We start from the raw sequence: 141,590 nt of genomic DNA, 5'->3' as shown, positions 1-141,590 counted from the left end.
TGCATACCTTCACAGTACACCTTGTGCTGAGGTATGTGTGCTGCTCGCCACACACGCCGAGGGGCCAGAGCGCGAGCGAGACTGCTGCGAAAAACACCCGCTCCAGTCAAAATAAAACTGAACTGACCCAACGAAATACACCACAGTTGCGTGTGTCTTCCAATCAACCATCAAGCTTTTCAGAAATCATGCCAGAAAATCTGAGCCACGACTCGCCATCAAAGCAAAATGCGGATTTATTTTTGTTATTTTTTTTTAGCATTAAGTGGGCATGCGTGCTTTCACTTGGGTGGAGACCACCACTTCCATGAGTTCTGGGAGAAGTTTGCTTTTGATATTCAGTCCCATGGAGCAGGACGGGCACGGACAGAAAGGAGAGGTCGAGGGTGCTCAGGAGGCTCTGAATGCCCCCCCAACGGCAAGCGAACCGCACCAAACTACCCTCAGCTTGGGACAATATGACATCAGTCTTGGCAAAATTCACTCGCTTGATTAAATAACAGTCCAGTCTTGTTGATTAGATTTTAAATGTATCAACAATGGCTAAAATGAGCATACTCATTTGCACAAGATCCTGTTTGTGCTCATGTTTGCATCCTGTTCTCATGCTGTTGTTTTACATTCCAAAGAATGAAAGAGAAACCTCAGCCAAACGCACTCTCCGACAGGTGAGTCTGGCTTCTTTTTTTAATCCCTTTATAGGTAACAAAAGTCTCTGTCCTGTTCGATCCTCTGGACGCCCCCCGAGGCCTTTCACACCACACACCCAGCCCCGCTCAGTGAGCCGACATTCCTTTGCCACGTGGCCAGAAAAGCTCTGTCCTGCTCCATCAGCATTACTTCACCGCCGACACCGCTGGCCCTCTCACTGTCTCCTGCGCCAGTCAGCTCGTCGGAGGTCGGGGCCGCCTCCGCAGACATTCACCAATTCGCTGATTGTCGGCGAGTGCTGACAAGCACGATATGTACTGCAGGTGCTTTAATCTTCCATGCGTGGCAGGAGGCTGTGATGGGAAAATTGCAGTGGAGCCGGCATATTACCTTACGTAAAGCCTTTTTGTCTTGTTTTTTTTCCAAGTCTGAAATAAGTTTGCTTTAAGTGGTGCAGTCTACGTTTTAGGGGGAAAAAAGTTTGGCTTTTGGCGATAATTCAATAAACCTCTCAAACCTTCATATACAGACATGTTTACTGCACCTATATTTTCACATCCCAGTCCAAGCAAAGTGGCAAAACAGGCACAATTATTAGGAACATCTGGTGCAGCGGTCTGCGAGGAGGACTAATGAAAAGGTACCACTCTGTCTTCACTGCCAAGTCTGTGATCTGCTCTCAGGCTTCATCGTCTCTGTCAGTCTCATGACTTCACCATCGCAGTCTGACCCAATGGAAAAGTCACTCGTGGGCAGACAGAACGGACCCACAGAGCGGCTGTGAAAATACAACTAATGACGGATGAAGCGGAAAGAATACCCCTTTACACACACATGCGCGCACACACACACACCATACATCACGGAAGAACCATATAGTCCTGCCTGTTGGAGTAATTATCAGGCTGAGTGAAAACGGCTGTGGCTGGTGGAGAAAAATCAGTGATGAATTTGTTAGAGAAATAATTATCTGTGAGGAAATAGATGTCTCTGCTCTGGTGGTTTTACTAAACAATAGTTAGAGGAACTTCTGTTGGTTCATTCAACGGTGCTTTTGACACATTATGCGAAGGAAATAAGTGTCTGTAGTTTGTACAGAACAGATCGGGGGGATGGATATGCCGAGGGCCTGGATATAAATATGAGCACTCAAGTAAGTTTGCGAGACATAGCAGGCTATCAGTTTTCAGTGAGATACATGAGGAATGTCAGGAATGTGGAAAATGTACCTGTAACACCTGAGTGCCAAACCCACGCCAAATCGTTCCTCTATCGTTCATCACATGACCGTAAGAGATCACAGATGTTTATTATGGACCCGAGCCTTTACACGTCTTAAATATCGAAAGGATAAGATCACCCAAAAGGGACCATCTGTGGGTGAGAAACAACCTGACTTAAAACACTTGAAGCCTGGCCCGGATCGAAGTGTAAAGACAGAGAAGTGTGCGTCATACCACTGGCGAGGTGTCTTCATTTGTTGCAGCGCAGAGCTCGAGGCTGTCCGTACACAATAGGAAGCTGACAGCATAAGAAAAACATCAGCAGTGCTGGGAAATAGACATACTGTACCGAAGCCTGCCAGCAACAGTAATTACAGGCTGGATCGAAGAAAACCAGGAAGGAACTCTCTGTAGGCCTGATAAGCAGGCAGCGTGCCTCAAAAAACAGTGCACTCATGTGGACTTGAGCCGGCGGGCTCTGCCCTCCACCAGGCCCCACAGTCCTATCACAACTGTCTGAAATCTGGCCGCTACGTGCTCAGGCAGCAGTGCCAAAGCTAAAGACGGCCTGCCCTAACAGAACAGTGGAAATGTTTCACAGAGGGTCAAAGATCAGTGGATGTCATTCACTCATTCATTCATCCACCACAGAGGTTACGACGGCAGTAATGCTACCTGGCAGAAATAGCTCATTCTGTAAGCCCACAATCGGCAAAGCCAGACCGAGAATAGAAATGTATCATGTTGCTGAAGAAAACAGCACATGACCTGAGGAGCATGTCAACAGGAGACCCTGTAAACAAGTCTACATCAACAAAAAACACAGAGATGTACAAAGTCCGGCTCGGTAACACTCATGTGTTTGCAGAGCCTGGCAACTACAACACTCTACAGCTTCAGGTAACGCTGCACAGTGCACCAGCTCCCCGAGACGCCTCATATCCAGACTCTTCCTGTGGAGTTTGTCTGGTTTCCTGTCCAGATCAAAGCTTGGAGGAGAGCCGCCTCTGTAAAATTCCACCTCTCTGATTTTAAAGTACGACCAAGAGAAGTTTAAAATCTTTACGACCAGTGTCGTAGCTGGAGGGAACCTGTTAGAGGTATCCTGGGGTGCGTTTACTGCAGAAAGGTGTCCTCTGAACCTCCCTTCACTGTGTCACTGATTAGATGTGATTTATCTCAATGATGCTTTGATGTAGCTACAGATCATTTTTTACATAAACAGGCAAAAATGTGTTTTTTTTCTGTATCTGATCCAGCTAAAAAATACATCTATGTGCCAATGGGGCCTGAAGGAGCTTATTATGCCTCTCACCAATAAATCTAAACCCCACCTACTGAATGACTTTGCTTCTAAGCATCAAAAACGTCTTTCAGTTAAATGACGGAGTGGCACAGCAGCCCCACCTCCTCCTGAAGCCTCCACACATGTCAACTTTTTCAGCTGTGGAACAAGGAAGGAAGCGTATTACAAAGAGGAAGGAGAAAGTTTACACCGCCTCTCCGGCCATAACGACAGAAAACTCCTCCTTGGACAGTTAAACAGGCCGCACGAATCACACTAACATTGTTTTCATTCACAATAAAACGTTCCAACATTTACCAGCGTGTCATTTCACTAATTCGCCCACTTAACCCCGAGCGTTAACGCCGACTGGAGTTATGAATTCATTTTGTGTTGTTTCTCAGACTGTTGACACACTAATTGCACGCCAGAGGCTTTCAACAATGGACGAATCAATGGATAATATGTTGCAATCTGAGAATATGCAGACAAAGGAAGTCATTATAGTAAAGAATTATCGCGAGGTGTCAGTCTGAGCTGACACACAGGTGTGGAGACACTGATACCAGCTGGGATTTACAGAACAGAGACGACACAGTGGTCACTTCTCTTTAGTAAAAACCATCAAAAGCAAAAACTGTGCACTTTTTTTTTTTTTTTTTTACTTTTTCCACGAGGATTCTCATGATGAAAGCTTTCGTTCGGCTGCATGATTGGAGGGCTCCGTGCTGCTTTCAGCGTTTCCCTGCACTGTTGTTAAGTTAAACTCCAGTAAAGCTGGTAATTACCAGCTGAAAATGAAAGGCTGGCACAGGATTCTGCAAATGTAAGCTGCTGAAGCAGCACTGCCGTCCATCATGCTCCGTTAGGTTTTTCCTTTTTTTTTCTGCAGAGGGGTTCAGTCATTTTAGAAACAACTGTTTAAAAAAAAAAAAACCTGTGTGTTTGTGTGTGTATGTCAGCTGTATTAGCTACACGGTTTCTGTAATTACACGGGAATCCAACACACAGGTTCCAGTTGTTTACTCTGCTTTGTTATCTCTTGATGTCTGTATATTTTTAAAGCCCTCCAGAGACATACGAGTCAAAAAAAGTTGAGGACGTGAAACAGCGTTAGACCTGTAATCACTGAACAAAATGACTTCAACTCGCCAAAGCTCAAATGTATGTTTACGAAAGCATCGCCAAGAGGCTACTTCCAAAGCAAAACATGGCCCGTTTATGGCATTTCCCCACATACTTTATATCACTGCACACAAAATGAGTCAAAGGGGAAATTCCAGCAGGAGCAGAATGATGTGGTTACAGCTGAATGTGGACGGTTAGTCTTGTTGGGTATAAGTTATACGGTCCATCTGTGTCTGCATCGCACAGCAAATAAGTTCAGGAGACGACACCAGCTGTCATTCATGTTCGAGTCTGACAGGAAAAGGGATAATTTTATCTCCCACAGTCAAGAAAACACACAGGAAGTGATTACGCATACAGCGGCGGGAAAGAGAACTCCCACTGTTTGCATGACTCCTCTGACCCGCCACGAAATATGTGGCGAACACGCCACGCATCATGTTGCAAGACACATGAATCACGCCAGACGGGGTGCTGTGCCGAGTGTGGAAACACAAAAGCAGGGCCGATTCGTCTCCTCCCCTCCTGCTGTGAGTTTGATCAGTAGCTGCACATTAACCTGCACTCACACTGGAAAACATTGATAGTAGTCTTGATAATAGTCTTCTGGCAGTTACAGTGCTGTCTGTCAACGCCACACCTCTCTGGAGTATGCTTCTGAAACCACTCTAGGGCTGGTTGGTTCTTTACAGTCAGATGCTTCAGCATTAAAGAACAGACCACTGAACAGCCAGGTGAGGGGGGGCTGGCTTCACCTGTCTGCCCCTCTTTGAACTGATCAAGCTGCCATTCAAGTCCTGATGACTTCAGCATAAGTTTTGAGGGAACAATTAAAAAAAAAAAACCAGCAACTCAGTAGAGATGAGTGCATCAGAGCCACACAAACGCATGAGATAACCTTTGTGTTATCTCTCGGAGAGAGCCGAGCCCAGATGTCTGACTCCTCGCGAGGGGGAGATAACACCTGAATGCTGGCACGTGTCACCGGGGACGATCACTCCTCCAGCAGTGACCCGTGGTCGCTGTCAGCTCACTAAACACACTTTAAAGCCGTTTTTTTTTCTTTTCTCCGCACGCTGAACTTCGGGATGATGTGTGTTTACCTCCACCGCCAAAGCCTGATCTCGTTAACGCGGTTACTCAACGCACGCGCTGGGATCAAACCTCTGTCAGGTGTGCCAGTGAGGATCACGAGCTGGGATTAGGCAAATTCTCAAACCAACCATTACAATTTAAAAAAATAATTAAGAAGAAGGGAGATATATTTTACCTCATTTCCCAGCTTTAAGTCCTGTTGTTTTCCTCCAGTGTCTCCGGTGACTCAGGGAGCTTCTCTGCGGTGTGGAGAGCGTCCTGCTCGGTGTGGAGCAGTCCGGTGGAGGAGGGCGGTGCTCCGGAGAGGGAGAGGAGGAGAGGGAGAGAGGGAGAGAGGAAGAGAGGGAGAGAGGAAGAGAGGGAGAGAGGGAGAGGGACACATCCCAGAGCTGCTGCTGCCGCTGCTGCTCCACAGACACTCAAACTAACACCAAACTCAACTCCTCGAGCTTTGTAAACAATGATGATGTGCAGATCGATACGACAGGATCGATACTGACCAATCAAACAACAGTGTCTCTGTCTTGGGTGTTAGAATATTGATCTGTTGCGGTTTTTAAATAGATGAACATGTGTTTTGTTTTTTTCTTCTAGGGCTTTTTTCATCAAAGTTAAAAGTTATTTAGGTCTCATTTCCTGCTGGTTGACCTAATTACTTCCTCTTCCATATGTGATAAGTAAGTATACACGCGCGCGCGCGCGCGCTTGTACTTCTATGGTTGTGAGGACATTCCTAGCCCCGGACTCTGCAGCCTTTATGACCAAAAGAGCCATTTATTTCAGTGACTTTCCGTCAAGTCAAGTTGTTCTGGAGCCATAAAGCACATTAACCATTAAAATGAGGCGACTGCAGCTCAAGACGTTTCATACTTGGCTTTGATGCGCACAAAAAAACTATATGATGCATTCGTGAAGTTTCAGCTTTGTTATTTTTTTTCCTGTCATATTTCATTTTCTTTTGTTAGAAATTGTAGACATTTCAGGATTTTTTTAAGCTGTTCTGCCATTTTCTTCTCATTTCTTGTGTTTTTTTTTCTATTTTTCCCAATTTTACTTGTACCTTTGTTGAATCCCTATTGACCCAAGATCAACTAATAATTTAAAAATAAGTTCAATGTTTATTTACCTATCATGTTGTGAAGACTTCCTGGAGCTGCCACATATGGCTCCAGAACCCAGGCCGCAGATCCCTGTCCTAGCCCCTTACCCTAACCATAACCATCAAAAATAAATGCTAACCCTAGCCCATACCCTAAACCTAGTTCTAACCTGATTAAGTCTTAGCTCTCAAAAAGGTCTGTAGAAAAGTGAGGACTGGCAAAAATGTCCTCACTCTGCTTTTTAAAACTCATTCTGGTCCTCACAATTGAGTATTTACAAGCACGCACACACACACACACACACACACACACACACACACACACACACACGCGCGCGTTTGTATTTATATCCTCGTGGGGACCTTCCATTGACTCCCATTCATGTCTAACTCCTAACCCTGACCCTTACCCTAACCCAGACCAAAACAATGTGTAGCCCTAAAGAAACGTTTTTGCACTTTTACTTTTTTCAGTAACAACAACATGGTCAAGAAAACACTGTTTCCCCTCATGAGGACCCAAAAAATGTCCCCACAAGGCACATCGTGCCAGGTTTTTCTATCCTTGTGGGGACATTTGGTCCCCACAAGCATAGAAAACCCCGTACACACACACACACACACACACACATACACACACACACACACACACACACACACACACACACACACACACACAGAGGATCATGGTACACAGCCTGTTATGTGTACTGTACTGGAAGCATTCACTGTATATATGTTGCATATTTTTGGGATGATTTATTTCTTTTTGTGTGATTAGTCCTTATTAATATTCTTTTGGGGTAAATATTAGGTTTATAGTTTCTATTTTTCCAGTTTATCTGGTTTTGTTTGGAGTGAATACATGTTAAACTGTGAGAGGCCAAGAGAGACAGCATTTCCATTCTACTGTGTCTTGTTTGTACATATGTGCAGTAGAAATTCACAATACAGCTCACTTTGACTTTGACTTCTAAATGAATGTTTGAAACCTTATTTTTTTCCAGCCCATCATTTTAACCTGTGGTTGACTGTTCATACTTGAAGTTCTTATTGTGTTTGCTATTTTATTTGATCATTTTTCCCTGTTATATTGATTTTTTTTTAAATCAATTTTAACCACATCTATGCTGTTTGATACACCTGCATGAATCAGAGACACAAAACTACACAATCAAATTATTTAAAAACACTAAATACAACGCAAATATAATGAGGATTGATTAAATCCATGCAGCGTTGAAATAATCAATATTTTGGCATCAGTTTGCCAGTTGTTTTTCCCAGATGTTTTGTTTTCTTTGGCCACTTTGTTGAATTGAACTCCTTTGCAACTTTGTGTGACCAAACGTCAAACCGTCAATCGACATGCAGCACTTAAATAATTTAACCTGTTTTGCACATTTTGAGTGAAATTGCTACTGGAAAGCATTTTCAGTTTCTTCATTGTCGCAGTATAAATTATTCAGTGACTGATGGAGAGAGGGATCCTCATGAAGCCTTTTATCAAACAGGTTCACTCAAGGTCAAAGCTTCTTGAGATTTCACCTCCTGGCTGCCATATCAGGGGTGTGGGGAGCAGGAAGGATATGCTATGGCGCCCCCTGTTGGAGTTCAGAAGATCTGCATATTTACAAATAAATCCAAATTATATAACCTACATTGAAATATGTATAGGAGAGGAAAGGTGGAGGAGTTCAAGCATCTCAGAGTTCAATTCACAGGTGATGTGAAGGGGGACGTTCTCGCCATAACTTATAGCTGTGAGTGAAAGAATGAGATTACACAAGCAAGGAGTTTGTCAACAAGTATTTATGTGTTTCATTAGACCTCACTGTGAAGCACTTCCTGATTTTTATCTGTGAAAGTATAAAATAATCAAAGATTATGCTCATTATGATCATGCTTCATTTATTTATTTATTTATTTATTTATTTATTTATTTATTTATTTATTTATTTATTTATTTACTGACATGTCCTGCTGAGCTATATGGAAATTAATATGATTGATCAATCTCAGAAGATGACTATAAAACAAGAATTTTGAGAAAAAACAATCAGGTTGTATCTTTTTTACAGAAAGAATAAAAATGTCTTTAATTTTTTAATTTCACATCTTCAGACTTACAAACTAATTAAATCTACTGACGGGTGTTGTTCTAATGAGACTATGGGAGTTTGCATGATGTGATGACTCTGCAGTGACGGAGACATCAGCTGTTTGTGTGTGCGTGAGCATCATGGCCACACCCTCAGAGTGCAGCAGCAGCAGCAGCAGCAGCATCAGCAGCAGTGGGTCCTGCAGCGGGAGCAGCATGATGCAGACCGGCCTGCTCCTCTTGGCTCTCGCAGCAGTCTGCCACGCCATCCTCCCTGAGATAGTGGACTCGGGCATCAGCCACATCCTGGAGGATCACTACGCCTGGGTGCAGCCGGAGCAGGACAGCGTGCTGGTGGAGGTGGAGCAGCTGCCGGAGGACACACAGCTCAAGCCAGAGGATGCATTTCATCAAGTAGGCTGCCAGTCTCAGCTCTCAGTCAGCATGTTTTCATGACTCAGCATTATCCCACTGCCTGGGGTAAAAGTTCCTATTAGGTTTTAAAATAAGGAGCTGACAGTGATGCAGTACTGGGGAGACGCAGGTTATAACAATTTCTTTATGCATTTGTTTACCTGAGCCAATATTTGTTCTTTCTTAGACAAACAACCAGACAGACAACAACCTTTCTACAAGTCCTCCCACTGTAACAGCCTCCGACCAGGCGAAGGATGCTGCTTCTGTTCGCTCCTCCTCAGCAGACCAGGTGGGTTTAACAAATGTTTCTTTCCTCTGTATTTCTCTAAATGAAAGTCAGACTCTGTCACTTCTTCTCTCAGGAGACAAACAACATTACCACGGCCGTCCAGCATGACGATCTGGAAAACCATATCGATCACGTACGTTTACTTTTTCTCTCTCATTAAAATCTCAAGGAAATTCTTTAAACACAACCTTCAACTGCATGATGACTTGACATTATGGCGAGTGTGTGTGTGTGTGTGTGTGTGTGTGTGTGTGTGTGTGTGTGTGTGTGTCTGTCTGTCTGTCTGTCTGTCTGTCTGTCTGTCTGTGAGCATTCAAATATATTTTTGGTGATCTTCTCTATCGAATAAATTCATTTGTAATATTACAAGTAAAAGTATTTTTTTAAAAAAATCATCTGACTACATCAAAATTTTGGGAGCTTAAATAAGTCATCTGTGCTATTTTTGCTTTTCTTGGGGAATCAAGGTTTCTAAGGAGATTGTTTCATAACGCAACATGCAAATTCTCACTATTAATTCAAAGGAGGACCATTTACTTTTGTCAGAGCAGATCTGTTGACCTGATTTTAATCAAAAGGCCAAATCCACCCAGCTTGATCTCAACTGGACCAAATTCAAAAGTGACAGAATAAAAATGATGGCAGCAAAAATATGTTCTCCTTGTTTTTCTGTAAAGTAGCACAGGTACATTTTGAAAATGTTCACAGTTAATATACAAGGAATCAAATCTATAAAGAACAACCTGAAATGTTCAGATTTTTTTAAAGCCCTCTGCTACAGTGTGTTTATTCAGACTAATGTCAGGGAAAAATTCTTTGGCAGCAAGATTTTCTATCATCTCATTCAAAAAATATGGCTTTAATGCTAATGGTTCTCATTTATTATTCTATCATTTATTCATCACTGATCAATAAGACTGGCCAGCTTTCACTGCTGCATGACTGATCTTTCATCACAAGCATTGTTGCCATCTGCTGTTCAGTTCTGTGTCTCACTGTGGCTTGATGTCCTCAAACAGGAGTTCCACTCAAAAAATGATAATAATGGAGTAAATTTCTTGTTAGATTTTGCAGTGGACTGGACTGAACAGTCTGGAGAGATGTTTGACCCCAATTGACTCGGAGGGTTTCAGAAAAGAGAAAACACAACATTACTTTGAAACATGTGTCTGAGTGTCTCAGAACGTACAATAATAGGCAGATTTTTTATTTTTATTAGACAGTGTCAGAGAGGCTGACATTTTGACAGAAAAAAAAAAAACATTTTTTTATCCCGAATTCCTGTTGGACAGATTATTTATAAACATGCTTCACATTAAAATCCTTGACCAAAGAGTCACTTGTGACGAGTGATTAAAACAAAATCAGGATAAGTTGTGGATCCTTCATGAAAATGCAACACAAAGATTAAAACACACAAAGTTAACGTATTTATTCTTGTATCTGTTCTTGACATAAGAAACCCCCTACAGACTTGAGTGTGAGTTACTTTCTCCAGCACACACACACACACACACACACACACACACACACACACACACACACACACACACGCACAGTCTTGTATTTCTATCCTTGTGGGGACCGTCTATTGACTCCCATTCATGTCTAGCCCCTAAACCTGACCCTTACCCTAACCCTAACCCACACCACAACAAAGCCTAACCCTAAAGAAATGTTTTTGCACTTTTACTTTTTTCAGTAACAACAACATGGTCAAGAAAACACTGTTTCTCCTACTTAGGACCGGAAAAAGGTCCCCACAAGGCACGTCGTTCCACGTTTTGCTATCCTTGTGGGGACATTTGGCCCCGACAAGGATAGAAATACAAGAACACACACACACACACACACACACACACACACACACACACACACACACACACACACACACACACACACACACACCAACAGGCTGTGGATTCAAGTTTGACATGATCCTTTTTCCCGTCTTTAGGGATGTAACACACATGGTGACTGTGGACAGGGAAAGTACTGCCTCGTGGAAACACACAATTCCAAGTGTCTGCCCTGCAAAGCGACCGATGTGGTGAGAAAAAAATTTACCTTTTCTTCATGAAATTCATGCTGTTTTCAGGCACACATAAATGTGTTTCCCTCATGACGACCATCTTTTAATCCCATCCATTCCCTGCAGACCTGAAAATCTATTGATAGATTCATGGGAACTTCCAGTTCCGTCCTCAGGGGTCGGTGTGCTGCTCATACATGCACACAGGCACACGCACACACACACACTCACTCTCCTCCAGGCGACTGGGGTTTCACATCAGCTGCATTGCAGTGCGTCCACAAGTGTAATTGGAGTGTGTTGTTTGTGTCCCTTCAGCCTCACATGAAAGAACATCATGTGTGAAGGTCAAATGAAAGCTCGTATCCGTCGATCAAGTAACATCTAGAGCAAAGCAAATTTTCATAATGCGGTACTTCCCATGTCGTTGCTTTTGGTCTACGTGATCATTGGAGTCTTTATTGGATGAGTGGATCTGGGTGAAGGAGGCTGAAAAGCAATGCAAATGGATTGAGATCCTGGCAGTCTGCCAAACAATGGCACCGAGTAGCTGGATAATAAATACACGGAGGAGGTGATCTGTGTCCCGTCAAAATCCCTCCACTGGAAAAAAAACCCAGAAAACTGTTAGTCATGTCCCCGGACTGGCAGTGTAAGTAGAGGATGTGACATTCTGTCGTTATCAGAGGCCTGCTGACCTGCTCGCCTCATTTATATTTAATCAACAACACAGCAGGCGTCACACTTTGAGCGGCGCCTGTGTCTCAGATTTCTTAATGAACTAAAAGCACAGGTTAACATTTCTGCTTCTTTTCGGACGCGTGTGCAGCAGAAACTGTTCAACAGGTTCACGGTGAAACTCTCTGTTCCTCCAGTCCTGTGCACAGGATGAGGAGTGCTGCGGTGAGCAGCTGTGTGTCTGGGGTCAGTGCAGCCAGAATGCCACTAAAGGCGAGGCCGGCAGCACCTGCCAGGTCCAGAGCGACTGCAGCCCGGAGCTCTGCTGTGCTCTCCATAAAGGTAACGTACGACGCTGCAGCTGCACTGATCGGCCCTCGGCCTCTGCCCGCTCTCAGGGAATCTGTCCGTTATGCTCCCTTTGCTCGAGCAGCCCTGCGTTTCGCGGTCTGCTCGGCCAGGCCCATCGAACGGGAGCGCTGCTTCGGTGACTCCAACCACCTGATGGCGCTGTTGTCCTGGGACACCAGAGACGAGGGGCCCAGGAAGCACTGCCCCTGTGCAGGGGATCTCCACTGTCAGCACCTGGGGTAAGAAAGACGTCAGATGGCCCTAAAACCCTGAACACTCTGATCAAGTGAGGGACTCACACTGTGATTATAGCTTCATCTGGACTCAACAGTCCAAAACTGATCTCCAACACGTGTGTGTTCGTTCTGAGCAGGCGAGGCTCCATGTGTCTGAAGGGAGAGGACTCCAGTGAAGAGGACCTGACAGACTCCCTCTACTCAGAGATAGACTACATCATCTAGACACAGCTGGACCTTTCCGACTGGGCTGCGACAAACAGAAATATCTTGAAATGTGTGAAGGAATCCCCGATTTCAATGAAGCGAGCCGCAAACATGCTGAAAAATTAATTTAATTGCCACTCGAATAAAGTGCTTGAGGTTAAGTGTTGACCCTTGAGTGTCTGTAGGGTTATGACTGTTTATTGTCATGCGTTGTCACAGCCCAGAGAGATATGCCAGCATGTAATCACATCAGCTCCACTGAAGCCTCACCTTTTCTACAAGGAGTCCTCACATGTCGTGGCTGCAAGATTAAATCCAACGCTTTTGAGCATGAGCGACGAATGGATGTATTTCAGTTGCTCTGAATGAGATACTTCAAGCTTTTAGAAACTGTAGATATAATCTCACAAACAAATCCAAGACAAATCTATATTTGCACTCCTGTTTTTGGACTGTTTGCTGCATTTCTATACTCGTTTGTAAATCTAATCCATGTGTAATGCTGAGACAACCTCAACGACTCAAGATTTTAAATAACTACAAGCTTCTCACCTACCCGTTTCAATTTGTAATCACATTGCCTGTATCACTTTCCTATCAGATTATATTGCTTTCAATGGCAGGGCTGCAGCTCCATTTCAAAGTGATCTGCTATTTTTTGCAAATTAGGATGACAAAAAAATGCTATGCAATCAACATTCTTGTATATTTTATCCTGTGAAGTATTACCCTTAATATTTCACTTTGTGTAATACCATTTTACACATATTATCTCCTATGAAAATAACACTCTTAGAACAGCAGTGTTTTCTGTTGAGATCTAAATGTTTGCTTCACTACATCTGTCCAAAAAAAACAAAAAAAAAAAAACAGCTTTTGCAAAAGAAATTGTAAATTAAAGCTTTGTCCTTGACTTCACTTTAATTGATTTTTGTCAACGACTATTTTACTGTTTTTGTCAATGGAAAGTGAAGGTTACACAGTGCAAATTCATCATTTTGCTCTCTAATTCCGTTGTATAGTAATAATAAATACTTCAATCCATGGAATGATCTTATTTGGCATATTAAAACACGGTTGCTTACAATAATGTGTTCACTGTGTGCATGACGTTTTCTTCTCCATTTGTATTTACAACACTCTGCATTACTGCTGTCGGAGTGTCTGCAGCATCCCGACAGCTGAGGAGATGTTTTTACCGTCATACTGATTTAAGCAAGCGCGTCTGAGCGGCTGCTCCCATCCGAGTTCAGGACTTCCGTCATTTGTTGACACATTGCTGAACACACCGTTTGTTCTGGTTCTGAGCTGAATGCAGGGAAGCCTGTAAACTTCTCTGCATAAAAAGACAGTCATGTTCTGTCAAAGATGTTTGCAGGTTCACCATCTGAGTTCCTTCTTGTCTGATCAAAAATGTTGAAGACTGTAGGAACATAAAGTCAAAAGCAAACATCAGTGAGGAATATATGAACACTTAGATTACATGTACTATGGATTTGTAACTTAAGCCAGCCAAGAAACGTGATTTTGTGATCATAAAAGCAATGTTAATTTCCTTTTGTCGAGGTTCAGGCCTCACAATTCTGCAGACCCACCCCTCCGGCGGTATAAAATAAGACATTCTCATTTCTGCTCTGGTCTGAACTCAAGTTAGTCTGTATTTTTATCAAAACCCTACTTTTTGTCATTAAAAATACTATCATCCTGGTCAAGAAGGGACCAAGGTTTTTGAAAAAAAAAAAAAAAAAAAAAGTTAAAAATTCTTCCTAAATAATTGGATTTCACAGTGATGAGACTATTTCTGATCAACAGAGTTCAACCACAACCTGTAAAGGTTCAGAAAAGAGGGGCTGCTATGAACTGCCACGCTGGAGGGCACAGGTGGATCTAAAAATAAGAGCTCATTAAAAAGGTTATTTAAAATGTTAACATGGAAATCATGATAATGGTCTTCTGTAAAAACATCTGAGTCAATAGAAGCCATTAAACAATTTCACTTAAAATCTCAAATAATAAAATCAAAATAAAAGCTTAAAATATTTCAATGATGTGTAAATGGAAAAACATGAAGTTTAAGCTTGAATTAGCAGGAAAATGGACTTTTCAACTGTAATGTAATTTTGATGATCCTGTTGAACGAGCATTTTGAACTTCACAATGTTGGTTTCAAACTAAAAGTCCTTGAAATAACCTTAAATATTTTTAGAAGTGACTAGACCAAATAAAGAAAAAGTTTTCCTCACGTGTTTGGGAACTGAATCAATAGGTTTCACGAAAGAAAACTGCAGTTATCAAAAAAAGCACTTTAATTCTCTAAAATCATCATAAACTATCTCACACAGGGTCTGAAATCTCAAAGAAATGAACAACAACAAGAAAAAAAAAAAAAGAAAAAAAAAAGATTTTCTTCCGATATTGGCATTTCTACAGTGAACAGCTGGTGGCAGCATCAGAAGCCCGGGGGAAGGGGGGATGCTGGGTGCTGAGCCTCAGTCCACAGAGCCAGTTGCCCCCGTTTGAGACTGAGGAGTCCAGCAGGCCGTCTGCGCCCTCTGGCGTCAGTCCAGTGAACAGCAGCAGCAGGTCCAAGCGCCACAAAAAAAAAAAAAAAGAAAAAAAGAAAAAAAAATTCTCGCCGCTCTATCCAAAAAAAAAAAAAAAAAAAGACAGCGCTCTCCCCCCTCAGTACAACACCACACACACGTGATGACTGCAGATGCGTACACCCAGTTCAAATGGTGCAAAAACAAAGATATTCACTAAATCAAAGGTTAACACAGACATCGGATGTGTGCCTGAAGCCTCACGAGACCTAATGACGATCAAGTCTGCAGCAAAAAAAAATAATTTACAACAAACAACAGAACGAGGAGAGTCTTAACATTTCGGTTCCTTGTACTTTGTAGAGAAAGACCAACAGCCAATAGATCGCTACGCTGACGCGGAGGTGATTGAACTGAGGCGGAGCTACAAAGCACAAAGAGCAGCAGTGAGGACATCCACAACAACACGTCGCTCCGGCATGACGGGGGAGTCGGAGGAGCGGGAACAACCCTTAGTTTACAAATTGTTGCTTTTCGATTCATCAAATCTTGTGAGTGACTGATGTTTGAGCTTATTAGAAGTCACTGGGGGGGGGGGGGGACAGGTGAGATTGAGGAAGGCTGGTTGAGTAGCTCTTTCTTGTTTTTTTTGAATTGTTAGATTGAAAGTAAGTGATCAACACAAGACGATTTCACTGACGGAGGTGTGTGAGCAAGACGGCAACAGGTGAACCGGAGCGTGAAAGAGCATGATGTGAAACTAGATTTAAACAGACAGGATGGACGCTTCCCAGACCGCCGTCACCGTCCTGAACATCTCGTTTTGACCCTCCGTTGATTTGTCTATACAGTATTTGATTCGTTTTCTGTATGAATAGCATTTGTACTTCCCTTTAAACTTTACTGTACAATACACTAGTGCACAACAGGGTTTTCTGAGCCGGTCCTGGGGCTCAGAGTGGAGAGAGGGAGCGCGTCCGCCTCGCGGCGCCGCTCCGTTTCAAGTCACTGTGGCGGCCCCGGCGTCCAGAGGCCCGCGGCCACACCGTCCAAACGGCCGTGGCGGGTTTGGGGCGCCTCAGTCCTGCCCGGGGTCCTTGGCGGGGCCGCCGTCCAGGTAGATCTTGAGGGCCTTCTCTTTGCGAGGCGAGTAGCTGACGCGGTGTCCGGTCTTCAGCAGCCGGCTGCTCTCCTTCTTCATCAGTTCGTTGCGCTCGTCTTCAGAAAGCTCCAGAGGCTCCTCTGTGCTGTCCCTGCACGCACACACACACACACACACAACAGAAAACTTGATTCAAACACTGAAACTGTCTTTTAGTTTAGTAACCACTACTGGAAAACATCCATACACCACAGTGTCACCAATAAATATCGAAAAGAAACAGCATATTTAGTGCATTAGTAAGAAAGCCAAAGTCTGTGTTCCGCAGCTGCTCGTACCGGCGCCGGCAGCCAAGCTCACAAACAAACCGTCTGTGGTTACATTCAGCTCGAATTTCATCCGCAATGGTTCTGAACACCTTTTTAGCCGTTACTCAATCTGTCACAGACACCAGGATAGAACTCTCCATTCCTGTATGTCAGATTGTTTTATTCAGTCGAGGTACAAAGCTACAGATTAAAGCTCCTGGCTGGTGGGAATGTGAGAAAAGACACGTGCAGAACATTTTAACCTCTTTGTGATATCGCACTGGACCCACAACGGGCTGAATATATTAAACCAGACAGGCTGAAGACATTATACAGACTGAAATAATTCAACAATAAATACATCTGCACTTGTTTTTCAATTGATTTTTAATTCAAGTGACACCACTACTTTTATTTCAATAGTATAAAGACATCTTTCTATACTTTAGACAGTTGTGAACTATCAACATGTAATTAAAGTAATATATATAGCAATATATTTTACCTGTAGAAGACCACGGCTCCATCGTCACAGATGTAGAGCGGCCACACGTTGAGGGTGGAGACCTTTGGGTTCCAGTCCAAATCCTGATGGATCTCCAGGACAGAGATGTCACAGGGAAACGTTCCTCTCCCCTGCAGGGATCAGACAGCGGGCCCATCAGAAAAGCAGCAAAACCTAACAAGACATTTCTTTCCCCCCCCAAAAAATGAAAAGAGCCTACCTTTGCAAACTCCAGGTTTTCAAGAGGAATGTCACTCATTTCACTGAGCTGTGGACACAATGTTGAGATTATTTCCAAATGTGCATTGAGCAAACCCAACAAAACATGATTATGAACATACATAAATAGAAACTATGAACATTACCTTCTCTTTGAGTTCTTCTACACTGCTGCTCTCCAGGATCACTTCCTGGAAAGGCCCCAGCTTCATGGTCGACGGGTTCCATCTCCGAGTTAAAACAGCCAGCTGAGACATGGACTTCATCTTCTCAGGTTCTGACAGACAAACAGCAGAGAATCGATACACTTAACCTCAGACTTCAGCCGAAAGTGAGAGCAATAAAACGTATGTTCCACATATCTGTCTGCGTCTATGCTCTACTCCAATTTTTGATTTGTCATAGTTGGTGTGCGTTTCAAAAGGAATTGCATTTATTTTGATAATATACTGAAAAGATGGTCTTTTTTTTACTGAAGAAGGTTTGAGGATGTGAGAACCCCTCATATTCAAGGTGTCAATATTAAGCAACTGGTGTCATTCCAGTTCGGCATCTCACACCACTGAGGCCTTAGACCCTGACGGCGCCAATGAAGCATTCAATGCAGGTGGAATCAGAGGACGAGAGTCAAGACGGCTGGAAAAAAAAAAAAAAAAAACCAGCAGTGCAGGAAATCTCTGCGAATACGAGGCCGAGGACACTGGAGGAGATGGCATGTAAGGCTGTGCGTAACCAGGAAAAACACCTGAGTTTGGTTCAGTTGTTTCACGCCCATGTGTCTGTGCATGTTTATTTCCAAAATTAAATTCATGTTTCTATATTAAAAATTTGGTACATAAACATATTTTTACCATAAGTTTTATAATCAGGGTCAAATATTCGAGACACAAATATTTCAAGACACAAAATTCTTTTTTTTTTTGTTGTTTTTTTGTTTTGAGAAAAGCTCATTTATGCCGGAGTGAAAAGAAAAAAAAGTGCCTTTGGAAATTTAAAGCAACTACCATAATACATATTATTTATAGTTATCATTTTATGAAGAATAAGGTACAATCATAAAGATAAACTGAAATCATTCAGAGTAGTTGACGTTACCACTGAGGACTTCTAGGAAAACCTCCCAGTTGGAAGAAATGCTGATGTCTTCTTCATAGACGTGGTAATCCAGAAACACCGTGCCTGGATTCTTCCATGTCTTTTTCCTGAGACGGACCCTAAACGCAAAACACGGACATGAATGGATTATGTTCTCCCAAATTCCCCTCAGCCTGTCAGACATGTCTGGTTTGATAAAGAGGTGATCCCACCTGTCGATGCTGAGTTCAAGCTTGCACTGCTCTTTCAGCTGAGGAAGCAGCTCTTCTTTGGACTGTCTGACAGTCATGCCCTTGGCAAACACCGTGTCCACGAGGAACTTGCAGGGCTGAACAAACGGCACAGTCAATTTGGGTCACCAGTTAGCTTTCTAACAGGGAGTATTATTTACAGCGAATGTGAGTTTGTGAGCCATGAGGCCAGAACATTCATTCAGTTCTCACCTCTGCTTCATTCACTAGTAGCTGATACACTTTCACCCTGTATTCACCCTTTTTTAGGGCTCTTCCCAGTCGAATGGTTATCTACAGAAAAGGGGAAAAAACAACAACATTCAGTTCAAGCGTGAATTCAAATCAAACCGAACAGTGATTTAAAAAAAAAAAATCCTGACCTTATTGTCGTCGGAGAACGATGAGAGCGTTTCATTGAGCCGGACGCTCTCAAACTCCTGGTTGTTTGCATACACCCTGAACACCTTGAACTGGGTGGAGGCGACTCCCACATAGGGCTCCAGGTTCTGCTTAAACGCTGCTAGCGTTATTCTCTTGTCCACATGAACCACCAAACCTGAAGCAGATCAAAAAGACAGTTTGTTAAGCTAAATGCTTCATTTCTCTGATAACTTAAAGCGAACCCCGATTAAAATGTCTATTAGCTCTACAAATGTTGTCGCTGATGTCTACACTTAAAATACGTTGTTAGAAAAGTATAAACATAATGCATAAGTTATAAAATGCCACTCGTTTATAGGATTATTGCTTACATGGTGGCGGCCATGTTTTGGCCGCGCAATGCATTCTGGGAGTGATGACGTCAGGTAGTTGTCTGTTCACCGAGCAAAGCCACAAATTACTCACAAAGTACTTCTCTCGTCAGCTACAACTGAACAAAATGCCACATTGCGTCACTTTTGGATGTAATTTTGAAAACAAGGGAATTAAAAGAAGTGTGGTGAGCATCCACAGCTCTCCTAAGGAGAGAAAATTAAGAAAAGAGTGGGAAGATGCCTGTGGGAGAGTTCAGCTCCCCATACCTGTGCTCAGAAATCACGTTAACTGCATAAAATAATAATATTCTAACATTAATTCACAGAACAACTGTTACTAATTTCAGATTGTTTAATACAATTAAAGGTTAAAAAAATAAGTCATTTAAAAGAGCCGCAGATCTGCTGACGCAGTGAATCAAACCCGCCTCTGACAGAAAGTTGTTGCATCTGAGATTATTCATGAAGAGAGTAAGCAAAGGGCGAATCAAACATGTCTAAAAGACAGTTAAATTTACTGTCATTTTTTAAAAAGAAGGAAGGGGAACGCGATGATGACTCAAAACGAGTCCGAATAACACCAGCAAGTGACGCTCAGCTGAAACAGGGAGGAGGAGGAGAATCCGGACATGGCCGTGATGTGGAGTGTTTTGGACTGTTAAATATGGTAAGAACACTGTCTGTTATTAGGCCGCCGTGCCAGATTTTTAATGATAACACAAGATTTGTGTGTGCTCTCCCGGCCGTGTGCGTGGCCGCTCTCCGGTATGTTATATATTTGCTCCCGCTCCGCAAACCAAAGTATGACCGCACCTACCCCCCCCCCCCCGCCCCCGCCCGCTCCTCAGATAAAACGCGTCTCCACACGACGCTCCCGGGCTGAATTTCAGCCCCACCCCGGCCCTGCTGGCCGGGGCCCACAAGACGTCCGGGTTTATGCAGACAGCCTGAAAGTTTGGATGCGCTGTGATACAGGGGAGATCTATGGTAAAGTAGAGAGAGCAGCCATCTCCGTTTGTCATTTTTGTGTTAATTATGTTAATCGTGACGATATAAAGTAAATAAGTACCATGAACAGCGACAGAAAGAAAATTGAGCTCTTTGCAGCAGACGCTCTCTCTCGGTCGCCACTGAGAGGCAGCATCCACAAAGGCACCAGCGGCTGTGACCGACTCTCTCTTCCTCTTGATAGCGACCATTTGTATCGTCATCTCCTCTGTTACTTTCATTTTCGTCCTCGCTCTGTATTTGGTTTCGTGTTGGTTCGAATTGAAAGGGTTGAACACTCATGCTTATAAAGCTGTGAACAGATCACTCCTAAAAACACTGCTGAGAGGTGAAACAACTTTGTGACGTCACTACCCAGAATGCTTTGCAACGTGCACAACAATGGCGGCCTCCGTGCGAAATAAACTTTGTTAAAATATAGTTAACTGAATATATATATATTTTTAAATTATTCATAGATATGTTACTGACAGCAAGCTGAACCACAGAGAGCAAATTTATCATTATAGTCGGGGTTCCTTTTAAGGCATTTCATTTTACATGGAAATGAGAGAAAACCGTTCCTCTCTTCTGTATTCACAGCAAAATGACACTAAAGGATAAAAAAGAAAGAAAGAAAAGGTGTATTACATTTTTGTGTGTCCCACAAGGGATCGTCCTGAGAACAAGGCTCTGCTCTGAAGTACAGGTACTGCGCCTCTGCCTTGCTCTTCCCGTTGTCGTCATACTCGCTGTCTGTTCCGGAGTCTTCTTCCGCAGTGTCCCAGGTCTCCTTCTTGCCCTCGTGGGCTTTGGAGCGCCGGCTACTGGTGATGCTGTGTGAGTCCAGGCCGTTGGCCAGCTGGATGGGGCCGCTGTCCGCGTTGCACAGCGTGTCGCTGCTGTGGCTGGAGCTCAGAATGTCACTGTCCACTGAGCTGGTGCTGCGGTCGTTGTTCACCTCGGAGTCCGAGCGCTCCTCGCAGGTGAAGTGGTTCTCCGGGTCGGAGGAGGCTCCGCCGCTGCCGCCGGGCGCGGCCCTGATCCTGTTCTCCAGCTCTCTGTTGTCTGCTGCTACGCACAGGGAGGAGTTTGAGTCGGCCTCCTGGGTGGGGGACTCGATGTGCTCGAAGTCGCTGGCGTCGGAGCTTTTCTGGCTGTCACTGGTGCTGGAGCCCTGCTGCTGCTGCTGTAGAGACAGGTTCTTCAGCTTCTCCGTGCTCTCCTCCAGAATGGCCTCCACGGATTTCCTGTTACCCTTCGACTCCTCAGAGGGTGCGTCCGAGTCTCCTCCTCCTTTTTGGCAAAGAGTTCTATTGGCTAAGGTACCAGGAGACTGTTCAGGGAGCAGAACCAGAAGTCGGATCGTATTGCCATGACGGTCCAAAAGTTTCCACAGGAGCGAGTCGGTGAAGGTGACCTGGTGATCTGTCAACTCGGAACTCTCGATAAAAACCTGATGAAACAGAAAAAAAACATACAGAACATCATCACACATGAAAAAAAATAAAAGTGTAGAAGTGCTTATGTAGGGTTACGGCTGTCCATTCTCAAACAGAAGTGTTAGAAAGAGAATGAGACCTTGTTACTCCTGAAGAAGCCCTCGGCTTTCAGTGTCTTGTTTGGAAGATAAAGGAGCCGGAGGTCATTATAGCATCGCTCCAGGACAACACGCATGCTGTCTGCAGAAAGCCCTGTAGCCTGGAGAGAGACACAACCATCAGCGGCGCTAATGTGATTCCGCATGCTCCGAGGCAATGAGAAAACAGTTCCTCTACACAGCGTCTACTGTACATCAGCTACTCATGTGGAATGGAAAGATTAGAGAGTATGAAACCTGTGCAATGAGCTGTTTGAATTCAGTGATGGTCTGGTTCAGGTACGCCCGCACGCTGATCGGAGAAGCGATGGTCTCAGTTTTCAGATCAACAACGTGAACTTTCACCATCACCTCTGTGGGAAATCAAAACACAGACAGAGGTGATTCCAACACATTTGTCGGTCGTCGTTGTTAACACTTTGAACAAGAAGAAACACCTGATCTGCATAAAATTAGCAGGACAGTGATGCCTCTGGCTGAATTTGTGACTTTTCATAACTTGTAAACATCCCTACCTCCGGGTTTGTAAGGCTGAAACACCTGCTCTGGCTTGCGGGTCTCCAACAGCAAGTCGAACATGTACGAGGATTTGACTCCACCGAGGAGGAGTCCCATCGGCGTGTCCTCCTCGCCTTCATAGGAGCGCTCCAAGTATTCGTGGAATTCATCATATTTGACCAGGCGACAACAGTCCAGTGAGACGATGCCATCCAGCTCCATCAGCTGAGGAACAAGAAAAGAGATGCTTCATTTCATCTCTTCCACCCACTGTCAAACAGGACAGCATTGTGATTAAAGAAACCCTAAATTCAACAGAGTTCCCTTCAGAAAGTACCTTGTAGGCCATTTCTGTTGCCTCTCGTAGAGTTTTGTCCTTGTGCACTTCCAACTTGCTCTCCATCATCATCTTCACTGGATGCATGCAGAAAAGTTTAATCTAAACGTGAAAAGCAAAAACATGAATAAATACGCAACTTTTCTTTGAAAAGTCTTTTGCAAAATTGTCAAAGAAGTGACAGTGAAGTACCTTGCAAGTGTTGCGTTCGATCTCTCTCTGCCGCTTTTCTTGCTCTTCAGACTCTTTCTCCTTCTGAACCAAACTCTTTATGTGCTCTGGGAAGTCATCCACAGATAAATACTCTGCAAACAGAAAAGTGCACAGCAAATCGATGAGGGAATGATCAACAATATGACAACGGATTAAGAACAAGACGTAATTCAGAAGAACAACTTAAGTTGGAGTGTTTAAACCCATGATGTTCAGTATTCAATATCACATTCATGTTGCTCTCTCAGCCTTTTGGACATTTTGCTCAAACAATCTAATGAGAGACATTTCTTACTTGCGTTCCTTGAGGGATCTTTCAATCGATAAATTAGCATATATGCATTTGTAGAGCTGTAAAGAGAGAGAAAAAAAATATTATCAGCAAACATAAGTCAGACTTTAGCGTCAATGCGAACAAGACAGACAGTTAGGAGACACGACTGACCTCACAAAGGCACTGGAATAATAGCCTCTGCTCCCTGAGGATCCCCCGTACGTCTTCCTGATATCATCCTGGGTGATCTGAACAGAGGTGGAAAAGGAAATGAAATACTGTGAGAATGACAAGCAAAGGCTTAAATGCCAGTGAGTGTTATGAAAGGGATGTCTCTGTATTTTGGGCCCCTGATCTTTAAAGCTGAATTGACTGAAAATTTTTAAATCATCAGTGAATTAAAATAAACAAATAGGGCTAAAAATCAGTCCTGATCTGGCACTGCAGGGTTGATCAGGGTGTCGTAAGTGTTATCGAGTATCTTCCTAGTCTGCTATAGGAAACACTTGAGGAGTGGCAGGAGAAGCACAGCGTTATGAATAATTTACTCAGGAGCTGAAGCTGACCTTGCTGACGTGCTGGTCATTGAAACTGTACCACTGGCCGTCGCTGAAGGATTTGATGCAGGCATAGTAGTGGCCACCCGCTGCGCTGCCAGAATGGACCATGACCGAGAACAGCTCAAAGGTCAGCAAACTCTGAGGAAGATATCGGAAGACATTGTTTAGATCAAAACACCGGTCGGGTGCTGCTGTTCTGTTGTGGATGTGCTGTTAAACCGAGTGCACGGCTACAGAAACCGCTGGTTCTCCTTAAGTGCTGCCTGGGACACAATCTCTAAAGCGCAGCTAACATTATCAGGGGAAGACAGACGTCTCATGGAGCAGCAACACAGAAGCGCTACATAATTTTTCCACTTTGTCTGCCAGCCGACAGTTACTCAATAACGTTTCCGGGAGTGTCTTATCACTCCCGCCCTGGCATGGAGGAGCAGATGGCAGACAACATATAAGACTGAACGGGAAACAAAATGGCATGTCACTGCGTGCTGAAATAGAGGGCCGAATGCAAAAAAAGGACATTTGACAAATTTCAGCTTCGTTATGAATTCAATTATAGTTCAGCTCGTCACCTATGACACTCGGTTACCGCAACTTGCTGCTTTTTCACACAAAAATGAAAGATAACATGTATTTTAGCCACAATTTTAACGTGGAAAGGCGGATGTCACACAAATTTTGCATGAACTTCAGGTGAAATGAGGGATTAAATTTGCCACATTTTACATTTGTCTTTTAACTGACGTGCAAAGACTGTGCAACACTCAAAAACTGAGCATTCCCGGCCATGTAAAGATGAGTCTACCACCAGTTCAGCAATCCCTCTGTCAGCTGATGACCAGCAAAATGGAAACAGGGTGGAACTCAGAAGTGGAGAATCTGTTGTATGTAGAGTCAAATGTGGATGAAAACCTGACCAACAACCACAATCATCATCTCTTGCCATTTTAAATTCTGAGAAACTAAGTAGCAGAAACAAAGTAGAAAGGGTTTTGAGACATATTTCAGGCATGGAAGACAATTTTCAGACATTATGTAAAAAAAAAAAAAAAAAAGCCGTGTGAATTATTCCCTTGAATGAACAATATGTTTGCATGATCACGTGACTCAGATAAAGCAAAAATGTTGGAGATAATTAAAAGGAAAAAAGAACATCTTCACAAATTCAGTTTGTGTTTTGTTACAGAGCTGTGAAATTGGGTTGCATTACAATCCTGTTAGGTAAAATACATTTCACACTTAAATGTTAACTGATTAAATGATCAGAGAAGAAAATAACAATGGCTTTATAACTGAGCGATGTGAATTTTCACCTTTGGCTTCATCACCCTCTCCGTGCTGCTGGTGTTGTCCAGGCAGATGCCCTCATCCACACAGTCATCGGTGGAAAAGTCGTTGCTCATCTGGTCGCTGTGGCAACTGCCTTCATTCTCTGCTCCGCTGTCGGTGCAGCTCTCCGTCTGAGGTGACTTCTGAAGAGGAGGTCAATCCAAATACAAATCATTTTCAAAAATGCTTTAAAAAAGCCGTCAAAGGTTATGTACAGCCAAGCAAGAGAAGCTACAAAAGCTTTGAAGATCAAGTGAAGACAGAAAAAGATCGGGGCTCACTGGTTTAAAAATCAACATCCACACGTATACAGTCTGATAAAAGGTTCACGGCTTGGAAAACAAACCTCTTCAAAAGCACATCAGAGAGAGAAAGCCGGTGGTGTGACCGTTGCTCTCACCTCATCCTCCACGTCAATGAAAGGACTCATGTCGAGCTCCTCCGGGAAAATCATGCGGTCGTTCAGTTTGATGCGATGCATAGTGGTGTAGTCAAAGTCAAACCTCTTCAGCTGTAGAGTCAGCAGGTAGGGAAAGTGCAGGAATCTCAGACCCTGTTGGAAGAATTCTAAAATGAGACACCAGCAGAGCTGAAACACACACAATCGTTCTCTGAACACGTCACGCTTTCGGTGTGCTCACCTTGCGGGCGTCACATTTCTTTTTGCAGCGTTCGCAGAAGTACTGGTTGGGTCCATCCAGAGTCTCAGGCTGGATGAACGCCTGTAAAGCTTCCTCCTGTGGCCACAAAATCATAGTTTCACATCCATTTAAGCAAAGTATTACATTTTAAACTTTACTGACATGAGCTACAACTTCTGAGTCAAAAACTTCCCAGAAGCTGTGAATAACACACACAGACAAGATGGAGAGAGGAAAAGGATTCAACTGTGCAGAGGAACGCACCACACTGCCGTAGGCCTGGCTTGCTCCGAAAGGCCTGATCACAAGAGGGATGTCCAGGTAGGTGTCGATCCTCCAGCTTTCATAGCCGCACTCCAAACAACGAACATAATCTTTCAGCTTGCCCTGGTACAACTGGTTGATCAGGTCAGCCTGAGGACATGGAGGGAAGACAGGTCGCCGTTTTCAGCCGAGTTTAGTTTGCTACACATTTGCATTTTGTGTGTTTACAACATACACTACAGTGGCTGGAAAGAAAGTGCAAATATGAGGGGATTTGTTACCCAGAACTTGTAACAATTTGACATGAGACTATTAAAAAAAAAGTGCAGTACAGAAGTTGTACAGTACAGAAACAAGCTAAAACAGCATGCTACACTAACATGTTAGCATTTCAGAAGATGTCCGATGAACATACACATCAGTTCACTATTAGTGTGTAATTCTAATGATACTGTCAACAGTGCATTTTTTCTGGTGTAGTACAAAAGTCGAACTGAAAGAAAAATTAACTTGACTAAAAGTTTGCAAACCTAAAAATACTCCATTCGTGCTCCAAGAAACCTGCACATTACATCTGCTCATGTAAATTGGGCTCACATGCATTCGTTTTCTCCTAACAAAGCACACCACACAGGCCACATGGCTGTACATACGCACACGGGGCTGGGTGTCTGCAGTTTACTCCTGAGATAAGAAACAGCTAAACCTGAGGCTTAGTGGCCTGTTACACTTCCTCCACAGAAGGCCTTTTGTTTGTGCTCTGCTTTGAGCCCTCGGTCTGGTGGCTGAATGTTTGGTATTGAACGTGTGAGAAAACGTCTTGTTTTCTCCTACCTGCTCTGTCTGCTTCCACTTCTGCTCCAGGGCATCGAACATGACCCTGCACAGCTCTTGGACGTCATGCTGCTGCCAAGCTAAAAACAAACACGCAGAGAAAGTATGACTGAGTGCACACATGCAGGGTAGCGTTGTCATTTCTTTTCGCCGACACGCAGCCAAGCCATGTGAGCCCAGGAGCTCACCCTCACTGCTGTCCCAGCCGAAGCTCCGCGTCACATCAGTGGTCTCGATCGCTCGCTTCTTGCTGGTCTGCAGCAAGACAAACAGCCGCTGCAGCTGGTAGGGGATACTGGTGACTGGATCTTCCTCTGACTCCTCAAACTCCCAGCTGATGATGGACAGGAGGAAGACAAAGACTTTAGAAACTGTGTTCCATAAGTTAAACCTGATAGAGGAAGAAATGAGCATATGTCCTTACTTGTACAGTGCATTTCTGAACTCTGGCGTCATGAACAGTGTTTGCAGAAGACTGTTCAAATAGCAGGTCATTGCTTGGTTGACCAAGCCTACGTAGCCTAAAGTGGGAGCACAAAACAAGAAGTTAGGAGTCTATGAGGATCACATCAATTCCTGAATGTCACAACTGCAGCAGGCATCCACATCTCACCCGTCTCCGACTTGCTGAGGATGGAGGAGTAGGAGTAAGAGGGACTGCTGTAGTCACCACTGCAGCTTGCAGTGCCGTCTCTCGGTAAGGGCCCAATAAATCGTTCCTGGGAGCTGTCGTCCAGTCCACTGCTGTCTGCCGTTCCCGACTCATCCTGCACACAGACACGTGCACCTTGTATTCATCTGCTTCTTATTTACATGCAGAACTTCCTGACAACAATTTAGAAAGCGCAGCTCCTTTTGTTGATTTCACTGAATAACTTACCGACGCAATCTGGGGCTGTTCTCCATCTTTGTCTATCAGCTGGAGGAAATTCTTCTTACCACCGGGTTCAAAGGCTGAATCTGAGAGGGCCATCTCACTGCTGTGATCCAGTGGTGCCTACAGGGAACAAACAACAAATTCACGCTTCAGTTTCACAAAATGCAAAGAAACAGGATCAGCACACATTAAAAAAAAAAAAAACAAACAGGACAAACTCACAAGATGACTTAAACTCCCCAGGAATTCATTTTCGGTAAAATCCTTGTATTGACATATCGGAGGAAAGCGGTTTGAAGTCAACATGTGAACAAAAGCTACGTGATGGCCTTTCTCTCAGGGCACGCCGAGGATGAGCCAGCCCAGTGCTGCAGTGGAAACACGCAGTAGCTTAATCCACTGACCTACTCAGTGAGATAACAGACACAGCACCTGGGCTTTGGCCTGGGTCAGCAGCAGGATTAGCCTGGGCTCATTTAAGAAAAGGGAATAATATGTACACAAAGTGACAACCAAGTGAACACAACACTGACTGAGCATGTTAAAAAGATCTCCATTGTGCAGTTGTGTGGATACAGATATAAAAATATTTGCAAGCTGCAACACTGTTCCAACCAGTGACGCCACCTTTTTTTTTAAATGAGAAATAACTGGTGGAACAACCTCCACTCGCATGCTGAAAGTATAGCAAAATCTATCAGCTTTACTGACGTCATGATACGTCTGCTGGTGTAGCAGGAGCAGGGGGAAACAGCATATATCAAACATGGGGCTTGAATAAAGAGCAAGAATACACACAGGTTGAGAACCATCATGAATTATACCAGAACCTGCCAGAAAATACTAAACTCCACTGTATTCTAAATCAAACTGGAACCAAAATGTATTTTTAACAAGAACTTTGCCATCAAAACAGAGCATCTTTCAAGTTGCCACGTATAGCACATTCACTACAAAGGTCATCATAGTTCTATGATGATAAAACAGGTGTAATAGAGCTACACCTCCTATCTGCTGCATCATATTGATCAACCAGGGTCACTGAACCAAGAAAACACCTGAAAACTTCTCAGCATGCCTTATAAGCAAAAATCTATTAATGTACTGTAATTTAGCGGGTTTCGAGAAAACACTGATCAATGTGTGGCTTGTTTGCGCCTGATAGCTCTGCAGCTGTTTCTGAATAACCTTGTTGTTTTCTGCTGGAGGAGGAATGAAAACAAGTTGAGCTCCAAGTGTTGCAGCTGTTTTTTTGTATTGTTCTACCAAAGGGTTTCAATTAGTCACAAAAAATATTTATGAGACACAATTTTAACAAGCTGTGTGAGAAATGTAAGTCAGTTTGATTTGCCCTATTGAGTCACCAGGTTTCTTTGCCTTCAGAGCCGAGCTCCTCTGAACGTGGGCAATTCCAACCAGCAGCTGAGAAGTCCCTTGACAACTTCCAATTTGTTTTATTTTTGACAACAAAGTTCACCCCGGTTAGAGACCCACAGCTAGGGCTGGATGAAAAAAACTATATAAAATTTTTTTGGTGCTCGAGCATGACTGAAATGTCCAAACCCGGCCAGCTAGCACTCTGACGACTAAGGTAACAACCCAGAACAATCCACCCACAGCTAAACAACACCAGGCAGGATGCGATCAGTTTTAGAAAGCTTGGTAGTTTAAAAATGTCACACTTTCAGAATGTGTGACAGTTTTAAGAATGTTTGATGTATGGCTGGGCAATATATCTACATTGACGACAAATCAAAATTTTGCTAAAATTCTGTATTGAAAAACATCATTTTATCACCTATCGGCATAGCTTTGTGCTTTAAAATATTAGTTTTAAAAGTCGCTATGTTTCCCTGTTTCTTGCCTGCCTGTACTCACAGCTCCCCCCACCCCGGACCTCACTGCACGCTGGCCCCGCCCCTCCCTGAACACTGTCAAACATCTATGTGGTCCATGGGGCAAACCCGGGATGCCAGAGGGTCCGGTCCATCCTGTGAGATAACCGAGCATATAGTGGAATCATTGCTGCATTTTGTAGTTGCAGCTGGATTAAAAGAAGCATTTCATTATATTTTGCGACAGGATACAAAATACAAAATTGGCATGATGCTGAAATTGTACTTATTTTGAAGATGCATGTATTCTATTTATTTGCACTAAAACAATTGGATTTACGGATGTTTGTGCATTATCGTGCAGTCATCTCACTGGTCTAACCGCCTCTAGTAACTCCTGGAACTAAAATGAGTTTGATAGCACCTGCATAAACCTGAAAAACATTGATTTAGAACTGGAAAAATGAAAAAGGATCCCTGCTGAATTTGACATAATCCTGTACCTGTTGGTAAAACGTTTCATCTACCTATAAGTAGAAGGTGGTTTCATCCCTTCATCGCCTTGACAAGGTATTGAAGTGTCTCTGAGCAAGATACTAAAACCCAATCTGTACCCAGTGAAGGTCAAGCACCTTGTGTAAGTCATGTTACACTGTGTGTGAGAATGTGACTAACAGTGTGAAGCGCTTTCAGACTGCTGAAGCAGAGAAAATGTGCGACATGAGGAAAGTCCATTTACCGCTGTGACACTCCACTCAACCCAAGGAACACATTTTTTCATATATTTCCTCACCTTCGCTCCCACTTCAGCTCCACATTTATCCTCTGTTTTAACAAGCTAATCACAAAATTTCTCCCTACAACTGATATGAGATCCATCTTCTACTTGGAGCCGTGCAGCTTCATGTGGAAAAAATTATCACCATAGCATCAAAACTGAAAGATGGCCTCACCATATCCTGTGTGTTTCCCCACGTGAGGCCAAAAGTGCCAATGACATATCCGGCTTTGTGGGCAACGTCTTCATAAAGTTTGGAAAGCGTAGTGGAAGCAGGCAGGTTGAGGGTCAGCCTTTCGTTGACCGTCTTTGCACTGGTGATGTCCTGAATGATGCACAGCACTCTGGGCTCCTCGGCTGCATTTTGAATCTGCAAATACACAAAGAAGCAGTGACCGCGACGATCCGTGTTTATAACGTGCAGTCTGATCTGTCAAACTCACACCATTTTAAGGAAGATGCCAGGATGTAGACACAGACAAATAAAAACTCATTTCAAGCCAAACACAGGTTTATCAGACGAGTTAATCAAAAGGTTGGTTAATGTCTATGAAACTATATTTGTTGTTTCTCATGCTTAATTTTTTTTTCTTTCAAATCTAATTCATACTGAAGAATAAATCTGTTATGCTGATGGCATTTCCTTATCTCTACTGACGACAGCCCTGACAAAGCGGCTCACATTTTCATGTTCAGCCACTGGGGTTTGATACAAATCATTCCTTTCCGCATGGGCTGTACGATACATGATCAGTTGTCTCCTCAAGTGATACACCAGTGAGAAGTCATCCTACACATGAATAAATGAACCCAGACTGGACGCTCTGTGAAAACAGGTTGTTGTGAGGTATCCGCAATCTGTTAGACTAAACAAGTCATCAAAGTGCTGACTCATGCCTCATTATATATGCATATTTCTTCTGACACACAGAGCCAATGGTTTTTCAAGTGGAACAGGAGTTTCAAGAGGAAGCAAGTCATTCCCATCGAAACGCACCCTTTGATTGATAACTGGTGTGGCACCTTGTAGACTATAAACAAAAGTGAAAGAAACAAACACAAAAAAAGATCACTCAATAACCTGAGAGGCCGAGGCTCTTCAAGCCAGAATTCAACTTGTACATTCTTGACCTTGTTTACCTTTCAACAGCATTAGGCAGGATACTGGGAGAAAAAACTAGGAACTTGCCTTGACTTATTCACCCAGACAAGAAGGAGGTCAGGAATAGTAACTTTGTTAAAGTGTTAGTATTCCACTGCACATAAATTCACTCATGCTGGTCAATTCCTCGCCTCGACTGACAAAGCTCACTTCTATACCAGGGGTGTGAAACATATGACCAGGGGGGGACAAAACTGGACTGTCAGAGGGTCTAATTCAGCCTGTAAGAGTTAAGTTGCAGCAAGACTTGAACTTTTCGTGCAATGTTGTATCAACATTGCAAAAGACCGACACATTGTGACGTGATTCTGTTTCAATGCACTGCATATTCCTTTAAATGAAATAAATGAAAGAATTCACCGTGCATTATTACTCTGCATGTCAACGTGTTTGGACAATTAGATGTACCCCACCAGCTCAAAAGGACATGGCCAGTGTGACTGAAGGGCAAAAGAATGGGCATTGTTATTTGAAAGAGCAAATCCCAAAGCACAAACACATTATCATCGACTCATGCTGGGTTTTTTTTCCAAGAATTATCATAAATGTGCAAAGATCTTCATGAGCCTATTAAATGTACATATTGTCAGAAGTTTAATGTGTTTGTTTGCACTTAAACTAAAATGTAAACATGCTCTTCAGGGTCGCACAATCAGCCACCTAACTGGGAAAATGTCACAAGTCTGATCGTGACAGTTCATTCATGACACGTTCTTCTTTTCCAATATCTTAGCTTTTCTGACCTCAGGTTTGATCTAAAAAAATATTTTTAAATGTTAATTATCTGTCCTGAGAATGGCTAGTGATCGTCTTTATACTCTCTGGGCCCCTGTGGGAGCAGCTGTGGTGTATGTAGCTCCTGAACTAACTCGACATTCACCCCGTTTCATGCCAAAAATGCAATCTTATGTTTTGCTTTAACCTTTTCCTGGACAAGTGGCTTATTTGGTAACTTCTGCCAAATTTATTTAACCTCATTTGTTCATATTATACATTATTTGACAGTAAGGCTCAATAGTGTTTAAGCTTTCGTTTACAGAAACACAATGACACTTTCATCATATTCAGATGGAGTTTTTCCTAATCCAGAAATAGTACAACAAAAGTGCGTTTATATTTTTGTATATAGAGAAGTGACAATGCTGATAAAAGCCTCAAAAGTTAAAAAACAGTAATTGAATAAAAAAATTAAACTGACTTAAAAGAAATTCATTATTCCCCCCCTACAAAGAGTTAATATGACCATGACGAGGCTGTGTCATGCATCATGCTTTTTAAGAGAAGCACACACTGCTGTCACACACCTGAGAAATCCTCTTCATTTCATCAAAAATACTCTGTCTGCAACTCCAAAACACGCCCTGATGTTTGATGGAGACAGTGAGGGTCAAGAACAACTCAAAACACACAAAAATGAAACAAAAAAAACAAAAACAAACAAAACAAAAAAAACCCCACTGAATTCCCATTAAACGCAAAAACGCAGATGTTGGAGCTTATCGCTTGGAAAGGCGATCACATCATCATCATCGTGACATTTTTATCAGCCGCTGAGATCTTGGCAAAATGTGACTGACTGCTCGCATAAAGCAGTCGCAGCTGACAACACACAAGTGTATTATGAGATTAAAGGTTATTTTTACCGTGGATATAATCACTAGGTGCCGACATGAAGCCACAGGTAACGCAACAGTGCTGATATTTCTTCATCCAACACGTCCCGAACAACCTCAAAGTGACGGCGCATCAAAATGTTGAAAACTTATTGCATTGAAGGTGGCAGTAAGACGGAAGGAACTTAACAAATTTCTCACTGAGAAAAAGATGCAGTCAAATTAACTACATGCTGTTTGATTACTTCATGCAATTCACATGATTACGATAAACAGATGAATCCACAAGTAAATATTTGTCTCTAAACTTACTTTAAAAACTATGACAGCATAATGAGTCAGCACTGATATGAAGCACATGGAGTAAAGTGATATGTATGTGAAGAAGGGCTTTCCCTGCTCCAGTGTTATAAGTTTAATGTCACATGGGCAGCATAAAATTTCAGATTTTAAACTAAACATATTTTCAAAAGCAACACTCTAATCTCAACACTGAATGCAATTTTCCCTAGTTTACTCAGTCCAAACATTCATCAGAATCATTTGTGCACTGAATAAAAAGACAAAAAGCTCACAGTTTGATTTCTTCCCTGTACATTTCTTGTTTTGCTCATTCAGAATCAGCTGTGACAGATGCACGCAGTCTGAAAACTATGGAATGACTGTGATGTTGCTCAACACTGAAGTGTGGCACTTAAACAAAAACCAACCACAGAAAACTTATCTAGAGCCACAAAACATCTTCAACCTTGAGAAGACAACAAAGCCTTTAAACCTAAACATACAGATACACTCTATTATTAAAAGTGAAACGTATGTACACATATAAGAAGATGAAACCCAACAGTAAAGAACACTGTATGACAGTTTTAGCTTCTATGGTCATTTTAGTTTTTTGATGGCAAGTTTAATTCTGGTCAGCATTTTTAAAATCATAAACCACTTTTTCTTTAACATTGGATTTCCTTTTTAATCGGTTTAGCTCATTCATCATTATTACTTTTCTATTCAACTTCTCATACATACACATAAATCAGGATTGTTGGCAGTGAAAGTAAATATGTCAACCTCGAAAGACAGAATTTTTTGTAACAATTTGATTTTTTTAATGGTTGATTGTTCTGCTCCACTGTTCTGCTCCACATTTCTGTAACTTTAATGAAACAATTTTTGTTTTCGGCTGCCATTTCTAATCCTAGTTCCTCTGTTCAACAACAACAACTGAGTAATATATGATGATGCATTATGGTGTGCTCATAATTGGTCAGCATACTTTTAAAGCTACTTTATTTAGATTGTGAAATATTTGATGCATGAGATTCTTTGTTGCTAAGAGCTTGCTGCATTTACTGTATGAAAGGTGTTGCACAAGGTTTATGATTGTTATTATGCATGATTGACTTACCTGGAATGGGGATTGACAAAATGTATCATCTGAATTGAAAAGCATTGTTCAGGTGATGTGTTAGCGTGTGATAAATGTTTTAGTGACACATTTCTGTTAAAACTAAAAGAGACCCTTTAAAAAAAACTGTTTAACTGCTAGAAATCACATTATGTTCACTTAATGTCCACATCTCCTTCAATAAAGGTTTGTCCTGCAGCGTTAATAAATAAGCCATCAGTAAATCTGTGTGTCTAAAGGCTACAGTACAACCATAAAACATACCGAAACTAAAAGTGTTGCATGGCTGCTTTATCGAATCGAACGTTCTCACTAGGAATACATGTAGATCCATGCCTGTGGCTCTGCAGCTGATGTCAGTTTAGAGAAAAAGCAATAAAAACACGACTGATGTCAAAGAGAGAGAGAGACAAACAAATCTGTACCTGCGTATCAAAACTCATAAACCTGACTTCCGTGATTAGAGCCTGGAAACCTAAAAGTCACTATGTTCAACTGAGCTGACATATCAACAACCAAAACGTAACAAATATTGCCAAAAGGCAAAGTGAATTACTTTTCGTCTTGTGTAAACACCACAGAAACAAAGAACTGCGCTGTAAATAAACTCTTTACGGCATTTTGAAGGTTAATATTAGCCAAGCAGATGACCAGGCTGAACAAGGAAATGCGAAATAACTTCTCATCCTGGCAGCTCATCTCGGGTATCAAAACAAACAGGCAATTCATTAAATCAACGCTTGGACGTACACCCAGATCACTGCAAGGAATGCAGGTTGTATATTTTCCTGGCGTTAGCTTGCGAGTTTCATCATGCTAACGGTAACGCTTACAACAGAACTACAAGCACTGTCCTAAACAACTCATAAATAACAACCTGAATAAATCGCAGACGACACGTTTCTAACAATGGCGTTAGATGATAATCGTTTCAACAACAAAACCCGTGAAATCAACTGGTGTGAGCATTTGTGCTTTGACAAAGCAACTTCAAAAACAAGTAGATTAGCTGGTTGCTGCCACTGACCAGATTTAAAAGGCTAACGGCATCGGCTAGCCATTTCCTCCAAGCTAATGTTATGCAACTTAGCCAAGAAATGTTGACAAATGTCATATTTATTCGACTTGATAACATCATGTCAGCTAGTCCAACTGAAAACCATTTCAGTTTTCAATAAAATCAATGCTCAATTTTAAAGGGTGAGCGGCTGAATGACATGCATGTTGAGGGTTTTTCCTGACTAAGTCACTTCATCTTAGATAGCAAAACTAGCCGCTAACTGATGTTAGCTCGAGCTATGTCACGATAGGCCGTTCAAGTCATGTTTAGCTAGCTGCTAGCCTCTGGACGACACAGCAAGACCTCAAAGTCCAAAGTACCGCAAAAGTTTCCGTCGTTATGAATGTGCGTGGCCTCTAATAGGCAAGCGCTGACGCCTTTAGGCAGGCTGTCCGACCCGGACCAGGTCCGTGATAAGCTCACCTCTTTGGGTACGAACTGGTTCTCCTCGCTAGGCACCATTTCCATTTGTGCGACAGTTTAGACCAGCATCTATCCGGACGAGGATGTCAGCGAAGAAACTTTGCGGCGGTGAACACAAACATGGTTTGTGTACGGTTTGATGTAGATTTGGATGCTTGAATGCCAAAATTAAACTTGTGAAAAGTTGTAGCTTTGGAAAGTGATCGCGACACTCCGGTTGTAGCACAAAGTGTCCTGCTATAAATGGAGAAAGATGGCCGGTGGTTTACTCCGCGAGACTTCACACAGGGAGCTCTGACGTCACGCTCCGTCCAGAGAGCGGCGAGCGTGACGTGCGACGACGGCGTGACGCCAGGGAGTGCGCGTGAGGGCGCGTGTTTCATTGTTTTGAGATTGAAAATGTTTCCCAGAAGGTTGATATTAAACACGTTTGAACTGAGATTAAAGCGCTCATCTCATCTTGACCTAAGTTACTGGTTACCTATTTATTCAATGAGCTGAAGCAGCATCCTATTTACAGTTCAGCTCTTGCACAGATGGTCTCCCCTCTTACAATGCTTTTTATTTTTCACACAGACAGCTGCTCGGCTGTTCAGTATTCAACATGAACAGCTAACAGGGTAACTGACTTTTCTTTGTATTTACAGTTTGCAAATTGAACATGAACAATGAAAAATGTGTAACTCATGCAGAAAGTTTGAGGCCTGCTCCAGCACCCTATTCCCACGAACTGAATGAAGTGGTATAGATGACCGAAGGATGGACAATTCACCATCTTCATCTCAATACAAAGTGGAATTGCAGCAACCTACAGTACTGTATCAGGAATAGCTGTTGTTTTTTTATTGATTCACTCTGTATTATGAACAGCAGGTTTGACACTGACTGAGTCATGGTGGGACATCAATCATCTGTTCAAAAAAATCACCTGTTTCTGAAAGAACAAAGCCCTTTTTTTCTACATTTTGGGTGAAAAAGTATTCTTAAATGAAACAGGCACTGCAAACAAGTGTGTGTGTGTGTGTGTGTGTGGGGGGGGGGGGGGGTTCAACATTTTATTGTATTTTCCACCTTTTTCCCTTCAACTTGTTCATGTCTGTAAAGAGAAATTTCATTAAATATAATCATTAACATAAGTTTTCTTTGCCTTAAAAAAAAGTGTAGCAGTTACTTTCATTTGACTGGTCAGGACCAAATTGGGTTGTTTATCAATATCATAAATATTTGACCTTTAATATTACCTTTACAAGCATTAATTGTCTGAAAATAGACCTGTGTTCTGTGTTGTTCACATTGTACACATTTTTATCAGGTGCACAACTGTATGAAACACTTTCCCAAAGCAAAGTGGCAAAATACAGCAGTGTTCATGTTTTATTTATATTTTTTATGGGAAGTGAAACGCAGAATAAACAACATGCAACACGTGTAAACAACAGGACAAAATTTGAAGTTTGAAAAATATTTTCTTTTCTTTATTCTCATTATTTTTCATGTGGCCCCAGTGCTCTTACACACATCTGCCCTATAAGGATGTGAAAGTCAAATAACTTATTATTTCCTATAGCAGACAAAGCTTTTCTTGTTCTGTCCAGTCCCGATCAGTTAAACCCGCTTGAGTGCCGATGAGCAGGACCTCTTCAGGGGATGATGTATTCACAGATGTACTTCTTGAGGCTGCGGCACACCTCGTCGGCCCACCTCCCCTGCGCGGCCACGGACAGAGCCACGCAGCTCTCCCTCTTCGTCCCGGTGGGCTGCTTCCTGGAGCGGTCCCAGTTGAAGTAGCTGACCGGCATGCTGTTGACGTCCACGTACTGGCCCTCCTTCACGATGTCCGCCACGCCGATCCAGAAGTCCCTGGAGCCCGGGGCGCTCCTCCTGGCATAGTCCCTCAGCTCGTTGTTCTCCGTGGCGTCCCGCGGCGTGGCCAGAGTCCCGCCCTGAGCGATGCAGTCCTCATTGGCTTCATGGTAATGCTTGGGCTCCTCGATTGTGAGATAGCACTTTTTGTGAGCTTTGATGCCTCTGAGACAGACTGGAAATGTCACGAACCAAGAGAATTGTGAGCTTACAGGGTTTAAAACAGGCCCACTTTGCAGTAGAAGTAGTCAATGTATTTGTTGCAAACTGTTATTTCAAAGCAATCCTTTCCAATCTAATGTTAGTCCGACTGCCCTCTACTGGTAACCCAGCACAGATTAAACTTTAGAATATCTGATACATTTATTAACAACCTCAGAGTACAGTACTGCAGGATAATATAACACAGTATAAAGAGTACCTGTCTGCAACGCCTGCATTTCCTTCAGCGAATTCACCTCCTGCCACAACCTCTCCAGCTGGGACTTCACATCATCTTCCTCCACTGCCGCATCACAAGAAGGAGGCAGGAAAAACAGGTCAGATAGGCATCGCTGCACAGCACATCACGTACTGAGGGTGTGTGTGTGTGAGAGAGAGAGAGACAGGTACAGGTACCTCCACGCGCTGAAACAGCTTTCCTGGTGCGGGATGGACGGCTGCAGCAAAAGTGAAGCAAGGAGCAGCAGAGTACGAGGACTACATTGAGGGCCAGACGTGCCATGTCTGAGGCCAGAGGGTCCCACAGTGGCACTCTCTGTACAGCTGTGAAAGGAACCTAAAGTACTACAGGCAGCTCAATATATACTGGCCCTGTGTGTGTGTGTGTGCCTCTCTGGGTTCTCTCCCTGCATTGGCTACAGGGCTGTTTGTTTTTGTCCAAACATCAGGAGGAGGCGAGGAAGGAAAAAGGAGGGAGGAAAATAATGATTTCCTTGTTTCGAGTTATTTTTAGATAAATATTGACTCGGGAAGGGGTGCACTAAGCAGTATTCCCTTTCATTTCACAACCAAACTGGACCTTTATTGAGTTTGCCACCAATACAAAATGTTTTTCATCTAAGAGCCGTTATTGGTTAGTTGTGGTCTCACATCACTTGTAAAGGAAACAATATCACCCCCTGTTGTCAAATCACACCAACACTGCAGCGAATTCTCAGACTTATTCATAATAATCTTTTAGAAAAAGATGATTCTACATGTTTAAAAACATTTATGACTGGTCCCTGCATTAATATATCTTTTAAAGTTACCGTTCCAAAGGTTGTTATGCAATCTTCAAAAATAAAGCTGCTGTTATACCTGTGGAGGTCCAGGTCTGCTGCTGGCAAAACTATTTTTAGAGTGAAATGTTGTATACTGATGGGAGGGGCGAGCTAAATCAGAAAAACCCCTTGGGCATACAATCTCAATATAGCCATACAACCCTAAAACCAGCTCAGGTAGGTTCTCTCATGTTTGAAACCTCAAAATGAGTATTATTTGTTCTTGAGCTCCTGAACATTTGTTTCACTGCAGGTTATACAGAGAAAAAGCTGGCTGCAGTTGTCTGGCCAGGAATTGGGCCTTTGCTCTAGGATGAGCTTCAAAACAAATTCTACTTGTAAGCGACTAGTGAGCTGTTGCGAAGGAGTCAAAATTACGTACATGCACTTAACATCAACTAAAAATGTTCCCAATGCCTGACTCCACTTACCAATGAAAAAATCAGACATTTTGATTAATTTGTGACCAAAAATATGGTCACATTTACAATTCTTTTCAGTATAAAAGTGGTGGTGAAGCTAACTGTCATATATTAAACAATGCAAAACTACATAAGACAGTGTTCAACATTTGTGGGGCTCCAGATGTAAAGGAATATGTTGAGTTTCTCTTTAGCTGTTGTTCTTCTAAGCTTTCAAAATTGTCTGAAAAAAATTTCACGAGTGTGGTGAAGGTTTTGAAAAGTATATTTACTACAAAATTCTTGAGGCTACCACTGACCCAACGTGTTACAAGTTATTTTGTTTCATTGTGTCTGAATTTGCACATCCTAATTTAAAGACACAAGGTGTTATGCTTGTCAAAGTTGTGTAGGTTTCAATCCAGTAATCCAACTACCCCCTCCAAGTTCAAATATATGTGTATTAAACAAGCTGTTATATGATCTGTGAACGAGTGGGTGATTGTGAGTTTCTATGTGTCGGTGTTTTAGCAAACCTGTCCGGGGTGCACCTCACTTTTTTCGTATGGAGTCACGGGACTGGTTGTGTTCCTACAGTGGATAAATCAGGTTTCACAGATGAACGTATTGACCGATCAAACTGAAGCAACAAAATAATTAAATGCTTTGCAGACAAATTTATTCAAGTAAACAGAGCTGTACTCAAAGTACACAACAAATATTTGACCACAGGTAAACCATGTTTTATAAGGGTTTTTGTGAACATTATACTGATGCAGAAACGCCTCATTGCAGACATTTCTCTCTTCTTTTTTTTTTTTTTTTTAAACAAGGCATCGATTATTCATATGCTCAACATCCACTCTCTGGTGCACTAATAACATACAACATTAAAGGCAATCAAACAGATGTGATGATTGCCATCATCACAATTTGTGTTTATTTCCTGTGATGTCTGGCAGCTTGTCCAGGGTGTATCCTGCTCTTTCAGGTCGGCTCCAGCGCCCTGCGACCTTACACAGGATATAAGTGGTATAGCAGATGGATGCATGGATCGTTTTTCATTTGTTTGTTTTCCTAGTCTGAAAATCTAGAACCAAAGTTTACACTCTGTTTATCACTCATCTTCAAAGCTCATAAAGACTAATTTCACTCATTCAAATGAGTTTTAATTTAATTTTATTACCATGACTACCAAACACTGATCTAATTGTTTTTATAGTTCTACAAACGAATCCGAACAAATCAAAAAAGCAACACCCTAATTATGAAATGGTGAGTAAACAGTGAAAATTAAACAATTCAGGGTTCCTTTTAACTTGAGAAACAGAAAGACTTGAGCGTCTTACAGCAATGGCACACAGATGAGGAGTAAAACAGTTCTTAATAAGCTTGAATTGTTAATACAGTGCTGCTCAAACCTAATTCAGGCTGATTTTACACACCAGTGAACTGTACAAAATAATTTTACACAGATTTTTATGGCACTTGTGTTGTGAAGCTCCCGTAAGTAAACTGCTTTGGGCAGACAAAGCAAACACTAAATATTCTGCTCCTGTCTGACATGTTTTACTTTACACAGAATAAAAACAATGTATTCATTCAAACAATATCTCAAGTTTACAATTTTTTTGTCGGATTAATTTGTCTGTACTAAAACTTAGATACGATTTGGAAGCGTTCTTAAAAATGTGGAATATTTTTAACTTTGTATGGTGTTGGACACACCTGTGCTACACTCCCAGACCACAACATCAGATATACCTGGACAGCTAGGCAGAAACGGAATCCAAGCAATACAGGCATCAAGGCAAGGTGGAGAGACCGGCCGGAGATCGAACTGAAACTCAGCAGTAATTAAGAAAGTGGCATACGAAGCAAAATGAGCTGATACAACGCTGCTGAAACTGTTTATCTACTGGGACTTTCATGCATCTCAACACTTTACAAAAAACTGGCCAAAAAATAAACACAGTGAGAGGCAATTGTTGGAGAACAGCAAGAATGGCTTCAGACAACAGAAAGAACATTGAATCAAATACTTTTTACAACTGAGACATGGAGAAGAGCGTTTCCAACTGCACGGCACATCAGGGCTTGAAGCAGATCGGAAACAGCAGAGGATCACAATCGCTATCATTCCTGAAAGTGAACTGAGGCTACAGTACACCCGAGCTTTCAAAGAACAGAAGCACTGTTCGAACTCTGGCTGAACTGATGAGTTTTAATGTCTGGTGCAACTTTTGAATGGCACGATCACAGTTCAGCAGCACCAAAGCGTTGAGTCTCTCTGCTTATGAGCAATGGTTTGGGTTTAATGATATCCTCAATGATGGAAAATTTCTTTTAACTTTTAACTTTAACTTAAAGTTCATGTTCCATTTCAAAACATTCTTGGAAACTGCTGCGATCTCAAATAGTTCTGCAGTTGTCAAATCTCCAGCAGCTGTGTGACGCTACTGTGTTAATATGGCCCCAAATCTCTCATGATTATTTACATCTTTTTGCTGAATATGTGCCACAAACAATTAAGGCAGTTCTAGAAACAATAATAGGAGTCCAATGTGGTACCAACAAGTTGTATCTGATGTTCTGGTCAGTCGATGTCTCTCTCCAGACAATAGGGAGCAGAGCAATTTCCATGGTGGAGCTAAAATCCTTTTTCATTTAATGTCTACTTGAGTCAGTCATTTCAAGTATTGATCAGCCAACAAAGGCACTGTTGATCCCAAAATATACTGTTGGCACTGAGAAGAATGTCTAATGCAAATATCTACACACAGCCAGTGATGGCTTGCACATTCCTGTTCACTCCTTTGATCAATAACATCAAAACATAGAAGTCATTGTCAAAAAAGACTGCCTCAATACATTAAGGCAGCAATAATTCAAAAACATAGTTTCTCCTGTGAATTATTCCATTCATCATATGTGCAAGTTCCACTATCTTATTTTTAAGGGTTCCAATTAAACAGTGATTATAGCAGGTCTGCATGGTTAAATGTGCAATGAGACTGTTGCTATTTCAATTAATATTTGTTAATACAATTAACTCTAAACAGGACCTATAGATCTTTGCAACAGTGGTTGCCATGACTCCACCCTCTACTCCAGTGAAAACTGTAACACTGCTCTGAAAATGGTTTGTCAAACATTTGTCCAGACATGCAATGTCTACGCTTTGCTCGACTAATCAATTGACAGGCAACACACAAAAGGCACACACACACACACATAAATCCATACATACCTACATTCATGCATACAGCACATGCATACTCATGTACTCTTTCGTGTGGCTGTGTTTCTGAATCTGTGCAGCCTCTGCACGTTCTCGGGGCGTGGCGGCGGGTTTCATTGGGTCTAATGGATGAAAGGCATTCGCTCCTTGCTGTCGTTGTCTCCCTCAGGCTCCTCTTCCTCCTCTCCTGCTTCGCTGGTTTCCGTGCTGTCACTGGCCATCTAGCGGGAACACATTTTCCTGCCATCAATAAACCTTTACCGAGCTCTTCATATGGAATACCCACATAAAAGTGAGCTGACATTCAGCAGCGAAGGAAAAGTGCTGATGGGCTGCTATATGCAGGGTCATCTCTCAGAATGAGCAGCAAGCACTTTTTCAAGGTAAAACGTTGAGATCGCCATGGAAACCGGTGCAATAAAACAAGAGTGAATCCCGTTCGGTGATCACTGATGACCCTAATATGATCTGAAATGTGCTGAAATATATATTTCTTTATTAACAGCAAATATCACTCTGCCGGTCAGCCAGTTTATGATCTGTATGCTTAACTATGGCAATCCTAAATCTGCTCACACATTAAATTCATCTGGTCAAATGCAAAATAAGCTCTTCGTCTTGTACGGCAGGAACAAGAGCACGGGGAGTGAATGAGAAATGAGATGACAAAGGGGTTTATTTTCATAGTTAATTTGTTGGGGACTTTACACCTCCCGTGTAATTTTACCATCATTTTCCTCTTGACACCCTGATCCACTGCACTGGATCATTACTGTCAGGAAGACAAAATCATTGCTTGGTTTTTGTCATCAGCATTGGTACAGCCAACATTCAGATTAAATAACTAAAGATATATGGATTTCAAAATCTCATTAATAACCTGATTTGAATAATCTTGAATCAATTTTACAAGAAAAATAGCGATCATTCTTAAATTAATGTGGCCAATATGAAATGTTCATCTTCTTTTGTTCAATTTGTTTTTTGTTTCAAGAAGCAAAGCAGCAGGTAACCCTCTCCCTTCAAGATCAATCACCCACTTTTACTGAGAAAACTATAAGATAATGTGAATATTGAACATCTACAAGATATTCAACGTTCACACTCTAAAGGTCCACCCATACAATGACATTTAAATATTTATAGCGCGTCAAGAAAATATTCACAGCACTTTCTCCACATTTTGTTCTGTTATAGCCTGATTCCAAAATGGATTCAATTCATTTTCCCTCAAAATTTACACGTAATGACAACATGAACATTTCAACAAAAAAAAAAAAAAAAATCACATGCATGTAAGTAATAACAGTCCTTCTCATGACGCTCACAATTGAGCTCAGGTACTTCCTGTTTCCACTGGCCATCCTCGAGATGCTTCTACAGCTGAGGTAGAGCCCATCTGTGACAAATTCAGTAGCTTGGACTTGTTTTGAAAAGGCACACACCTCTGATGAGAAGAAAAACAATTTTTAGCATGAATGTCAGGCATCATGTTTTTAAGAATTCAGGCACTTCCCAACACCAGGCCGATACCATCCTGTCAGTGAAGCAAGAATTTAATATATTTTGCGAATGAAGCTTCAACATAACAAAATGTGGAAACAGTGAAGCAGTGTAAATCCTTTCCGGATGCGCTGTATTCACCCTCTTAACTGATGGAAGTGTCTCAGAAAAAAAAAAACAAAAAAAAACCAGTTGTAATTGGTGTTACCAGAGGGGTGGGGGACTTCTCAACATCCAGTATGAGCTTTCCTATGTTTCCTCTGTCATGAATTCTCTGCATGGCCTCTTTGACCTGAAAACAAAACAACATCAAGTCATTTTCAGTGTTTACTGTCAACATAAGAAATGCTTATAAGGTAATCAGGAGGAAAAAGAAAGAACAATCAAAAACGTCATTTTGCTGCTGATTGCAACATTTTGGTTTAATTAATAAAATTAGCTCAAAATAGCTTCTTTCAGTGCAGTTTAAATAAACCATAAGCCTGAAAACTCCATTCTTGTTTCATGGTTCTGAATCACACAGGACTGCTTTCTCTGAACAGCAATAATAGAAGCTCACTCTGTGAGAAACAGCATCAATGCTGAGTAAATGATGCTGACTCACTGTTAAGAGGTGTTTGACATCAATTCAGTTCAGATTTATAATACACACACACAAGCATCACTTCATCTTTGATTGCAGGAATAATACAGAGTACACATCAGACTGAATTAACCATCTGCAAGCATGAAGTAGGCTCAGATAATAAATTCCTTCAGGGAATAACATATATTTTTGAAACCTTAAAAAAAACTTAATATTCTTCAGCAGTTCTGAAGTGAGTCACTTTCATTAAAAAGCACACCGAAGCATCATGAAGTCTTTCATTCAGACCATACGCAGTAACTTTCCTTTGTTTAATTTTTCCGAAAATGAATACAAAATAACTTTACTACAAGTACAATATTTGTGAGGGCATTTTTAATATTTACAAGGATTTTAGAATCACTAAGCACTACCAACAAGAAATATTTCCTAACTGAGCAAATAATGTTGAGTTTGCTCAGTATAATCCTCTGCAAACTTTCTTCTAAACTAAAAGAAAGTCCAGTATTCAACCAAGAATTAACGTAAAACAACAGGATGTGCATAAGTGAAAGTTCCTCTTAAACTTTGAAAACCTCTGTTGTATAGTCAAAGTGAAATGATGTTGCTTTAAAACTAAAACACTACGGTTCATCCTACAAATTACCTAGTTTATTATATTTGAGCTTTCTATCACCTTCTGAAACAATCTGGAGTTGAAAAAAAAAAGCCAGAATTTCACTGCGGGGTTTTCAATGGAAACAGCTACTCCACTCCATCTGCTGCATGTTCAATTTAACAAACATATGAAATGATCTTATCGAACAGATTGATTCTTGGGCTAAAAAGTGTGGAATTCAATTCGAGACAAATCAGCTGCAGCCTGATGGCTACAAGCAAAGCACTGAGGTAACTGATGGACTGCAATTATGTTTTTTTCTTCACTGCATTGACCTCTCAATCTGCCCTCATGAATAATTCAGTAACAGGTCGATGATATCGCCATGGATTTATGCAAAGACGGTGCCAAACCAAAAACCGTGGTAAAAAACTACATTTCAGAAGTCATACATTTTTCATAAGAAAGAACAATAGCATCCTCTGTTTGCTGACAGGATCTGGAATTAGGAAGTGACATTTTAAACAAAGACTCAGGTTGACATGTTTAAATTTTAAATCATTAAATCAATTTCATGGGATTAACTCAGTTATACTTACATTAATGGAGCACATGTTGCTCACCATTGACTTTTTTTTTTTTTTGGCTCAATGTCGCCATCTAGTAGTATAATATAATAAAAAGGCATATTTGTCTGAGTCTGCCTCAAATTGAAGGATTATTGCAATAATTCAGGTTTTATTATGACATATCGAACAGTATTCTCAACCTGTAGACCTGCTGGATTCACACTAAGCCAGAAAACAACTGTCTGCTAGAACTCAGGCTTTTTTTTTTTTTTTGTTTTTACTCTTTTAGTCCACACAGGCACAAATGTGTCCCTTTGTGTTGAACCCATTGTGTCACTAACACACAAACCGCACAACAATTCAGCTAAAATCAAGCCAAGAGCAAAATTAGGTCAGGAATTTGTTCAGCAATTCGTTCCCGTTTACAGAGAAGAGGGAATAAAGTCCTCTCAGATTTGTGGAGCATTATGTTCGTGTAATGACTGCACTATAAATGCACCCCAACTTTTCGGTATACAAAACTATAATGTAAGTGACAGAAACATTATATTTGGATTTGCAGTACAAACGGCTGTATAACAACCTGGCATTACTCAGTGCCAGACAAACATAAGTTTCAACTTATTCTATAATGAAAGATTTTCATAGTCAACAGGCCAACTAACACATTCTCAATTCTCCTTACAGGCAAATGAACAAGTGAGGCTGGCTCTGCTCCTGACACTACATCCCACGCTACCCTCTAATGAGATTCTTCATGGGCAGTGGATCCAGTGAATAGCCAGAGCAACCTGCCAAAGTTTAATGACAACAGAACACTGGAAGTTTCCCATGAGAAATAATAATATGAAGGCAGTAATGATTTCATCAATATCTCTCAGTGAGAATGGCTCGTTGCCATGTTTCCTGCGATTTACTGCTTTCAGTGCCTCTGCATTTATCACAATTCTTCAAGTATTTTAAGGAAGCTGAAGAAGATATCTCAAGGACAAACCTTTAACTTTCAATATAACTTAGCGGCTGGGATTTGTGTCAGTGTGGCATAGTTTAAAGTCTCTGCACATCCGCACAGGTTTTTCCACTTATTTTGGACAGTAACACCTATGCGAGGAGAGACATTTGTGTTATTTAAATTTACACAAGGGCAGAAGACTGCCAGCAGCAATAAAACTACTAAACACAGTCCTTCAATGACTTTACTCTTGCACAATATGCAAGTTACACAAATCTGCTAATAACTACATGTCAGCATGTGGAAATGTCAGCTACAACAGAAAAAATCATTCTACCTATAACTGGATCCAATACATCTCCCCTCCATACCATGCTATCATACCATAGTTCTCTCATACACTAACATCTAACTTGATAGCATGACTATCAGCCCTGTTGTTATGCTGCTATGGACACCACTTGTACAATAATGTGTATATTTACAGCTATTTTTGCACATTTGCGACTTTCTATTTGAAGATTTGTTCAATGTATCACTGATTAAAAGTAAAGCTAAACGTATTAGAATATTTTATTAGTGTTATTTTGTTGTGAATGTAGAAATAGCTGATAAAACAATTCACCTCAATTGCATATATTCAAATTCTTTGAGGCACAGCTGGTCATCCTGGTCATTTTACGTTATTAGATGCAGCATGTCAGTCAGGTCAAAGCCTACTGCTCCCTGTAAATGCGAACAGTCATGCAGAGTCACAATATTCCCAGAAAAATAGGTTCATCACATTAGTCAGATAAAATTTCCTACCTGACAATGTTCATGAAATCAAATCATTATGTACATCTGGTTCATGTGTTACTTGATGGACTCTTTCTTGGTCTGCGTCCTTCTTTAACCAGCGTAGCATTAGACAGCAGGTATAAACTCTCTTACATTGCCTTGATATGAACATTGATAGACTTTATAAAAAGTAAACAGATGATTAATCAACAACAACAAGCTTGACAAAAACAGAACAAGATTAAAAAAAAAGAAAGAAAAAAAAACACTTTCCCCACTCCTGGTTTTAAGCCTCTGTATCATTGTTGATAGAGATGGACACAGATGTTGTGTGACAGTAAAACAGAACGATGATATGACAGTTCACCAGAAACAAATGTAGAGAAGTTGAGATTTCTAACCAGCTATAGAAAAAACCCCACTAAAGTTCAAAAAGTATTATTTCAGATGGAAAAAGAGGGACTGTCACGGAAAACTCGACCTCAATTCTGCTCAATAATAACAGATCTCCTTAGAGGAAGCAGCATGTTACATGATTTTGATAAGATACTGTTCCCACTCTGTATAGCTTCTTTTATTACTCTGGAAGTGAAACACAATCTCAACAAACCGAGCGCACAGCTTTAACTCTGACTTTAGTAATTGGGTATTCAATTGTCCATGTCTTGTAAAACATTTGGCATCAATGTTTGATTATTTTTACAAGGAACTTATTTTCACATTTTCTGGGAAACTATTGCTCTTTATGCTAGTCTACATTAAGGGTGAAAGTACAAACTACAGTGAAAAAAAGAAAAGCAGGACTACTGCATCGTGTACACTAATTCCTTTCCTATTTTTTAGTTCACCACAGTGCGTACTTACAACACAAAACATGGCTAACGAAGAAAACAATCTTAACTGTGTGGCAGAATACACTACCATCATGACTAAATACAAAAGAGGAACACTTAACATTTGGTCCAGGTCCACATTTCCCCAAATATGATTTATTGTGATGTTCGTGAAAAGAATATAACTACTGAAATACACCAACTACCAAGAATCAACCGTTTACCGCCATCTCTTCCTGCTCTGAACAACATTTTCCATCGAGTGACGTCCACACACTGGGAAAAGGCAAATGATGCAGTTATGTGTGCATGTTCGCCGCGTTGGCCTATAAACTGGTCATGATTAGAGTGGGTTGTGCATCTGCTGAGCAAACACTCTCCGGAGATGGAATAACCAGTTGGACAGAGGCTTTAAGAGCCTGTAGGAATCGGGAGTGAGGTGATTGATGTATATATTGCCTGATGGGTTATAGCGTGGGTGGAAAATAATTGTGGAACAGGAAGATTCAACCAACCTGCCATCTGTTGAAGAATGTCCAGGAACAGCTGACACTGTCCACAGCAGTGACAAACAACAGATTCTATACACTGCTGCGGGATATTTACATAAATCCTTACACCTTCCCTGGAAAGTCAAATTATGCTGCGGCGGTAATAAGATCATGTTTAATTTGATCATCCCCGCCCGCCCCCCCCAGTCCATCTCCTCTGCTCAGCCCAGGCTCTTACCTCCTCCAGCGCCCACAGCGAGTCCACCACAGGCCTGATCTTCTTCTGCTTATAGAGACCCAACAGTTTGTCCATGACTGATTTCACAAGACTACATCTCCCCTGTTTGAAGAGGAGGTTGAGGAGTGAAAATCCAGCTATGACTTTGTTCTCCTCGTATAGTTTTATAGGATTCACTTTCTCCACCTGCCACCACTGGAGAAAAAAAAAACAAAAACACAAACAAAATCAGTGACTCATTTGTTTATGAGTTTAACTTTCAATAAAATGCAATGGACTGGGAGGTAACGGGGCACCGCTTCCTTCAAATATTGATGACAAGCTGCTTGTCTGACTCACAGATTTTGCAAAGCTGAAGAAACTCTTTGTTTCCCCAGTCACCATGTTTGACGCGCCTGAAAAAACAAATAAAAAGAGTTTTGTATGCTGGACAGGGCAGGCAGCCATGAAGCATGAAGGAAAAGGTGGGTAAAGGGGGGCAGCTGGCACCTTTGGACCCTTGCACCCTTAAATCTCTGAGAGTATATCATTAGCATACAGTCAGTATTACTATAACTGATTAATCTAATTCCGTTATTTGATTCACGAGGCTTGACAGGAAGTTAAGAAAGATAATGCAGCTCATTTGTGAGCTCTGGACTGTTTTCTGGCTATTATGTAACCGTTTCTGCTGCCAATACATGAACATATGCAACACTAGTATTAACACCATCCTGCCTTTCTCTTTAATGAAGCAGCAGCCAGGAAACAGTTAGCTTAGCTGAAGGATTAAAACAACTTATCCAACTTGGTCCAAAGTCAATATAACCAAAAATTCTGTTTTTATTTGCAAAGTGTGAAATATTTCTCCACCCGTTATTCAATTTGACCAAGCATGATGGTTCCTTTCACATTAGGCTCAATTGAGTTGAAGCTCTACACTGATTAGTAAATATCACAAAGGGAATAGTGGGGGTTTTTTTTCTCACCATACAGGACGTAAGTTCCCAGAGGCTTCAGCAGACTCAGACCTTTCCCCGTGTTCTCCCCACACAGACAGTCCAACACAATGTCCACCCCCTCCGGAGAAATCCTGAAGCAATCAGGAACACAGCAAATGGTACGATGCACAGTTTTAACATTAAAGGTTGAGCTAATGGTTATTACTGCTGCTGATTAATAAGCAGATGACTTGACTATAAATTACTCGCTTGGTCAGCCAAAAAAGACAAAAAAAAAAAAAAAAGGGTTAATATATTCAGAAGTCATGTTTAATACAAACAATAAAGGCAAAAAACAGTCAAACTGAAACGCTACAGGAAAAAAAATCTAAATAATTGAAAGATATGATTACGGTATTCATGAAAATATGGATGGTATTTTTCACATTTTAGCAAACTAGTAAAGTATATGTTAAAACCACCCATTCGCAGTTGCATAATAAAGACATGTTATTCACTAAACCGTTATGTTAATCATTTAAAGCGCTACTGTGTACAAACACTATGAATGTCTGAAAATAAAAATAGGGAATATGAATTAGTCCAATCAAACGCAAATGCTTTGCATTTGCAGTAATGCATCTATAGCCCAGTGTTTGTGATTTAGAGTATATTCTGAGAGTTCATATACCCAGACTGTGATTCATGCTCCGAAGCAGCTTCAGGTTTTGTCTAATGATGCATTCATAAGATATAAGCATCAACTCTCTGGGGTGTTGCTCTGAGCAAACGCTGCAGTACGCAGCCCACATTTTTCTTCAGCCTTTGGTATGGAGTTTCCTTAACAGAAATTACTGATTTTTTGCCGTCGCTATATTACTTCTTCTCAGTAACCCATTCTGCATTGACAAAGTCTGTGGTTTTATATCATCCAGGGGGAATCAGACCAAAAAGAGTTTTTCATAATGAGGCTCATTAAAAAGAAACGGATGTAAAAGAATGATTGGCATGTTACTTTCATAATGCCTTACTTTCTGCCGTGTGGCCTTGAACACCTGCTTGGCTTTACTGCCTGGTGGTCTTGTGATTCTCATAGTTTTTTGCCCTTTTTTGTAAAAAGACTAATTTAATTGTACTTTGGGCTTGATCCTGGGAAGAATGTGTGGGCTCAAGAGATGAAAGGCATATTAATCCACTACCACAGCTGATATGTAGGCAGACAGCATGAAACATCAATTACCAAAGAAGCTATTTTAACCTTGATGCATTACAATCTGACAATGACAGCAGTGCATGCAAACACACAGCATATAAATGCATACATATAGTACAAATCACCCTGGTATATTGCAACCAGAAATAACAGTAAATTACTGATGAAGCTCTGGAGCGTAGGAGGATGTGTGGGGATGAACTTTCTAAAAACAGTGAAACTTTAAGGCATAAGTTCAGCGAGTCAGCGGTGTACTGCAAATCAAACCTTATGCAATGCAGCTAAAACTGACCGGCACTGTGGCAGCACGGTCAGCGGACTGTGGGAGTTACCAGCAGTTGGCCCTAATTGGCTCAGTTGTTCCACGTTGACGGTACAGATTTCCACCCAACAAAATGCTGCTGCTCTCAGAGACGAGCCATGCGTTGCCATGGGGACGGCTGCCACCCAAGACCAAACAAGGCAACCGGTAACATCTGCATCGTCACTCAGCCCTCTCCCCTCAGCAGAGTCCACGTTATCACATTAGTTCATACGCGCAACAGGCTCCAGCAGACGTCCCCTGTGATGCCTTCAAGAGCTGTATTTTTACCCTCTTCTTTCAATCGATCTTGCAAAAGTGCATTGATAAAAGCTAAGCGCAGACTTCTCAGCAGCACATCACTGAAACGGCCGATCGACCGACTTACTTTTTGATTTCTTGTAAGTAGTCGACGTTTCTGTCAAAGAGGTGAGTCACCGAGTCTCTGATGGCGGCGTGTTTGAAACACGACGCAGTCCCAAACACTGTGACGTTAGACACGGTGGAGCACAGCTGAGCGACGGCTTGACCCTGGCAGTGACACAAACTACAATTTATCAAAGCATGACAGCAGAGAGAAGGACTTCCAATGTGTCTCCAATCCACTCAGACACAATTAAGTAATCCACCACGAAATTAATGATGTTGTTAAATTAGTAATCTTAGAGATAAATGAGATTTATAAATACAGGCTACCAAGAGTTGAAACAAGGGCACTTCTCTTTAAAAACAAAAGAAAAAAAATGGTTTAAGTTTTAGTTAAATTCAATTTCAGCATTTCAAAGCTTATTTATTTCAGTCTTTTTTAAAAGAAATATCTTCAAAATAAAATCAAGTACATGAGTGTCCTTGATGTTCTGTTCACTTTACATTAAGTTTTCTTTGTTTTTCATCATACAGTGACAGGAACACAAGGACCATCACTTAGAAGCAATGGCAATGGAGGGTGGAGGACAAACAGGGTGGCCAATCACATCATGGGCACAGTGGCAGCTCCACCCCTGTTTGCAATTACATAAACAAAACTATTAAGCAACTGGAGAAAAACTTTTGTTCCATTTGTTTATACTATCATAGCTTTAAAGGGGAGTTCAATTAATCAGGTAAATCTACTTTTTGGTGGTTCAGTGCCTTCAATCATGCATCAGTCTGTATGTTTTAAATGTCTCTCTGATCCAACGCACCTGATTCAAGTGGCTGAGTCAAAATCAGGTACTGCAGCGGCCTGATAATGAGCCATTCGTTTGACTTGAGAAGCAATGGCACAACATTTATAATGAAATGGACTTACTACACCACCTCCAGCTGAATGGACTAAAACTGACATCCCTTCTCGAAGATTGGCCACCTCAAAGAGCATCATATAGGCGGCCACAAAGTTCAGCGAGAACGCCGCCGCCTCAGCAAAAGTCATTTCATCTGGCATCTTGAAGACAAAATCCACTGGCGCACACACCACCTCTGCCCAGGCGTTGTAATTCACAAAGGCCATAACTCTGTCACCTATCTGAAAGAGAAATGTTAAGAGTAGCAGCATAACAAGCACACAGTCATGTGAACCAAATCATGTGTGGCACCAGGGGGATGGTATTTAGAAGTACTACATAGATTAACCCTTCTGCATTGTTTCACACACATCAATCTGCATTATCCATAGTTATACTGATTGAGATTCTGTAGCAGAATTTGCTCAGGCATCACCACATAAAAAACTGATAATTTCACTAACCTCAAATCCCAGAGTGTTTTCACCCACTGATTCTACTATTCCGGAGCATTCAAATCCAGGGACAATGGGAGGTTTGGGGGGATTATCAATAGTCCCCAGACGAACCATCAAATCCAGGAAATTCAAGCCACTGCAAAAAAGAATAATCAGGACCTCTCCTTAGTGTCTATAGACTTTACATCCATCAGGTGCATAATTTTGGATGAAAAACACGCCTCTAATCTCTCTCCTACCACTTAGTTTTTATTTATTAAACGTCTGACCTGAGCTGTCAAGGGGATTCGGGGAGTACCTTGCTTTCCTGTTATTATCGGCGGTGACTCACAGGATTTTCATCTGTGGGTTCGAGGCCACGTTCAGAAAATACTCTCCTCTGAATCAAATGAAGTACACTTTAATTTATTTAGCAGGAGTTTGCCAAGACTGGCTCTGCTGCAACCTGGGGCGAAACGACCTGATCTGCGTGCTACAGTCTTTTGAGGCAGAAACTGATTTTAAAAATGACTGATTAGGATATTTCCTGACCGCAGTTTTGCTTGTTATGAGCGGGTATCCTGGAATCTATAAAAAAAAAAAAAAAAAGGACCTGTGGCTTCACGACTGCGATCCGCTGAGTGAGATGAAGAGATGCAGATCACAAACACACTGAAACGCTGCAGAGAAAAAGGTGCTAAAACACATGAGTATAAGAGCTGAAGTGGAGGAGGAGAGAGTATTTATTTACCATGCTTTGACGCGGATCTTCACTTCACCTTCCTGAGGCTCGGGCATTGCCTTCTTGGTCACTCTGAGTTTGTTGAGACCCCCGAAACCCGCCAGGACCACCGCTCGCATTTCTTTGGCATCGCCGGGCGACTCCGGGCTTTCCGCTTCTTTCCCCACGTTCCTGTCCAACATGTACTCCGTCTCCTCTGTCATATCTGCTCCTTCTTTAGCCATGTCGGAGACCAGCTGCCTCTCTGCTCCTTCTTCCACGGTGATGTGCGCGCGTGGAGCCGCCCGCGCGCACACAGGCGCAGCCTGTGAAGGATGCTTCACCTCCGCGCCGCAGGAAAATCACACTTCCTATACTCTTACACGCTCACGCTGAATGCAGCCCCTCGTTGCGTGTATTTTCAAGTCTCGAATCGACAAAGTTTGCCGTTTCTAACACCAAGAAAGAAAATAATCCCGCTACGTTGCCGTTGAGGTGAAGTACAGAGTGCGCCCCCTGCTGGTGAAATCCCTGCAAAACTTCAGATCAAACTCACATCTCGATTTTTCTCTGTGGTTCAACAAAATTAGAGGGAAGCAAAGATCAGCTGTCCTCCATAAACCAGCTTTCAGGTACAGTCGATGTTGTCAAATTTGCAAGAGAGTGGCGTGTTTAAGAAACTAAAATCAAATGAAAGAAAATAATGTGTTACTGGAATCAGTCCTCTATTCAACCTGTGCCTCTAAACAACTCTGAACAACTTTCATCACTGTGAAGGCCACAATAAAATCATTACGGCTGGATATAGGGGTGGATATGTTTTAATGATCGTTTGGATTAAAAGGGGGTCCCTATATGGTTAAAATGACAATTTCCCTTAACCCTTGAAAAATAATGTATTATTTTTTTGGAAATTCACCATTTGCTCATTTCATGTCGACCAACATTCCACAGGAGACAATCAACGATATTGAGACGGAGGTGTAGCATTTGAGGCAAATGTTGGTCACAGCAGACACCAATTGGCTTTCTGACCCCCACAATACAGTATAACTGCACATTTAATGTTTTTTGTTTTTTTTGTGACCGGCCCAAAAACACACCTGTGCTATAATCCTGCCATCTAATCAGCATCTTGATGTGCCACACCTGTGAGCTGGGTGGATCCCTGCAAAGAAGTGCTCCCTAACACACATTTGTGAACAATATTTGACAGATAAAGCTCTTTTGAGGATATTGAAAAAAATCTTAGACCTTTGATTCCAGCTCATGAAAACTGAGAGCAAAAATTAAAGTGTTTTTTTGTTGAGTGTATGTGCAATAACATTGAAGTTTCAGAGTCCATACTATGGCAATATGTCTAAAATCTCAAATGCTTCGATATATTTGTTTTATTCTTAAGAACTCTTTTGCAGTTGATGTTGTCTTACTGCATAATAAAAGCAAGAGATGGAAAATTAAATGTAAAATGTAAATGAACCCCTTTTACAATATGATTCTTATCAACAGCAACATATTTTATTGCGAAAGTGGGAACATTTCCTTTGAAAACCTTTTTTAAACACAAACATCTCTTGGCCAGGAAACTGAGGCAGCAGCTTTTCATTGAAACTCATCAATGCATAGGTATCATAACAACATGACCTGTGGACAATCCAATATTAGCAACAGGACTTAAATCTGGTCTACCAACTTCCACTGGAAGATAATAGAAAGTGTGGTCACAGTTTTAATGGATCGGCACACTAACACTCCATCAACAATATTTTCTCAGTTTAAAGCAAAGTTATAGAAGCTGTTTCTTCCTTATTCAAAGTGATTTTATTCAGAAAATCTTTGAATGCTTATTGTAATGTCAGCATCACAATAAACCCTGAGAAGTCCCCAAAATTGGAAGAAACCTAATTGACTTGACATTTTGTCAAGTCGTTTTGTGCGTATCAAAGTCTTCACTGGATTTCTATACAATCTTACAGAAAAATGAGAACTCATTAGGTCAAAAGGAGAGCTTAGTGTAATCTTAAATAGAACACACATTTTAAACTATCAACGAGTAACTGCCAGAGAAAATGTTGCTCTGTGAATCTGCTCCTGGCACATTAAGTTCATGAATTTTATTTATTTCATTTTATTTTTTACACGACTATACATTCATAATAGGATGAAGAAAAGAAAAGACTGGCTCCACAGTGAAAGGACGGCCTCTACTCTTTTGGAACATCAGTGAATATTCGTAGTCCATGCATTCCTTGTATCTCTTCCTTGAGAGCCTGTAGTGGGCAAATTAAAAGATAATTATCATAAATAAATCATTATCAAAATAGAAAAGTTGACAGTGACTTCAATCTTGTATGATTTGTAGGATAAAATTCTCGATCACATTCAGACAAGTCATAGGTAACATAGGAAATGATTTTTTTTACCTGATTGACTAACTGGTGTTGCTGAACAGTTCTCTTCCCCTTAAACTCACTGGATTCTATGTGGATTTCATACATGGCCCCACAGCCACCTGAGCACAGCACGGGACCACGGTCAGTTCACAGACACATGTTGTAACCTTTACATTATAATATGCCAATATTTTTTCAGTTGAACTGCGATAAATGTGATTAAACACTGTCAACATAAGTGCAAAAATGGGTGATGAAAAATTGATCAGTAGGGTCGAGAGGTGATCAAAGCAGGCAGATATAGCATGCTTCCCCACAGAAACAAAATACCTGGTCCAAGTCCTCTGCAGGCTATTTTCTCCCCACTGTAGAAAGACTTAATTTAACTAAAATGATAACATAAACTTTAGTATGCAACAACACAACTGTAACAATGATGATAGTTGCAGACTATTAAAGTTCAGATTAAAATGATCTAACTGACATTCAAATAAAGAAAGAATCTAAATAATCTGTCTAAATGATAATGTATAAATAAACTTGAAGTTAATCTGTTAACAGTGTATCATTGCTTGGCCACTGATTTATTGTTTACTTTATTAACTGAAAAAATGATTTCATGTTTTATTCATTTACCCATTAAGACTCTTTCAGACAGAAGGGACAGTTTTTCTATCATACTTTCATTGTAGACATTTTAAGTTGTTTTTGTACAATTGATGAAGATAGATGCTTGTAGAAAAAAAATGAAGCATGTTGAGGAATCTGAATTAGTTTATTTGGCTACAGAGAAACGTCTTTATCCATACAAAAAGAGGCCAGTCTTATCTTAAATGCCCCAATCCTAACCCTTTAATAACAGTCGATATATCCGTGCTCACCGGATATATCCACGACTTTGAGAGACGAGGCCGAGGGGAACTTCTCCTTCAGGATCTGTGCGATGCGGAGCTCTCCGTCCGTCCCTGTGGACAGACATCTGTGCACCGGTCCAGAGACGACAGCAGCCTGCAGAGAGGACAGGCAGCGTCAACAAGCCGCGGTTAGCACGCAGCTACACAACAACCGCAGCCTCAAGCGGCAAGAAGACGGACATTTACCCGGTTGAAGCGAAGACACCGGAGAGCAGAGATCATGGCGGCAGTCAGGTTCGGCTTACAAGCTAACATGATAAAGTTTGAGACCGAGGGTCGATTATAAAAACTACTCCGGTCACTCAGCACAGCATGTCCCTGGCAGCTCCGTCCCTCAGATATGACGTCACATATCCGGGTCATAAAGAACACTTGTTTCATCAAGAATATTCAAAATTTTGACAAACTAATTAAAAAAAAAAAAAAAAAACTATTGGATTTATCTTCAAGATTTTAAAGAAGTTACATATTTCTTTGTCTCTAGGTGGTGTTTGAAATATTTGGCCATTACAATAATGAGTTTTTAATTCTAGAATTTTAATATAAGCCTAATAAACATAATGCACACTCTGTATTAGGGGTCACAACTGAAGCTGAGCTGGGTGCCCACTGCTGGCACTGTCATCTCATTGGAGGGCCATTTCAGTGTCTGAGCACAAAGAAAAATACAGCTATTTCTCAAAATGTGCATTTATTTCAAATATTGTGTAATATTACAATATTGTGAAGAGTCAGTGAAAATGTTATCCTCATATATCTAAAGGACACATTCCAATGAAGTAATAAATATAAAAAAGTACCTTCTTACCAAGAGTGCTTATGCTAATATTTCACAATTACCAAAATAAACAAACTAGTTTTGAAGTGCTTTTACCACCTGCCATCAATTCAGTAAATTAATAAATTATGCATACATTTGAGAGACTGTCCAGTACTACTCTAACTGAAATGACCACCTACATTTATCTTGGTTTATTTCTGTGTGCTGTACTACATATGGCATATATCTATTTTGAGAGTTTTATGTAGGTTTGTGCTGTAACTCATCGCCACAAGTCTACATTTTGCTCTGTAATACAATTTTGACATGGTCTAAGTATAAATAACAGTTATCAGTGGTGGTTTTCAGAGAAAAAGATAGATGAACATTCTACAGTAGTTGTCTTTTACATGATTTCAGTATTTTTATGTGTGTGCCCCTGATGAATAAAAAGTATTTGTGCATGTCAGATACTCTCACATCCACAACTTTTTCTCTCTCCAATTTTCAGTTTAGTAGCTAAACCTGTTGACAAGTGGTCTTTAACGCCCTTCAAGTTTTATTGTTATCTCAGGAAAGAATCAGACTTAGCTTGCAGTAAAGGATTGCTATTTAGAGCTTAGGTTGTCATTGTCATGGTAGAACAGGTTTGAATGAGAAGCTTATCTCACTCTGCAGGTTGGCTCCCAGCATTAATGGAGGCAGAGCTGCAATCAGTGGCTGTTGACAGTTCGCTCTCGTCTCTTTTCACTACATGCCTGAGCTTTGTTTGTGCTTAAGAATTATGATCACATCACAATGTTGAACAAGCATCAAGAAAGCCATCCCCACTGGAGCTGCTGACGTTGCTACCCTTTAAAATAAGATGCTGCCACACAGTCTGAACAGTGCACGGGTTCAGAGATGGACGGACCTGTTTCGACCAGACTGACTCTAGTGGTTTTCTTCCTCAGCTGGGGCTGCTATGCCGATGAGGATATAGATGTTCTGCCTTGTGCAGAGAACCAGGAGGGGTTTGACGGCTCTTGCTATGAGTTTGTGAATCTCCAGCGATCCTTTCTTAGTGCTCAAGAATGGTGCGAACGTGGAGGGGGGCACCTCGCCTTCATCCTGAACGATGAAACGCAGCAGTTCCTTCAGAAGCACTTGGAGCCAGAGAGGGACTGGTGGCTTGGATTGGCACCTGCAGCTGCAAACCTCACGCTTGACTCTGAAGCCTCTGCAGGTGAGAGGACCTTAAGAGACTGCAAGACATCATTTTGAATTCTTTGAATAAACGTACATGCATTTTACAGTTTTGTTTCACAGAAAAACTGAACAGAAAGTGAAATGTTCAACGCTAGTCTTAAAGGGAAATAAATACCTATTTAGTCATTAACGTTTGTTATGTGTTTCCTCAAATGTGGATGATAAATGAGATATGAAATTGTACCAAAAAACATTTCAGTCATGAGGACATTATCGCCACAGATGTTATCTCTTTGGACATTGTGAAGGGTTTTCTTTTACTGAGGCCAGCAAGACCACTGTCACGTTATCTCAAGCAACAGCTGCTATGACAGATAAACCTCATTCTTTTTAATGGCTCAATAACTGTCAAGATTCCTGTTTACACATGTGTCTTCATTTTCTTTCATGGAGAACGAGTCTTTAGTCACCTTGTCAACAACACTGTTTAACAATCTCGGATTTCATGTCAGTTTTTAAAGAATTACTTTCACTGTCTTTCCTTCTTTGTCAGAATATTTTCTGTACAATGAAAAGATTCGATATGCAATTTCGATTACATTGTTCAGTGCCATGTTTTATTGTTTTTTTTTTGTAACAGGTTCTCTTGCATGGCTGGATGGCTCAGATATCAGCTATAGTAACTGGAAGAACACGCCTGATTCTCCAGCAGGCTGTGGACATATTTTGAGACTTTCAGGTTTCCAGTGGGAAGCCACAGAAAACTGTAGCCAGGAACTAAACTTCATCTGCCAGTTTGGTGAGCAGTCTTCGATGAATCTCAAAATTATATTTTGTGGTATTTCCTCTTCTAAAACTTTTTTTTTTTTTTTTTCATTTTTCCAGATTTTGGAAAATCCATTTCCTGCAATGGTCAAAATGCCACTCTACAGTGTGGTTCCGGTCAGGTTATAGAGATTGATGACAGCTTCTATGGTCGAAAAACAGTTCACTACTGCCGAACCAAACTTGCCACCTCACCCACACCCTCTCAGGAAGAATGCAGCTGGATAGACGTGGTAGATTCTGTTACAGGTATCATGAGTTATATAATTGCATTTCTTCATTAACATCAAGCTTTGAGAACTTTAATAGAAAAACTGTATGGTAGCACGTCGCTTACCTGACAAATTATTCTTTCACCTTGTAACCTAAAACTTTGTGATGGTGGAAGAAAGGTAAAGATGTGTTTACATTGTATGGGAGTGGAACGCATGCTAGGCTTTGTCAAATGTACATTAACTAAGAGGCTAGACAAAGCACTCTGAAAAAGAAATGCAGCATGTGTTTATTTTACTCTTTTCGTCAAACACACACAAAAAAAAAAACATTACTCCCCTTTGTTTGCAGACTAAAGGGTTGGATGGTTGGTGAAGACCCGAGTGAAACGTTCTCACATCTGGATAGGTTGGCTAATTTCAAAACCAACCAACCAACCAACCAATGAAAAAAGGATTCAGTTCTGTCGAGGGGCTTCTTTTATTCTAAGAACATATTGCTTTTATTTCATGCAGATAGGCGATAGCAGGCTCTTTCATTACAAAGATTATTTAGATTTATTAGAATGATAACTTAGCAGCTTGCTTTTTGTATTTATTATAACACACTGTCACATAGTCAATGCATTTGTCATTTCAGCATTGGAGGAAATCAAAATGTTAACCCTATTCCTGGAAAACCACCAAAACATCGTCCTCCTGTTACATTTCTATTGTCCCTCAATATTAGCATGTTATTTCTGCCCTTCCTCCGCAGCTCATTGCCATGGACTGCAGACTTGCCAGGCTCCTGTGAATCTGAGCTCTGTCGGTGAACCGTGTCCTTTGCTGGGAAGTTACCTGTCTCTAGAATACCACTGCAAACATGGTCAGACTCACACTTTGTAATTTTCAATCACTCCATGTGCAGATGTAATAAAACACAGTATAAATGCCAAAACTATAAACGCGAATGTTCCAGAACGTGGATGATTCAAAGTTGTTTGTGATATCAGAAGACTTCCTAAACGTTACTCTTTTTATGACCAGATTTTATCCCCTTCTTATTGTCCTAACTTTGCCAACAGCACTTTTCCTATTAGTTCAATTTTTGCAGCATCACACCCATCATTCAGCCTCCAACCACCCCATAAAGATAAACTGTGACATGGATGTTTGGATGTTGATTGGAAAAGTGTATTTCTATCATTCTTCCTCATTGTTGTGATTTCTTCTCAGGGCTTCACTTGCTGATGAGCAAACTGGCTGCCGTCTTTGATAACGTTACCATCACCGTGAAGTGGCTCCTCCATCCATTTCAGGGGAACTTAACGTGCTCAGTGACAGCTGGAGACGGCCACACCATAGATCCATACAACCCAGAAGAGTGAGCCACACTGCAGTTCACACAATGCAGTAGACAGGTCTGGAGCTGGACTATAATAACGAGCATTTATTTGACCTTTCTCACAGGATGGAGAGCACAATCATACACAAATACACTCATCCTGGTGTTTTCACAGTCACGGTTGAATGCAAAACCAGTGAATGGCATATCACTGCTCAGAAAGTGATCACCATTCAGGAGCCTGTAGGAGAGTTCAGTGGAATCAAGTGCTACGGCACAAATATGTCAACAGGTGACACTAAATGCAATGCACTTTACGGCGAGCTTGTTTTGATCCAGCTCAGTGTGGAGGCAGGTGAGTTAATCGAACAGCCTAAGGAATCTATCAGCCCTTATGTTAAAGTACTAGAAAAAGAAAATCAACATTTCTTTTTTTTTTTTTATTGACAGGTACGAATGTTTCCTACAAAATCTACCGTGAGGATTCCCCGGTTGCAAACATCTCAGCAGATAGAGGGATTACACCCATTAACGTTACACTGGATGCAAGCGTGGCGGAAAAACTTGGACAGGGCTGCCACAATTTAACCCTCACTGCCTCAAACAAGGTCACAGCACAGCCGGTGTCTGCTGATCTGGAACTGTGCCTGCTGAAGCCGGTTGACGGCCTGCAGGCGTCCGTGGTGGCAGAGGACCGTAAGTGTCCAGACTCCGCTAATCTCACCATTGGAGTCTCATTGGAGCACGGAGCCCCCGTGAGGCTTCTCTTTACCCTCACCGGAGCCACAGACACACTGTCCGAGACCAGAGAAATGCTCAATGGGACTTTACAAATGTACACATTCTCCAGTCCACTCGAAGGTACTAGAAGCTTGATTACTGCTACACAGATAACACCAAAAATATGATTCAATGATTCAATGATTCAAAATACATGCCTAATTTTCTTAAATGCCGATTGTTTTCATTAATCATGAAGGATCTTTTAAAGTGGAGATACGAGCCATAAACACCATTTCATCTGCTGATGTGGAGGTGGACTTAGAGAAGATACGTCAGGCTTGCCAGAATTATACCTCAAATACAGTATGTCTGATATGTTGTGTCACTTCTGTAACTGTTGAATTATACTTTACCCTAAAGTTCAGTTTTAGAAACGCACATCTGCTTCTTGTGACAAAATGTCTTTGTTTATGTGTGCAGACAGGCAATATGAGTATCAACAACTCCTCTGGCTTGAAAATAATTGCAACCCCTGAGTCTGTGGTTGACGACTCTCAGAATGTCACACTGACGGCAACTGTAGGCGAAACATTACCCAGTCAAGGACTTGCATTTGAATGGAAATGTGGTAAGTGTGATTTTAAATACGTTTCAAGATTTATCAGCAGTCAAGATCGTGACTTTAATTTTACAGGAGTGTAAACTGTTCCAGCGATAATTGCCAAAGTACTTTAAAATAAAGCTAGTGTAACTATCTACAATTAGCCATTTATATGAATTACAAAGTATTTTGTTATTGAGTTTCCTTGAGAAACCACTCAGATCTGACCCAGGATATTCAGTCGGTCTTTGTTTATTTTATTTCCAAAATAAACTGCTTTTTTTTTTTGGTTGTTCTTTTTTCACCCACATTGTGTCTCTACAAAATATCAGAAATATATCGCAGCTTTTATTTAATAGTTTTGGAGAATTCAAGCTGGGGGTCTGCTTTCCTTCACACAGACGGTGAATGCAAATGCAGAAACAAAACCGAAGGCGAAACTCATGTCATTGAAAAAACCTGCCTTCCCAGTCCTTTTGAAATGTTCAACTACACTTTAACTGTGAGGAAAAGAGCGTGGTTCAGGAGATGGCCCGACCTCGCTTCAGCCTCCAAGTGCATCTCTGTCGCTCCTCCAGAAGAATTTACGAATGTAACAATCAGGTAAAAATGTTTCAAATGAAATCATTAATAAAACACTTTGAAAACATGTTAACTGAGGATAATTTATTCCCGAATATTGGAAGACAAACCCTTGATACGTCACACTTCATCAGTTTTATCATAATGATTCATATTGTGAAGGAGTTGATTAAAAAAGGAAGCGACTGTAATTGTATATTTATTCATTTATACTTTCAGCTGTGAAAGTTGCACATCAGTGAACGTGAGCGGTGACGTGAAGTTGAAACTGAGCTGTGAGACGACCTGCCCAGATGTTATTTGGTATATTGAGGATCTCAAACCCTTAACAGTAAGTCCAGTTTGAAATCAATCAAAATTTCTAAATGTGGACCAAAAGATTAACGATTAAAGTTCTTGTTTCCCTCAGGATAACTTTGAATGTTACACCAAAGCAGGAAGAAAGCCTCCCATTGAGAAGCAGGATGGGAACATTGAGTATTCTGTCCACAGCCAACTTCTAAAAGTTTCAAGGGACAAGAAGGAAAACATCACTGTTTATGCTTATGGTGGGTTCAGTCAGTCAAGTATAAAGACTTTTTTAGCACACACTTTTTAAAAGTCGTAACTTCGTCTTTTCTTTATACAGGCAAGAATGTCCCTGGTTTTGCCAAGTATGTTCTTCCAGTTCCGGATCCTGAGCCCAGTGGACCTCCTGAGCTCTCCTGCAGCATTTCTCCACCGTCAGGAACTGTGCTTGATGCTTTCAACATCACCTGCAAAGAAACTTCTTTCTGCTCCACAGGATGTGTTTATTGCTTCAAAACCAACACAGGTAGCAATCATGCTGTCAGGCATTATCTTTCACTTTAAAAAAAAAAAAAAAGTCAAAATATATATCATTAATATTTAAAGCATTCCATGTGGACAGCATCCAATCATGGATCGATTGAAGAAAAAATGAAGTTGTACATTTAAGAAGTCTGATACAAACATAACGTAATATTATATAAATTACAGTGGATTAAAACTTTGAAGCAGTAAGCTGATCAAAATGGTAAACAAATCACCATTTGACTGGATACAATAATTATTTACACATAAAAAAGTACCATAGTCCTTAGGAGAACTATTTAAAAAAAATAAGAACTTCCAGATAATATAAAATATGGTCTTGGTAAAGGCTTAATAGTCTGTTGAAAAAGAAAAATCTTCTCAGTTTGAGTGATTACGGTCATTATCAATGCTTTGGAAAGCTGCATATAGATACTCATTAAGAGTAAGAAATTAAAGCTACACTCAGTGTTTTTCTTGTCTTTAAGGCAAACATCTGCGATGCAGCAACGCAAATGACGTGAAATCTGTCTTCTTACCTCTCGGGGACGAAAACAGCAATTACAGTTTGTCGGTTGTGGTGACTGTGAAAAATGATCATGATAAAGCCTCTACAACTGTCACCGCTCAGGTTTGTCAGCAATAATAATGTATCTTTAAGAAGAGAATGGCTTTATTTTAAATCATTCCCATGGGTTGGATAAATGATTTGACTTTTATGTCTCTGATAAGGTACGAAAAAGTGACTCCAGTGCTTCAGTAGTGACTCTCCAGACTGCAGTGGAGGATACTGTTAATCAGTTAGAGCAGCAGGGGCTTCTCTCCGGGGAGACACTTGGACAAATATTCACTTCGGTTTCTGATATGCTGAATACAAAGGAAGACCAGGACCAAAAGGATGCCCGGTCAAAGGTGCCTGACTGTACCTGCAGAGATCAACAGTGTTAGTGAGGAAAGAGCAAAATAACATGAATCATTTCTTTCTCTTTCAGCTCAGAGAGCAAATGCTAACCAAAATGAATTCAGTCCTGCTGGAGTCCCCCAGCAACACGACGCAGGAAGTGCAAGTGACGGCCAGAGCCGTGGCCGGACTCACCCAGCGCTCGGACGAGCTCAGTCCTGCCGCCCAGGTACGGCAAATTTGATCAATCCAACACTGACATTGAAAAACCTTGATTGATTAAAATAAATGACACTGTTATATTTTATATCTCCTTTAGACCAGATGTTTTTAGTAAGAACACATCTTATGTGTTTCAAATTAGCTTGGTGTAGGGGACACTAACACTAACAAAAAAGAAACATTGTGTGTACCTGAAATTTCAGTTCAGTGTCCATTCTGTTTTGTTTTTTAGCCGGTTATTGTTTTGCTGATTTTTGACTTTGCAGAACTGTCAGTTTGTCTGCTTCAGCTTGAAGCCTCAGCATATACAATGTGTTGGTTTTTCTTCTTCTGATGTCCATATTTCTGAATTTCCCTGCAGGAGGAAGCGAGTTCACTGTTGGCAGACCTCAGCTCCTCCCTCAACACCATCATTGTTGGTCATCAGAGTAGAGAAGAAGAGGAAGTCGCTGAAGCAGCGACGCCAATAGTCGAAGCAGCCAGTAATATTCTCAACGTTTCATCCAATGTAAGGACACAACTATCATTGAGGTTATCTTTCAGGATTTTATTGCTTTTCTTTCCCTCAACTAGTTTTATGTTTCCCACAGAAAAAAGTGTCTGATTTTCTTCTGACCGGAATAAACAACGTCCAAAGTGCTTTGCTGAATAATAGAAAGCTGGACAGAGAGCCAGCCATCATAGACTCTGGTCAGATCAGTGTGTATGTAAACAGGTAGGAGACGACTCCAAAGACTTACAGAAGAGCTCTGGTAACAAACTTAGATTTGCTTAAATATGTCCAATGTCTCCCCCTTCAGAATATCTCCAGGAGCCATGCAAATGCAGGATATAAATGTCCAGAAGAACAGCTCCTCCAGATTTTCCTTCCCCACACTGCCTGCTGATATTGTCTCCCCAGAGGATCCGGTGGATGTCAGAGTCAGTTCACACTGAAAAAATGCAGAACATTTTTGACTGAATAACTTAGAACATAACTTAGAAAAATAAGAAATGTTTCCTTTTGTGTTTCCTCTTTTTGTTGTTTGCAATTTTGAAAAAGTTTGACAGAGTCCGAAGGAGAGAAACAATTTTTTTTAACCACTGAAATCAATAGAAAAATATTTATTCATTTTGTCATAATTCAATTTAAAAACCATTTATTTAGCTACAAACTGGATAAAGTGTGATCTACAAAATTCACCTCCGTCATCTTTCAGGCAGACTTGACAGTGTGTATTTCTCACCATCTAGATGATGAGTTTTGAGAAGAATCCATATTCTTGGAGGGAAGACAACATCACAGGAACTGTAGGATCTGTGTCCCTCACCAGAGCCGATGGCTCCGTCATTCCTGTGGAAAACCTGCCTGAAGAGATTGAGGTAAGATCCCTCTGCAAATACTTTATTTTGTTGTACTTTAAATGAACAATATAGAATATTATTAATTGGATTTCCAGATTCTTCTGCCAAGACTAGACGTGGGGCAGCAGAGCAGCACAGTCCTGGACCTCGCCAATTTCAGTACATTAATAATTGACGTCCCGTCGCCGGACGTCACGCTGGTGCTGAAAATGGAGCCTTCCGAAGACATTTCCTTCATGCTATTCCTGGGATACAAAGACTATCCAAATGATAAAAATCATGTAGCCAAGATTCAGATGCCTTTAGAGAACACAAAAGAAGGTAAATATTCAAATGTAAATCATTAAACATGATTATTGAAGGAAGTGTAGGCCGAGAAGGCTGGATTACATTGCCGACGGCTTCTGAGCAGAACACTTCACCCCTCATTATCCAGGATGCATCAGCAGGGGTATCTGGCATAAACTTGTCACAAATCCAAAATGTTATGATCTTCTGTGGTGACCTGAGAGGGACCAGTCTTCACTTTTATTAATATTGCCATTAAAATGTCATTGCTACAAACAATTTTCAGTTATGTTCTTATGTATTCGGTCGCTTACTAGTGTCAGTCTGCACAACAGCGGTCCCCACGCCCACACCTATAGTGACCAGAATGAAGCTACAAACTGTCATGAATCTGTTAGTGTCTGTGTGTGTGTGTGTGTGTGTGTGTGTGTGTGTGTGTGTGTGTGTGTGTGTGTGTGTGTGTGTGTGTGTGTGTGTGTGTGTGTGTGTGTGTGTGTGTGTGTCACCCTTACACAGAGGAAAAACTCACTTGGATCCTAAGTCCCAAAGACAGAACAGGAGATGTTGGAGTGCATTACCTTGTCATGAAGCCCATCGTGGAGCCCGGCATCAAAACTGTCAACGCCACGGTCACTGTCAGCACCATCGCTGCCCAGTGCAAATACTGGAACGAAACTGCATCTTCCTGGAGTGAAGACGGTTGCAGGGTGAGTGATTTTTTTTTTTTTTTTTAATTACAAACTGATTGCATTTGTACTTCAAGCTGTGAGATTTTACTGTTAAATATTTTTTTTTTTCTTTTTTTTCCCCAGGTTGGTCCGCTCACCACGCCTCTGGTCACTCAGTGTCTGTGTAACCACCTGACGGTTTTTGGCAGCTCTTTCTTCGTCATGCCAAACTTGGTGGATGTGTCACGCACTGCTGAACTTTTTGCCACATTCACTAACAATCCCGTGGTGGTGTGTTTTGTGGGGGCTATTTTTGTTGCCTATCTAATGGTGGCCATATGGGCACGCAGGAAGGACATCCAGGACTCAGCTAAGGTCATTCTGAGTAAAGAAACTTGTTTATGTCATATTGATGAATTTGTTCCTTGTTCGTCTTCTCTTGCGGTTCAACTTAGCGCTGACACACATATGAAGTTTAAAAATTAAAAAAGATGTATCTTTCCCTTTGTTTTACTTTTTGCAGGTCAAGATAACAGTGCTTGAGGACAATGACCCTTTGGCTGAATATCGTTACATGCTGAGCGTTAGCACCGGGCACCGGCATGGTGCATCAACTTCCTCCCAGGTCAGGGATGTTTATGAGAGTTTAAAGGCTTTCAAAAGAAACATTGTCCACATCCGATACACAACACTAACAGATTCTGCTGCTTTTTTCATCTGTATAGATCTAGACAGAGCATTTTTGTTTCAGGTAACCATAACTCTGCTCGGTACCGAGGGAGAAAGTGAGCCCCACCACCTGACTGACTCTGAGAAGCCTGTGTTTGAGAGGGGCGGGCTGGATATGTTCCTGCTGACCACACACTTTTCTCTGGGAGACCTTCAGAGCATCAGACTGTGGCACGACAACTCAGGAGATCACCCGGCATGGTGCGACACTGAGGTTAAGTTTGACTTTGTGTCATTATTATGAGACCCAAAAATAAATGTTTGCGCAATGTGCAGGTATGTCAACAAAGTGATGGTGCAGGATTTGGAGAGCGGGCAGAAGTGGCACTTTCTGTGTAACTCTTGGTTGGCTGTAGACGTCGCAGAGTGCGCTCTCGATAAGGTCTTCCCAGTAGCAACAGAGACTGATTTGAAAAGATTTAGGTGAGTTCTCCCAAACATAGCCATAACTGATGATATGCATATTAAAATATCTCTTTTTTTTAAATTTCCTTTAATTTAATGTTTGTTTTTTTCAGCAATTTGTTTTTCATGAAAACAGCCAAGGATTTCCGTGACGGCCACATCTGGTTCTCGGTCATTAGTCGGCCTCCCTGCAGCACTTTCACCCGTGTGCAGCGAGTGTCGTGCTGTTTTTCCCTTCTGCTCTGCACAATGCTGACCAGCATCATGTTTTGGGGAATTCCCACTGATCCCTCTGAGCAGACCATGGACCTGGGTCAGTAGCAAATACAAATCTACCAGTTCAGCTCATTAGAATGTGAAATCTGATTAGGCTTATCTTTTCAGGGAACATGTGTCTCTTCCTTTTTGGTGGCACTTACCAGCACTCAACCGTTATAAAAGTTTATAATGTGTTTTCCAGTGAATTCAGCATAGCATTGTGATGTGGAAGTATATCGACAGTGCAGAGAATTTATTGTGTCTGTCTATTTGGGCATTACTTAATCCCAAATATTTATTCAAATGCAAAATCATTGTTTTTAAATTCTGCTTAAAAGAAGTTTTTATTTTGCAGGTCACATCGAGTTTACTTGGCAGCAGGTTATGATCGGAATTCAAAGTTCGATCATTATGTTTCCCATCAATCTCCTGATTGTGAGCATCTTCAGAAACACACGTCCTCGAGAGAAAAGCACTAAAACAGATGCTTCAAAACAAGGGAAAACCGTTCGAGTTTCCCCATCACAGACTTCCTCTCCTCAGAAGGAGCTGAAGGACATTACGCCAGACACTGTGATCAAGGTGAAGCAAAGATTCATTACAGTCCCTCATTACAGCTCACATCTGGTAACTGCCTTATTCTACATGTGTGAACAGCTCGGTATGATTTCCTCATTAGGACATAAAGAGAATTGCTCAGTCCCTTTCAAAAGCAATGAAGAGCCCACTGCCTCATTTAGAGCTGCGTCCGGGCCAGCAGGCTGATATCAACACTCTGCTGGCTCTGGTGGAGGACATCATCAAACAGCAGAACCGGGCAGCCGGAGACTTCTACACTGATTCCTCAAAGACGGACCGCTCCATGATCCTCAGCTTAGGTGCAGTTAATCTGCAAGGTAAACTCAAACACCACACTTTCTCTTTTTTTTTCCTGTTTAGCGTTATCTTTGTGTTTACTCCTCCTCTTGCTTTTCTGTTTTTGGACCGACAGAAGACAGCACGTGGGGGAGCCCTGAGAAGACCTCAGATGAAGCTCAGAAGAAAACTAACAACAACCGCTACCTGTACAGACAGCTGCTTCACGTGGAGAAGGAGCTCAGTCTGTTGGGACCTTCTCGTTTTCCAAAGTCAGACAGCTACAACCGGGCCGTGCAGCAGGTTCAGGGAATGAAAGATCTTCTGGAGTACCACCTGCCTTTATCCAGCCTGGACAGGAACCAGCTCGCTCGCAGCCCCAGTCCAGAGGGAAGCATCAGTGGAAGCGCCAGCAGGAAGAAGTGCTGCCAGGGAGGGCTGCCGTGGTGGTTCGTGTTCATTGGCTGGATACTGGTGATCGCAACCAGCGGTGTGTCGGGATACTTCACGATGATGTACGGGCTGACTTACGGCAAAGACCGTTCAATCAGCTGGCTCATCTCCATGGTGGTGTCTTTCTTTGAGAGTCTCTTTATCACACAACCTCTGAAGGTGAGAAAGCTTAATCATCAAAATACAATGTATTTATGTTTTTAACACAAAGAAGTGTCCTGAAATTTAAGAAATCTTCCCTCTCAGGTCCTTGGCTTTGCTGCTTTCTTTGCTCTTGTTCTCAAAAAAGTTGACCAAGAGGAGTTTGGGGAACCTCAGATAGATGAAAGCCTCAGAAATCCAGGCATGTTCTTTTTTTAGATTTCTGTTGGTTCTTTTTTTTGCACCATGGATTTCTACGGCAAGAAAATGTAATTAAACTAATTTATAAGTGCAACATTCCTCCCTCAGATGATCCTGATGCAATGCGGGCAGCGAGAAGAGACAGCACCTGTAGCTTCTATCAACCACCACCCCCTACTGACATTGAGAAGCTACGGAGCAACATGATTAAAGAGCAGAAAGTCTTTGCCCTCATAAGAGAGATTCTCGGTAGGAGAACTGCTTAAATATCCAACAGTATAGCAAACAATTCCAAACAATGTAAGCTTCTGATGCAACATACTTTTATGTGACATAGCTTACATGGGATTCATGTGGATGTTGCTCCTGGTGGCCTACGGTCAGAGGGACCCCAACGCTTTCTTCCTGACGCAACACATTCGTCAGAGCTTCAGCAAAGGGATCTCAGACACCATGAGCATTCAGGATGTGTTCAACTGGGCAAACACAACCCTTGTAGGCAATCTTTTTGGAGAATATCCAGGTCAGTATCTTTAATTGTTCATATACTGTAATCATTGTAATTATGGAGCATTTCTGTGAGGAGGTTGTTTCTTGTTTTACCAACTTCACAGTGGAGTTTCTAGTGCATAGATCTTCACTGAGTTAACTTGGACTTTGACACAGGATTTATCACAGATGGAAACTCGAAGCTGGTTGGTAACGCACGCATCCGCCAGGTGAGGGTGCAGAAAAACTCCTGCCGCGTCCCTCAGTCCATGCAGCATTCCGTGCCGGACTGTCACGCTCCTTATTCATGGGAAGTGGAGGACAAAGGCTCCTACAGCCCAGGCTGGAATCGCGTGGTGGGCAACAACACTTCTGCAAACTTCCACAGCCTGTGGACATACAAGTCTCAGAGTAAACTGAGAGCATACCCCATCTGGGGAAGCGTGAAGCTTTACAGAGGCGGAGGTTTTGTAGTGGATCTGGGGCCCGATTTAGAAAATTCCAGCAGGTACTTATATTTTGTTTCCTATCTAACCCCTCGTATCTGAATGATTTAAATATGGTTTGGTCCATTATTCCGTTATTTAACTGAGATCATCAAGACAATGTCTCATAAAATAATAAATAATAATATTAGTATGAACAGTTTTCACTTTACCCACATTGTGAGACAGACAGACAATAACACAACTACTGCTAACCCAATGAAAAACATACAATAAATATACTTTGAATAATTGGATGGATGGGTGGATGGATGGGATGTTCTTTTGCCAACATAATGAAACAAGAATAAATTGAATTACTTCTTCTGTGTTTAATTCTAAGACAATCATTCTTTAAATATTGGATACATTTTGAATTTGCATGTCTTCATGTGGTTTAGCAGCTTGACCTGCATTCATTGATGCAGAGGGAGAGTTGTTTCTGGACAGAACTGCTTGTCTCAGCACATGTTTAAAAATATGACAAAATGTTGCTGCTTTTTTGTATTCATACAGAATCATTCAATACCTTTATGACAACAAATGGTTCGACGTGTACACCCAGGCCATCTTCATCGAGTTCACTGTGTACAATGCTAACGTCAACCTCTTCTGCATTGCCACGCTCATGCTGGAGACCACAGCCATAGGTAAGCAGATCAGGGCAAGGCAGTGTTTGAGAACTTAAGAAAATCATGAGAATATATCTGTGTATGTTTGGTGTCACCCTGTGTTTCCTGCAGGAGCTTTCCAGTTCCGCAGCGAGCTTCAGAGTGTGCGTCTCTATCAGTCGACCGGAGGACTTCACATCTTTGTCATGGCCTCTGAAGCCATCTACTTTCTCTTTGTCATCTATTACATGTTTGTTCAGGTGAGTAGCGCCCGTCCTTCATAAAATATGATTAGACATGATTGTCCCTGATGAAACTGCTCATGTGAACACAGCACTTTTGTCTTTACAGGGAAAGCTGATGAGGACACAAAAATGGGCTTATTTCAAGAGTAAGTGGAATCTGCTGGAATTGGCAATCATCCTCCTCAGCTGGAGTGCGCTGTCTGTCTTTATCAAGAGGACTTTACTGGGAAACAGGGACATGAATTACTACCAGAACAACAAAGATCAGTAAGCCACAAGATGCATCACATTGCAACAGACAATCACAATAAATGAGCTGCATGAAATATTTTCCTTTTGTTAAAAGATTATAAAATGCACTTAAAATAATGTTAATTATGATGTTCAAGGTGTCTCTTTTGCTTCGAAACAACACATCCACTTTCAGTAACTGAGTGTTAGGCACATGTGTTGAAACCCTCTGCTATTAGTGTTTTTAAGCCTCAAGAAAGAATACTAAATTAAACACATTCTTTAATTAGGGAAAATGTTAAATGTGAATGAGAATGCTGTGTTATCAGCGACTTTTGAAATTGTAGTGTTATTTTTTAAAAAAAGAAAAATGATTTGAGAGGACTGTATCCTCTTGTGCTCTGTGTCCAGATATGCCAGTTTCCATGAGACGGCCAAGGCCGACGCAGTGCTTGGGTATCTGATTGCTTTCTTGGTACTGCTGGCTACAGTCAAGCTGTGGCACCTGCTGAGACTGAACCCCAAGCTGCACATGATCACGGCCACGCTGCAGCGGGCCTGGGCTGATATTTCAGGTTTCCTGGTGGTCATGACAATCATGTTCCTGGCCTACTCCATTGCTGTGAGGAGATTTCCCACACTTCCCATCATCACGCTGCTACATTTGATCCTGCCGTATGTTAATGTAACTCTTTCAAATGTGGTCCTCAGAACAGATTCTTACTTTGTCTTTTATAGTCCAACCTGATGTACGGGTGGAAGCTGTATTCCTATCGGACACTGCTTGATTCTGCACTGACCATGATCAGCTTGCAACTTGGCATTTTTAACTATGAAGAGGTTTGTAAACCAAGGGTTTTCGAATTATAGGGTAATGAGTGAAGCTTCAAAAACAATGAACAGCAGCGGGGCCCCATTGCCATGTAGCCATTTTGGTTTGGATGCTGGACCTCCTAATGTTTTTTTCACATTTTTAAATGTTATTATTCAAGGATATTGGGATTGATAAATAGGCAACAAATACCAATACAATTCTTGAGCTTCTGAGGTTACTTTTAAATGAAGAAAATTTGGTAATAACTCATTATAGAATCTGCAACAGTTTTCATTTTTGATCAAATAGTTTTGCATCTAATTATCTTTATTTGTCACCTTCAAATCTAAGATGTATTTCCCAATGAAATCATTATTTTCAACCATCGTTCAATCTCAAATTTTTAAACACGCTGGGAAAAATACATCATTCTGTCCTCCACAGTTTTCCAAATACCCACCATCACCCGTGCTCTTTGGTGCCCCCCTGAGGATGACAGTGCCATTATGACATGTTTTACTGTAAATGATACTCAGAAGATCAATTGCATTCCATCTGATTTTTCAGGTTTTGAACTATAATCCTGTCCTCGGTGCATTCCTCATCGGCTCCTGCATTGTGTTCATGACGTTTGTAGTGCTGAACCTCTTCATCTCTGTCATTCTGGTGGCATTCAGTCAAGAGCAGATACATCACAAGGTAACTCTCCCATACTCAGTCTGATGAGCCTGAATGTTGTTGATATCACTGTCACATATTCTTATTGACTGTATGCTGCAGAAGGAGTTACACTTCACCTGAGATAGCCTCAGATGGTTTGATTTTTATTGATTCACTGTTGTTTCAGCCTTCAGAAGAGGATGAGATTGTGGACATGATGTTGATGAAGCTCTGCAGCTTGTTTGGACTCAAGTGTAAGAAACAAGAGGACAACGTCCAAACTGAGAAACCCCCCGTTTCATCTAACCCAAATACTAAGATGTCAACAATTTCCTCTGGGATTATTTATGAAGGATGATTCATTGGTTTATAGTGAAATAGAGAGTTAATGTAAGATGACATAACCTCATTATTGCTTTTCATTGCAAGCTTCACTTTGATGCAATGTTGTTACTGTTGCTCTGTGACTTGATAGCACTTATAAATTTAAATTAAGAGCAGTTCTTTGATGCTACAGTGCCGTTTTGCAAGAAGCTGAAATGATGTTGATAGTAACTGAGGACAATACGTAATGCTTATGTTATGTCTAAGACATTGTGCTTAGTAACAACTATATTTTGTTATGCAAATAAATGCAAGTGTCTGTGACTAAATTTCTGTGAGTGTTTATATTTTGTCAAGTAATTTTTAGTGGGCTACAATAAAATTCAGTAAAGAGTAGAGCTTTCTATTGAGCTATAGAAATATTCACTATTTTATTGTCATAATTAATAAAAGCGGGGCTTTGTGAAGACAAAAATTCTCTCTGTAACTGTTAAGTTCAGACCTGGGCATCATAGGGCTCAGAGACCATATACGGTTATTTAGCTCAGCTTTACCGGCCTACAGATTGTCATGTGGAAATCCTAAATCACATTTAAATTACTGTCATTGTTGACTTTATTACATCTAAAATGGCTACTATGTTAAATTATTGACTATTATTGAATTATTGGTCATGTCTAACACTTTAGTGAGCAGAGCTAGCAACTATGACCTTATAAATTGGTGTTTGGCAATTCATTTTACCTACTCATTTACTGAACTCAAATTTTAGAAAAATGTAATTATGATTTCCAGACAAAGGCTGGGGTGGGGAGATTAATTCAGAACAATGGTTGCTTATAGAAATCTTACTTAAAATAAAACTGTGTTTTATCAAAAGATAATTCTTATTCAGCAAAACTCAAGTCAATTTAAGTCTCAGGCGTAGTGCAAATTTTTCATGGAGCCCTTTAGGAAAATGGGCAGAACACTACTTGTCAAGGTCATTGATAAGCAGAGCTCTTTGAAGATAAACAGATATTCACTTTTTATGTGTCATGGTCATTGATAAAATGAGCTCTCATGAGATAAATGCGAATACCTCTGTGAATACGGAAGGCAGTCACGCTATAATGATTCCAATCTTTATGATTCCTATCACTTTTTAATTGTCGTGAATAAAAGCGGCTCTCTTCAGCGTCCCACAAGTAGTTCCTGCGTATTGCGTCACCACGGCGGGGGGGCGTGGCTTCGCTGACAGCCAACATGCGTCGTGGGCGTACGGAGCGGGGACACGGCGCGCGAGTGACAGCAGACGCAGTCCAGCAGTTGTAAGAGTCTGACTTCTGTCCCAAGTTGTCCGAGCACAAGTTGAGAGGTCTTCTGGCCGGCACAGAGAAAGTGAAGTGTAGCTGAGCGTCGCCGCTGTGCGTGACTGAGGGTGTCCGGTTTCCCCCGTCCGAGGGATTGAGATGCCCTCTGACTTTATCTCCCTTTTCAGCGGGGACCTCGACCTGACTTCTCCCAGATCCTTATTCACCAAAGGTAAAAAGAAAAAAAACACGTGTTGCCTTATCTTTCACTTTTCGCTGTCTTTTATGTTCTTAAATATGTTCGTAACTTCTTTTTGTTGTTTCATTAACTTTGCAGTGCCTAAAAATCCGTTTGAGTCCTATTCTTGCGTAAAGTTGTCTCTTCCAAAACGCCTGCTCTTAATTTTCTGTTTTTTTTTTTTTTTTTGTAGTTTGAAATCCCGTTTAGAGTCATTTAAACGCTCATAATGTCCTCAAGTAGTATTCCTTTCTTCTTTTTTTTATCCTGGAGCAAGGTAAGGTGGTGTTTTTTTTAACATACTGATGCCCTCGGTAGCTGTATCCACACCGGTCAGACCAGTTTATTTCTCTGTCAGCTTAAAAACATCGCTTTCTATTTTCCGTGGGTTGTTTGAAGAGGCCAGCAGAGCCCCCCCGCCCCCTTCAGGGGCTGCAATGACATAGTCCGGCCCGTAGAGCGGCGCTAGTGGGCCCCCCATTAATATAACCTGAGTGATCAACAGCCAGTAGACCCTCCGGCAGATCAATTAACTGAACTGAACTGAACTGAACTTCTTGCACCAGGTGTGAGTCTCATAAGCTCTTTCCTGGAATAGTTTTCATATAAAAAGTTCATATACTCTAGAACATTTTATCTCCTTGAACATTTTCTGTAAAAGCATTACGGTTAACCTTAGATGAGGAAAAATGTATCTACATCAGTCTCATTTCCTTCCCAAAATACTAACCTCTTCTGAGCTTAAGAGTTCACACATTTCAATAAATATTTCAGTCTTATTTCTTTCTCCTTTGACAAATATGTATTAATGAGTAGGTATACGCCACAGTTGGAAAAAATGCAAAAATAACAATGAAATAGGACATTTGTATACAGCCTTTTTTCATGATATGCTGTCTTTTACAATACCCTCATCATATTTGATCAAACTCTATTTTAGGCTGTTGCTCAGGAATAGCACAGGAGGCCGTTTGTAGGCCACTGATGCTTTTCATTTCACTGGCAGCCCGTCTCCACCAGTGTAAGCTTTCAACAAACCCCTGTAGCATAAAGCTGGTCCATTCTGTGCAGTAGGACGTCACCATAAACCCTCTTAAGCATTGTTAACTTTAATAAAAAAGTTAGTTTAAAAAAAAAAAAAAGTGTGCTACTTTGGGTTGATAATTTGTTTTCAGCTTAACTTTGTTTTCATTAATTTGATTGATGTCCACACAACTCATGTTACATTGTTTCTGGTATTGCTTTATTATGACAGAACTAAATCCTTAATCGTAATGCAGTTTTCTTTTTTATGTAAAGAAAAAGAAATACTCAGCAGTTAGCCAATTAAACAGTCATTACTTTGAAGTATCACTTTGTCCTCTGGATCATAATAGTGAATCATTGCTCTCCAAAATTCCAATTCTTATCTGTCAGTCTCCTGTTTATTCTGTGCTTGTATTGCATGTGTAGGGAGCATCAAAATCTCTCACTGCACCACCTTGTGGCACAAAGTGGTATTTCAGAGGTGATCCAGCTGTAGCTTGATAGTTAGCTTATCACTAATGTAGTTTTCTCCAATAATTATTGTGAGTGTGTTTTCAACCAAAAACATTAACTACTGTAACTTTGCTCAATGTGCAATAAACATTTGATGTTAATTCAGTTGAAATGGTACAGTCACCTTTTAGCCGTATTCAGCTCATCATATGAAGTGGAATGAATTAATGTTTAAGAGTTAAGTGACCTGAAAACAACAAAAAATGTTTCCACCCAAATGTGATCCACATATGCACAAACTGTTGACTGAGATTTGTTCCAGTCACCAGCAACCTTTGTCTGGACGAAGTGAGAAAAAAAACCTGCTTGGATAAAACGCTGAAGCCGTGACATTCTTGTGGGGTGTTTTTACTGTGTCATGTTTATCTGGTAATGATTGAAATCTAATCTCGTGAATCCCTCTCTTGTTTTATTTCAAATGACCAGACTAAATGCAGCTCTTTGTTCCATGTTAAGCCAGCTATTCAAACTGGCCTTTCTGAATATCAGTTTGTTGACTCACTGGCACTTGAAAATGCAGCAATAGTCATCTGGTTTTTTTTTTCTGAACTTATTTCCCAACTCAGTGTTTTGAGAAGAAAAGGCTGGTTAAGTTAGCAACTTTGTCAAAATGTAATTCTTTCAGGTTTGCAGCTTTCCTCAATCACTGGTCCAATGACTGGGTTGTATATAACATAGAATAATAAATCATTTCCATTTTTAAACAATTTACTTCAAATAAAACATTGCTGAAATGTTATTATCCTACATTGCTCACATAATCAGTTCCACTTGCATTTATTCTTTAATACAATAATCTGAAATGTGACGCATAGTTGCCTTTAATCACTTCGGCGTTCAATGGGAGAAACACTGAAAGGTCAAGCCGTTTTACTTTTCACACATTATTATTTGTAGATACCCCCGGTTTTGTATTTGACTCTTGATTAAACCTCCCTATACTGCAAACTATCAGTTCACTCAATAAATCAGCAGAAACTCCTTTGAGATCTGAGTGTTCACTGCTCTTAGTTATACTTTGTTTGATTACTAATCACTCTTTTGTGTGTTTGTGTAAACACAGTTGACTCGGCTGTGTGTGTGTGTGTGAGAGGAGAAGTTAGTTTTTACATCTTGCCGACAGTGCTGATTGACCTTGTCTGTCTTTGGATTTACTAATTTAAGGGAGCTCCTCAGTGTTGACAGTCATACTGCACACTCGGATTAAAAGAAACCGTCATTGGGAACACAAGTTATTGTAGACTGTTGTAATTTTTGTCTTTTTACGTTTAGGACTTCCTTCCCTAAATCTGCTTTGAACATCGAACTTAAAAAAGGAACTCATATTTTTGGCATGCAAGTAGTCTAGGGAATACCGAGGAAAAACCTCACATGTAACAATAGCACTCAGGACAGGAATGCTTATCTTTCTGTCTTGAATTGGACTGCAGGTTAATGGAAGTGATAAAACATCTTCCCACCAGTTGCACTTTAAAGGTGAAGAATGTTATGACTTTTCCCATAACTTTGTCAGGCCTGCAAAAGAATTGTAAAGTCTCAGATCTCGACATAGTTTTGTGCTGCTCTTTTTTCTTTTTTTTTTTTTTTTATTGACACCCACCAAAGCCGGGCCAATCATTAACTATCTGGCTGCTCTGTGTATAAACCTGAGCTTAAATAGCACTCTATTAATATTGACTCTGCTGTGTTAAGCAAACTTAGCAGCATGCGCTTAAAAATACTTGACTGCCTTGAAAGCTTGTTGATATTGGCTGATGAAAGAAACAATAGGCCAAGACAGTGGGGAATATCTAGAAAAACAAGAAATTATCTCGAGTTCGAACACCATGACCTGCAAATATAAATGCATACACACAACATATGGATGTTTTTAAATGGAGTTTCCTTATACTTTAACTAAAACTTAACTATGAAAATGTTAAAGACTCAAACCATATTTAATATAATTGTCTATTTTGTGACTTGGCAAGACAAAATAAATGTAGTTTTTTAAGTTTTTCACTGCTCAGATGGCCTTCTTGAGAATGGCAAAATAAATATACATTATTTTTTATTTTATGTGGCCAGTGTAAACATAGCCCCTTGACATAAACTCTTGACCTAGTTATCTCGTGAAGTTGAGCTCTCTGAAACCTCATGAGGCAGATACAAGTGATTTCATAGAATCATTTGTGTTGTCTCTATCTGTTAAACATGAAATCAAACCTGTTCTGCAGAACCCAGCAGGCTGTGGCATGAGCTCATGTCTTTTCTCTTCATCACTCCATCCTGACATACATACTTGTGTCACATCGGCCACATGTCATTTACCTTAAGTCATTTGTGAAGGTGTAGTAATGCTACCCATGAGCAGTAGCTGCTCTTTGTGTGACATTTCACCCACACACCATAGTATTCTGTAATTTTAGTTTCTTAAAAGATTATTGGTCTATCTTTGTACTTGTAAAGAAATTTACAAATCTTCAGATTTTAGACTCAACAGTTTTAGTTCCTGGGCATCTCAAAGTCTCTACTCCTTGTACCGTATTTTCTCATGATTATATGTTGCTGAAGATAAAGATAGGAAAAAAAAAATAAAATAAATGAAATGTTCATATTTCTAATACAGAATTATGTGATGTGTCTTTAAATCTACATGTTGAAAATTACAGGTACTATTTTCTGGTAATATCCTGCATATTTTTAATGTTTAACCACGGGTGATGTAATTCAATGTTTAAAAAAAAACACAATGCTGCGTGACCTTGCCTTCATTTAAATCTCTTTGATCAATTATTAACACTAACCAAACATCAGTAAGGAGTCTAATCAGGGTTTGGATAAAATGTCACCTCCTTTGGTATTTACTGCACCCTTGTGACTTTGTTTTGGCTGCCACAAATCACTCAATGAGTGGTTTAACCTGCAGAATCTCCCCCTGCTGATAATAAAAAGCTTCTCTGCGTGTGAAGTATTGATGTCCACAGTGTGTAGCCTTGGCTTCCACACCCAGAAGTATCTTCTGAATTACTGTTGTTGTTATTGTTGATCATGTAAATCATTTACTTAAAAAAATAAGGAAGAAAAAAAGTCAGCGCCAGAACTTGAGTTCAGCTGCTGCACTTAAGTTTTCTTCAAATCTGACTTTTAGTTTAATATAATATATATTATAATAATAATATAATATAATATAATAATAATATAATTAGTGCTGTCAGTTTTAATCGCATTGATCGCAATTTAATCGCATTGATCGCAATTAATCGTGATTAATTCATGGAGAACTGTCAACAATTAACTTTTTTAAAGTTGAGATTAATTGCAATGAAGAATCTAATCCTCATAAATCAGTCTCAATGTCAGGAAAAAACACTATTATCCTCTAGTTCTTTTCTTTGACCCAATTGGCAGACCTCAATGGATTAATCGCGATTAAAATTGACAGCACTAAATATAATATAATATATTTTTTATAAGTCTTCCTACTGACTGGAACATCGGCAGACTGACCTGAGAATGCATTTATCTGGCTTGAAATACAAAGAAAAGTAATGATTAAAATGTTTAAACAGCATCTGGACAGAAAAATCCCATTAAAAAAAGTGACAAAATATATGATAGATTATTTTAGAGGGAACTGATGAATAGATGAGATTTTGCTTTTAGGAACACAGTTTTTTTTTATGGCAATAAGAGTGTTTCATCCATGGATATTTTTATTCTTATGTGCTGTGTCTGCAGACGGTACAGACATTTATTCCAGCCATGCAGTTGTTGCTATCTTTCTGTCCTGTTTGTAATCGTTTTTGTTTATTTATTTGATGCCCTCGAGGGGAGTAGGAAACCTTTGCCTTTCTGGGTTAGCTTGATCTTTCTAGGTTAGTGGGTTAACAGGCTTTGTGAAATGGGGGAAAAAAGTGTGCCTTGTGACTATGAGTGGAGATTTGATGATACTTTACACACTGGAGCAGAACTTTGAGAAAGTAATGTGGAGAACAGATCGAAACACTGATGTGGATCTTCCAAGTCAAGTCAAGTCAAGTCACTTTTATTTATTTATATAGCACTTCCAGTTAAGGTGTGCAGTCATGTTTTCAAAGTGTTATTTCTGCTTCCTTGTTCCTCATGTGTTCACTCTGTCAGTGACATTCAGGACAGAATTACAGTTTCCCTTTGGATTTCCACACATTAATGTGGTCGGTGTTTTCCTACACAGATGCAATGCAGAAGCATGTATTTATTTTCAGGTTTAGCTGGTGAAGTGTTGATGCGGAGTCTTCTGTGGAGGCCTCTTTTCACTCTGAGTGCTTGCTTTCTGGAATAGTTCTCGCACTCCTTTGTGAAAAGCCCAAAGCCCCTGTGAGATCTAACGGCCTCCCCTTGTGTTTCTTTCCAGAACGAGATGATTCTGAAGTCAGACATTAAATATTAAATGCGGTGAAGCCTGGCAGACTTGTCTTTTTCCACTGGACAAATGAGATGCTGCAGTTATGGTGTCAGAAGCTTGTGTGCAGTGTGAGAAGTTTTTCTGGACTCCAGTAAAAGAATGGTGTATTGAACTTTCACTTCACTGAATGCAAGATCCAGCCCTGCCAACATGTGGCGATTAGCAAACAATAATAAACTGGGATCTGTTTCATAACCTACATAATACAAAGAGCAATTTCAGACACAGTCAGGCCTTCCAGCCTAAAGCAGACATTTGTTTATTGTACACTGGAACACCAGAAACCAAAAAAAAAAAAAAAAAAAAAAAAACCTTTCTATTTGTAATCCAATACTCCAGCTTGCCAATAAGCTCTCCTTTTGTGAAGCCTATCATATTCAGTTGTTGTTGAGGCTGTGCCAGAGAGCTGTTGACTCTTAACGTTTCCAATGACAGCTCTCACAAGTGGCTTGGGCTGTTTGAAGGCTGACTGCTTTGACCTCTAACACCAGCGCTCTGACTGGAATCTGTCATCGTCTCGACCCGTGGCCGCAGTGGTCCTGACAGTTATTGCACCTTGCCGGTCATGTGAATGAAGCCCGTAATGGCCAGCCGTAGTCAGCCTATCTGCCATCCACACAGTGTCTTTTCATCCAGTGCAACCCTGGAGTCGTGCTGTTGCCATTACAGCTGGCAGTGATGGATTCAGTCCACTGTCAAAACTACATTACCAGTGCATGATGGCTGGTGACAACCCAGCCTGCAGCCATGTGGTCAAATATGCAAATATGTGCAGTGAGGTTTAGTAAAGACATTTTGTCATCTGTATTTGTATTATTATCTCTTTTTTTTTTCGTTTCATCGCACCAGCTGAAGTTACTTTGCTCAGAAGTGGAGTTGAGAGCTGCAGGTGAGGTTGTGTTTATGCTCTTTGGTTGCACATTGCAGTACTATGCTGTGTTGCAGTACATTTCTGATCAACCTGCCCATCCAGTTACCCATCCACCACTCTGCACAGACAGACAACCACACTCGCCAGCGGGCGATTAGGAGTGGCCGGTTAACCTCAAAAACATATGTTTGGACTGTAAAGGGATATTGGAGTAACTTGAGAAAACCAACACATGGAGAACACACAAACTCTGCACAGAAAGGTTCCTGGGCTCAAACCAGGGATTTTCTCACTGTGAGGTGAGAGTGTTAACCACTGCATCACCATCATCATCAGATTCCTTGAACTCTGATGTCCCACTCACTTACCCAGAGCATTTAAAATATTGCTCGGTCATGACCATTTGATATGTGCCCTCAGGCTTTCGCCCCCACCTGCTGCACATGTTTTGAGACACCTTATAGCTACACCCCATGGTTTCAAACACATGATCCAGGTCTGTGTTGCCTTCAGGGGATGGCTCTGTCCTCAGTGACTTTGTTGTTGCCTTTGACACAGTTTGTCACATGACAAGGTTTCCAGATAGAGGCTCTCTCGGCGAGGTGGGGGTGGGGGTTATCCATGACCTTCAGAAATCGTGACCACCTTTGGCCTAAAGTAGTCAATGACTCCAACGCCAACAGTTGTTTTATCTGTGTTTTAATTTCATTTATTTGAGTCATCTGCTGCTTCCTCGGTAGACTGGCAGGGCTCTCATGAATCACACCGCCGGTCCCTCTGATTCTCCCCTGTATCCTGTCATTGTTTGTGTTCTTGCTTCTTCCACTTAAAAGACCCCAGCGATATGAAACGATCCCACTGGAGCCCCCTGCCCGCATTAAATATAGTAAGAGTGAAGACGAGGGACTGAGTAATGCATGCAACCAGCCATTTTCAGTCATTCAGAGTTGTCAAAGTGACGACCAAGTAAAAAGTAAAATAAATAAAAGTCATTAACGTGCACTAACACACACACACACACACACACACACACACACACACACACAGTCTTGTATTTCTATCCTTGTGGGGACCGTCCATTGACTCCCATTCATGTCTAGCCCCTAACCCTGACCCTTACCCTAACCCTAACCCAAACCACAACAATGCCTAACCCTAAAGAAATGTTTTTGCACTTTTACTTTTTTCAGTAACAACAACATGGTCAAGAAAACACTGTTTCTCCTACTTAGGACCGGAAAAAGGTCCCCACAAGGCACGTCGTTCCACGTTTTGCTATCCTTGTGGGGACATTTGGCCCCGACAAGGATAGAAATACAAGAACACACACACACACACACACACACACACACTATTTGATGGATGTTATTGGCTATATTTTTTCACTGTCACTTTAGTTTGAGGGTTATGTCTTAATTATCAGGTATCAGCATGTTGGGCACTTCAGCTCTTCTCCTGTCTACATTCAAGTTTTTTAATGGGTTGCATTTGCTTTTAGCCCCGCACACATCAACAGCATCTCAGTCAGGATGAGGACAAGTCAAAACAAGTCGGAGTGAGTGACGGTGAATTCAAATTCGTCTGCAGTATTTATGAGCATTTTTTTCCAATCATATTTCGGCTTCTTTTTAATTTTTGATCGATCAAACTAAAGGAAGCATTACCTTATCTTCTCTGAAATTACTGCATTAGTGCCGTGATGCATCAGTGATGCGGTGTGATGTCAGTATTTTAGTCTCGGGTTAAACTTCCTTTTGCCACTCCCCTATGTTTCAGAGTTTAGGGAAGTTGCTATTAAATAAGATCATTGATACAAGCTGCAACTTGTTCATATCGTGAGGCAAAGAAATATGAGTCCAATATACTTCTTCACCGAGTCTGCATTTCCATGTAAGTCCTGTTTAAGTAAGAGGTGAGCAAGCTTCAGAAACTTTTTTTCATAAATCAATAAACGGTCGTTTCATAAACAGATCGCTCCATCAAAGGTGCATTATTTTATACATCATTACACTGACAAGTCAAAAGACTGTAACTTGTAACTGAAGTCAAAGTCCAATCGGCCAAATGTACTTCTTCCAAATTAAGATTTTAGTAATAAATAGTTTGACAGAGGTCAGAATGGCTCTGTTGTCGATGTGTGACACCATTGTTTGCTGCTTCTCAGTCAGTCCACCTTCTTCAAGTCTGCTTTTGCCTCACTAATCGGCAGACATTTTAAATCCTTTATTAGCCAGTTCAGCAAATCTTCTTATGTAACCAAGAGCTGAAGGTGCAAGCTCCATGTCTTTCCAGTTGTAATAAATGCAAAAAGTATCAAGTCTGAAATCTATAGCATTTAGAAAACTGATGGGGGAAGACTGCAAAGTCTGCATGATCTTGAGTGGAGCAAGTGAGGATTTTGCAATGCCTGGAGCAGTGATTGTTTTGAAATAGGCTCTCAGTTTTCAAAACGGCTTTAGGTTTCCAGTCAGACAGACTTCATTGCTTTCTGTTCTTTTGTGAAGTGCCCCAAGACTCAAATCGAGATTCCCATAGCGCACAAAGTGTTGACAACATGCCAGATTCTTTGAGGTGAAACTTTCTAAAAGATTGTTTTTGCACAAATTTTCCCACATGGCTCATTAAAGCAGATTTCTGACTATTTTATTCAAATTTGATAAGAGAAAACTGACTGCGTTATTCTACAGAATTGTGATTGTTTTGTAACGAAGTGTTGCATGAACACTCCCACTCTCATAACACTGGCCTGAAGCTGGTGTATGTCGATTTTTTTTTTTCCATCACTAATCTCAGTGTATTGCTTTGAGCAGCATGCCAAGCTCCCTAAAGCTACTTCAGCAAATAGTTGGTAAAGTTTTGTATAGCTTAAAGGTTGTGCTAAGTTGTGTTGTTGAGACTCATTGGATGGTGGATTTTATTACCTGCATATCTACTGTTTATTAGTGTGCTCAGTTTTCCAGCTACTGGGTGTGGCTCAACACTTACTGTACTGGCTGTTTCTCATTCAGCTGTGTAAAAGCACACTTCCCTATCTGTGGAAATTATCTTCAGTTCAGTAGTAAATATTTGAGAAAATTTCTTTTGGCTCTTCAGTTCTTAACTCATTAGAATCGTTGCACATGTTATCTCAATGTTATCTCAACATAGGTATGTTGTTTGTGTTCATGTTGAGACATTACGTAGTATTAGTAGTAAGTATTAAAATAAAATCCTCATTTATTAAGAAGGAAATTGTAATACTCAGCCACCCTTCAAACAATCACATCAGAATAAAATTGCTATATTTAAATGTGAAACAAAGTATTAAATGCACTATCAAATCAGTATTTGTGAAAAATCACCCAAAATATATAGAAACACAAAATGATTAGGGACATAAATAAAATTGCCCAACAGACTTGTATCTTTTATAACCAAATATTCACAGATCAATAGGAACCGATGGTCATACTGTGGTTCGTCCTCTCCCCTCACAGCTCAACAGCTCTCAGTTAAAGTGTGAAGCGTTCATCTCCTCTGGGTCTGGGGGTTTTCACATTTAAAAACATGCATTTTGGGTTAGTTTGTGAGTATAAAGTTGCTCTTAGGTGTGAAAATGTGTCACTGTGTTAGCTCTGCAATGGACTGGTGGGATAAGCTCCAGCTCTGCCTCAAAAATCAAGTAAATTGATGGATGGATGGATGGAGGCAGTAGATATAAGAGATATCCAGGAGTTACTGGTGTTGTAACAACGTTGGCTAAAGAGCTTGGTGTGGAGAAAAGGATTTGGGGGCATTTTGTTTGATCAACGATTGGCGTCTTTGTTTTGCTTTTCAAACTGCTTTTAGACAACTTAGGTGTTTGACTTACTGTCAGACCAGCTGAAAACCTTGTGAAGTATAGTTTCAAAATGTTTATGGCATTGCTTTAATACCTGATTGCAGTTGGCGAAGCACTTTACTGATGTCAGACCATGTAAGAGTGCGTGCAGTGTTGCTAAAGCCCCTTCCTGTTGCCTCAGCTCCATTTTTCCTGCGAAACGCCGGTATTGGCACACAGTTTGGTGAAAACCCCAAATGTGCTGTAGTGCGTTGATAATTTTTGTGTATGACTGTGATCTTCTAGTCTGCGGTTACTTAATTATTGCATCACTGCCGTCCAGGTCTGATTTCACTGCAAGTGTTGTATAGAGGAGTTTTGTACAGTCCAGCAATTTGTATGTAAACATGGCCTTTTTTGGTGGCTGCACATGAATGTGAGCCTGCATGTGCACTGTCCTCCGTAGATGCTTTGAATTCCACGGCTTTCCGAAGTCGCGCTTTCATGTGAAGTTCAATGACTGGTTTATCTTTCGAGTCTGCTGGTTAGCACACAGCTCTAAGTACTCTTGAAATCCCCTTTTACTAAGTTGTATCCACTGCTGTGCTCGGTAACGCTAACTTCACGGCACTGCGGTGAGGATAATCAACACAACAGAGCCACTTTGTTTTTGACCAGGACTCATAGCTGGGTGGTTTAACCCTCACAGCACTCCCTGTGGGCTGTTTTGTAAAGTCCGGAGAGTGGTGGCTGTTTGTTGAAAGCAAATCATGTAAACTGAGGCCAGGACGTTGCTGCTGGTAGCTTTAGGATTAGCCTGAGTGAAAAAATTTGTGCCACAATGACTTTAAGCCTGTCTGCTGGAAGTGACTCAGGCAGCGTCACTGACTTCTTTCTTTTTTTCTTTTTTTTTAATTACAGAGGCAAAGGAAAACTTTTTTCTCTTTTTTTCTTCTCTCACAAAAATTCCCATATTCACTGAGATTGTATCCACTGAACTGAAATAGAAGTTTTTTGAAACAACCATTTTTTTCTGTAGATTGTTTTTTTTAATTGGCTATAAAATCAAAGCAAAGTGGTAACCATAGCTCTTTCATTGCTGCTGCAGTGTTGCTTGATTTATCCAAACTTTCTTCATACTAACCTAGTTGCAACTCAGAACATATCAGTGCCCTCCTGCCCCAGGAGACTTATTGGTTTGTTTGAGTAAGAACTAAAAATGAAATTGAAAGTCATTGATTTAAATGATAGTAAAGCAGGAGATTCAAAGTTGCGCTAACACTTGTGGTGTGGTTTTCTCTTCTGCATCAAAGTTTTAAAAAAGTAAAAGCTACTCACCTGTGAAATATGTAAAAAGCAAATTGCTAATTATCTGTTTATTTGTTTTATTTTTTCACATAATATTGTTCTGCAATATGACTTTTATTTGAATAAAAAAATATGTGGTAGAGAATCAGTGTTGGAGATGACTGGACCAGATTTCATGTAAAGACACAGACTGATCTCCGACACAGTCAAAGCTTGAGAGTAAATCTATATGAATTTTGGAATAACCAGATCACCTGTGCAAGTTTTTCCACATTTATCTGTTCAGTGTTCACAAAACAGCTTCCCTGTTTGAACACAAAGGTGTGGACAATGTTGATAGTGCTCCTGATGCAAATGTTGGTTTAAGGTCATTGTGATTTTTATTGCATGACGATACCAGAATGAAAAGTACTTTAAAATGAAATGTTCCCATATGTTCGACCATTCTCAGTGTCTAATTTATTATTATTATTTTTTTAAATCATTTTCCCCCGTGCTTTTTCTTATGGCTGATCAAAAAAGAAGACGACGAAAAAGGAGTTGCAAAATCAGTCAGTCATTGTTTATACAGCACGGTTCAGACAGTTTCACAGGTGATTGTCAAAACGGTAAAGGGCAGAATCATATCACACATACACTTCTGCACAACCCCCACGCTCTTGCAAACGACTGACCACAGAGGAGGTCATTCAAGGAGAGGCAGAGGTGGAGACTACAGAGGTCAGGAAGGCATGGTTTCGGCCATTATTGCTCACAATTTTAAACATTATTAATGTTTAACTACACCGAGCAATAAAATGTAGAGACCAGTGCGTGCCTGGAGGAGATGAAAGGAGGGTAAAATTACAAATAAATTACAATCGGAGAGAGTATGAGTACCAAAAATATAAAAGTGCTTCTTAAAAATATTTGAAATAAATTTCCATGAAACACAACAACGAGCAAATGCTTACTTAAAAAAGCATGTAATTGTAAATTGCATAGTATTCCATAAAAACCAGACAAAAAGTGAAGTGAAAATGCTTTAATTCCACATTTAAATGTATCATTTGGCCTGTTTCAGACACTCCTGAAGTCTCTTTACTGGCTCCATGTCTCTAACCAGAGTGTCTGAAGATACTCATAACTGTGATTTCCCAGGCTATTTCAGCTGTGGTTTGGTCATTCTCATGTGTTTCCTCATCAGACTCATGCTCCTTCCTGAATGCAATCGATGGTTAAGAGCAACGATGACATCTCTTCTTGTAATGTGTGCTGTTGTGCTGCAGGCAGTAAAGTAAGAGAGAGTGTATTCAGCGTTTTGAGTCATCGGGTTTGACGCAATCGTTCGGCACAGTAATGACAGGCTCTGCAGTCAAACTGAAAGTTGTGTGACATGTATTCCAGGAACAGTGTGATTACACTGTGGCATGTCTACTAATTCAAATGGGAACAATGTGGTTTAAACCCACTATTGGTTTCGGAGAGGACGGTATGAAAAATGGAGACTTATATTTACTATCAGACTTGACTCCTTTCTCATATAACCTCATCACTATCTTTATTGACTGATAGTAAAATGATATAAAACCCTCAAGGCTCACTTCGGGTAATATGAATGAATGTCCTATAACTATTAAACTTTACAGCACTCAATGTAATTAATCACTCATCATGACAGACATATATGTGGGTCCAACATGTGCATGATAGAACTGGAGCTCTCACACTATGAAGAAGCACATGTTTTGGCATTGTGATTCATGCTACTGGCGAAGTCAGGGAGTGTTACATCCGGCATATCAGCCAATAATTAATCTGTCAATGGATAGATATTCGTCACTATTATTTCCTGTTGTTATGATTTGTTGTTTGTTGTATTTGGGTCATTATGAATTTGCCTTTGAGTCATCCTAAAAAAAAAAAAAAAAAAAAAAAAGAAATTGACTGGAGAAAAGACCCCCACTGGATGTTTTCCGATACATACAGTACATACAGTTCATCCTCTGATTCCATTCATACCTGCATTACGTTGACATGCCTCTTCCACAGAATGAATGCTTCTTTGCATATCGCCGGGTTTTCCTTTGCTGTCTCACAGGTTGATACATTTTCTTGATATGTCATTGTCCAAACATTTGAAAATTATTTTTTATTAATATTTATTTTTTTTTTTTTTTGTGATAGTACTTGAAGAAAACCTATGCATGTACAGGAATAACATGCAAACTCCACACAGATTCCAAACAAAACTCGAACCTGGGATGTCCTTGTTATGAAGCAGGTTTGCTAACCAGGGCACCACTGCCTACCTCAATTTATACCAACCAATTATATCAGTGCGAATATAGTTATTACCAAGCATTCAGAAACAACAAATTAAACATTCATGTCAGGAACTCAGTCAATTCAGAAACGTCAACAAATACAATGAGAAAAGAAAACATAACAACATTGATACCAAGTGAAAACTGAAGCTGAACTCTGTTCAGCACCAATGTTGTTCCAAAGAATGAAATACTAAGCTGCATTGCTGCCAGCTAAATTATACATGGATTTCATTTAATTTGTAACTTCATTCAACATAAAGTGTTTAGCCATTCAGCTAAAGGTATTAAAAAAATAATAAAAAAATGGGATTGGGTTATAAATATTAATCTACCATTTTCATATATATAACATAATAACCAGTGGTCCCTATATCACCTTTTAATAGATGATGCCTCGGCCATGTAATGATATCGCAGAGACACTTTGCCCTAAATATTCAGATAATTGCCACAATATAAGGTTAACTTTGCGCTGTCCTGCAGTCTAGGCTTGGTTCTTCCTTTGAATGTGAAAATTTCATTTTTATTTATTTATTTATTTGTTTAATTCTTTACTGGCTTTGTTGGCCCACAAGAGAGTCAAATGCTCTGAAGACTTGTCCCCAGTTCAGTGTTGCTATGGAGTCACTGGCAGCCTTCATGTAGGCTTGGCTGTAAACATTTCAGGGTTGTTGTACATGGTTTGCTGCAGGTGCCAGCCCCTCCACTGTTTCTTTTCCTCTGCCGATTGGAATAATCTCTAAATGTGCTGACAAGGTGAGTCTAGCTCGTCTTGCTCATTAAGTTTTACGTAGTAATCCCCTGAGTTCAGTCACTTACGTATCTTTGAGTGGCTCGGTTATTTTGTCTTCAACCTTGTAGGTTATAGTACTGCTTTGTTTCTGCTTGGCAGGATTCCACACAATAATACCACTAACCTGTTGAGCAAGATGTAGTACTGAAAAGGGTCTAGAGCACAGTAAACAAGACAGGCTGAGAGGTAGGTGGAGTGGAGGAGGGGGACAGAAGGGAGTTAAATCAGTCACTCAGCCAAAAAAACCAGTGCCACGCCCCAGGTGCCAGGGCTAGTAAGAGCAAGCAGCAGGAATGTGAGGGAAATGAATGGGAGTGTAAGTCCTGTCATTCACATGGTGAGTGCTTTCTTTTTTTTTTTTTCTTATCTTTAGCCAGCACTACTTACCATTTAAACATAGCATAAGGCGCAGCGAGGGTATGAAAAGCAAAAGTATTTTAAAGTTCGCTCCAGAAAAATCTGCCTGTATGGTTTTGATACTTCCCCCTGGATGTAGTGTAAACAAATTTGTGGTGCAGATCCTGAAGGTGAACACTTTCTGCTCAGTTTGAGACTCTGAGAATGTTTATCAGCAGGAGCACATCAGTTCCAAACTCAGCTCATGGTGTCGGCGTGAATGTTTTTGGTCATGTTGTAACACGTTACCCCCGTCATCTGCGTCGCAAACCAACTGAAGATGAGAGCTTTTCCTGTGCGGTCAGTGATGTGCACGACATGACTGTATTCTTAAGGTGAAATGAAAACAGCATGTGGTGGTGTGTGAGTCAGGACGGTGTATTTACCAACTGCCCGAGCTGTCCGCTATTTTTTTTTTTAAATCTCCTCTTCGGTGAAAGGGACAGTGTTTTTGTCACGTGTGAAGAAAGAAGTGCAGTCTGTCTGCTTATGAGAAAACAAATATTAAGCAAATGAGTTTTTTTTTCTTCAGTCTTTAAAACGTCAAAGGGACTGTGGAAACACTTTGAACAGGCCAGCCAGTGACTAGAGACCACTGCTCTGACAGAAGAGTATATATTTTCTGTCTGTGCGGTTGGCAATCTGTTTACTGGAAGGGCTGCTCACTCACTCGGAGCACATGTTGCTGCATGTGCAGTCAGTCGGCGAGCCCCGTGAAGCCTGGAGAGTTTAAGTGCAAACACAGGGCCAGAAAAGTGTTTTTGTTGCCGTGGTGGGGGGGTGTTTGTGTGCATGTGCATGCATGTGTGTTTGTGATTTTGTTTGGAGAACTTAGCAAATAACCAGCAAAAACCACACTACAATCTTGTGTCGTGTGTGTGAGTGTGTGTGTGCACTGGAAGTTATATGAGTTTGCAGAGTCCAGTAATAAGCTCCCTTTCTGGGAACCAGCTTTGCCCGAGCCGTAAGAGACTGGAGGGCTTTGGGAATGAAGAGGCATGGGTTAGTTTCAGTATGGCCCAGGTTTGTCTATTGTACACAGCGAGTGGTAACAATGGGAGGGTTAAGTATCTGATATACACACCAAACCCCGGGACTCATCTGCAAGTAATTAAAGCTGGCAGTTGGCAGAGGAGAGAGTCAGGCGACTGTAATGGGCGCTCTAAGTTCATACCATAATATTTGGCCGATGAATCAGGCTGCTAGTAAAGTGTTGCTGTGCTGTTGACCTAAGGCTTTCTCCCATCCCCATGTCCTGCTGGCCCCGAGGGAAGCACAAAATGGAGAGAAACAGGCTCCGTGAGTTTCTGCAGTCTGTCTGCAATGAGATCCAGTGATAATTTGGTTAAAAAAAAAAAGCACTTGCTTTGTCTTCAATTGTCTCATCAGATTTACCAGATGCAGGTTTTCATCTGGTTTGGTGCCCTTCACAGTAAATGAGGAACAGTTTTAAGTCAGTGAAAAGAACAACGCTGTTAGATGGTGTCAGTTTGCACTAGCGGCTGAACGTTTGTGAAATTTTATAGAGCAAGAGGCTCCAGTTCGGCCCACCAAACCATCAAGCAAATTGGAAGTAGACCTGAGATATCAACGATGCTTCAAGAAAGCTAGCCAACTTGTTGCTACAAAACTAGCATTAGCTTCAAAGCCATGCTGACAGGGTGAGCTTGTAAAAACACATATCATGCAACAGCCACAGGGAAGTTTGTTTTTTTCAACATTTCACTGTATTTTGCACCAAAAGGTATCATTAAAATTGGCTTTATGTTGAGAATGTCAGAATGTCATGATTTTCAATAATAATTGATGGGTTTTATGAAAATATAGGTATTTTCAATGTGTATACAACACAGAAGAACTTTAAAGTTTAAACCTAAAACCGGCAGTATTTTACTGATACGGTCTTGGGCTGTGTGGCCCCTGACCTAAAATGTGTTTGACCCCCCTGCTTTAGAGCCCTGTGTCTGGCCAAGGCAAAAGGTCAAATGTTGTGTTCTAAACTGTATACAATACTCATAATATATCTTGAGTTAGCCTGGATTAAGCATGGATTATATGCCGAAACTATCTGGAAGAAATCTCTCAAATATGTGTTGAGCCACCCTTGCTTAATGCAGACAGAAAACAGTCCTTTTAATTTTACTCTAGGGTTTTATTGACATGTGACAAACAACTTAGCTTGCATCAGTACTACTGACTATTGTAAACCCTGGACTATTCTAAAGTGCCTGACCAAGCATGGTGCTTTTTAAATCAGTTTAATTTCTTTGCTTGTTGCATCTCAATACAAATTAAATCATGGACTTGGTGAAATGTCCTAGAAGATCATTGTTCCCTTTATCAAATGACTTTATCAGTTTGTGCTGCTAGACGCGGCCAACCAAATGATGAGACACTGGCCAAGTCCAGTTGACCTGACAATCTCAGTTATGATTATTCAGTCAACATGAATTGAATCACAGAAAAATCTTGTGCAATTATCAAATGTTTATTTATTTTTGGTATTTTAAACAGAATTTGCGCTGAGTTTTTTTTTCTCCTTTTTTTATGGATGATTAATTTCTATAATTTTATATGCGTGTCGTGGTAGAAAGAAACTGAAGACTCAGCTTGTTTTTTTACCGTTTTTGGCAAAGTGAGCTTTGCCTTATCATTTAGCAAAAGTAGCTGCAACCCTGCGTCCCGGTATACTCTGACAATAATATGATATGGATAGCTGAAGCTTGGTTGATAGGGTGTGTTGTCATCCAATCATGCAATTGGCATCCAATCACCCATCGTGGAATGTCCTTGAGCAAGAGTCCGAGGTCTGTGAACACCTTGATTGACTGCTACCGCCATTGTGTGTGTGTGTGTGTGTGTGTGTGTGTGTGTGTGTGTGTGTGTGTGTGTGTGTGTGTGTGAGATTGTGACTGATGTTTTGAGACTTATAAAGCAGTAAAAATAGCTTTATAAAAGTCAGTGAATTTGCTGTAAAGCATTATATTTTCATTTGATTTTAATGTTTTCTCTCTATCCGTTTCTTATCAGCCAAACACAGGACTCTTGTAATACTCACATAAGCTGTTCCCCCTCCTGTTAATAATATGTCATCTAATTATTGTTTTTATTGCCTCTCCTCCACCATTGGCGACAGAGTCGGTGTATGACCTTCTTCCCAGAGACTTCCAGTTGCCTTCCTCCACTCACCACAAACAGAAAGTCATGAGTCAAACAAGCGGCGGAGAGGCAGGGCCTCTCCCTTCAGCTTCTCTAGCATCAGGTAGGATCCTGCTCCTCTTCTTCTGCCCCGCAGACTGATCATGCCTCACTTCAAACAACACCATGCATGTTACAGCTCACAACTTCAGGCAAACGAACATTTGCATATTACAGGAGAGACAGTCAAACAACCTGCTGCTTGGTTATTTGACACATATGGGAAAACACACTGAGAAGGATTTAAAATCAGCTATACTTGCTTGCTGATTATATCTAATTCTTTAATTTACTATTTACTGATTTTCTGAATCATTGTTTGAAACTTAAACGCAACATCACATTCAGTCAGCATTTAAAGATGCTCACATTTTTCGGCCTGCAGGCTAATAAACGCATTGCAGTGTGTACCTTTTGTAAAGACTGTTTTGCATACTCAGAACAGCCTTTGCATATTTGAATATTGCATATTTCACAATTACAAGTTGGAATCAGATCTAAAATTCATAACTGATTACAACACAGTGTAAGTTCTCACCAGTCCATTGTAAATGTTAGCTGTCACACAGTCATCCACACAGTTATCTCTTATTAGATTTCAGCATTGATCTTTTCATTGTGTGGATGTTTCATTTTTGATGATCCACAGGGTGTTTTTTTTTTTCTTGTGTGGTGGTGATTTTATGTTTTGTTTTAGCAGATTATCAAACTAAAATCAACGATTTGTTGTCTGGTTTTATGCTGACATAAATGCAGAGGTGGTCCAACTGTGGGTCACTGAAAAAAAAATGACAGTTTTTTGAATTGTTCATTCTCACAGGAATAGCACAAAGAAAACACACCACTAGTTATTTTTTTTCCCTGTAATTTATTTGAAACTATGAAACCTCTCTATATTTTACATTTATTATGCATAAAATTAAGTATTTCAAGGCTTTTCTGTTTTATCCTTCAAGATTTTTTGCACATAAATCAGCAATACAGCTCAAAATATATACTTAGTTCTTCCCATCAAATGTTTTTTTTAAGACTAATTAAATATGCGTATAGTGCTAAGAGTGTAGAAATTACTCAAAAAATAATCAAAAATAATTCTGCTACATTCCAGGAATTGCAGCAGCTGTCCAGTAAATGAGGCTAGTGTGAAATTACAAATGCTTGAGGCTGCCTGTCGTGATTTTCAGCTTGGCTGAAAGAGAACGAGAATTAGTCCAGAATGTGGCAATAAGGACCTCTTCGTACTGTAAAATTAAAAATTTTACAACTTGAGCTTGAAAATATTACATGTTTGATGATTTACACATATCAAAAGTAATCTCGACCAGTCTGATGAGGACTTCTTTGTAGATTTTACTTTGTTGTCAGTTCTGTTGCATGCAGAGCTGACAAATCACAAATGAGCTAGACTAAATTTTTATGTCTTCATTTACTGCTTTTTTTTTCACACGCACTAACAAAAAGATAAATCAGGATGAGTATGCACATCTTTCAGTGTTTCTGCAGAATTGGGTTGATGATATGTTTTTATTGTTTTCTGACGATGGATGTTTTTGTGTTTTTGAAACTCGCCCAAGACGAAACTCCTTTCAATGTGTTTATGTGCATCTTTTTTCTTTTCAACTGTATGTTTTGCAAACTAATGATTCGCCAAACAACGTCAGCAGCAGTCTAACTTCTTCTCTACAATCTGCAACTTAACCACACTTTTCCCCACTCTTCATCTAGTTCATTGTAACTATTTGAATGCTTATGAAGTCACAGTGTATTTCAGCATGCTGGAGCAACTTTTTTTTTTTTGGATTTTTGGCAAACAAAAGAACTTATGTCTTGATTTTTCAAATCTGAATAAATTTTTTTGCTGTTCAGCTTTTATTGCTCATTCGCTGTCTCATTTTTATATTCCAGGAAGTTCCCTCTGAAGCAGGGAGTGTCTGCATATAAAATGGTCTGCAGTTCTCTGCTTCATAGGTCAGAAGCTTGTTTATTTTGTCTCTGTGGCTACGTTCAGTCCCAAAAATGAGCTTTTGACGCAAAAACAGAATAGAAAAAAAAAAAAAAAAAAAATTAAAAAGCTCCAATAATTGGCATGCCTCCTTATTGCACATATTACTGTTTTATACTTCCCTCTCCATACCCTCATTTTGGAAATTATTGAAAATAAGCAAAATTGCTAGCGATAATGCTAATTTATTCTATTTGGATGTTTTTTCTTTTGGGTTTTTTTTTTTTTCCAAACGACTTAAAAACAAACATAAGTTGGACTGCTCACCTCGTTTTGAGTCCAATCTCTTCCACTCTACTTCACATGTACAGATAACATCTGCATCATACATACACACATTTAAGAACCACAGAAAAGGGGGAAATTTTTATTTGGATAAATAAAGAGAAATGCAAAAAAAAAAAACTAAAAGAATAAAATAAAAATCACGGACAAAATTTGCTGCTTAAAAGGGACTGCTAGCCAACACTGGCCGAGAAACCTTTATTTACTGTCTAATTATTTGCCACGTAGATGCCATGTCCTCCTCTCTGACCGTGGAAGGCCCCCGCAGTGCTTTTTCCACCTCTTCCAGCTCCACGGCGCATTCCAGTGCTGTAGTCGGTGACCAGAACCCGGTTCACAGCAGCAATGTGGACCCGGAGGACCCCAGGAGCAGCAGAGTGGTGCCAGAGGTCATCGGAATGGGAGGGGAGAGTGGGAATGGCAGCAGCAGTGGTGGAAACAGCAGGGGCAGCAGCGAGCTGGGAGGCGGGCGAGGCGTCACCCCCCAGGAGCCCCAACCGCACCACCAGATGACGCCGTCTAAGCGGCGCACCATACTGAACATCTCTCCGCCTCCGCAAGACCTGTTTGACGACAGTCGCATGTCCTGCCAGGATGAGGCGTCCGTGGACTCGGAGCAGAGTAACAGCATCTGGATGGACGACTCTCTGTCCAACTTCAGCCTCATGAGCAGCGTCTCCTACAATGACAACACAGAGGTGCCGCGAAAGTCCCGCAAGCGTACCCCTCGCCAAAGGCCGGGTCCTAAGACTGTGCGGGCCGCAGAGGCCAGCATGGATGTGTTTGACGCAGACAGTGCAAAAGGGCCGCACTTTGTGCTGTCCCAGCTGGGGCCTGACAGCAAAACTGGAGCAAAGGGAAGGTTCGTACCCACTTCCAAATGGCCACAACATGCTCACATTACTTTCATTTATAATTATTATTTTTAATTTGCCTCACCCTTCAAGTGGGCACTTAGCCTGGTCTTGCCGTTCTTTTAAAGGCCCTCTAATAATAATCTCTGTCAGCACTCACGCTTACGGTCAGATTAGATACTATCAGGACACTACACACCCTGACACCCACCAACAGATGGAAATCTTCAACAAACGGAGCAGGCTCTAAATTTCCCACCACGCTACGACTGACGGAGAGCAGGCGGCTAGATCAGAGGTGTGGGAGGGGCAGGATACTGAAGTACAAACAATGGTCAGCCACAGTGAATCACAGAGCCTCTCTCAAAGACCGAGGATAAGCGGAGCAGATTAAATAAACAGATATCGCTGAACGTTTTAAGAGCTGGGTATAGAATATGCCCGGTTGATGGAGGGCCCCTAAACTCGGCATTGCTCAGAGCACCATGGCAACTTGGAAGTATTTTTCCTGTTGTGGATACTAATTCACTGCAGTGAGCCTCAGCTCGATGCATGCAGACATTTAGTATTGATGAGAGTGCTGCTCTATCTTGAATTTCACTGGTAGAGTTTTGTAGGTAAAACAGATGCAAACAAACTGTAAAACACTATATTAACAACTAAAGTTATGAACATACAATATTAATTCTCCACAGCATTAAAGAAGAAATCTGAAGTATTAAAGGTGATTTTCTGTTGTCTTTTTGCAGCTTGGATGATCCTCAAACAACAAATCACAAAGGGGGAACTCTGTCGATGCAATTCCCACAAAAGAGTGAAGGAAAGGAGCTGAAGATCTTAGTCCAGCCTGAGACTCAGCACAGAGCCCGTTACCTGACTGAGGGCAGCAGAGGATCAGTGAAGGACCGCACTCAGCAGGGCTTCCCCACCGTTAAGGTAAAGATAATCCCATGACACAGTTTCCGTGGTGAGCATTCCTGCAGTTGTTTGCCTTTGACTGAGGTTAAGTAAATGATTAAGTTGTTTCCGAAGGCTTTTAAATACACATCTATGCTCTTAATATTTACACAGAGCCATACGATCAGTGAACGGAAAAACAAATAAATAATACTAAAGCGGTGAAGCAGTGAAGGTCATTCGGTGTCATAATGTGTGAAGAGGTTGCGCAAACAGGATTGCCAGAGTTTACAAATTCTCATCATGAATTTTAAAGTTTGTCATTCATATCATCACTCAATAGGACATGAACAGGATGGTTTCTTATGGATTAATTGCCAGTTGACAGGTCCTTTCAGAAGAGAACATGTACAAATTAGAAATCAAACAATCAAAAGCAGAGCATAACAAGTACAGGCCGACTTTTGAAAGCCCGACTCGTCACTCTGCAAAAGACAGCAGCATTGAGGAAGTGTTTTGAAACAAGGACTCACCTGAATAGGTGAGGTAATTACTATTAGTTGGTGTATTTAAAGCAAGAAGGGAAAGAGAAGAGAAATAATGCTTGGAGGCATACTGCTCCACAGTTCCTCTTTATTTTTATTCTTATAAAACAGTTAATGGGAATAAAAATATATAAAGTGATTGTAATGCCACCACCTTCACCAGTCACCCATTTATCAGTATTTAGATAAACAGCCTCATTAGAATCACTGAAGTTTCCATGTGATTGTAAGTTTTTGTGTTGATGAAGAAAGATGAAGCGATCTGAACCATCCGGTTGTGTTTTCCCATCATGCAGCTGGAGGGTGTGAGCGAGCCAGCAGTGCTGCAGGTGTTTGTCGGCAATGACGCGGGACGTGTGAAGCCTCATGGATTTTACCAAGCCTGCAGGGTAACTGGACGCAACACCACGGCCTGCAAGGAGGTTGACATCGATGGCACGACTGTCATTGAGGTGCCCCTCGATCCCAGCACCAACATGACCCTCGCGTGCGTATTTTTCCCCTCACACTGAAAACTCCTTTTTTAGTTTTTGTGATGTTAACTCCAACAAAGTCTGAAGGTGTTGATTTCAGGTGCTAAGATGTGTGTCGCAGATGATTCATAGCTGCTTAATGAAGTGAATTTCTGATGTATGTTAACTGTAAAGTCAATTGATAAGACTGTTAAATACTAAGTTGCAAGTACTGCTTTTCTTTGCAGGGTGGACTGTGTCGGGATATTGAAGCTTCGTAATGCTGACGTCGAGGCTCGTATTGGCGTGGCGGGGTCAAAGAAGAAGAGCACCCGCGCTCGGCTGGTGTTTCGGGTCAATATCCCTCGTCCAGATGGATCAGTGCTCATTCTACAAACTCCCTCGTCTTCGATCCTGTGCAGTAAGTCAGATTTGTGTTTGCCTCTGAGCCACAACACAACACCTGTTAAAAAAAATAAAAATAAAACTATAGATAATGCAGCAATCTTTAGAGTGCTCCTTTATGTGCAACCTATTATTATCTTAGTTAAACCAGTAACACTACAATTTAGCAGGTTTGTTAAAGGAAACAAGACAAGGACAAGCTGACCTGCAACCTACTTGGTTAATAATTACACTGTAAACTGAGCTTTTTTCTCCTCAGTGAGCAAATTCCTGCGTCTTATGTTAAATTTAGCTTGAGGTCAGAAGGCCTTTTGACATGAGACATTTAAACACAATGTGTAAAGATCCTGTCAGATTCAGTCATCTAATAATGCCTACAACAGGAGGGCGTGGTTGGTTTCATAAACAGGAAAGACGCTTAAGGCGGAGAAATATCTGTGTAAGTGGATTTAGGAGGAAAAAAAAGGGGGAAAGGACAAAACAATAGAGGTGTGTGGACTTCCATTGTTTACACAGAGCCTGCTTGCAATCCAGGGAAATATCTTTCCACAAAATCTGAAACAAAAAAAGTAATCTCTCTTGGCTTGTGTACGTTTGTGTGTGTGTGTGTACCTGGGTGCCTACGTTTGCATGTGAAATTGTGTGTTGGAGGGAGAGGAAGGCGGTGAAAAATTGTGATTGTTACAACCACAGCAGTTAAACGTGTTGTGTTTTTTCCTCCCACTGTTAAAGACGTGCGGCGGAGGTCAGCTGGTGACTCTGAATGGCCTGTCGATGTGATGGTGTGTGACTGCCTCTCTCTCTCTGTCCTGTGATGGACTGATAGCCTGTCCACCACATTCCTGCCTGTACAAATAGTCAGCTGGGATCCACTCCAGCACACTGTGACCCTGAGTTGGATAAAGTGGTTTAGAGATGGATGGATGGATGGATGGATGGATGGATGGATGGATGGCTCTGGCCAGTCCTATTGATACGGCTGCTCATCAGATGTGGTGTTTTCACAGAAAGAACCGATTGTTAGCGTGTTTAAATCTAACTTGGTGGCACCATTTGGGAAGTTTAAGCATGTGTCTCTATTCTGCGGCCTGCATAGAAATGGTTTGGATCTTTTGCCACTCAGAAACCACCCCTTAAAAGTTGCATGTCCGACACTGAAGTTGGACATTTATTCCCTGCTTGTATCCCCAATAAACAAAAAGGATACCTGTTTCTCCCACCCTGTGCTCAAAAACCTTTCAGCCCCTTTGAGCCTCCACCAGTATGGTATTAAACACAACTTCTCTGTCCAGTGTTCAACAGATCCACTTAGAAATGTCTCAGGGTTTAAGATTGGTTTTTTTTTTTTGAGTTCTTAGAGAAAGTGCCTGTTTATTAAAATCATTCATAATAACATTCTACAGGATATAAGCTCTTTTTTTTGACGGAACAACTTTCTTGTCCTCATATTAAAATGTTGATCCAGTATTTACCATGTCTGAAGTGTGATGCTCAAATAGAACCCTCCACATCATAAACAATGGGAAAAAAAGTAACTTAAACTTTATATAAGATGATTGAACTTGATATTGAATAACTACCAAATCAGACACATTTAATTGTTCTAATCTAATCAGATGTTTCAACACCTGCGTAGAAGATATTTTTTTTAATTAATGGTCAAGGTTTTTGAAGCATGATCATCTGTGGTTACATTTTTACTTTTATCATACATTCAAGAGCATTTTCTGAACTTGTAGACCAGACACGACAATACGGATCATTGTTTGGACAGCATGTTTTTGGTCCCTGTAGCCTAGCTTTCACATATTATGATTCAGTAATCTTACTAAAACAGTCATCACCAGCTTCCTTCTTTGTGGAGAATTATTATTTTTTTTAACTTTCAAATGCATTGCCTCTTCTTGTTACATTGTTTTTCCTGTCCTTTGCTGTCATACCCCATTAAAGTGCCTCATTATTGTTGTGCTCTGTTCACAGCTCAGCCTGCTGGAGTTCCAGAAATACTGAAGAAGTCCCTTCACAGCTGTTCAGTGAGGGGCGGAGAAGAACTCTTCATCATCGGCAAAAACTTTCTCAAAGATACCAAAGTCATGTTTCAGGAGAACGTTTCTGGTATTAAATGAGCCCAGTGAACTATATTCGCACATTTCAAGTTAATTTTCTCCCTGTTCAACTTGCTGCATCCTCTCTTTCTTCCAGATGAGAAATCATGGAAAGCAGAGGCTGAAATCGACATGGAGCTGTTTCACCAGGTAAAACCTCTCTCTCTCTCTCTCTGTCTCTCGCTCTCTTTTTTTTGTGCCCTATTATTGTTGGTAATATCTACTAATGAGCTGATTAGATAGACAAGGCCATTTCAGATTTGTATGAGGCTTTAGATGTAATCATCTTAAATGGATGCTGGTTCAAAGGTTTGAGTAGTCTTATTGTGTGGTGACCTAATTACACAGTCTCAGAGGCTCGGCGGAGGGCGTCTCAACAGGACTGTTAAACCTTTGCCCTTGTTACTGAAATGGTCAGAAGTACCCGGACTGACAACGTTGCAGCTAGAAAGACCCTTCTTTTTAGTTTTGATTGTAATCTTGAGTTTCCTTTTAATCTTTACAGTCATTAGTTTTGGGCCCAAAAGAGTCATTTTCAGAGTGTCTTGAAACCCAAATTGGTCAGACTGCCTTTGGGTCTTTAGTCCTCAATGCTGAAGCAAAACTGCTTTTTTCAAAGCTTTATCGCCACCTGCTTCTGGTAGCCTGAACTGTCATGTGGTGGACATGATTACACTTTGATGTTTTTTTGCTGATCACAAACTACACCTGTTACCATTACTGTCAATTAATTCTAAAAGTTGTGGATTTTAGACTAATGATTAGTTCGTTACCTGTCAAAACATTCTTTCCAACCGTAAATTTAAAGTAAATGATTTACCAAGTTAAAAATAATCTCCTTATGTAAGCATTCCCTTTATTTCTGTTGTAAACTGTAGTTCACTCATATCTCTAGCCCAGAGAATTACATGACTTGTTCTATTTTTAATCACTGATTTAATGCGGTGACTTTTGGATTTCCTCTGATTCATGAAGTGTAATTCATTGTGCTCGTTGCTCACTGAGATGACATTGCTTTTTATTATTCTCAAGAATCATTTAATAGTGAAGGTACCGCCATACCAGAACCAAGCCATCACTTCCCCTGTGTGTGTGGGAATCTACGTGGTGACAAACGCTGGGAGATCTCATGATGTTCAGCCCTTCACCTACACTCCAGAGCCAGGTTCGTTTCAGCTTATCTGCTCATTCCAAGGTTCTTGTTAAGTAGTGAATCACCTTTAGATTTTTTTTTCAGAATGTTTGTTATATTTACTGACTGACTAAAGAAAGTGTCTCGTAGTTGAATTTATTTTCCTGTCTGCCAACATTCTTGCAGTCAAACCAGATGTTTCTGTGAAGGAAGAGATTCCCTCTCCAGTGAAGAATTGTTCTTTCGAGGAGCAAATTAAAGGTTAATTAAGTTTGAATTTCACTATTGTATTCATTCATTATTGTGATACTTTTATACTTTTCAAGAGAGAAAAAAATGATTAAGCCAGACTCTCTGACAGAGCAACAGTTTTGCATGCTTCATAGAGTCAGAACTGCAGAAAGACGTCCTTCATGTAATTGTTTCCTCTACAGGTCGAGATAGTGGATTGATGCCTTCAATGTTGCCTCTAGTAAAGAGAGAGGATGTTACTCCGATGGAAGTGACAAGCAACCTCCAATCCTCTGGAGTATTTAAGGTGATGTGGTGACCTACAAGTTTATTCAGTGTCTCTCTGTTAGGTCTTTAAATATTTGATTGAATTCTCTTTTTACTTTAATGCCCTGCAGAGAAGAGTTTGCTCATAAATGCAAGTTGGAAAACAGGAGAGCTGAAATCGTACCTGATTGAGTTAAAGTAACTCATCTCACTTTATCTGTTTTGTTTGTCCCCAGCAGTCTGGAGACCTTTGTCCGGCCCAGCAGACCTTGGATATGACAACGGGACATCTAAATAAAAGCAGAGCTTTTCCCAACAACCTGTCTCCGTCTGCGGGCAATCCAGACAAAGGCCCAGCTCCAGTTTTCCCTAACGCTGAGCCTTTAAGCACCATCCAGAAGCAGGATATTGCTGCTAGCAGCTCGTTTCCTGTGCAGGCGGACTCCCTCCTCCAGCAAGGTTCCCAGCAGTTCCTTCTTGAGTCCAGAGATGGCATCCGGCAGGAGAGGACAGGCAGCGGTTCTGGGGCTGTCAGGCTCTGCGGGGAACCTGCAACCCAACAGCAGCAGCTGCAACTGTTTCCTCCAGATGAAGTCGCACAGCTCGAGGAAGCAGTGAGACAACTGAAAGCTGAAGCGTTCTGCAACCTGCCACTTCAGTCTGACAGCTCCATCGCCAAACAGCAGCAGCAGCAACACATTCAGCATCAACAACAGATCCAAAAACAGCAAATCCAACAGCAGCAGCAGCAGCAAATTCAACAACAACAAATTCAACAGCAGCAGCAAATTCAACAACAGCAGCAGCAAATTCAACAGCAGCAGCAAATTCAACAGCAGCAACAAATTCAACAGCAACAACAGCAGCAAATCCAGCAGCAGCAGGCTTTGGAGAATTTGCAGCGGCAACTGTTCCAGTCCCAGATTCAGATGCAGTGTGGCATGTTCCCAGATGCTTCTCCAGGAAAAACTGCAGAGCATCAGGGCTCGTCGCAGGGGGTTGTTCCAAACCAGAGTTCTCTTTTCCAGCAGCCCCAACAGCAACAACAACAACAACAACAGCAGCAGCAAGCAGCTCTTTTTCAACAGGCAAATGACCTTTCCATTCAGACCAACTTCCTCCAACAGACACCCTCCCACCCGTCACCACCCATATTCCGCAATCCTGAACCGCAGGATCCACAGGTGGCCCTGTTTCAGAAAGCCTCCCAGGAGCAGGTCCAAGCTGGTCTCTTTCAAACCACCATGACAGTCCTGCAGTCTCCAGAGCAGCAGCCTTCAACTCCTGGACTGTTCCTCCCCCAGGCCCCCCTGTCCTGCCAGCTTTCAACAGGCACTGCTCAGCAGCAGCAGCAGCAGCAGCAACAGCAGCAGATGGCCTACCTGAATGCCCTGCAGTCCTCCTCTCCTGAGCCACAAGCAGTATTTCAGGCCCAGGGCCAGATCTCCCCCATCCAGCAGCAGAGAAGCCCCATGGAGCAGCAGCAGCAGCCTTCCCAGCCACAGCCTCACACACAGCCAGCTCAGCCCGCTGCCCTGTTTCAGACCATCCCCTCACATCCATCGGCGAATGCGCTCTCTCCAGGACAGCAGCAGCAACAGCAGGCTGGTCTGCTCTTTTGCAGCAGTGCCGTGCCCGCCTCAGACCAGGCCTCCAGCCTCCTGTTCAGCAGCCAGGGACAGATGCCCCCTCCGACCAGCACCAGTCTGGTTTCTCAGGAGCCCCAAAACCCTTCGCTGCTTTTTTCCCAGCCCAGCATGGTGAACGTTAACCAGCAGGATCGCTCTGAGCCCATGGCCTTGGGGAACCCCACCGATCCGCGGCAGCAAGCCATGTTTCAGGAGCAGCAGCCCATGCAGCTGGGCAGCAGCGGCGGTGGCGGCAGCCGGCCGGAGCAGCCTGTCGGCCTCTTCATGCCCCAGTCCAGCATGGGCTCGCTGCAGGGGGGACTGTCGCCTCAGGAGCTGTCCCAGTCTGGCTTGTACGCACCACAAAACGGAGTGGCCAACCTCCAGACGACCACCTCCTCTCCGGTTCAACAGCCAGGGACTTTGTTTCAAACAGCTATGAGTGGAAGGATCAGTCAGCCCGGCCAGCCTCAGCAGCCAGGCCTGTTCATCTTCAACATGCAGAATGGTGAGTTCGTTTTCTTGCCTCGTGATTTGCAATCTTGTGTTATTTTCTACAAACCTATAGCTACCTTTCAACACTAGAAGCCTCTCATCTCTCAAGTGTTCCAGCTTTGCTGACTCCTTGTTTTGGTTTTGTAGTCCACACACTCACAGTTTTGTTTCATGCTCTTGTTTCTTTAATAATTTGTTTTATGGACATGAATGAATGAATGAATGAATACATTTATTCGAGGTACAGGAAAAGCAACACAAAATATATTGTACAATAACGAACACAAAATTCCCCACACTGGGCAGAAAAAAAAAGATTATACAGAAGCAAAGACATGAAGGATGCAATCACAAAGTAACTGGGAAAAGTAACAGAGCATCTGGCAAATACATGTAAGTGAGGCGAAGCCACTTCAATCTAAAACTAGAAAAATTTGCAGTTCCTGAAGAAACTGCAAGTGTGAATGCTGAGCTGAAAATGCTAAACTGTAATGCAGAAGAAGTTCAAGAAGAAAGGTTGAAAAGGAAGTTGAAAAATTTTGACAAAGCTTGAAAATACTGCAAAGACTTGAAAAAGGTTGATAAAGGTTGAAAACCTTTGAAAACACTGCAAAAAGTTGAAAAACCTTGAAAAAGGTGAAAACGCTGCAGAAAGTTGAAAAAGGTTGAAAAGACTGCAAAAAGTTGAAAAAGGTTGAAAAAGTTTTAAAATACTGCAAAAAGTTGAAAAAGTTTTAAAAAAGGTTGAAAACACTCTAAAAAGTTGAAAAAGGTTGAAAAAGGTTGAAAACACTTCAAAAAGTTGAAATAGTTTGAAAAAGTTGGAAAACACTGTAAAAAGTTGAGAAAAGTTGAGAAAGGTTGAAAACGCTGCAAAAAGTTGAAAATCGTTGAAAAAGTTCAAAAACGCTGCAAAAACTTGAAGAAAGTTGAAAAAGTTTGAAAACGCTGCAAAAAGTTGAAAATCGTTGAAAAAGTTGAAAAACGCTGCAAAAACTTGAAAAAAGTTGAAAAAGTTTGAAAACGCTGCAAAAAGTTGAAAATCGTTGAAAAAGTTGAAAAACGCTGCAAAAACTTGAAAAAAGTTGAAAAAGTTTGAAAACGCTGCAAAAAGTTGAAAATCGTTGAAAAATGCTGCAAAAAGTTGAAAAAGGTTGAAAAAGTTTGAAAACGTTGCAAAAAGTTGGAAAAACTTTAAGAAAGTTGAAGAAACAGCAGAGTCAGTGTCAGAGTAACAGAGGATCAATAGAGCTCCAGTCTGAATGGAAAAGTCCAGACTCATCAAGCAGCAGCAGCACAACAGGTGTGTCTGTTGCTATGGAGACCAGCTGCACAGCAGCCATGACAGTGAACCAGCAGTTCTTATGGAGTGCGCATGGTTGAGAAAATGTCATTCCTCGAGGACCCAGAGGTGACATTGAAAATGATTTGTTCACAATCAGATTCAGAAGTCTTTCATGAATATAATGGTGCAGGAATCATGTCTGTAGGATCATCCATTCAGCCACCGCGATGGTACGAACATGAGTGAAGTTTTGGATTTGAGTGAGAAAATCTCTCTCCAAAATGCATTGGAGCGGATGGGAGAAAATCCTGCGCTCTCCTCACAGAAATGCAGCTGAAGAGAGAACCGTTTGAGATAGAGACAAAATGATTCAATTGTACGGGTCACAACAAAAATGGCTACGTTTAGAGAGGTAATTGTGTAGATTGAGCCAGAAATGTGGCCAGGGGGACGAGAAAAGAATAATTTTTTTGGTTTAAATTCAGAGCCTCCTGCACTCTAAATTCCTTTCTCCCACTCTAGCTTTTCCAATACACACCCATTGTAAACTCCAAAAACGGCTGAAATGCTCTCCGTACTTGAAGGCTCACAGTTTAAATTTGGTAAAAGATCTGGACATCATATAACACACCTGAATAGAGGACAAAAATGCCTACATTTTGCAAGTAAAATGACGTGTCTACGTCAAAGTATGACAAAGTTGTAAGGGGTCAAAGTTGAAGGAGTTGAAAGGTCAGTTGCAGGGTTTTCCCATTGACTTCAATGTTAAAAATAATTTTTAAAAGTTGAAATATTTCAAAAAGTTGAACAAAGTTGAAAAAGTTTAAAAAGGTTGAAGAAAGGGTTTAAAAAGTTGAATATTTTAAAAGTTGAATAGTTAAAATCGGTTAAGATTTGAAGGAGTTATAAGGTTCCAAAGTTTGAAAAAATCTCCATCCGTTAACATGGGGCAGAAAGTTGCACAAAAGTTGAAATATTTCAAAAAGTTTAAAAGATATTAAAAAGTTAGAACATTGCCAGAATGTCCTTAAAAAGCTGCACAATTTGATATCTGAATGGTTCAAATCGGACAAGATTTGAAGGAGGAGAAGCGTGTCGAAAAACGGCGGAAGAAGTCAGAATAACTAGAAAAATTTGCAGTTCCTGAAGAAACTGCAAGTGTGAATGCTGAGCTGAAAATGCTAAACTGTAATGCAGAAGAAGTTCAAGAAGAACGGTTGAAAAGGAAGTTGAAAAATTTTGACAAAGCTTGAAAACACTGCAAAGAGTTGAAAAAGGTTGATAAAGGTTGAAAACCGTTGAAAACACTGCAAAAAGTTAAAAAAAAAACCTTGAAAAAGGTGAAAACGCTGCAAAAAGTTGAAAAAGGTTGAAAAGACTGCAAAAAGTTGAAAAAGGTTGAAAAAGTTTTAAAATACTGCAAAAAGTTGAAAAAGTTTTAAAAAAGGTTGGAAACACTCTAAAAAGTTGAAAAAGGTTGAAAACACTTCAAAAAGTTGAAAAACACTGTAAAAAGTTGAGAAAAGTTGAGAAAGGTTGAAAACGCTGCAAAAAGTTGAAAATCGTTGAAAAAGTTGAAAAACGCTGCAAAAACTTGAAAAAAGTTGAAAAAGTTTGAAAACACTGCATAAAGTTGAAAATCGTTGAAAAAGTTGAAAAACGCTGCAAAAACTTGAAGAAAGTTGAAAAAGTTTGAAAACGCTGCAAAAAGTTGAAAATCGTTGAAAAAGTTGAAAAACGCTGCAAAAACTTGAAAAAAGTTGGAAAAGTTTGAAAACGCTGCAAAAAGTTGAAAATCGTTGAAAAAGTTGAAAAACGCTGCAAAAACTTGAAAAAAGTTGAAAAAGTTTGAAAACGCTGCAAAAAGTTGAAAATCGTTGAAAAAGTTGAAAAACGCTGCAAAAACTTGAAAAAAGTTGAAAAAGTTTGAAAACGCTGCAAAAAGTTGAAAATCATTGAAAAATGCTGCAAAAAGTTGAAAAAGGTTGAGAAAAGTTGAAAAAGTTGAAAAACGCTGCAAAAACTTGAAAAAAGTTGAAAAAGTTTGAAAACGCTGCAAAAACTTGAAAATCGTTGAAAAAGTTTGAAAACGCTGCAAAAAGTTGAAAATTGTTGAAAAAGTTTGAAAACACTACAAAAAGTTGAAAATCGTTGAAAAAGTTGAAAAACGCTGCAAAAAGTTGAAAAAAGTTGAAAAAGTTTGAAAACGTTGCAAAAAGTTGGAAAAGGTTGAAAAAGTTTGAAAACGTTGCAAAAAGTTGGAAAACCTTTAAGAAAGTTGAAGAAACAGCAGAGTCAGTGTCAGAGTAACAGAGGATCAATGGAGCTCCAGTCTGAATGGAAAAGTCCAGACTCATCAAGCAGCAGCAGCACAACAGGTGTGTCTGTTGCTATGGAGACCAGCTGCACAGCAGCCATGACAGTGAACCAGCAGTTCTTATGGAGTGCGCATGGTTGAGAAAATGTCATTCCTCGAGGACCCAGAGGTGACATTGAAAAAGATTTGTTCACAATCAGATTCAGAAGTCTTCCATGAATGTAATGGTGCAGGAATAATGTCTGTAGGATCATCCATTCAGCCACTGTGATGGTACGAACATGAGCGAAGTTTTGGATTTGAGTGAGAAAATCTCTCTCCAAAATGCATTGGAGCGGATGGGAGAAAATCCTGCGCTCTCCTCACAGAAATGCAGCTGAAGAGAGAACCGTTTGAGATAGAGACAAAATGACTCAATTATACGGGTCACAACAAAAATGGCTACGTTTAGAGAGGTAATTGTGTAGATTGAGCCAGAAATGTGGCCAGGGGGACGAGAAAAGAATTATTTTTTCGGTTAAAATTCAGAGCCTCCCGCACTCTAAATTCCTTTCTCCCACTCTAGCTTTTCCAATACACACCCATTGTAAACTCCAAAAACGGCTGAAATGCTCTCCGTACTTGAAGGCTCACAGTTTAAATTTGGTAAAAGATCTGGACATGATATAACATACCTAAATAGAGGACAAAAATGCCTACATTTTGCAAGTAAAATGAAGTGTCTACGTCAAAGTATGACAAAGTTGTAAGGGGTCAAAGTTGAAGGAGTTGAAAGGTCAGTTGCAGGGTTTTCCCATTGACTTCAATGTTAAAAATAATTTTAAAAAGTTGAAATATTTCAAAAAGTTGAACAAAGTTGAAAAAGTTGAAAAAGGTTGAAGAAAGGGTTTAAAAAGTTGAATATTTTAAAAGTTGAATGGTTAAAATCGGTTAAGATTTGAAGAAGTTATAAGGTTCCAAAGTTTGAAAAAATCTCCATCCGTTAACATGGGGCAGAAAGTTGCACAAAAGTTGAAATATTTCAAAAAGTTTAAAAGATATGAAAAAGTTAGAACATTGCCAGAATGTCCTTAAAAAGCTGCACAATTTGATATCTGAATGGTTCAAATCGGACAAGATTTGAAGGAGTAGAAACGTGTCAAAAAACGGCGGAAGAAGTCAGAATAATAACTAGAAAAAATTTGCAGTTCCTGAAGAAACTGCAAGTGTGAATGCTGAGCTGAAAATGTTAAACTGTAATGCAGAAAAACTGAATAAGAAAAGGCGAAAAACCCTGAAATAAAGTTGAAAAAGGTTGAAAAAGGCAAGAAAAACACTGCAAAAAGTTGAAAAGGGTTGAAAAAAGTTGAAAAAGGTTGAAAAAGTTTGAAAACACTGCAAAAAGTTGAAAAAGTTTGAAAAAGGCTGAAAACACTGCAAAAATTTGAAAAATGTTGAAAAAAGTTGAAAAACTGCAAAAAGTTGAAAAAGGTTGAAAACACTGCAAAAATTTGAAAAAGGTTGAAAAAGTTTGAAAAAGGTTGAAAACACTGCAAAAAGTTGAAAAATGTTGAAAAAAGTTGAAAAAGGTTGAAAAATTTTAAAAAAAGGTTGAAAACATTACAAAAAGTTGAAAAAGTTTGAAAAAGGTTGAAAACACTGCAAAAAGTTGAAAATTTTTAAAAAATTTGAAAGAGTTTGAAAAAGGTTGAAAACACTGCAAAAAGTTGAAAAGGGTTAAAAAAGGTTGAAAACACTGCAAAAAGTTGAAAAAGTTTGAAAACACTGCAAAAAGTTGAAAAAAGGTGAAAAAGGTTGAAAACACTGCAAAAAGTTGAAAAAAGGTGAAAAAGGTTGAAAACACTGCAAAAAGTTGAAAAAGTTTGAAAAAGTTTCAAAACACTGCAAAAAGTTGAAAAAGGTTAAAAAAGGTTGAAAACACTGCAAAAACTTAAAAAAGTTGATAGAGGTAGAAGGATCAGTAGAGTCAGTGTCAGAGTAACAGAGGATCAATAGAGCTCCAGTCTTAATGGGAAAATCCAGACTAATCAAGCAGCAGCAGCACAACAGGTGTGTCTGTTGCTATGGAGACCAGCTGCACAGCAGCCATGACAGTGAATCAGCACTTTTTAATGGAGTGCGCATGGTTGAAGAAATGGCATTTCTCGGGGACCAAGATGTGAAATTGAAAAAGATTTTCACACAGTCAGATTCAGAAGCCTTTCATGAATTTAATGGTGCAGGAATCATGTATGTATGGTCTTCCATTCAGCCACAGCGATTGTGCGAACACGAGTGAAGTTTTGGATTCAGGCGTCTCGAAAATGCATTGGACCGGATGGGAGAAAAATCTGCACTCTCCTCAAACAAATGCCTCTGGAGAGAGAACCGTTTGAGGTAGAGACAAAGTGAGTCAATTTTACGGGTCACAAGAAAAATTCCTACGTTTTGAGCTATAATTTGTGCAGACTGAGTCAGAAATGTGGCCGTACGGACGAGAAAAGTATTTTTTTTTTGGTTAAAATTCAGAGCCTCCCGCACTCTGAATTCCTTTCTCCCACTCTAGCTTTTCCAATACACACCCATTGTAAACTCCAAAAACGGCTGAAATTCTCTCCGTACTTGAAGGCTCACAGTTTAAATTTGGTAAAAGATCTTGCAATGATATTACATACCTGAATAGAGGACAAAAATGCCTACGTTTTAAAAGTTAAATGACTTTTCTATGTGAAAGTATGACAAAGTTTTAAGGGTTCAAAGTTGAAGGAGTTGAAAGGTCAGTTGAAGGGGTTTTCCATCCACTTCAATGTTAAAAATAATTTTAAAAAGTTGAAATATTTCAAAAAGTTTAAAAAGGTTTAAAAAGTTTAAAAAGGTTTAAGAAAGGGTTTAAAAAGTTGAATAGTTTAAAAGTTGAATGGTTAAAATCGGTTAAGATTTGAAGAAGTTATAAGGTTCCAAAGTTTGAAAAAATCTCCATCCGTTAACATGGGGCAAAAAGTTGCACAAAAGTTGAAATATTTCAAAAAGTTTAAAAGGTTTTAAAAAGCTAGAACATAGCAGGAATGTCCTTAAAAAGCTGAACATTTTGATATTTGAATGGTTGAAATAGGACAAAAACTGTAGGAGGAGTTAAGTGCCAAAAAATGGGGGAAGAAGTCAGAATAAAAATAAAGAAACAGGAAAACAAAGGTGTGAATGCCTTCAGCATTCACACAACTAGAAAAAATTTGCAGTTCCTGAAGAAACTGCAAGTGTGAATGCTGAGTTGAAAATGTTAAACTGTAATGCAGAAAAAGCTCAATAAGCAAAGTTGAAAAACACTGAAATAAAGTTAAAAATGGTTGAAAAAGTTTGAAAACACTGCAAAAAGTTGAAAAGCGTTGAAAATACTGCGAAAATTTGAAAAAAGTTGAAAGAAGTTGAAAAAGTTTGAAAACACTGTAAAAAGTTAAAAAAGTTTGAAAACGCTTCAAAAAGTTGAAAAGGGTTGAAAAAAGTTGAAAAAGGTTGAAAAGGTTTGAAAAAGGTTGAAAACATTGCAAAAAGTTGAAAAGGGTTAAAAAAGGTTGAAAACCATGCAAAAAGTTGAAAAGGTTTGAAAAAAGTTGAAAAAGTTTGAAAAAGTTTGAAAATGATTGAAAACACTGCAAAAAGTTGAAAAAGGTTGAAAAAAGTTGAAAAAGTTTCAAAAAGTTTGAAAACACTGCATAAAGTTGAAAAAGTCTGAAAAAGGTCGAAAACGCTGCAAAAAGTTGAGAAATGTTGAAAAAGGTTCAAAATACTGCAAAAAGTTGAAAAAGGTTAAAAAAGTATGAAAACACTGCAAAAAGTTGAAAAATGTTGAAAAAGGTTGAAAACACTGCAAAAAGTTGAAAAAGTGTAAAAACGAATGAAAACACTGCAAAAAAAATTTGAAAATGTTGAAAAAGGTTGAAAACACTGCAAAAAGTTGAAAAAGGTTTAAAAAAGGTGAAAAAGGTTGAAAAATTTTGAAAAAGGTTGAAAACACTGTAAAAAGTTGAAAAGGTTGAAAAAAGGTGAAAAAGGTTGAAATATTTTGAAAAATGTTGAAAAATTTTGAAAAATGTTGAAAACACTGTAAAAAGTTGAAAAGGGTTAAAAAAAAGTTGAAAAAGGTTGAAAACACTCTAAAAACTTGAAAAGGGTCGAAAAAAGTTGAAAAAGGTTGAAAACACTGCAAAAAGCTGAAAAAGTTTGAAAAAGGTTAAAAACACTGCAAAAAGTTGAAAAGGGTTGAAAAAAGTTGAAAAAGGTTGAAAAAGGTTGAAAACACTGCAAAAACTTAAAACAGTTGATAGAGGTAGAAGGAGCAGTGGAGTCAGTGTCAGAGTAACAGAGGATCAATAGAGCTCCAGTCTTAAAGGAAAAATCCAGACTAATAATCAAGCAGCAGCAGCACAACAGGTGTGTCTGTTGCAATGGAGACCAGCTGCACAGCAGCCATGACAGTGAATCAGCACTTTTTAATGGAGTGCGCATGGTTGAAGAAATGGCATTTCTCGGGGACCAAGATGTGAAATTGAAAAAGATTTTCACACAGTCAGATTCAGAAGCCTTTCATGAATTTAATGGTGCAGGAATCATGTCTGTAGGATCATCCATTCAGCCATACCAATTGTGCGAACACGAGTGAAGTTTTGGATTCAGGCGTCTCGAAAATGCATTGGAGCGGATGGGAGAAAATTCTGCACTCTCCTCAAACAAATGCCTCTGGAGAGAGAACCGTTTGAGATAGAGACAAAGTGACTCAATTGTACGGGTCACAAGAGAAATTCCTACATTTAGAGGGGTTATTGTGCAGATTGAGCCAGAAATGTGGCCGTACGGACGAGAAAAGAATTTTTTTTTTGGTTAAAATTCAGAGCCTCCCGCACTCTAAATTTGATTCTCCCACTCTAGCTTTTCCAATACACACCCATTATAAACTTCAGAAACGGCTAAAATTCCCTCCATACTTGAAGCCTCACAGTTTAAATTTGGTAAAAGATCTTGAGATGATACTACATACCTGAATAGAGGACAAAAATGCCTACGTTTTAAAAGTAAAATGACTTGTCTATGTGAAAGTATGACAAAGTAGCAAGGGTTGAAAGTTGAAGGAGTTGAAAGGTCAGTTGAAGGGTTTTCCCATCCACTTCAATGTTAAAAATAATTTTAAAAAGTTGAAATATTTCAAAAAGTTGAACAAAGTTGAAATAGTTGAAAAAGGTTGAAGAAAGGGTTTAAAAAGTTGAATAGTTTAAAAGTTGAATGGTTAAAATCGGTTAAGATTTGAAAAAGTTACAAGGTTTCAAAATTTGAAAAAATCTCCATCCGTTAACATGGGGCAAAAAGTTGCACAAAAGTTGAAATATTTCAAAAAGTTTAAGAGATATCAAAAAGTTAGAACATAGCCGGAAAGTCCTTAAAAAGCTGCACAATTTGATATCTGAATGGTTCAAATCGGACAAAATTTGTAGGAGGAGAAGCGTGCCAAAAAACAGGGGAAGAAGTCGGAATAAAAATAAAGATTTGGAATGTAATAGTGTGAATGCCTTCAGCATTCACACAACTAGAAAAATTTGCAGTTCCTGAAGAAACTGCAAGTGTGAATGCTGAGCTGAAAATGCTAAACTGTAATGCAGAAAAACTGAATAAGAAAAGGTGAAAAACCCTGAAATAAAGTTGAAAAAGGTAGAAAAACACTGCAAAAAGTTGAAAAAGTTTGAAAACACTGCAAAAAGTTGAAAAATGTTGAAAAAGGATCAAAACACTGCAAAAAGTTGAAAAGGGTTGAAAAAGTTTGAAAACACTGCAAAAAGTTGAAAAAGTTTGAAAAAGGTTGAAAACACTGCAAAAAGTTGAAAAATGTTGAAAAAGGTTGAAAACACTGCAAAAAGTTCAAAAAGTTTGAAAACACTGCAAAAAGTTGAAAAAGGTTGAAAAAGTTTTAAAACACTGCAAAAAGTTGAAAAAGTTTTTAAAAAGTTTGAAAACACTGCAAAAAGTTGAAAAAGTTGGAAAAAGTTGGAAAACACTGTAAAAAGTTGAAAATCGTTGAAAAAGTTGAAAAACGCTGCAAAAACTTGAAAAAAGTTGAAAAAGTTTGAAAACGCTGCAAAAAGTTGAAAATCGTTGAAAAAGTTGAAAAACGCTGCAAAAACTTGAAAAAAGTTGAAAAAGTTTGAAAACGCTGCAAAAAGTTGAAAATCGTTGAAAAAGTTGAAAAATGCTGCAAAAAGTTGAAAAAGGTTGAAAAAGTTTGAAAACGTTGCAAAAAGTTGGAAAAACTTTAAGAAAGTTGAAGAAACAGCAGAGTCAGTGTCAGAGTAACAGAGGATCAACAGAGCTCCAGTCTGAATGGAAAAGTCCAGACTCATCAAGCAGCAGCAGCACAACAGGTGTGTCTGTTGCTGTGGAGACCAGCTGCACAGCAGCCATGACAGTGAACCAGCAGTTCTTATGGAGTGCGCATGGTTGAGAAAATGTCATTCCTCGAGGACCCAGAGGTGACATTGAAAAAGATTTGTTCACAATCAGATTCAGAAGTCTTTCATGAATTTAATGGTGCAGGAATCATGTCTGTAGAATCATCCATTCAGCCACCGTGATGTTGCGAACATGAGAGAAGTTTTGGATTTGAGTGAGAAAATCTCTCTCCAAAATGCATTGGAGCGGATGGGAGAAAATCCTGCGCTCTCCTCACAGAAATGCAGCTGGAGAGAGAACCGTTTGAGATAGAGACAAAATGACTCAATTGTACGGGTCACAACAAAAATGGCTACGTTTAGAGAGGTAATTGTGTAGATTGAGCCAGAAATGTGGCCAGGGGGACGAGAAAAGAATAATTTTTTTGGTTTAAATTCAGAGCCTCCCGCACTCTAAATTCCTTTCTCCCACTCTAGCTTTTCCAATACACACCCATTGTAAACTCCAAAAACGGCTGAAATGCTCTCCGTACTTGAAGGCTCACAGTTTAAATTTGGTAAAAGATCTGGACATGATATAACATACCTGAATAGAGGACAAAAATGCCTACATTTTGCAAGTAAAATGACGTGTCTACGTCAAAGTATGACAAAGTTGTAAGGGGTCAAAGTTGAAGGAGTTGAAAGGTCAGTTGAAGGGTTTTCCCATTGACTTCAATGTTAAAAATAATTTTAAAAAGTTGAAATATTTCAAAAAGTTGAACAAAGTTGAAAAAGTTGAAAAAGGTTGAAGAAAGGGTTTAAAAAGTTGAATAGTTGAAAAGTTGAATGGTTAAAATCGGTTAAGATTTGAAGAAGTTATAAGGTTCCAAAGTTTGAAAAAATCTCCATCCGTTAACATGGGGCAGAAATTTGCACAAAAGTTGAAATATTTCAAAAAGTTTAAAAGATATTAAAAAGTTAGAACATTGCCAGAATGTCCTTAAAAAGCTGCACAATTTGATATATGAATGGTTCAAATCGGACAAGATTTGAAGGAGTAGAAGCGTGTCAAAAAACGGCGGAAGAAGTCAGAATAATAATAATAATAATAATAACTAGAAAAATTTGCAGTTCCTGAAGAAACTGCAAGTGTGAACGCTGAGCTGAAAATGCTAAACTGTAATGCAGAAGAAGTTCAAGAAGAAAGGTTGAAAAGGAAGTTGACAAATTTTGACAAAGCTTGAAAACACTGCAAAGAGTTGAAAAAGGTTGATAAAGGTTGAAAACCGTTGAAAACACTGCAAAAAGTTAAAAAAAAACCTTGAAAAAGGTGAAAACGCTGCAAAAAGTTGAAAAAGGTTGAAAAGACTGCAAAAAGTTGAAAAAGGTTGAAAAAGTTTTAAAATACTGCAAAAAGTTGAAAAAGTTTTAAAAAAGGATGAAAACACTCTAAAAAGTTGAGAAAAGTTGAGAAAGGTTGAAAACGCTGCAAAAAGTTGAAAATCGTTGAAAAAGTTCAAAAACGCTGCAAAAACTTGAAAAAAGTTGAAAAAGTTTGAAAACGCTGCAAAAAGTTGAAAATCGTTGAAAAAGTTGAAAAACGCTGCAAAAACTTGAAAAAAAGTTGAAAAAGTTTGAAAACGCTGCAAAAACTTGAAAAAAGTTGAAAAAGTTTGAAAACGCTGCAAAAAGTTGAAAATCGTTGAAAAAGTTGAAAAACGCTTCAAAAACTTGAAAAAAGTTGAAAAAGTTTGAAAACGCTGCAAAAAGTTGAAAATCGTTGAAAAAGTTGAAAAACGCTGCAAAAAGTTGAAAAAGGTTGAAAAAGTTTGAAAACGTTGCAAAAAGTTGGAAAAACTTTAAGAAAGTTGAAGAAACAGCAGAGTCAGTGTCAGAGTAACAGAGGATCAATAGAGCTCCAGTCTGAATGGAAAAGTCCAGACTCATCAAGCAGCAGCAGCACAACAGGTGTGTCTGTTGCTATGGAGACCAGCTGCACAGCAGCCATGACAGTGAACCAGCAGTTCTTATGGAGTGCGCATGGTTGAGAAAATGTCATTCCTCGAGGACCCAGAGGTGACATTGAAAAAGATTTGTTCACAATCAGATTCAGAAGTCTTTCATGAATGTAATGGTGCAGGAATCATGTCTGTAGGATCATCCATTCAGCCACCGCGATGGTACGAACATGAGTGAAGTTTTGGATTTGAGTGAGAAAATCTCTCTCCAAAATGCATTGGAGCGGATGGGAGAAAATCCTGCGCTCTCCTCACAGAAATGCAGCTGAAGAGAGAACCGTTTGAGATAGAGACAAAATGATTCAATTGTACGGGTCACAACAAAAATGGTTACGTTTAGAGAGGTAATTGTGTAGATTGAGCCAGAAATGTGGCCAGGGGGACGAGAAAAGAATTATTTTTTTGGTTTAAATGCAGAGCCTCCCGCACTCTAAATTCCTTTCTCCCACTCTAGCTTTTCCAATACACACCCATTGTAAACTCCAAAAACGGCTGAAATGCTCTCCGTACTTGAAGGCTCACAGTTTAAACTTGGTAAAAGATATGGACATGATATAACATACCTGAATAGAGGACAAAAATGCCTACATTTTGCAAGTAAAATGACGTGTCTACGTCAAAGTATGACAAAGTTGTAAGGGGTCAAAGTTGAAGGAGTTGAAAGGTCAGTTGCAGGGTTTTCCCATTGACTTCAATGTTAAAAATAATTTTAAAAAGTTTAAATATTTCAAAAAGTTGAACAAAGTTGAAAAAGTTTAAAAAGGTTGAAGAAAGGGTTTAAAAAGTTGAATATTTTAAAAGTTGAATAGTTAAAATCGGTTAAGATTTGAAGAAGTTATAAGGTTCCAAAGTTTGAAAAAATCTCCATCCGTTAACATGGGGCAGAAAGTTGCACAAAAGTTGAAATATTTCAAAAAGTTTAAAAGATATGAAAAAGTTAGAACATTACCAGAATGTCCTTAAAAAGCTGCACAATTTGATATCTGAATGGTTCAAATCGGACAAGATTTGAAGGAGTAGAAGCGTGTCAAAAAACGGCGGAAGAAGTCAGAATAATAATAATAATAATAATAATAATAAAGAAACAGGAAAATAAACGTGTGAATGCCTCAGGCATTCACACAATAAAGAAACAGGAAATAAATGTGTGAATGCCTTTCAGCATTCACACAATAATAAAGAAACAGGAAAATAAACGTGTGAATGCAAAACTTGAAAAAAGTTGAAAAAGTTTGAAAACGCTGCAAAAATTTGAAAATCGTTGAAAAAGTTGAAAAATGCTGCAAAAAGTTGAAAAAGGTTGAAAAAGTTTGAAAACGTTGCAAAAAGTTGGAAAAACTTTAAGAAAGTTGAAGAAACAGCAGAGTCAGTGTCAGAGTAACAGAGGATCAATAGAGCTCCAGTCTGAATGGAAAAGTCCAGACTCATCAAGCAGCAGCCAGCAGAACAGGTGTGTCTGTTGCTATGGAGACCAGCTGCACAGCAGCCATGACAGTGAACCAGCAGTTCTTATGGAGTGCGCATGGTTGAGAAAATGTCATTCCTCGAGGACCCAGAGGTGACATTGAAAAAGATTTGTTCACAATCAGATTCAGAAGTCTTTCATGAATTTAATGGTGCAGGAATCATGTCTGTAGGATCATCCATTCAGCCACTGTGATGGTACGAACATGAGAGAAGTTTTGGATTTGAGTGAGAAAATCTCTCTCCAAAATGCATTGGAGCGGATGGGAGAAAATCCTGCGCTCTCCTCACAGAAATGCAGCTGGAGAGAGAACCGTTTGAGATAGAGACCAAGTGACTCAATTGTACGGGTCACAACAAAAATGGCTACGTTTAGAGAGGTAATTGTGTAGATTGAGCCAGAAATGTGGCCAGGGGGACGAGAAAAGAATTATTTTTTTGGTTTAAATTCAGAGCCTCCCGCACTCTAAATTCCTTTCTCCCACTCTAGCTTTTCCAATACACACCCATTGTAAACTCCAAAAACGGCTGAAATGCTCTCCGTACTTGAAGGCTCACAGTTTAAATTTGGTAAAAGATATGGACATGATATAACATACCTGAATAGAGGACAAAAATGCCTACATTTTGCAAGTAAAATGACGTGTCTACGTCAAAGTATGACAAAGTTGTAAGGGGTCAAAGTTGAAGGAGTTGAAAGGTCAGTTGAAGGGTTTTCCCATTGACTTCAATGTTAAAAATAATTTTAAAAAGTTGAAATATTTCAAAAAGTTGAACAAAGTTGAAAAAGTTGAAAAAGGTTGAAGAAAGGGTTTAAAAAGTTGAATAGTTGAAAAGTTGAATGGTTAAAATCGGTTAAGATTTGAAGAAGTTATAAGGTTCCAAAGTTTGAAAAAATCTCCATCCGTTAACATGGGGCAGAAATTTGCACAAAAGTTGAAATATTTCAAAAAGTTTAAAAGATATTAAAAAGTTAGAACATTGCCAGAATGTCCTTAAAAAGCTGCACAATTTGATATATGAATGGTTCAAATCGGACAAGATTTGAAGGAGTAGAAGCGTGTCAAAAAACGGCGGAAGAAGTCAGAATAATAATAATAATAAAGAAACAGGAAAATAAACGTGTGAATGCCTCAGGCATTCACACAATAATAAAGAAACAGGAAAATAAACGTGTGAATGCCTCAGGCATTCACACAACTAGAAAAATTTGCAGTTCCTGAAGAAACTGCAAGTGTGAATGCTGAGCTGAAAATGCTAAACTGTAATGCAGAAGAAGTTCAAGAAGAAAGGTTGAAAAGGAAGTTGACAAATTTTGACAAAGCTTGAAAACACTGCAAAGAGTTGAAAAAGGTTGATAAAGGTTGAAAACTGTTGAAAACACTGCAAAAAGTTTAAAAAAAACCTTGAAAAAGGTGAAAACGCTGCAGAAAGTTGAAAAAGGTTGAAAAGACTGCAAAAAGTTGAAAAAGGTTGAAAAAGTTTTAAAATACTGCAAAAAGTTGAAAAAGTTTTAAAAAAAGGTTGAAAACACTCTAAAAAGTTGAAAAAGGTTGAAACAGTTGGAAAACACTGTAAAAAGTTGAGAAAAGTTGAGAAAGGTTGAAAACGCTGCAAAAAGTTGAAAATTGTTGAAAAAGTTCAAAAACGCTGCAAAAACTTGAAAAAAGTTGAAAAAGTTGAAAAACGCTGCAAAAACTTGAAAAAAGTTGAAAAAGTTTGAAAACGCTGCAAAAAGTTGAAAATCGTTGAAAAAGTTGAAAAACGCTGCAAAAACTTGAAAAAAGTTGAAAAAGTTTGAAAACGCTGCAAAAACTTGAAAAAAGTTGAAAAAGTTTGAAAACGCTGCAAAAAGTTGAAAAAGGTTGAAAAAGTTTGAAAACGTTGCAAAAAGTTGGAAAAGGTTGAAAAAGTTTGAAAACGTTGCAAAAAGTTGGAAAAACTTTAAGAAAGTTGAAGAAACAGCAGATTCAGTATCAGAGTAACAGAGGATCAGTAGAGCTCCAGTCTGAATGGAAAAGTCCAGACTCATCAAGCAGCAGCCAGCACAACAGGTGTGTCTGTTGCTATGGAGACCAGCTGCACAGCAGCCATGACAGTGAACCAGCAGTTCTTATGGAGTGCGCATGGTTGAGAAAATGTCATTCCTCGAGGACCCAGAGGTGACATTGAAAAAGATTTGTTCACAATCAGATTCAGAAGTCTTTCATGAATTTAATGGTGCAGGAATCATGTCTGTAGAATCATCCATTCAGCCACCGTGATGGTGCGAACATGAGAGAAGTTTTGGATTTGAGTGAGAAAATCTCTCTCCAAAATGCATTGGAGCGGATGGGAGAAAATCCTGCGCTCTCCTCACAGAAATGCAGCTGGAGAGAGAACCGTTTGAGATAGAGACCAAGTGACTCAATTGTACGGGTCACAAGAAAAGTGGCTACGTTTAGAGAGGTAATTGTGTAGATTGAGCCAGAAATGTGGCCAGGGGGACGAGAAAAGAATTATTTTTTTGGTTTAAATCCAGAGCGTCCCGCACTCTAAATTCCTTTCTCCCACTCTAGCTTTTCCAATACACACCCATTGTAAACTCCAAAAACGGCTGAAATGCTCTCTGTACTTGAAGGCTCACAGTTTGAATTTGGTAAAAGATCTGGACATGATATAACATACCTGAATAGAGGACAAAAATGCCTACATTTTGCAAGTAAAATGACGTGTCTAGGTCAAAGTATGACAAAGTTGTAAGGGGTCAAAGTTGAAGGAGTTGAAAGGTCCGTTGAAGGGTTTTCCCATTGACTTCAATGTTAAAAATAATTTAAAAAAGTTGAAATATTACAAAAAGTTGAACAAAGTTGAAAAAGTTGAAAAAGGTTGAAGAAAGAGTTTAAAAAGTTGAATATTTTAAAAGTTGAATGGTTAAAATCGGTTAAGATTTGAAGAAGTTATAAGGTTCCAAAGTTTGAAAAAATCTCCATCCGTTAACATGGGGCAAAAAGTTGCACAAAAGTTGAAATATTTCAAAAAGTTGAAAAGATATTAAAAAGTTAGAACATTGCCAGAATGTCCTTAAAAAGCTGCACAATTTGATATATGTATGGTTCAAATCGGACAAGATTTGAAGGAGTAGAAGCGTGTCAAAAAACGGCGGAAGAAGTCAGAATAATAATAATAATAATAAAGAAACAGGAAAATAAACGTGTGAATGCCTCAGGCATTCACACAATAATAAAGAAACAGGAAAATAAACGTGTGAATGCCTCAGGCATTCACACAATAATAAAGAAACAGGAAAATAAACGTGTGAATGCCTTACGGCATTCACACAATGAACCAGTGTGTGCAGACAGTATGTTTCTGCTGCCCCCAAGTGGCTGAAATCAGCTCACTCAGAACAGCGAGGCAACTTCATCTTACTGACAGTAAAGGAATGAAGAGGAAGCAATCTTTTGATTTAAAATTCCAAGCCTAATTTTCAAATTGCAAAATTTATTGTTGTTGTTTGAAGACACTAAGAACTTATGTCTGAGTTATATCTAATTTAGTATATTTGTGAATTTCTGATAAATAACACTTTGAAGTAGCGGGGAATCTACTGACATTTTAAGTTACTAGTCGTGCTGTTTGTGTGTTTTTATTCACTTGTCCGTCTTCCTCTTCCATCCTGACAGAATGTGGCCCGATGATGAACACGCCTGGAAACACTGTGTCAGACCAAATCATCGCCATCAGCCAGTCTGGTCAGAACCAAAGAGAGAGCGAGGCACACATCCAGTCGCTGCTCAGCCAGTCGCTGTCTCAGCCCCGGGCCGTTCAGAGCAGCATGTCTGCCTCTCAGAACATGGAGAAGATTGATGACCTGCTGGTCAGCCTGCAGGACACCGGCAGCAACTTAACTCGTTCATACTGAGCTTCACACGAGACCATGGTTTTTATTTTGTAAAAGTATATTTTGAAACGGGACTGAAGGGTCCAGATATTTTCCTTTTTAAATGAGACTCATGGATGAATTAACCTGACATCATCTGGTTTTAGTGGCCATCTCGTGTTCTTATGCTCCAGGAAAAAAATGATTTGGTTCCTTTTAAAAGCCATGCATTTAACTGGAAATAATGTGAAGGAGAGTTACACGTTTGTTTTAAGTGCTACTGGCGATGATGAGTGTCTTTATACCCACAATTCTGGCGACAGAATGAGCAACTTGAATGATGGAGACCATAAAGACAAGTTGACCAAATTGATTCATGCTCACACAGGCAAAGTAGGCATTACTTATCTTTCTTAGTCAGCTGAGAAAAATAAACACATCTCACAAATTTAATGACTGGCTTGCTGTCGTTAAACCATGAACAATGTGAGAAAAATCATAATTAGAAATGTAAAAGTCAGCACGTTTCTTCAGCTTTCTTTGTGGAAAGACCGTTTGTGAAGTTTTGATATATGTGCAGATCTTCAGTGATTTTAGCAACACCGCCTTCCAGTGGTTGAGGTGTTTTCTAAAGTGTTCTCCAAAGTTGAGTGCTTTCCTTGAATAGTGTTCTCTCTAATCTATGTATATATATTTTTTCTTTTTTCTTTCTTGTATATTTTGTTGCATGGAGGCAGGAGTGAATGGTATGTTAGAGAGGTCTTCAAACGTTTGGCTGAATTCGTGGTAGATTTGGAAGGCAGCTGCACCTGATGTGGTTTATAGTTGTTTCCATCTAGTAATGCAGAAGTTGTTTTCAAGAAAGTTAGAAATAGCAAGAAGATTGGGAAGTCAGTGGTTAGAAAGTCTGTGGCGATAAATACGTATGTCTGAGCTAATCTGATGTGTGGTCTGTGTGACTTTTACTTTCATCGTTGTCGCTGTTTCTTCAAACCCCATAACATGCAGGTCTGTAAAATGGTGATTGATCTGAGCTAAAAGCCAAAACACACATTCGCTTTGTTCTAAATTTGTTAAAGTCACGAGTTTTGAAAGTGTGGGGCATTCCCTACCCTGAGAGGCAATGCAGAGCTTCGGAGGAGGCTAAAAATCTCATTTAAAAAATGATAAGTAAAAACACATTTTTTTAAAAAAATGAATTTGTTATACATTTAATGGCCACAAATTTGAAATTAAAATTTTGCCATTAGCAAAATCATATAAATATCCACATTTATTTATTCATCATTTAACGGATTGCCATAAGATACACGATGTCTAGACTTTAGATTTGTGGTCCAGATTTTATCATTTACCTGCATGTTATTGTATGCATTGTCACAACCAATGCTGCTCTTTAAAAAAATAAAATAAAATTCCTTCAAGACTGGAGAGGTGAGGAAGAGTGTGGATCTAGAGAATGTCATTTCAGCAATGTAATATAAGTTCAGCCTTCTGGAGTGGAAAGAGTAGAGTGAACTATACTGTAGCATTGTCGTGTGTGTTGTGGGTCAGAAAATGATTTGCTTAAGTGTCATTTTGTCATCTTTTTTTAAAATTTTTTTTCTGCGTCCGGCACGCAGGAACTGGAATAAGTATTCCCAAAGCAGCTTGAGAAGAGCCTTTTCTCCCATTTTGTGAATGTGATGGATTTGGTGAATGTTGAGGACGGGGCTTCCTCGTACCATGTTGTGGTATTCAGAAGCGAGATCAGAGCCCATTTCACATGTTTTCCTGTAAATAGAAATTGGGTCGGTGTCCTCATCTGAGTGTTGACTCGAGAGTTTGACTCGACTCTTTGCTTTGCGTCGATCCTGATGACAGGCCAGTTGGCTCCTGAGCTTTTCTTTTCTTCTGACTTGCAATGTAACTTTCGGATCAGAGTAGGCGTGGATGTATTTGCCTCTTAATTATCTCGCTGAGTTTCTGGCATGGTGTCCTGCTGTCACACAGTTTTTTTTTTTTTTTTTTTTTTTTGTGTCAGTGTGCTTCTGCATGTCTCCATCTTGTGTAATTTCACTGTGTGTGTGTGTGTGTGTGTGTGTGTGTGTGTGTGTGCGCGTATGTGTGTGTGTATACGAACAAGGGGCTGGTCTCTGATTATGATGGCATTAGCTCCATATTATGCCTGATTGTTGTCTCTGTTTTGTGTTTGTTTTTTATTTTTCCATGTATAGTTTATCAACATGTTAACACCGTTACATTTTATATACTCTGTAGTTGGAGCGAACTGTTGTTGTTTTTTTTTTGTTTGATGGAGATGGTGCAAACTTTTGTTAATGTGACTTGAGGATCTGTGGTGTGTGTGTTGGAGCAGTCAGAGTAGTTTTTAAAGGGACCCTACTCCTGAAGGAATCCTGACTTTGGAGAAAAGAGCTGTCTGAGATTGACTTTCTTCAACTTGTGAAATAGAAAAGAAGAACTACGATTTCCAGTGTTGCATATTTATAATTTTATTCGCTTGTAGAAAGTCTTTTTTTCCCCACAGTTCAATTCCTGAGCTTCTTTTGAGAGAAGCATATCTAATTTATTTGTGTGTTTCTTGTTATCAGAATTGCGTGACGGAATCATACTTGTGTTTTTCACTTTAACTCATGATAGCAATGTGATTTGGCCCCCAGACCTTCTGATTCTTTAACAAGCGCCTCGCGGTGTTGGCGGCGATGCTTTTAAATCGGACGTGCTTTGTACACGAATGAATAACACGCACATTCCTCTGTACAGTATCTCCTGTGATTTTCACAGGTTGTTTGAAAGCAGCGGCCCTGTCATCCATTTGACCGAATGGTAAAACAGCAGGGGGGAAAAAAAATGGCAGCAAACAGTTGGACCAACTTATCTGCAGTATTTTTTTACAATGGAAAATAGTACTGAATGTGGTTTTACATTATGACTTTAAGTGTGTCACTTAGATCCACAATGTTGTGAGATTCACGTCCTGGGGAGGTAATTACTTTTTTGAAATTACAGTCTTCTCATTTGTGCATTCACAATGTCGCTGGAGATAAGAGCGTTTATGTGTGACTCTTAAACTTTATACCAACTGTTCCAGAAAAGAGTAAGATTATTGACAGGAGTTCTCTCGTTTTTCTTAAGCCGCTACAGATTATTTCTTTGTTCCTAGCAATAGAACAACATGCAGTTTTCTTTGAGCATTTCCAGTTATTTTATGAGTCACATGTATTGAGAGAGATACATTTCTTAGGAAAGGTTTCTTCATATACTTGCAGAAGTTGTACACGTGCCTTGAGTAGATGTTGTAGCAGCGAGATTTGTGCTTTTTCCATCAATTAACATCCCACTGGTCTTGCCAGCCAAGGCTAGTCCTCATTATCTAGAATGTTTAAAGCCATAACACTATAAAGTGTGCTTCATTAGTTTGACAACAGTGAGCAGACCGATGTGGCTGTGGTGGATTCATGTAATGTGCAATTTCTGTCTTGCATCTACAATGTTGTAACTCGTTTGTACTGAAGTATCCATTGCATTTATGTTATTCAACGTAGATGCAGACAAATTTTTCTCTGAAACTGCTATGCAGCTAATATATCTTAAATGTAGATCTATTAGTTTTTAAATATATATATTTTTCTATATAACCTCTTTGGTTTTCCACGTAATGGAAAAGCCGGAATAGATGTTCTTTCTATTTATGTTGCCTTTTGAATATTTCCCAATAGCTTTGAGTGTCGTCTGATTTTAATTCCTGAAGTCAAAACGCAAACTTCTCCTCTCAACAACAACATACGGTGTGTTTTTGTATTTTAGACACATGTGAATGTATTGTTTTGTGAATTTAAGAGAAGGTTTTGCCCTGACTTACTGTTTACTAGCACAATGATTTCTGATCTTGCTGATTTTTCTCAGAGCCTGTGCGTTACACGGTTGCCGTGTGATTCGTCAAACAGACCAACAAAAATCAGTCCAATTAAACCTGTTATGTTCTGTATTTTATCGGTTATAAATCCTATAAAACTCCAGAATTTCTCTCTGCGCATTTGTTTGAAAACGTTTTATTTTACATAAATCACTGTTCTGGTAAGTAGTCAAAGGGAGGAACTTTTTTTTTTGTTTCTAACCAAGTAAACAACTGTCAAATGATTTGAACCTCTGATAAAAGGGGTTTGATATATTTGACTTTTGTTGGGACATTTTTCTTCTCTTGCAATCTGATTCCTGTAAAGTTGCTGCTCTCTGTATTAAACTTGTATCCTTTGAGTGTTTGTGTATTTATTTCATGCGTTTGCTCTGATGAGATAGCTGTAACGCCACGACCGATCAGCCTCCTGAACCTGTCACTGAGCCACCCACGTTACACCGCTCGTGAGCAGAATGCCACATGACCAGTTTTCACATCGTCACACATCTCTTTATCTGTCCTGCGATGGAGTGGTGAACCAAGTTCGGATGGCCAGTTAACTTCACTTGTGTGTTTCTAGACTTTTTTTTTTTTTTTTTTTTTTTTTCTTCCCTTGTCCTGTTCGGCAGCTGGGGCGTGCAATATTGTATGATTGTAGCCTTTTACTATCCGAACAGATTTTAATGTTAGCAGCAGGACGAGACTGAGTCTCCTCCTGCTGCTGCCTTTATTTAAAGCTGGCATCCGGCATGGCTGCCGGACAGGACCGGGACGGAAATGCTCAGAGAGCAGGAACACAAAGAGAGAAAGATAAAGAGAGGGAGAACGGAAGGGGGGGGGGGGGGGGGGGGGGGGGGGGCACAACCTATGTACAAAGTCACAATACAAAACAGTGTTGTCGACGCACCACACGCAACCTAGAACAATCCCAAACCCCCAATCTAGACAACACCAAAACAGAGCCGACAACCAACACAGAAAATTACAGAACCATACATACATTTTTTTTTTCTTTTTTTCCGAACCATATTAGCGAACAGACCAGACCACAAAAATAAAAGGAGGTGTAGGGGAGGAAGGAAATGCAAGGACACCACAAACCGTTTTTTTTTTTTTTTGAATATAGCTAGTCGTAACTAGTAGTAAACTCGGGGCGTGCATCAAGAGAGGTCTACTACAGATCACCATTATTCTAACCACCACAAGAAGACAAGGTAACCCAGTATGTGAAGAGTGATTAAAGATCAACGTGATCATGTGAATATGATGGTGACAGTGATGGTGATAGTGATCATGCATATATGACCTCTGACCTCTGAGAAGGCCAGAAGCAGGCCAGAGAGGCCCTCAGAGCCCAGACAGCCGGCGGACATCACAGAGCCCGGATCCAAGCCGCCCCCCCAGGCAGACGCCCACGCTCCAGTCCAGAAACGGGGCAGAGGAAAGCCCCGGCCGGGGACCCCGGCAGTACCGGGGCCCGGGCCCCGCGGAGCCACGACTGGCAGGAGCCGGTCGAGAGCCCAAGGCTCAAGAGCCCAGGAGCCAACCCCCCACCCAGGCGGAGGGCCATGACCCATCCGGGAGAACCAGCCCACACGGGCGGCTACCCACCCCTGGCCAGTACACCCCCCAGCGCTCCGGCCACGCACCCCGAGATCCAGGGCACCGTGCCGCGAGTGAGGCCAAACGAGCAGTCTCATCTACCTGAACAGCCCCACCCCCGACACAGCGCGCCAAGACCCCCCGACGTGTGTGTTTGTATGTATTTGGTCATGTTAGATGACTAAGTGCAATTAAGACTGAGAGGCGAGCCACTGAAGCGTGCAGTGATTGGGGCCACTTAGATGGCCCCCTCCACCACACCCAACTTGATAAGCCCGCCTCCCAAAGCCCTACGTGTGTGTGCATGAGAGCGGGGGGAGAGGGGGGTCCGGGGATGCCGCAGCACCCCCATCACCCAGGAGCCCCCCGATGAAGGACAGGGCCAGGAGCGCCCCCCCCCCCCCCCAGGACCAGGGCGGACAGCGACCATGGCCAGAGAGCCACCGACCCAAGAAGCACACACCCATCATGCATCAGGAGGAGTGAAGGTGAGGACAGACAGGGGGCAGCAGAAGGACCCAGACCCAGGGCCCACCGCCCCCAGGCCCACCGGGGCCACCCCCCACAGGACACCGCACTCTCTCATACATAGCTCCAATCGCCCCACCATATACACCCACACGTACAGACATACATACATACTTACAGATACACACCCTCACACACATACATACCCCGCTCACAGATACATACCCACACACACATACACACTTACACATACATAGTCATACACATACATATCCAGATACACACCCACACACTCACATACACCTACATAAATACCCACACATACAAAAACATATATACATACTCACACATACACACCCACACACATATACACATACACGTACGCGCACCTTCCCCAACCCCCTAACCCCCACAGCCCACCACCCCCCTATCTACCCCCCCATCCACCCCGCCCCGTCCCCCACCACCCACCCACCTCCCCCCGCCACCCCCCACCCATCCACCCCACCCCCCTGTGTGTTTATAGACTATCGGAGAAAAACAGGAAGCAGCCACTGCAGTGAGCCATTTGGGTCAGAGCTCAACGTCCCTCGGTGTAGGTTCCAGTCAAACATAGAAAGGATGGTTAGATGGATAGACTTATCAATAATGTAGCATTTGAGAGTGAAATGGACACACCCTAACTGAAGCTAAAGTGATATAACATGAGAATTTGTGAATATATTAAATATATATGAAGTATTTATTTGAATATAAATCCTATTTTCACATCTTGCTTCAGTTTGCAGCCTTTTAATATATGTACTGTTCATACTCTGCAGGTAAACTGGATAGTAATTTAGTATATAGTCTATGAAACTGCACCTTCACATATATGGGACCATTTTGAGCCGGATCAAGGATTTGCACCTGGAAAAAAAAAAAAAAAAAAAAAAAATCAGTCTTTATCTATGTAGCACTTAAAAAAGCAACACAAAGTGCTTTGCAGCATTTAAAACATAAATGTTTTAAAAAACATTGCATTGTTCACCCACTAATGGGGAATGTGAGCTGGGATTAGACCTGCATGAGACAGGTTGGTTTTACTCTACTGATGATGTGTTGTTACAGTAGAAGAGGTTTCACACCACTTGTTTTTTGTTGCTATCTTGCCATCAAGTTGCAAAATAAGTGCCAACCACTGACACCCCCCCCCCCCCCCCCCCCCCCATTTTTTTTCTCAACTTAGTCAGTGCTAAATAAGTGCTGGGTTTTGGACCATCTGTTACACAGTATGTCATATAATATATGTAAGAAACAAACATATAAAAGCCATAATGATTTGAAAATATAGTACTGACCATGAAAAATTCATGTGCATTATGACACTTTTATTCCTCAGAACACCACTGAACACTGTCCTCACATGAGTTTCCCACATTTTCATCAGGTTGTCCCTGTCTTAAGACAGTTACCCTCACATGTGTGTTTTTGGACTAATCATGCTGTTCTACTCCTTTACCTCCTTTAACCCAGTTCGAAATGTTTTTATCACAGGACATCCTTATGCCATTAACTGTAAGAATGAAACCAAAAGAAGATTTGAGTATGAAGAAAGCCTTTCATTTTTTACAGCAGTTTCAAGTTTATTGTATGGTCATTAAAAGGGATCAAACATGTTCCACTCACCAAAGCCAGAACCGAGCACTGGTGGTTAGCACTGTCAACTTATTGGAAAAAGACACGGATCCAGTCTCGTGTTGTGTTGGCATAATGTTAGCTCTGGTTCCTTCTCAGTCGTCCACTTTTCTCACAAAATCCAAAGACATGTGTAAATGACTGATTAGTTGCGATTATTTTTCATAAATTTAATCAGTTTTTATCAGTTTTCAGTGATATAAAAAAAATTATATTTTTCACACTGCTTTATTTATGCTTTTATCAAGACAGTACAGCTTATTTAATCTTAATCGTTACTTTCTACCCCATACTGTTCCTTGTGTAATACTCAGCTCATGTGGATTTGTACACTTCCTTATAGCAGCGCAATTAAAGGGATCAACACAAGTGACCTCCACGTCATCTTTATTTAACAAAACAAGTGAACATTTGACTTAAAAAAAAGGATCCAAAACACAGTTCAAATTAAGAACAACAAAACACAGGTATGCATGACTGCTGCTGGATAAGTTTCTCTTGTCCACTGTCTCCTAGCAGAAAACAATGTAGGAACTGGAAACTGAACAAGACGGGTTCCTTCAAGGTCATCCTCATCCTGTTTTGCTTGTAAGGCTGTGTGAGTGAGGGAGAGAGTTTTCATTTTGGTGGGTCTTCTCAACAGGAGTTATTGTAGGAGTTGCGTGCACGGTACAGCCTTGGAGATACCTTCATTTAGCTCCTGGAATCGCAGCAGACAACACTGAATTAGCTTGCTGCATTACTTTATCTTTTAAAACTTTCACACTGAGGCAAATCAAATTGATTATTTTTGTCTTTCTTGCCTTGCTCAACAGCACTTCCCTTGTCTGTTCCTGGAAATAGACCTGTTCTTGTTCTTAGTGAATTGACAGATACTCTACTCCTTTAACCCAGTAGGAAATGTTTTATAACAGTATACTTCCTCTATAATAAAAAAAGTTATTTATTTATTTATCTATCTATGCCATCATGTGTAATGAAACCAAAAGATTTGACTTCAGAGACCTTGTCCTCAGGCAAGGTGGCCAATCCTACTGTTTTTTTTTTTTATATGGCTGCTTTAAGTTTATTGCATGGTCACTAAAAAAAGCATAAAACATCCCCCGCTCACCACAGTGAGAACCGGTTTTTGTTGTTTTATTTCTCTGCATGGTAGATTTACAGCGCCGTCAACTAGAAACCGAAAGTACTCTTATCTTGTGGGCGCGGTTTCCGAGGGTCCTTAAACACACCGCCGCGCCAGCAGCCCTGCGAGTTGCGTGCGCGTTCCTTCGTGGGTCTTTTCGAGCGCAGCATCAAGAACATGGCCGACGTGACAGAGGTGGACGGCGACAAACTCAGCAAAAAGTGAGTCCATTCTTTACTCTCCGTGCCTTCGGAGCTCCCTCGGGTTCCTTTCGGCGTTAAATGTTCTCCGTGATGTTTCTCTGACGGCTCTCCCGTCGTAACGCCTGTCTCCCGGTCAGAGGATAAAAGGTCCCATATGGAGGCACCGGGCGAACCGACACACCGCGACACGCATTTCCTATTTAAAATGCTGGTAGTTGTAGTCTGGAACGCGGTTGTAACCCGATCGATGTAGCTGATTTCTGCCTGTAGATGGAACTACAAGTTCCAGGAGGCGCGTAGTCAAAGGTCCACACGTCGCTCGTGCAGTCTGACGGTCTGCTTTTATTGTGTCAGATTGCACTCTGGGTGAAATACTGCGTGGAGATGAGCTATATTCCAAATACAGCGCATTCGGCCGCTAAATTTTATGTAGATAAAGGCGCCCCAGCAGTTTGTCAGTTATGATTCTTTCGCTTTCACTTATCCAACACCATCATGTCGCCCCACCTTTTCAAGGAAAATAAACTCAGATCTGGCTATGAGCCCTGTCGATCTGCATCTACACGTTAGTTGGATTTTCTCCTGGAAAAACTTCCAGGACATCTAAGACCCACTTTTTGTTGACGGTATTGAGCTCATCCTGGTGGACAGAGTCAGCTGTTCATGTTTATCCTGTCCTCTGTCTTTGCGTATATGTCCTCCTGCCTTCTCAGGTGTGTCTGCTGACCGAGATAAGTCAGCATGCTGTGTCTGGTCAGGGCGGCCGGGCAGCAGCTGTGCCAAGCCACCCGGCTCAGGGGACAGTGGTTAAAATATGCGCCCCCATGTACAGCTGCAGGCCCAGCTCAGGTTTACTGGAACCGATGGAGAGGTGACAAAAGGTTGGTGGCTTTTCCATTAAAGTGAGAAAAACAACCAACCTTTTGTCATCGGAGCAGACGTAGTCCCTCCCCCGTTTTCTGCATGGATTTCTATGTTCGATCATTACTGTCAGGCTTGTTTTTTGTTTGTTTTTGTTTAAAGAAACCACATTCCATTGAACTGTGCAATGTGGTTTTCTGTAAACACCTTACTTTGTCTGTCTACAAAACCCGTTGTGTGGCAGTTGCATCAGAAACAATTCAAACTTTTCATCTAATCTGTGAGTCATTTTTATTTCTTCCTTTCTGTTTCATCAGTGAGCAGAAGCGGCGTATGAAAGCGGAGAAGAAGGCAGCCGATAAAGAAGCCAAGGTCAAAGAACAAGCGGAACAGAACGACGAGGGAGCACAACATGCCTCTGCGCTGGATGAAGAGACGCTCGATCCAAATGTGAGGCTTTTGTTTGGCTATTGCATTGTCCTGTTTTTTTTTTATTTCTAAACTTTAATTTACAAACAAATCCTATAATAAATCTGTCGTTTGCAACACAGCAATACTACAAGATTCGCACTCAGGCCATCCAGGAGCTGAAGGGCACAGCTGAGGATCCGTACCCACACAAGTTCTACGTGGACCTGTCGCTTACAGAGTTCATTGAGAAATATAACCACCTGCAGCCAGGAGATCAGCTGACAGATGTGGTTCTCAGTGTTTCAGGTACCGAGATTAATGTATGAGTATGCTGTTTTGTATGTACTTTGCCACCCTGCAGCAGGTTTCCTGATGAACTTACTGTGTGTGTGGCAGGCCGTGTCCACGCTAAGAGGGCGTCTGGAGCCAAGCTGATCTTCTATGACCTGCGAGGGGAAGGTGTCAAGTTGCAAGTCATGGCAAACTCAAAGTACTCAATCACTTCTATGATTCATACACATATGTGCACATGTACAACATGGTGAAGTTAGCCAATGTTAATAATCAACTTTTTTCTTCCAGAATATTTTCATTAAATCCTAAAGATAAATCATGCTTGATTCATATTCTAAACAAACCTTTTGGTTGTGAGGCATTGGTCAGGCCAGGACAGCTCTTGTTTTGAAAACACATTTCTCAGAAGTGATTACGATCAAGCTGGTCATACTGATGCAGCACGAACATCACGCAAGTGAAACAGGTTAACTGAGGTGATGGATGACCTCTGTCCCAGCTACAACTGGAGCAGAGGTGTGGATAAGAGGGCTGCTGCACGCAAACCATGCAGCAAGTTCTTCGTTTTTCACCAGAGAAATTTAAATCTTCGGCATCAACTGAATTTTAAACTAGTCACTGTGAAACCGAATGACCAAGCAACCTTTTACTTTATTCCGATTGTTTAAAAAACAAACTATTTTTGATATTTTTGGAAACAGAAAATATCTGAATTAATAAGTAATAGTCATTGAAATATATGGAAGTCTAATTCCAGTTATTCCAGTTATTCATTCAAGAGTGCAGTGAGCTTTTTCATTTTGGTGGGTCTTGTCAACAGGGCTTATAAGTCGGAGGAGGCCTTCACGGCCATCAACAACAAGCTGCGGCGCGGAGACATCATCGGGGTGCGCGGGAACCCGGGGAAGACAAAGAAGGGGGAGCTGAGCATCGTTCCTGTTGAGATGACTCTGCTGTCACCATGTCTGCACATGTTGCCCCACCTCCACTTCGGCCTCAAGGACAAGGTATTGTACCGCCCTGGAGATACCTCCATTGGATTTTCTTCTCACAGAAAACACACTTAAATCTAGAAATGAGGATTTAAAATGAGTGTCACTGGTTCTTTGGTGCCTTGCTTCGGAGGTGCAGTTAGAGCAGGTATAAAGCACTTTCAGAGTTGTTACGTAAAAGACGAGCAGTGGTAATTTAGCTGCTGGAATCGCAGCATGCAACATTGAATTAGTTTGCTGCATTACTTTATCATTTAAAACTTTCACATTGAGGTAAATCAAATGGAATACTTTTTCTTTCTTGCCTTGCTCAACAGCACTTTCGTCATCTATTCCTCACTGGAAATAAACCTGTGCTTGTTCTTGGTGAACAAATACTGAAGGACGTTCTACTCCTTTAACCCAGTAGGGAGTGTTTTATAACGGTACATACTTTCTCTTTAAACTGCAGTAAAAAAAATGTGTTTATTCATGCCGCTGTGTGTAAGAATGAAACCAAAAGGAGATTTGAGGATAGAGAAAGCCTTTGCTTTTTTTTTTTTTTTTCTTTGTGGCCGTTTCAAGTTTATTGTACGGTCATTAAAAGGCATCCAACATCTGCTCACCAAAGCGAGAACTGATCAGATTTTAACCTAATTTCCAAATTACTTTTCATTAGAAACCTTTTTGCATTTCATTGTCGGCCTCTATGAAGTGGCACAGCGGTACGGTATATAGCACTGTTCATGTATTGGAAAAGATACGGCTCCAGCCTCGTGTTGCGTTGGCATCATGTTCACTTTGTCCTCTTCGTCCTCTTTTCTCTCAAAATAATTGATGACTAAATTAATTGAAAGTACTGAAAGTGGAAACGCGTTGAGGACAAACATTCAAGTTGGTCACAGTTGTGTGTGTGATAGTAAGAAAGTTAACTTCTATTTATAGTAGCAGGAACTACTACTGAAATCCTAATTATGTCTGCCGTGGCTCTGTTATCTCAAAGGAAACGAGATATCGCCAGCGCTACTTGGATCTGATCCTCAACGACTACGTGAGGCAGAAGTTCATAACCCGCGCCAAAATCATCACGTACCTGCGGCGTTTCCTGGACGAGCTGGGCTTTCTGGAGGTAACAGTTACAGAGAAGCTGACCACGTCACGTGCCTCATCGTTTCACGTTATGTCAAACATAGAAGCACGTTTGTCTTGTGACCGAGTTGAACGTGGTGTAGATTTGCCTTGCTGAGTCATGTTTGTTCTTGTCTTAGATCGAGACACCAATGATGAACATTATTCCCGGTGGAGCAGTGGCCCGTCCATTTGTGACTTACCACAACGAGCTGGATATGAACCTGTACATGAGGATCGCCCCTGAGCTCTACCACAAGGTGATAATACCTTTCTAAGGAATAAAAACAACAAGAAAAGATTTGTTTGAGTGATTTTTAGTGCAGACATTCCAAACTAAACTGGTGTCATTCCCCCAGATGCTGGTGGTCGGTGGGATGGACAGAGTGTACGAGATCGGCCGTCAGTTCAGGAACGAAGGCATCGATCTCACTCACAACCCGGAGTTCACCACCTGTGAATTTTACATGGCGTACGCCGACTACCACGACTTGATGGAAATCACTGAAAAGCTACTCTCAGGTAAATGAAACCACAACCGTGGTTGCTGCGCTGCAGTTTGCAAGTCATTTGCAAGACTCAGCCGTCCGTATGTTGAAAAGCACATTTTCTACTTTTCAGTGGTTGACGCTCGCAGCTCATATCAATGAAGTGGATCTGAGTTTACTTTTCTATGTGGATTTTCTCCCAAATACTCCAGTTTCCTCCCACAGTGCAAAAGCATCTGAGGTCATTTGTGACACTAATTTGTGTGTGTTTGTCCAGTTTTGAACTGTTGACCTGTCCAGGGGTCACCCTGCCTTTGCTTGTTGTTGACTGTTATCCACCACTCCAGCTCCCTGCCTCCCTGAACAGAATAAAACTGCAGAGAATATGAATGAATGGAAGGTCTAATAGGCCAGGAGTTTATAATCTGTAGCGAGGATTTTTTTTTTAAGTGGTTTTGATGTTGATTTCATAGGATTTCATGTAAGTATAGGATTTTAAATGTGTTTTTATATACAGGATAAAATGTTTTTTTTTTTTTTAATCGTGCTGTTCACAGTGCAAATTTACAAGTAGGTGATATTTTGATCACTGTATTGTTTCACACCCTACCATGTCACCTGGTACTGATCCCACTTTTTCAACCTTGGGCTCACAGGGAACTAAAGCCGATCCAAGTAGGACACGATTTGAAGTCACCTGCAAAAAAAAAAAGAAGACAAACAAAACTCATAAGCACAGAGAGAACATGCAAAGTCCCAACTAAATGAACCTGGAATACAAGATTAGTGGCTGTGGTCGTTCCTGAATTATAGGGATACACCATAAATTCATTCAGGGCTGTGAATTCTTCCCTGATTATATAAAGAACTTCATCGAAAGACCAGCAGGTGTCAGTGATGAGCTACTTGGCCAACTTCAGGGGTTGTTGAAGGAAGCGAATTTGAATCTTTTATTCAACATCTCAGTTTGACATCCTCCCACAGAAATGCTCTGCTTTAAAGTATGAAATAACAAGTGCATGAATCAGATGTGCTTGAAAGCAGCTGACCTGATCTCCGTGCCGTGCTCCTGCTGTGCTCTTAGGGATGGTGAAGCACGTCACTGGAGGATACAAGGTGACTTACCACCCTGACGGTCCGGAGGGACAGGCCTATGAGATCGACTTCACCCCGCCGTTCAAGAGAGTGAGCATGACGCACGATCTGGAGAAAATCATGGGAGTCAAATTCCCCCCGTCTGACAGCTACGACAGCGACGGTAAGAAATCAGTGCAAATATAAAGAAGTGCGTCATCTCGCATGCTGTCTCTGTATTGAGGTTTTCTGGTTGGTCTTTCACTTTTTTTTTTTTCTTTCCCCCCTCTGCAGAGACGCGTAAATTCTTCGACGACCTGTGCGCTCAGAAGGGGGTTGAATGTCCTCCACCCAGGACCACCGCTCGCCTCCTGGACAAGGTGCTGCGTTGTTGCTGAACACCACCTGTCTGACGTCTTAATGTCGTTCTTCTTTTTTGGCACTGTTACATTCTAATTCTTGGGGGCGTTTCTGTTTTCCTCTAACTCCAGCTGGTTGGAGATTTCCTGGAGGTCACGTGTATCAACCCGACCTTCATCTGCGACCACCCTCAGATCATGAGCCCTCTAGCCAAATGGTGAGAAGCACTCTGCTCTGCCCTCGTCTTCATGTGGAGAGTCGAAGCTGGTTGGGGTTCTGACGCCTCCTCTGTTGCTGCAGGCACAGATCGCAGAAAGGTCTGACGGAGCGCTTCGAGCTCTTTGTGATGAAGAAGGAAATCTGCAACGCTTACACAGAGTTGAATGATCCCATAAGACAGCGAGAGCTTTTTGAGCAGCAAGCCCAGGTGTGTGCGAACACCCCCCCCCCACACACACACACACACACACATTTTCACTCCTCTCTTGCTACAAATGAAGATTTTCAAAAAGCTAAGGCATCATCTAATTGTTACATAAACAATTGTCAGTGCATTCTATTCATGGAGGAGGACTTGTTTTTTGTTTTTTTTTCCCTCCACAGGCCAAAGCTGAGGGAGACGATGAGGCCATGTTCATCGATGAGACCTTCTGCACAGCTCTGGAGTACGGTCTGCCTCCGACCGCCGGCTGGGGGATGGGAATCGACCGCGTCGCCATGTTCCTCACCGACTCCAACAACATCAAAGTAAAGATATTAGACTTTTTTCCTAGACTTATTTTTAAGCCACAAAGGTGTTTCTCATCCCTGTCAGGCTGAGTCGATACATATTTTGTGTGGGTTTATTTGTTTGTACTTTCGACAACATTGCCAGAGCAGTTTTGCACCTGCGATTCATGCGCTCATCAGCCTGCATCCTTAACAGGAGTTTTCTGTCATTCTTTTGAGGTTTCTGTTCGTTCATGTCTTTCATTAAGCAGTGGAAAATGTTTGTGCTTTCTCAGGAGGTGCTGCTGTTCCCAGCCATGAAGCCTGATGACAATAAAACAGCACCCACCGACGGGGCCCCCGCCCAGTGATGCGACCCTCCAACTCTGCTGCTGCCCCACCGTATCAGGATAAAGCATCACGCTGGAGCATTTCCCTCTCTACGATCATCAGTGGTTTCGATGGGTTTTCTTTTTTGGGTATTTTTGTTTTCCAGAATGTGTCAACACTTGGAGAGTTACTGCAAAGGAAGCCATCCTGTTTTGATCAATGTTTCTCTGTTTTTTATTTGTGCATCATTTTCCACATCCTATTTTCACAGAAAACGATTTAAGCTTCTTTGTTAATCAGACAATAAACATGATATTTGATCAAGAAGCCATTTTGTGTGCTGTCAGGTGCAGATTCAGTTTTTATTCTTCTGAATATACTTCGAGGGACTAAAAAGGGTGTTTTATTATTCAGGCTACTGAATATGCTGTGTGAGAATACATAAAAAATAAATCTGAACCAGTTTTTGTTTTGAAGGTTCATTGTTTTCCGTGTTTACTCATCTGTCCTGTTTTCAATGATTGCTCCACAAATTCAAGATTTCTCTGCCAAGAATTTTGGAGATTGTATGTCACAATAAATTGCATACCAATCTCCTTTGTCTCATGATGTTTTAGTTTTTCTCCATTGGTTTGGCTCATTTCTTGAAACAGAAATTACGTTCTCAAAACAACATAGACAAATGTCCAGACTACCCCGTAACTGCTCAACTGAACCATATTTCTCATTCATTTCATCACATTGGAACAGATTTAGTCCATGTCTCAATGTCTCAGAACATCTTTGCCAATGATTACAGTTCTCTGTTGCTTTGGCTCATCTCTTAGAGTCTTTCATTCAGAATGATTCCTGTGATGGTTTTAATTTTCTTTTTTTGGTTGTTTAGCTAACAGAAAACATATTGTATTATAAAATGAAGGAAAAAAAAAACATTTTGCAGTAAGAAGAATCTTAAAGTGTTCTTTCACATACTGCTCTCATACCTCTAAGGAAACTCATAATTTTTAGTCACACACAAAGTAACTTTCATCCATCAAAGTTCAACATAAGAAAAAGAAACAAAAACAAAAAAAAGGAAATTTGTATGTAGCCCACAGTACTATTAATGAAGGTGGAGTTTCACGGCTCACTTCCTCGCTGGTCCCCTCCTCACCCTCACAACAGATCCATGTCTGGTATTCATGGTATTTCAGTGTGTTATTGACTAATTTTGACAGTTGAACAGATGACTTTGCAGGTGGTGACTGATACAATGAAATGATGCTGATATGTTTTGGAAAGAACAACCATTAGACTGAGAATCAATCAATCAGTTTAGATAAACATGACCTATATCTACATATTTACTTATTTTGCCACTCAAAGGGCTCGAAACAAATGGCAGTTTGAGGAAAAGGATTAGCTTTCTACTGCTAATATCTGAACTTCTTATCAAAACACCACAGCTGAAACAATGTTGCCCCCTAGAGGCCTGGCGGCTCAGTCAGATAAACGACAGGTTACAATACACTCCCCGCCTGGCATTATTTTAAAAAGGCCACATAAACTACTTTACAAAGCATATTTATACTAGTCTCCAGGAGACAACAGAAGGATACACTCTGAGATAGGTCTGGAGAAAATCTGTGAGGTCTTGTGACGAGTAACTTTGACCTCCACTTTTCTGACAACTCCATCTTTGCTTGGGAGAGCCTTTACAATGACTCCCATTGGCCATGCATTTCTTTTTAGTTGTTTGTCCTTTAAAAGAACAATGTCCCCTTTCTTTATGCTTGGCCTGGTCGTCTGCCATTTTTGATGACTCAGCAACATGTTGAGGTATTCTTTTTGCCATCGGAACCAGAATGTGTCTGCAAGAACTTGAACCCTCTTCCACTGGTATTTAAACATGTCTGTCTTATGGAAGTTGCCAGGGGGAGGTGAAACTGCACCAACTTTTTGAGTGAGAATTGCTGAAGGGGTTAGGATCAGAGGAGCTTTGGGGTCAGATGAGACTGGCACTAATGGTCTTGCATTAATAATAGCTGTAACTTCAGCCATCAATGTTGTTAGGACCTCATGAGTGAGCTTCGAGTGTTCCACTCGTGGTAGCATTGAGTCAAGGA

At 40.6% G+C, this 141,590-nt stretch overlaps 9 protein-coding genes across 15 annotated transcripts in view; 4 read left to right on the top strand and 5 right to left on the bottom strand.

The window, feature by feature from the left end:
• mical2a (microtubule associated monooxygenase, calponin and LIM domain containing 2a) overlaps positions 1–5,693 on the bottom strand; it is a 30,972-nt gene extending 25,279 nt beyond the window's left edge. For all 4 annotated transcript variants that reach the window (XM_030092799.1, XM_030092802.1, XM_030092791.1 and 1 more), the window contains exon 1: positions 5,558–5,693. The gene's annotated coding sequence lies outside the window, so the exon portion shown is untranslated. The remainder of the gene's footprint in view (positions 1–5,557) is intronic.
• Positions 5,694–8,762: 3,069 nt separating this feature from the next.
• Positions 8,763–16,110, top strand: dkk3a (dickkopf WNT signaling pathway inhibitor 3a). Its single transcript, XM_030117078.1, has 8 exons — positions 8,763–8,996; positions 9,184–9,288; positions 9,362–9,421; positions 11,246–11,338; positions 12,196–12,340; positions 12,432–12,588; positions 12,723–12,862; positions 16,100–16,110. Exons 1-7 carry the CDS (start codon positions 8,799–8,801, stop codon positions 12,808–12,810), a joined length of 846 nt encoding a protein of 281 aa, XP_029972938.1. The 5' UTR covers positions 8,763–8,798; the 3' UTR covers positions 12,811–12,862; positions 16,100–16,110.
• An 87-nt stretch (positions 16,111–16,197) lies between these two features.
• Positions 16,198–36,287, bottom strand: usp47 (ubiquitin specific peptidase 47). Its single transcript, XM_030116808.1, has 28 exons — positions 36,243–36,287; positions 30,755–30,949; positions 27,970–28,086; positions 27,703–27,856; positions 27,514–27,610; positions 27,278–27,423; positions 27,090–27,169; positions 26,256–26,405; positions 25,992–26,087; positions 25,751–25,903; positions 25,335–25,493; positions 24,028–24,159; positions 23,633–23,709; positions 23,483–23,538; positions 23,167–23,279; positions 22,975–23,076; positions 22,655–22,862; positions 22,377–22,492; positions 22,121–22,240; positions 21,191–21,995; positions 19,178–19,353; positions 19,008–19,088; positions 18,777–18,892; positions 18,565–18,683; positions 17,616–17,746; positions 17,471–17,518; positions 17,251–17,381; positions 16,198–16,588 (listed from the first exon to the last, which is right to left on the bottom strand). Exons 1-28 carry the CDS (start codon positions 36,285–36,287, stop codon positions 16,414–16,416), a joined length of 4,098 nt encoding a protein of 1,365 aa, XP_029972668.1. The 3' UTR covers positions 16,198–16,413.
• Positions 33,033–54,705, bottom strand: vat1l (vesicle amine transport 1-like). 2 transcript variants are annotated; one of them, XR_003933559.1, is made up of 10 exons: positions 54,450–54,705; positions 53,726–53,855; positions 53,288–53,503; positions 52,385–52,527; positions 50,531–50,634; positions 49,902–49,957; positions 49,563–49,757; positions 44,724–44,807; positions 42,925–43,233; positions 33,033–33,045 (listed from the first exon to the last, which is right to left on the bottom strand). XR_003933559.1 is itself a non-coding variant. In XM_030116975.1 (9 exons), the coding sequence occupies exons 1-9, from the start codon at positions 54,662–54,664 to the stop codon at positions 43,135–43,137; spliced, it is 1,242 nt and encodes a 413-aa protein (XP_029972835.1). In that variant the 5' UTR covers positions 54,665–54,705; the 3' UTR covers positions 42,886–43,134. The 2 variants fall into 2 exon arrangements, 1 of the variants encoding a protein (XP_029972835.1); XM_030116975.1 differs by lacking the exon at positions 33,033–33,045 and having other exon boundaries at positions 42,886–43,233.
• On the bottom strand, positions 37,615–38,887 carry clec3a (C-type lectin domain family 3, member A). Its single transcript, XM_030117197.1, has 3 exons — positions 38,724–38,887; positions 38,527–38,610; positions 37,615–38,280 (listed from the first exon to the last, which is right to left on the bottom strand). The coding sequence occupies exons 1-3, from the start codon at positions 38,827–38,829 to the stop codon at positions 37,883–37,885; spliced, it is 588 nt and encodes a 195-aa protein (XP_029973057.1). The 5' UTR covers positions 38,830–38,887; the 3' UTR covers positions 37,615–37,882.
• A 1,301-nt stretch (positions 54,706–56,006) lies between the features above and the next one.
• On the bottom strand, positions 56,007–58,062 carry bola3 (bolA family member 3). The gene is made up of 4 exons (XM_030091835.1): positions 57,913–58,062; positions 57,694–57,820; positions 56,843–56,931; positions 56,007–56,689 (listed from the first exon to the last, which is right to left on the bottom strand). The coding sequence occupies exons 1-4, from the start codon at positions 57,979–57,981 to the stop codon at positions 56,624–56,626; spliced, it is 351 nt and encodes a 116-aa protein (XP_029947695.1). The 5' UTR covers positions 57,982–58,062; the 3' UTR covers positions 56,007–56,623.
• Positions 58,063–59,389: 1,327 nt separating this feature from the next.
• LOC115391089 (polycystic kidney disease protein 1-like 2) lies at positions 59,390–75,150 on the top strand. The gene is made up of 41 exons (XM_030095196.1): positions 59,390–59,711; positions 60,315–60,473; positions 60,560–60,748; positions 61,469–61,579; positions 61,930–62,077; positions 62,164–62,393; positions 62,489–62,899; positions 63,018–63,124; positions 63,242–63,389; positions 63,764–63,965; positions 64,164–64,275; positions 64,354–64,492; positions 64,573–64,758; positions 65,246–65,388; positions 65,490–65,669; positions 65,750–65,887; positions 66,242–66,388; positions 66,471–66,595; positions 66,681–66,801; positions 67,114–67,242; positions 67,320–67,545; positions 68,029–68,219; positions 68,325–68,555; positions 68,704–68,805; positions 68,932–69,110; positions 69,186–69,332; positions 69,428–69,627; positions 69,928–70,154; positions 70,252–70,468; positions 70,564–71,039; positions 71,127–71,223; positions 71,331–71,471; positions 71,560–71,745; positions 71,889–72,219; positions 72,713–72,846; positions 72,940–73,067; positions 73,159–73,319; positions 73,695–73,905; positions 74,022–74,123; positions 74,665–74,796; positions 74,945–75,150. The coding sequence occupies exons 1-41, from the start codon at positions 59,390–59,392 to the stop codon at positions 75,113–75,115; spliced, it is 7,437 nt and encodes a 2,478-aa protein (XP_029951056.1). The 3' UTR covers positions 75,116–75,150.
• Positions 75,151–76,372: 1,222 nt separating this feature from the next.
• Positions 76,373–128,143, top strand: nfat5b (nuclear factor of activated T cells 5b). Of its 2 annotated transcripts, none has more exons than XM_030089082.1 (13): positions 76,373–76,605; positions 95,189–95,314; positions 97,766–98,399; positions 99,141–99,327; positions 100,130–100,320; positions 100,534–100,706; positions 102,671–102,805; positions 102,893–102,945; positions 103,828–103,960; positions 104,114–104,188; positions 104,362–104,465; positions 104,665–106,561; positions 123,690–128,143. In XM_030089082.1, exons 1-13 carry the CDS (start codon positions 76,533–76,535, stop codon positions 123,926–123,928), a joined length of 4,020 nt encoding a protein of 1,339 aa, XP_029944942.1. In that variant the 5' UTR covers positions 76,373–76,532; the 3' UTR covers positions 123,929–128,143. The 2 variants fall into 2 exon arrangements, with proteins under 2 accessions (XP_029944942.1, XP_029944949.1); XM_030089089.1 differs by lacking the exon at positions 76,373–76,605 and adding an exon at positions 97,156–97,218 and having other exon boundaries at positions 95,213–95,314.
• A 4,593-nt stretch (positions 128,144–132,736) lies between these two features.
• Positions 132,737–140,081, top strand: kars1 (lysyl-tRNA synthetase 1). Of its 2 annotated transcripts, XM_030095669.1 has the most exons (15): positions 132,793–132,878; positions 133,574–133,741; positions 134,039–134,171; positions 134,273–134,438; positions 134,529–134,622; positions 135,247–135,433; positions 136,401–136,526; positions 136,666–136,785; positions 136,885–137,047; positions 138,098–138,271; positions 138,382–138,467; positions 138,579–138,664; positions 138,748–138,874; positions 139,051–139,194; positions 139,452–140,081. In XM_030095669.1, the coding sequence occupies exons 2-15, from the start codon at positions 133,602–133,604 to the stop codon at positions 139,524–139,526; spliced, it is 1,821 nt and encodes a 606-aa protein (XP_029951529.1). In that variant the 5' UTR covers positions 132,793–132,878; positions 133,574–133,601; the 3' UTR covers positions 139,527–140,081. The 2 variants fall into 2 exon arrangements, with proteins under 2 accessions (XP_029951536.1, XP_029951529.1); XM_030095676.1 differs by lacking the exon at positions 133,574–133,741 and having other exon boundaries at positions 132,737–132,878.
• Positions 140,082–141,590: the final 1,509 nt, after the last annotated feature.

The sequence above is a fragment of the Salarias fasciatus genome, chromosome 1 (assembly GCF_902148845.1).
Source record: "Salarias fasciatus chromosome 1, fSalaFa1.1, whole genome shotgun sequence".
Classification (NCBI taxonomy): Eukaryota; Metazoa; Chordata; class Actinopteri; order Blenniiformes; family Blenniidae; genus Salarias; species Salarias fasciatus.
Note: the sequence above shows the minus strand (reverse complement) of the source record. Positions and strands in the feature narration are given on the sequence as shown.

Bases quoted from the DNA above. Each gene is read 5' to 3' on its own strand.
- kars1 (XM_030095669.1), top strand. From the start codon at position 133,602: ATGCTGTGTCTGGTCAGGGCGGCCGGGCAGCAGCTGTGCCAAGCCACC. The intron at 134,623-135,246 runs GTACTCAATCAC...TCTTGTCAACAG, and splicing joins CAAGTCATGGCAAACTCAAA to GGCTTATAAGTCGGAGGAGG. The intron at 135,434-136,400 runs GTATTGTACCGC...GTTATCTCAAAG, and splicing joins ACTTCGGCCTCAAGGACAAG to GAAACGAGATATCGCCAGCG.
- LOC115391089 (XM_030095196.1), top strand. From the start codon at position 59,390: ATGGACGGACCTGTTTCGACCAGACTGACTCTAGTGGTTTTCTTCCTC. The intron at 59,712-60,314 runs GTGAGAGGACCT...TTTTTGTAACAG, and splicing joins TGACTCTGAAGCCTCTGCAG to GTTCTCTTGCATGGCTGGAT. The intron at 64,759-65,245 runs GTAGCAATCATG...CTTGTCTTTAAG, and splicing joins TTGCTTCAAAACCAACACAG to GCAAACATCTGCGATGCAGC.
- dkk3a (XM_030117078.1), top strand. From the start codon at position 8,799: ATGATGCAGACCGGCCTGCTCCTCTTGGCTCTCGCAGCAGTCTGCCAC. The intron at 11,339-12,195 runs GTGAGAAAAAAA...CTGTTCCTCCAG, and splicing joins CCTGCAAAGCGACCGATGTG to TCCTGTGCACAGGATGAGGA. The intron at 12,589-12,722 runs GTAAGAAAGACG...CGTTCTGAGCAG, and splicing joins CTCCACTGTCAGCACCTGGG to GCGAGGCTCCATGTGTCTGA.
- clec3a (XM_030117197.1), bottom strand. From the start codon at position 38,829: ATGGCACGTCTGGCCCTCAATGTAGTCCTCGTACTCTGCTGCTCCTTG. The intron at 38,611-38,723 runs GTACCTGTACCT...GTGATGCGGCAG, and splicing joins AGCTGTTTCAGCGCGTGGAG to TGGAGGAAGATGATGTGAAG. The intron at 38,281-38,526 runs GTACTCTTTATA...TGACATTTCCAG, and splicing joins AATGCAGGCGTTGCAGACAG to TCTGTCTCAGAGGCATCAAA.
- bola3 (XM_030091835.1), bottom strand. From the start codon at position 57,981: ATGTTAGCTTGTAAGCCGAACCTGACTGCCGCCATGATCTCTGCTCTC. The intron at 56,932-57,693 runs GTGAGCACGGAT...TGCTGTGCTCAG, and splicing joins CAAAGTCGTGGATATATCCG to GTGGCTGTGGGGCCATGTAT. The intron at 56,690-56,842 runs GTAAAAAAAATC...TGCCCACTACAG, and splicing joins AACACCAGTTAGTCAATCAG to GCTCTCAAGGAAGAGATACA.
- nfat5b (XM_030089082.1), top strand. From the start codon at position 76,533: ATGCCCTCTGACTTTATCTCCCTTTTCAGCGGGGACCTCGACCTGACT. The intron at 102,946-103,827 runs GTAAAACCTCTC...ATTATTCTCAAG, and splicing joins ACATGGAGCTGTTTCACCAG to AATCATTTAATAGTGAAGGT. The intron at 103,961-104,113 runs GTTCGTTTCAGC...ACATTCTTGCAG, and splicing joins CACCTACACTCCAGAGCCAG to TCAAACCAGATGTTTCTGTG.
- usp47 (XM_030116808.1), bottom strand. From the start codon at position 36,287: ATGGAAATGGTGCCTAGCGAGGAGAACCAGTTCGTACCCAAAGAG. The intron at 25,904-25,991 runs GTGAGCACACCG...TTCTTCCAACAG, and splicing joins AGAAATGTGACGCCCGCAAG to GGTCTGAGATTCCTGCACTT. The intron at 19,354-21,190 runs GTAATACACCTT...GATCTGCTTCAG, and splicing joins CTTGTGGGACACACAAAAAT to GTTTGGTGGTTCATGTGGAC.
- vat1l (XM_030116975.1), bottom strand. From the start codon at position 54,664: ATGGCTAAAGAAGGAGCAGATATGACAGAGGAGACGGAGTACATGTTG. The intron at 53,856-54,449 runs GTAAATAAATAC...TCTTTTTTGCAG, and splicing joins AAGATCCGCGTCAAAGCATG to TGGCTTGAATTTCCTGGATT. The intron at 52,528-53,287 runs GTAAGTCCATTT...TGTCACTGCCAG, and splicing joins ATTCAGCTGGAGGTGGTGTA to GGTCAAGCCGTCGCTCAGCT.